This window comes from Lithobates pipiens, unplaced genomic scaffold (assembly GCF_037356315.1).
Source record: "Lithobates pipiens isolate NorthernLeopardFrog02 unplaced genomic scaffold, aLitPip1_a1.2 Scaffold_8, whole genome shotgun sequence".
Classification (NCBI taxonomy): Eukaryota; Metazoa; Chordata; class Amphibia; order Anura; family Ranidae; genus Lithobates; species Lithobates pipiens.
The window spans coordinates 124,556,709-124,700,887 of NW_027507903.1; the positions used below are offsets into that span (position 1 = coordinate 124,556,709).

Here is a 144,179-nt window from a genome sequence, read left to right on the forward strand (position 1 = left end):
AGTTCATAGATTCTTCCTGTCAGATTGCATATGCTTGCCTTCTATGGGAAGTACGGGCACTCCCACAGATATGCAGGAGACCTGCATGGCACAAGCGATCGGTGGTGCAATGCTTTACATGCTCCAAATAAATGCACGTTTTTTTTTACCTGCAAAAGTGAACATCTCCTTTAAAAAAAGCACACAGAAAATGATATAAATACTTGCAAAGCGTCTAACATTATGCTGGTTACAGCCATGTTTTTTTTTTTTAGGTGAATATATATCACTGAGATAGGGTGAACTTTGTATGGTTAAGTAGGTATTGAGTGAATGTTCCCCACTATTTCTCTATTCACAAAAGTATGGAGTCAGCCTTAAAGACATTAAGACTCCTTTCACACTGGGGCGTTTTCCAGGCGCTTTAGTGTTAAAAAAAAAAAAAAAAAGTGTCTGTAAAGTGCTTGAAAGAAGCCTCATCTGCAATCTCAATGTGAAAGACCAAGTGTTTTAAGAGCCCTTTTACACTGCCAGCACCCTAAAAAGATTCTTAAAGCACCGCTTAAACTAGCGGCACTTTGCCAGTATTTTTCGAGCGCTAGTGGGGCGCTTTTAACCCCTGCTAGTGGCCAAATAAAGGGTTAAAAGCACCCACAAAGCGCCGCTGCTAAAAGCGCTTTTTAGGCATTTTGCAGGCACTTCCCATTGATTTCACAAGAGACTTTCGCCTAATACCGTTTACTGCATAACCACTTTCCAGTTTCAGTCCTGTAAAAAAAACAAAAAAAAAAAAAAAACTGACATTTTTTAAAAGCTATTTTTTTTTTATTTGAGGAATGCTAAAAGATTGTTAAACAAGCAAAATGGGAAATAATTCAGAACTCAGATTCAACAGGTTAAATCTTAAAATGGTTTAATCATAAACTTGATGCAAGTTTACAGATTACTGTACATTGCCAAATAAGTTTGCAATGAAAAAAAAAAAGAAAAAAAAAAAAAAAAAAAAGAAAGAAAAAAAAAAGCATGCCAAGTTAGCAACCTTCTAAACTCTAAGTCAATACCATACCAATTTGCTGGTTCCTGCCTTTTGTGTCTGGTTCTATGAAGATGTTAAAGAAGGGCCTTGTGAAAAACAATTATACAGGCACTAAATATAAATTGAACATTGGGGTGTGTGTAGGGGAGAGAGGGTGTTTCTAGTCAAACTCTGAAAGATATATACATATTCAGAGAAGCTGGAGATTCACAAACATCATGGGTTTGACCCAGAAAATAGAACAGAATTGATGGGAGCTGTTTGTCACGTTGAAAGTTAAGGCCAGAACAGGGTTTTGAACCAACTCTCTGCATACCAACATTTCAAGAGGTAAAAAGGGCATGTAATTATCCTAAAAAAGGCCCAGTATAAACTCTCATGGTAAAATGCTGAGAAATAAACCTGGGTACAAGAACATAGAAGGTAACCTACAACCAGCTATATTGTATAGCAGATACACATGGATGCAAGCTTTAGTAGACAATGGTTCTATTCTACCTTTCACAGCTTTAGATTTGAAATGTCAGCAACTACCAGAGGGAGTGTTTTTCCCTTGAACATGTATACAATTGTTACAGAGCAATGGGAAATTAAAAAATGCTGCTCTAGGTGTAAAAATAGAGGAAACTGACATAGTACACCCCATTGAGCACAAAAAGGCATCAGATCAAGCAAAACCTCAGCATTAATCCTTACTATTCAATAGGAGTAACGCTTACTTACAAACTAAACATATTTGGCAGGAAAAAAAAAAAAAAAAGAAAAAAAAAAAAAAAAGGGCTGACAAGTGTTTTCTTCAAGGTCACAATGTCTTAAAAGCCCACTGTGCTTGGTAACCCAAGTTCTACGGAATTATACAATTCAAAAAATGATGCATCTTTATTCAAAAATGTACACACAGTTGCCAAATCTTATGTGCCAATTCTTAGTTCACAGAATTCAATTGCAACAACCCGTTAATAAAAATGCAATGCTAGGAAAACAAAACAAAAAGGAACAACTTAGTATTCAATGATTTCAAGCCTCAAACTGATGTTATTAGGAAGGAAGAGGGGGTGGGGGGGGGTGTTGGTGACAGAATACAATTTTAGTCTGACAATTTAGCTTTTGCCTGAATTTAGTCTTACCAGGAGGACTTCACCAGAGTGAACAATGTACAGCCTAGGATCAGGCAAAAATGATGGCAACCTAAACCAATGTTTAATTCAAATCATGCTGGTTTCCAATAAGGGAACTATAATAAAATAGCTTTGTAACCAATTTTCAAACATGGAATTGAAGATGTTGAGAGAAAAAAAAAAAAAAATCTAAAAAAAAAAAAAAAAAAAAAAACAGTAGGATGTTCTGATTTTTTTTCCCAATGTTTTAGCAATTCAATGTAGGTGTTGGGAAGGCCCAGTAGTCTTTTACATTGTATATTATCCAGACCAGGAGACATATGCGTTTCATGGCTTTCGCAAACTATACCCTCCAAATTTTGGCAATTTGTTTCCAAATTTAGTTTTAGATGGAAATCCCAAGTAATTTATTTTACATATTTCTTAAAACATCTGTTTTAAACATATGAAACATTAGTTTGGCTTTAAATGATACTATACAAAAAGTAATTTATTTTTGCAGAGCAAATTCTGCAAAACAAAAAAAAAAAAAAAAGAAAAACACACATGAACAAAATGAAGTGAAAGCAATTTACAAGTCTAATAAAAGAGGAATGGATGCACTAAGCTAGATCATCTGATTTAAATAGGATGATAAAATATCTGGAGTGCCTCTTCAGTAAAGGCAGCTGCTCTCAGTCCCAGAGAAGCAGATGTGGTCTAATATACAGGTCTGACAGTTCCTTTATCTAATAGCTAACATATGCTGTACAGAGGACCCAAGGGCAGTATTGGATCTGTGTTGGAAAGAAGTACAAAATAAGAGTTTGTTTAAATCTTGGTCCAGGGTGAGTTTGGAGTTACCCATCTTCTTTTGGAGGAGTGTACCAGCCTAAAAGAAAAAAACAGAAAAAGTAAATGCAACAATGTTATTCAATAATGAAAACAGAATTTTAGCCATATGCCAAGAGCTAGGGACACAAACCCAATTTAAAATCACACCCCCTAACCAAGAAAAGGAAGGGGAAGAAAAAAAAAAAAAAAAAAAAAAAAAAAAAAAAAAAAAAAAAAAAAGCAGATGCTACATTCTGTATGAAACTCACCAACCCATGCTTCTTTAGCAGCTGCAGAATTCAGATTGGCCACAATGAGGGCTCAGATCTGTCTGCACAATTTGCGCGATGATGAATTATAGCACCTGCCAAATTAGGTCCTAGTGTGTGCATGTACACAAGTTAGTTAGGGACCTTAGATTGTAAAAGCACCCGGAGGGCATGGACTGATAAAAATGGACAATAAGGGAAGCACTGTGTAAAGCACCACAAATACTGTACCTTAAATAAATTATCCCCAATACTTTACTACAGCATTCTAAGTGAAAGGATAATCATTCTTTATGTGTAGAGGGCAATGTGCTCATTATCGGTCATACACATACACAGCTTGGCTGACAAGTGATGGTTGAATCAGTTGCTTACAAACGCTTAAGCCTAGTACACTTGCCAATAATCAGGAGACTTTGGCCAGTTCAATAAAAACCCGCCATCTTTCAGCCTGTGTGTATGGCAGCCGGCTTCCATGGGATGAGCATGCTGGCTCTCGATTAGCCCCGACCTGGATTACCACGGGGTGAAAATTAATGTGTTTTCCCCATCAGAACACAAACACAGCAGGGGAGATCGCTGTACCAACAACCGGACTGTTAGTATAGCGGCTCCGATCAGAGCGCTAAGGTTTTTTTTTCCATTAGACATGCTAGGTTGAATGAAAAAAAACACCACACTAGTGGTTAACTGAAGTGTGACTAACCACCACGCCCGTTGCCTCCACTTCCCTCATAACCCTTCCATATACACCCAATTGTTTAGTCTTTTGATGCAGAAGACCTTTGATACTTATTTTATGGATTATTTTTCCTTTTTTTAAAACACTTATGATTATTACAATAAAGGGTTTTATGTGAATATTTTATGTTCTCTCCTTAAGTCAGAAGACGCATTGGTCACCTTTTCATATATTCAGCTATTTCTGTTGTGCTAAAAGAAGCCAGTTTATGTACCTCTTTCTTAGTCCAAGGTTTCAGCCCATAATCAATATACTGATTATACTGCAAGTTTTTTTAATTTGGCAAAATGGCTTAAAAAACAAAAACAAACACACTAAAAATCGATCCAGAAACATTTAGTTTCCTTTTATGCTTGCGCATTTTTCCTAAGAGGCGGATAAACTCAGTCACTTTTTTTTCTAAGTCAGAACAATACCATTCTTTTCGTGGATCTGTACTAGGGATTTGTAGGATTGCTGTGCTCGAGCAAGGTTATACTGATTCTAAGAAAAAGAAAAAACAAAAGAAAAAAAAAAGTTACTGATTATAATTATATATAAAACACATAAATTGCACACACTATTTACTTACAGAAAATAAAGACCCACCTTGTTGGCTCCAAATTGCACGCGTGCTTTTCCTTTTACCAGGGTAGCATTGATTTGCATGATAACAGATTCTATTGAATAGGCACTGCTCCAGCCCTAAAGAGACACAAGGACATATACCATTAACCAAAATTACAACCTTGTCACAATTTGCCCAACCATGAAAAATAATGTACCCGTGCAGTGAACTTTCAAAAAAGGAAGTCCATGGTATTGAAAGAAAAAACTCTTTTCTGTTGTATTTGCAATAAAATTTTGACTTTTATATGAATAAAAAAAAAAAAAAAAAAAAGGAAGTCCAATAAGCACTGCTTAGAATGCCTTGCTTACTTGTACTAAGCCATTTAGGGACAGCTTGACAATTCAGGAGCTGAATTGCAATACATGCAGGGAAATAGTACACGATCAAAAAAAAAAAAAAAATAATTGTACCAGCATATGAATAAAAATGTGACCGTAAAAGAAAAAAAAATGCAATTATCTAAAGAAATAAGTTATTGGCAAGTGATGCCATATGGAAACAGGAGGAATACTAATTTATGTTGCCTACCTGTTTAGTAAGAAGCTCCATACAGAGGGCACCTCCACCCAGCACATACCTAAAATAGGAAAGAAGACAGAAAAAAATATTTATATAGCGCCATCTTTGCTTATCATCCAAGATGTAAACTGTTTTAATTTTTCACTTCTAGCAGGCATGGCTCAAATATAGATTTATTTTTTTGACCACATTGTGTTATAGCTAGCCCTCCTGTGGTATAGCTACATCAAAAGATAAATTAGCCTACTTTGGCTGTATGGTCCACTCTACGGCTACCATGACGCCAACCTTCATCTTGAAAGCATTTCATTTTACAGATTTTTTATTTTTTTATTTTTTTTAAAAACAAGGACAGCTCAATTTCTACACTATATGAAAGACTTTCATGTTAACTATCTGAAATCCCTTGTAAAATGTGGGAATTCCAATTAAAATAGAACGGAAGAAAAGTTTTGTTTACACCACACATAAAAATACACTTAGGACCCACACATGTCTAATGCAGGCATCCACCAACATCTCATTGCTGAACAAAGGACAAACAGGAGAGGTCACTATTGTGCTGCAGCAGGAGAGAAATTTTCCAGGGTCTTCAAGAGCTGCAGCTGCTAGTCTCCTGAAAAATACTAGTTGCCAGGCTGTCCGACTTTCATAGTCAGAGTTACTATTCCAAAAACAGGCAAATTAAACTTAAAAAGCTGACCTGCATATTTTTTCATCAGGTCTGTCTCCAAATGTATTCAAGCAACTGGAAGGTGTCATTAATAGCTGATTACATGTTTAGGTAGAGGGATTTATTTATTTATTTTTTTAAACAGAAAGAGAATCTCACTCCGTCTTTCCACCCAAAGACTAAAATCCCTTTTGGTATGGAGAAAAAAAAAAAAAAAAAAAAAGTGAACCAGGCAGAACCAAAAGGCCCCGAAAGCATGTTCTTCTTTAAAGTGCAATAGTGTTAACATAGCCACCACGATGTTATAAGCTGCAATATATGAATGTTTAGATATTCTTTAACAACTTCTGGAATGCCCGAACATACTGTGGACCTAGCAGACCTCAGACAAAAGGGACTGCCCTCTATGGCCCTACCTACTTCCAGGTTTAGGACATGTGCATCTCAGCTGGCACCTGCTGTGATTGTACACAGCAGAAGCCTGTCAGATGATTCACAGCCAGGACCTGCTGATCGGTTGTGTACAAAACACAGTGCTCTGTACAGAAAGAACAATCAGTTTCTCATCTTGCAGGGATGAGAAACTTAGATCTAGTAGTAAAAGCAGCACACTTTTTTTTTTTTTTTAACAAAGATTTTTATTTATGTTTCAAAAAAAAGAAAAATAGAAAACAGACATGCGTCAGCAGGGTACATACATATTTTGAGTAGACAGATAATCAAATTGCATCACATATAGAGTACAGACAGTTCTTAACAGTGTGTAGAGTCACTAATCATTGCAGTATAGAATACAGAACCTCCCCAAGACCTCCCCCCGCAATACAAAAAAACACAGAAATTAACAAAAAAGGGACCCACCCCCCCAAGCCTAAGCAATGGTCAAATGCTTCGCCTCAACCCATGCCGCCCAAATCTTTCCGAATTTCCCAGGGCAGTACCTGCCCAGATACGCGAGTTTGTAGAGCGGCAAAGCCGCGTTCACCAGGGACTGCCACAATTGTTTAGTAGGAGGGAGAGGTTGATTCCATTGCAGTAGTATTGCTTTCCTCGCGTAGAGTGTAGTGTAGAAAATAAACAGTTTCTTCCCCCAGCATATTTCCAAAAAGTCACAGATACCCAGTAGGAGAGGTAGCGGGCTAAGTGGGACCGTAAGCTCCCCCACAGCATTAATGTCGGCCAGGACTCCCTTCCAAAATCCCACTACCCCAGGGCAGGACCACACCATGTGAAAAAAGTCAGCATCGTCTTCGTTGCATCTAGGGCAGGTAGTCAATCGGTCAGGGTAAATCCTTGCCAGGCGTGCCGGTGAAAAGTATACCCGGTGGAGGAACTTCAATTGTATAAACCTGTCCCTTGCAGAAATCGCCAGGGTCAGGTATTGCTGTATACCCTCCTCCCAGGCCTCCTCAGTAAGCTCCGGGATGTCACTGTGCCAGAGCTCAAACAAATGGGAGATCCTAGTCTCGTCCTGTACAGTCAGCGCGGTATATATCGTGGACAGTGTGCGCGTCCCTCCCCCCGCAGGCCCAAGCGCCTCCTCCACTGCAGACACCCCTAGAGTCACTCTAGACGGGAATTGAGACCGGAAGGCGTGTCGCAACTGCAGAAATCTGAAAAACATATGATTCGGGAGGTCTCTGGCCTGTTTAATAGCATCGAAGGAAAGTAGCTGCCTCTGAGATACTATGTCCCCTAGTGTTGTAACTCCATGCCTGGCCCAAACAATCGGATCAGGGATGGACTGAAAATGGGGCAAGCGGGGGTTCCCCCAGAGGGGAGTCCCCGGGGCCCACACCCCTGCACCCACCAACTTTTTATTCACCAGTTCCCATATCTTAAGAGTCGTGCGCATCAGGAGAGTTATCCCAGGGTTGGATCGGGGTCCCCTATGGATCAGGTTCCTGAGTTCCGCATATGAGCCCAACAACGCCGCCTCCAACGAGGATGCAGGGTTGACTGGGCCCTCGGAGAGCCACCACCTAATAGTCACCAGGACTGCCGCCCAGTAATAGTTCAGGAAACAGGGCAGTGCCAAACCGCCACGCACAAGGGGCCGCTGGAGGGTTGTTCTAGCTATTCTAGGGGGGGCTTACCATTCCAAACGAAGGACGAGATAATGCCATCCAGTTTCTTAAAGAATCTAAGTGGGATGTGGACTGGGGTCTGGCGGAAGAGGTAGGTAAACCTAGGAAGAACCGACATTTTAATTAAATTGACCCGTCCCACTGGCGAAAGCGGTAAGGACCTCCACACAGTACACCTCTGGGCCAGCTGGGTGACCACCGGACTTAGGTTAAGGGTAATAAATTGTTTCAAGTCTGTATTTCAACTCCCAGATATTTAAATTGAGAAACCCTCTGCAGTTGCCCATCCACCCGGGAAACACCCGCACCATCATGTAGTGGAAATAAAATAGATTTCGCCCAATTTATTCGTATACCCGAGAACTGTCCAAACCGGTCGATATGCGACAATGCCGCCTGTAGGGAGGCTCCGTCATCCCTGAGATACAAGGTATCATCAGCGTATAACGAAACCTTTTCCTGCAAAGGACCCCGGACAATACCCCGAACCTCAGGAGAGGAGCGGAGGAGAGCCGCCATAGGTTCAATTGCCAGTGCAAAAAGCCCCGGGGACAGGGGGCACCCCTGCCTGGTTCCCCTGTGGAGGGAAAAGAGCGGGGAGAGGACCGTGCCCGTGCACACCCTAGCTGTGGGAGCTCTGTACATTGCCCTGACCCAGGAGATAAAGGCTGGACCGAATCCAAACCTACGGAGGACTGCCCACAAATAGTCCCACTCCACGGAGTCAAAGGCCTTCTCCGCGTCTAGGGAGGCCACAACCTCCTCCCCGCCTTCTGCATCCCCCGAGGCCAAGACAGTGAAAAGCCTGCGAATATTAATATCTGTCCCCTTCCCCGGCATAAAGCCAGACTGATCCTCATGGATCAAGGTAAGTATAACCTCATTCAGTCGCCTGGCAAGGATTTTGGTCAGCACTTTCGCGTCCGAGTTGAGCAGGGAGATAGGTCGGTATGACGAGCACAGCTGGGGGTCCTTCCCAGGCTTAGGGATCACCACTATAATGGCTTGTGCCATAGATGGAGGGAGATCTCCCTCCCGGAGGGACGCGGTAAGCATGTCGTGCATTCTAACTGTCACCTCCTCCAGGTAGTGTTTATAGAATTCCGGGTGTATCCCATCCTCCCCAGGGGTCTTCCCCGGCTGCATGGACCCCAGTGCGAGTCGGACCTCCGCCAGAGTGATCGGGGAGTCCAGGCCATCCCTGGCCTCAGAGGTAAGGGTAGGGAGTGTCACCCCCTCTAAAAAAGCACTTAACTCCTGCTTTGAGTACCGCACCCTAGATGAGTAAAGGGTGGAGTAGAACTCTGCAAAGCAAGCGTTAATGGCAAGGGGATCCGTCACCAATGTCCCAGCACTATTCTGTATTCGAGGGATAGTGGAGATTGGGGCCTGCTCCCTAGAGATCCAGGCCAACAACCTCCCCGTCTTTTCGCCCTGTTCAAAAATCCTCTGCGTCTGAGCCAGGTGACGTTTGCTTGTCTTAGCCACCCTAAGCAGCACCACCTCTCGGTACGCTACTTTCATATCCTGAGCCGTGAGCGGGTTAGCCGTGAGGGTGAATCGGGTCTCCAGGTCTTGGGCCCTGGCTTCTGCCTCCTCTACCGTGATCCTATCATTCCTACGCTCCCGGCCAATGGAAGAAAGGTAACACCCCCTCATATAGGCCTTGAAGGCATCCCAGACCATCCCCCCAGAAGCCGTGCCTACGTTTGTGGCCCAGAATCCCCGGATCTCACCACCCATCTCAAAGGCAATAGTGGGGTGTTTAATCCAGTACCTTGACAATCGCCAGAGTCTATCCCGCTGAGGGGTAGAGGTCTGCAATGTACACAGCAGTGGGGAGTGGTCAGAGATGCCCCCAGGAAGTAACTCTATTCCAAGAACCCTGGGAAGCATGGGGGCACCAGCGTAAACAAGGTCAATACGGGAGAGTGTGTTGTGGGAGGAGGAGTGGCACGTAAACCGGCGATCTGATGGGTGTTTCCACCTCCAGACATCCTCCAGCCCAAACACCTGTGCCCAGCGAGAAACTGGAGAGTCTGTGGCCCGGTCAGGCGTCAACCTATCCAGGGAAGGATTAGGAGAAATATTAAAGTCCCCTGCTATAACCACATTGTCAGTATGAAATTGGGCGATCAGGGCAGTCAATTTATGTAGTAAAGACAGATCCGCAGGAGGAGGCATATAGAGACCCACCAGCACCATCTCTATCGTGGCGTGCACCAGCACGTATCTCCCGTCCTTATCTGTAACAATATCAAGAGGCTCAAAATTCAGGGACTTGTGGACCAAGACGCTAACCCCCCGGGCATAGCCGGAATATGTGGCATGATAGTGGTACCCCACCCAGGGCCTCTTCAAGCCCATAATCCTTCCCCCCACTAGATGTGTCTCCTGAAGGATACAAATATGCGGAGCATATTTTTTCATGTAGTCAAAAACAAGAGAGCGTTTAATCCTCTGGTTAAGCCCCCTAACGTTCCACGAGAGGATCTTCAGCGGAGCCATAACCTGGAAGGGCAGGGGGGACCAACGGATATGACCGCCCGACCAGGGTCAAGGCACAAATATCTCATCTTAAGCAATGCAATGATATACACAGTACATTCGTTATAGTAGCGCTGTCCACAGCAGAAAACATAAGCATGTAACAAAAAAACAACAAAAAAACTGAAAAAAACAGAACTCCCCTCCCTTCCCACCCCACACCCCAGAAAAACAGCCCCAGGGTGTTTGAGAACCCAAACCAAACGTAATTAAACCCATTTAAAGGAGAAATCTCCCGTGGGGGCGGTGCGTATCAACCAGCACACCTAGGACAGAGTCTCCTGCGCAGAGTAAACAGACTCCAGCGCAGCCGCTTCCTGGAGGCAAAAACAAGTTAAAGGGGAACAAGCAATAGTATAGGTGACGCCTCAGATTGAAGTACAAAATTCTCTTGGAGTGTTCCAAGGGCCCATTCTTAGTTGCAACTCGTCCAGCAAGGAGGAGACAAAAACCAAATAAAAAAAAAAAATATTTTGGAAGAAAAAAGAAAAAGGTTAAGAGGATGAAACAAAATCGGGGGGAAAAAAAAATAAAAAAGGGGGGGGGGGGGGTACAGCTCCGAGATTCAGGGCCGTCGGAGTATCAGGGTCCAGCACGGTACAGTATGTCCACGTCCAGAGGTAATCATGCAAACCCCCTTAGGCATAAGCTAGGGGAGGGGTAAGGCCATAAGGCCCGTAAGACAGTAATATGGACCCCCCCCCCAGGAAGCATCAGAACATCAGGTCAGCTCCTCGCCCCCTGCCCAAAACTACTAATGGGAAGGAGGGGGGCACTCCAACTGGAGCTCCAAGTTCAGAGACAGAGGGACAGAGTTGGGGGGGGGGGGAACTGATCCGCTTACCGCTGGGCAAAGCTGGTGATGAGTGTGGACCTCAGTCAGGTAATCTCCATCCAGGATTATCCTTGCCGGGGAAGGGAATCGATCCACCTGGAGGCCTCACTCGGGGAGGTAAAGAAACGAACGGATTCTCCATCAATCACTCTGAGTTTCGCGGGGAACATCATGTTGTACTTGAGACCTTTGGTGCGCAGCTGGGCCTTGACTTGGTCGAACGTCCTGCGTTGCCTCTGCGTCTCCACGGAATAATCAGGAAAGCGCATTAATTTAGCATTTTCAAAGCGCAGGTCGCCCACCTTCCTCGCCTCCCGGAGAACCAGGTCTCTATCTCTAAAGTTCAAAAGGCGGAAAATAAACGTGAGCGGCGGGGCTCCCGACGGGCCACGAACTGACGGCATTCTATGCGCTCGTTCCACGACAGTGAGGAGAGAACACAGCGAGCGGGAGAAGTGTGCGTAGCAGACGTTCGGTAAAGGCTTCGGTGTCACGGCCCTCCGACCCCTCCGGCAGGCCCACCAACCGCAGGTTATTCCTCCTATTCCTGTTCTCCTGGTCCTCTGCCCTGGATTCCAGTGCCTTCACCCTCACCTGTAGGGTGCGGAGGGAGGCATCATGGTCGCGGGTAACATCTTCCACGTCTCCAACCCTCTGCTCCGCCTCGGTAAGCCGCTCCCGGTGTTTATCCATATCCCGCCGGATAAGCCCCATGTCGAGCTGTATCTGCTCTATCTTAGTGGTTAGGGTAGTCTGGCAGCCTGTAATCGCTTGCATAAGAGCCTGAAATTGTTCAGCACCCAGCGGTGGCGTGTCAGCTTGGTCCGTCTGAGACGCCATGTTGGTGTAGGCCTGCCCGCGTGACGCGCGGGTCTGTAGCGGGGTTCCCGGTGCTGTGTGCTTCTTCCTATGGGAACCGGAGCTGCCCCTGCGCATCCCCGAACCTCACCACAGCTTCACCGGCCCAACAGGATAGGTATATGTCCCTAAATGCCGGATAAATAGCCTGCCAGGTGCGGAGCTCTCTTCCAACACGTCCTAGCTGGTTGCCATCTTGGCCACGCCCCCAAAAGCAGCACACTTTACACAGTTAGACATTTAATCACTTCAGGGGGTCAAAAGCTCTGCGCTAGTGGTCGAAAAGCAGCGCTAAAAATAGCAACGCTTTACCACCGACGCCCAGGTGCTGAGAGTGTGAAAGGTCTAACTGATAAATGTGCGGCTGTGCAACGCTGTACAAAAAAAAAAATTTGATGTCCTTTCCCCCCCCACAAAAATAGAGCTTTCTTTTGGTGGTATTTGATCACCTTTGCAGTTTATTTTTTGCTGTGTAATTGGAAAAAAAAATAAAAAAAAAAAATAAATAAAAAAAAATCGGATTTTTTGTACTCGCCGTAAAATCCTTTTCTCTGTAATTCACCGACTGACAGCTCCTCTCTTTAGACCATTGGGTTGTTACGCCACCTTTAGGAGGACTAGGCATAACATGTTAACGTAAGGGGCGGACCCTTAGGTAACAACCCCTCAGCCTGCCTTGCAGCTTCAGTACGTCAACAAGCAGTATAATGTAAAGAAATATAGGAGGGGCGGGAGCTGTGTCAGTCGATGAATTACAGAGAAGAGGATTTTACGATGATTTCAAAAAATTCTATTTTCTCTTATATTCACCGACTGACACAGCTCCTCTCTTTAGACCATTGGGACGTCCCCAAGCAGTGCCAAAACGGGGGATGGGAAAAACAGCATAAAACTTCATCCACCATGGCATGTGGGAACTAGTTGGAAGGCTGGCTGCAGGCTAGCCTGAATTCAGAGGAGGAGTCTGAGGGCTTTAAATTCCTTCTCCTCCATCAGAGCCTTAGTCTGCTCGTTTCTGGGTTAGCCGACACGTCACTTCCGGTTTTCGGCTAGCAGAGCAGCAGCGCGGGAGGCTGCAGGGTCTCGTCTCGGTTGCTCTGGGTTCCGGTAGGTGCGGGGGGGGGGGGGGGGGGCATCAAAGGAGGGCTGTTCCGGGTGCCTCCCGTCCTGCTCTTGTGCCCCCACTGATGTTAGTCTGGGTTCCCTGAAGGCAGCCATGGATGCATCTTCCGGAACCCCCACGGCACCAGGAGACATATCCGTCATATGGGCCGCCTGCCAGCACCTCTCTCCCCATACAGATCCAGCATCTGTGAGGGCCACCCCATCGCCATCTTCAAGGGGTCGCCGCCTGCTCCTCTGGTGCTACCGGGGAGGGGGTGTATCGTCCGTCCATCCACTTCCCCCAGTGTTTGCAGTGGTTGGAGGGGCCTGTGTCCTCTGGCTTTCGGATGGGGGGGGGGGGGGGGGGGGGGGGGGCGACGCTTCCTCCCTCCAGCTGTTTACTTACCAGTAACATCCACCGATTAATTCACGAATTCAGCCTGATAAACTGCATCCAGCTTATTTTACTAATTTTTACAGCCTTCTAGTGCTATACAACACCCAGAACAGCATTTCTGCGGGCTGTGTGGCCAGGTGTTCATGAGCTGCAGCCAGCCATACAATTCCATGTCATGCTCCGCAGCTGTTACATGTGATTGCACATGGAGCGATGACCTGCAGTTAGGGATGGATGAGCGGCCTTGACAAAGGACGGGGTATTAATTTTTCTGTGTGCTATTGCACAACAAAATCATGTCTATGTTCAAATGACATGTTTTGGTTTGGTCAGCAGCGTGTTCTGTCATAGCATGTTCTATCATAGCGTGTTCTATCATAGCGTGTTCTATCATAGCGTGTTCTATCATAGCGTGTTCTATCATAGCGTGTTCTATCATAGCAGCCCTGTCATTGCGTGTGTCTGTGGTGTTTGTCTGTAGCATGTTCCGTCAGTAGTGTGTCATGGCGTTTCATTCATAGCTTTCATTTGTAGCATTTCTGTCATAGCGATTTTCCTGTCACAGCAGTTATATTCATTCGTTGCATTCCTGTCGCAGCAGTTTCCCGTGTAAATTCATCAATAGCATTTTCCTGTCTAGCCTTCATTCATTGCATTTCCTATCGCAGCTTTTTCTTGTCATAGCTTTCTCCCGTGTAGGTTTCGTAATAGCATTTTCCTGTGTAGCTTTCATCCGCAGCTAGTTTACTGTTGCGATTTTTCCCTGTCGTAGCATTTTCTGTGTAGCTTTCATTCATTGTGGTTTCCTGTCATAGCTTTTCCTGTGTAGGTTTCGTTAATGGCATTTTCCCCGTCTTAGCATTTCCTGGGTAGCTTTCATTCACAGAGATTTTCCTGTCATAGCATTTCCCTGTGTAGCTTTCATTCATTACATCTTCCTGTCGTAGCTTTTCATTTCGTAACATTTCGTTCGTAGCATTTGCTGTGTTTCATTTCATAGCGCTTTTCCCGTCAAACAACTTTCCTGTCTTATCGATTTTCTGTGTATCTTCATTGGTAGCAATTTCCTGTTGCAGCAATTTTTCCTGTGTAGCTTGCAGTAGTGGCAATTTTCCTGTTGTAGCGATTTTCCTGTCATAGCATTTTATCGTGACGGCGTTTCATTCGTACCGTTTTCCTGCCATAGCATTTTCCTGAAGCAGCATTTCATTAACAACATTTTCCTGTCACGGCATTTCATTGGTAGCTTCTCCTATCGTTGCCGTTTTCCTGTCATTAGCATTTCATTCGTAGCTTTTTCCTGTTGCAGCATTTCAATCTTTGCATTTTCCTGTCTCAGCTTTTCATTCGTAGCGTTTTTTTTCTGTCGCAGCACTTCTGTCATTTGTTTTTCGATTGTAGCTTTCTGTCAGTTTTTCTTGTCATAGCAATTTCCATTTGTAGCATTTCCATGTCCTAGCGTTTGTCAGCTAGTGCTCGCATCTAGGATCTGTCACGTCTACGGATCCATACGGGCTGAAGTTTTGTTCCTTTTTGATTGTCGTCCCACAATCCTCTCACTCGTATAACATGCCTCATATGATGCACGCTCATTTCATTACACTCGTACGTCTACCCACCACAGTCTGTTGGTTCACTAGCTCTGAGGGTTGTTTTTGATATGTGCCTATTTTTTGCTGTCTTAGCATTTTGTTGGCAGCATTTCTGCTAGCTAGGACTCAATTCAGGTTCTGTCACATCCATGGACCCATACGGGCTGAGGTTTCGTTTCAATTGGTTGTTGTCCCTCAATCTCCTCACCCGCATAACATACCTCATACGATGCACACTCATTTCATTAAACTTGTATGTCTACCCACCGCGGTCTGTGGGTACCCTAGCTCTGGAGGTTTTGTTTTGCTACCCGTCTCTGTTCTGTTGCATGTTGTTCGTAGCATTTCTGGTAGCTAGGACTCACATCCAGGGTATTTCACGTCTACGGACCCGTACGGGCTGAGGTTTAGTTTTTAATTGATTGTCGTCCCACAATCTTCTCACCCGTATACCATACGTCATATGTGCATGCTCACCATTACACCTTTACTACTACCCACCACAGTCTGTGGGTATCTCAGCCCTGAGTGTTTGTTTTTAATTACCTGTATTGGCGCTGCAGGTTGCTCGGGCTCGCTCATTACATACACTAGGGTTGTGGCTTCATTAGGTTCACATTCACGCGCTGTTGGTCTTGTAATTTCTGCACCCAGATCATCATACTGTCAGGTACACATGGTGGTTGTTTCATGTGTTGTCTGTTCTCATTTCTCTAGTTTGTGTTTGCTTAGATCAGGATATGTTGTGCGTTTCGGAAGCTGCCTTTTCACATTCATTCCTCCACCGCCACATAGGGGTTTCAGTGCATGATAGCACCCCATCAAGGGGTGGGACCATACCAAATGCATAGCTTAGTTTCATCACTGGTGTACCCCTTTCCGGCCTCAGCTGGGGGGGGGGGGGGGGCAGTACATTTTAGGTGGCTATCCCAACCTCTTCCATTCGCCAAAGCAGCACGTTTTCTATGCATGATTCTTCAACCCAGATTCGTGCAGTACTTTATGCGTTCTCATGTCTATACGAAAATTGTTAGACAGGATGGAGGGGATCTTAGCACACTCGGCTTGCGCAGGGGCATTAGTCGTGGCTCCTGCTATTCTCAGTACGCCTGCAGGCGATGTTAGAATTTCTTTACAGTGGCATGTAGAACTGGGGAGAAGCTTGGTCTCAGGTAATGGATCTGGCCAATGGTTCTAATCCAGATTATTCCGAGGGCTTCTGTCAAGGGCGGGATGGTTTCATAGGTTCGTGTCTCTGGCTTTTGCTGCATATTGCATCGGCAATGTGGCCTCACCTGCCAATTCCATTAAATATCCATCAGGTGACCAGATTTTCAGGACCTACAAACTCCTGTCAGTCTATCCAATTTTTGCAACTCACCCTCTCTAAGCCATCAAGGGAGGGAAGTCTGGGATGTTCTCTTTGGCACAGATACCAGTTACCTGCCAGGTTTTTGTGGCGTTTCAGACTTCCTGTCTCCTTCCCTTGGCGCGGTTCCCAGCTAGTGTTCTAGGCGGTTCTCTTACCACGCTTACAACCTCCCCTTCATTTGAATAGATGGTTAAGCCAGGGGTTTCTGGTTATATTTCTGTACCACAGTCATGGTGTCGGATTAAAGTAGTTGTCCTTCTCTGCAACATTCCTTGGGTCTGCTCTTTCTCCATCCTCTCACTACAGTTCGTTCTCATGTCCAGGTTACTTGCCAAACCAGGCTTGAATCCTAAACCCCTTTTCTGAATATTCATCTGGTTCGGAGGCAGTTTTTGTAGGTCCCATACAGGGGGTCCCTTCAGGTTCATGGGGCGCTGGAGATCCTCTGTTCTAGCAGCTACATACGTAAACCCCCTTTTCTGTAGTCATCCAGACATTCACATTTTCTGGGCTAATAGTTGTTGCTGGCCCTTCTTTGTAGCTTTCACATCTCGCCTACTTCCTGTTTTTGCCGTCTTTTAGGCATACTGACCAGCCAAGCCAATGCACACCTCAGGTCTTGGTAGTTAGGGTTATCGGCTTTAAATCCCTCCTCCATCAGAGCCTTCGACGGCTCATTTCTGGGTTCCCACCCACCCGTTCCCCCATAATTCCATTTCACTACACATTTCATACATATTCATTCAGGGTATGCCCTCTTTTAGGCATACTGACCAGGCAGGCCAAGGCACAACTCGGGTCTTGGTAGTTAGGGTTATCGTATTTCCAGGTGAAGACTCTGACTACAAAGTATAAACTTTACCCACAAAAAACGACACTGTGGGAATAACTAAACTTTTTCACCCACAAAAAAACAGGGTGTCCCTCAGACAAGCATTACCCTCGAACAAATGCAACAGTGCATTTACTGAAAAGTACTGCACCCCCCCCCCCCCAATAAAAAAATTTAAAATAAAAAAAATAAATGTATGTGCAATTGCAGTTATACAGCCGTCTGCAAAACTTTGCAGCCAAAACAGGCATCAGCTGATGCACTGACATCTACCTTGTAGAATGTTGTAAAAGTGTGAACAGATGACCAGGTCGCCGCTTTACACATTACTTGAGCGACAGACACTTGGATGTCGGAAGGCCCAAGACGTTCCAATTGCCCTCATGGAGTGGGCAGTGACCGGAAAGGGGGGCACCTGCCCCTTCAAAGCATAGGCTTGTACTACAATCTGTCTGATCCACCTGGAAATGGTGATCCGACGAGACCGCCATGCCTTTTTTCGGATAAAAAGCCACCGAAAACAAACAAACAGGGAGGCTGACTTCTGAAATGGAGCCATTGCAGACAAATACACCCTCAGAGCCTGAACCACGTCCAGGGCATGAAGGGCCACTTCCTTAGGATGTGTCAGCTTAGGACACAGAGATGGTAACACAAGGTCTTCATTGATGTGGAATGCCGAAACCACCTTCGGCAGAAAAGACGGTTGCGGATGCACCACCACCTTATCCCTGTGGATAACCAGATAGGGCGATTTGCAAGACAAGGCCGCCAGTTCCGAAACCCTCCTAGCCGATGTGATGGCCACTAGAAAGACCACTTTCTGGGAAAAAGTCAACAGGGGAATCTCTCTGATATTTTCAATTGGCGGCTTTTGAAGCGCCGATAACACCAGGTCCAGGGACAACGGAGATTTGTCCCATTTTGGCAAAATCTCCTTCTGCAGGACTCTGGTGTGGAACTGGGCATACGGTACAGCCATGAAGGAGGCCACCACGAGTCCCAGGACTCACATGCAGAATTGCAGCGACGACCTGCGGTTCATCAACGGTTTTACCAGCTCTGAGAGTCTGCAACTTGTCTGAAGGGAGAAAAACTCTCGCTTCCATGGAGTACAGCATTAAGCCTAGGTACGCCAAAACGCCGAGTTGGTACGATCAGACTTTAGGTTCAGCCGTCACCCAAATTCCTGCAGGGTCTGCATGGTGATCGCCACATCCTCCTCTAACTCTGAGGCGGAAGAGAAGGAGATCGTTTAGGTATCCCACGATCGTGATCCCGCGTTGCTGTAGCAACACCAAAACAGGAGCCAATACCCTGGTAAAGACTCAGGGGGCTGATGCCAAAACCAAAAAGGGAGAGCTACAAACTGGTAGTGGGCTTCAACGACTGCAAATCACAGAAACTTCTGATGCCAAAGGCATATGGGTATGTGCAGGTACGCATTCTGGATGTCCAAGGACGCCAGGGAGTCCCCTTGATGGAGTGCAGCGACTACTGAGCGAACTGATTCCATTCTGAACCTCTGTACTTTCACAAAGTAATTGAGGGCTTTCAGGTCCAAGATTGTAGTCCCCAAAAAGGAAGGGGTAGGTCCAAACAGGTTTGAGTAGAACCCCTGGAAACGTTCCGATTCTGGAACAGGTACTATCACCCCGTGACTCAGCAGGTCCCTTACCGCCCCCAAAAGGGCCTCCCGGCGAATCGGGAGTACGGGGAAGTGCTGGAGTGGGAAGACAGTTTTGCGGCCAAGAGAGGAACTATCTTGTAGCCTGAGGAAATCAGATCACAGACCCATTGGTTGGACAGCCGAGAGGTCCACCGGGCTGCAAACTCCCGAAGGAGACCCCCCCCCACCCGTGTTGCAAGCGGGGGCAAACCTTCATGGGGTAGCACTTTTGCTCGCAGGCTTGCTGTTCCAGGGACACTTTGGTCCTTCAGAGGTTGCCCTGTCGGGCTGGGGACGCTTGGTTGAAGCTCCAGACAGACAAAAAAGCCGTTTGTGAGCGGAGAAAGAGGGCCCTTGCCTACGGCCTGGCTCCTTAGCTTTCCTGGCCTGTGGGAGTAGTGTACTCTTACCACCTGTGGCATTTTTAATAATGTCATCCAAAAAGGCTCCAAAAGAGCCCGGTCGCCAAGGAAGGGAAGATCTGTCAAAGCTTTTTTGGATGCCTGGTCAGCAGACCAGCATTTTCACCAAATCAGGCACCTCAGCACCACTGATGACACTGAAGCCCTGGATAACAGAGGAAGGGTATCCAGGGCTGCATTACAAATGTACTTTAGGCCTTGCACTAGTTGGTCTGCTAGTTCCATGCAGACAGGAGAAGCCTGTTCTCCCAATTCTCAGTGCAACAGTTTTGCCCACTCAGCGAACAACAAGTGCGGATGCCAGTACTGGTCACATAGTTGAACCCACAACCGTAAACAAGGAACGAGCCACTGCCTCGGCCTTCCTGCCTGTGGGGTCCTTAAATGCAGGAGTCCCCTTTACCGGGATCATGGTTACTTTGTTTAACCTGGATACTGGGGGGTCCATGACTGGAGAAGCTGACCATTTTTTGAGAAGGCTCTCCTCAAAGGGGTAACGCACCGCCATGTATTTGGGGACTGAAAAGGTCAGTTGCGGTTGACCTCATTAGTTGTGAGCTTATCAATATAAGTCAGATACGGGAACACCTTAGGTGAACGGGTTGGCTTAGGGACCGCTACATCAGCAGAGGGATCTGCTGGCTCCTGAATCTTCAGGGTATCACGCACAGCTGTGATAAGTGCTCCAACAAGCGCTTTGTCGCGCACGGACCTGTATGGGGACTGTCCGATTGGTACTGGTCAGCACCATCTGCAACAGAGCAGGGGTCACGAGCCTCAGCAGGGCCAGAGTCTGCTTCAGAGCTCTCCCCGGAGGCCGCTTTTTACCACCTTTGCGCCCACGTACCGTCTCCATCTTGGCAACGAACGAATTGAGGACCGCCGGCAAAGCGTCCAGAGGCACTGCAGGCAAACCGGTAGCAATTGCCTGGATTTCAGGGGCAGAAACACCAGTTTCTGAAGCCATGCTGACCCTACCCTGTCTGCCACCTGATGGGGACAGTGATGGTCTCGCCCTCCTAACTGCTGCTGGCAGAGAGGCCCTTTCCCGCAGGACTCACCACCCTGACTGCTTCTGCGCTGTCCAGCTAGTAGTGCCTGTGTCAGCTCCCAGGTGCATAGGAGAACACACTGCACAGAGCTGCTGCAAATGGCACTGAAATGGATCAAAAACGTGCTCAGGCTTCAAGAAAATGGCCGCCGAGCATCCAGTATAAAAGGACAGACAGGGAAAATGGCCACCGAGCTACAGGAAAGCATGTTGCTCCTTGCCCCACCAAAGATGGCCATGGCTGAGGGACAGTGAAACAAAAACAGGCAGAGAATGGCAGTGAACATTGCTACAGCGATCGACAGGTACAGCCTCCAGACACCCCCAGGGAGAGATCCACACACATCCAGGGCACAGCCAGCCAGTGCAGTCCCCCCAGGTGAGAGTCCCCCCCCCCGGAGAGCCCCTGCATATGACACATACACCGCTCAGCAGCATCCCCCACAGGGAGGGGGGGAGGGAATATAGGGAGAGGGAGAGAAGAGAGGGAGGTGAGGGACCCCTGAATCAACCTCCCAGGGAATGCCCAGCCCCACCGAAGCAGGGAGAGCTGTACTTACCAGTCCTGCAGAGCTGGGAGACATTCTATCACAGACCCACTCTGATCAGTACGGGGTGGCTGCTGGCCCAGCACACTGACACAGACATCAGTAGCCCGGTCATATGTGTGCCTCGGAGCATTAACGCTCACTGACCGCCTCTGGAGCGTAGGCCTGTCGTGGCCGACCCAGCGCAGAGCTCTGGTCTGCACACGCTTGCTGGCCAGGCTGGGGAGACTACAAGGATAAGAGTGTCCAGCCTGTCACCCAGCCAGCTGTTGATATCAGATCACAGGATCGCAAAAAGCAAAGCTTCTGCAGAAAAAACATGGACCGGTGGGTTCCTAGGTCCTTCTTCACTAGGCAAAATAAATCTGAAGCTGCAAGGCAGGCTGAGGGATGGTTACCCAAGGGACCACCCCTTGGGCGGAACTAGAAGTTTTGAGTTTTTTTCATTACAGGTCAACATGTTATGCCTAGTCCTCTCCTAAAGGTGGCGTAAAAGCCCAATGGTCTAAAGAGAGGAGCTGTGTCAGTCTGTGCATATAAGAGGAAAAAAAAAAAAATGTCTGTGCCCAATAACCATATGTTGATTGGTTTGTGCAAAAGTTATAGTATCTACAATCTATGGGACAGATTTTAAATTTCATTCTTTGTAATTTTTTTTTTTACTAGCAATGGCGACCATCAGCGATTTTTAGCGAGACTTGTCTGCCGCAAAGTGACACATTTTGAGGACCAGTGACACCAATACAGTGATCAGTGCTTAAAAAAAAATAATGCACTGTTACTAGACTGACACTGGCAGGGAAGGGGTTAACATATCAGGGGTGATCAAAGGGTTAAATGTGCTCCTAGGGAGTGCTTTGTAACTGGGCGGGGGCTGCTTTGGTTGTGAAAAGACTAATCCGTGTTTCTGCTTAGCAGAAACACAGGATCTGTCTCCCCTACTAGCAGAACAGTGATCTACCTTGTTTACATAGGCAAACCGCCATTCTGCTGCTCGAGATCAGCAGGTCCTCTGGCTGATGCTCACTGTATCCAATCACAGCAGGAGCTGGCCTCCGGGGCACAAAGCGCACCGCAAATCCGGAAGAGGCGATCACGTACATGTACATGATTTTGCCTGTAGGAGCTGCCGCACTGCAGTATATATATGTGGCTGGTCGCCAAGCAGTTAAACCCTTGATCGCCCTAGATGTAAACCCCTTCCTAGTCAGTGCCATTAGTACGACAGTGCATCATCATCACCGATTCACTGTATTGTCACTGGTGATGTCAGTGGCAGTTAGCCAGTTCCACTCAGCATCAGATTGCCCACTGTACTATTGCAGTTTCATTATATGTCAACAATTACCACCATTAGAGAGAAAAGAAAACACACACACACACACAGCCTTGCAAAAGTATTCACCCCCTTGGCATTTTTTCGTGTTTTGTTGCCTCACAACCTGAAATGAACATGGATTGTTTGAGGATTTGCACCATTTAATTTACAGAACATGCCCACAACTTTAAAGATTTTTTTTTTGGGACAAAATAAAAGAAAAAGTCAATGTGCATAACTATTCACCCCCCTAAAGTCAATACTTTGTAGAGCTACCTTTTGTGGCCATCACAGCCACTTTGGATAAGTCTCTATGGGCTTGTCACATCTTACCACTGTGATTTTTGCCCATTCCTCCTGGCAAAACTGCTCCAGCTCCTTCAAGTTGGGTGGTTTGCGCTTGTGAACAGCAATCTAAGTCTGACCACAGATTTTCTATTGGATTTTCTTGGATTGAGGTCTGGGCTTTGACTAGGCCATTCCAACACATTTACATGTTTCCCCTTAAACTGCTCAAGTGTTGCTTTAGCAGTGTGTTTGGGGTCATTGTCCTGCTGGAAGGTGAACCTCTGTCCTAGCCTCAAATCACACACACATATTTTAGCACCAGCCATCTTTCCCTCAACTCTGACCAGTTTCCCAGTCCCGACTGCCGAAAAACATCCCCACAGCATGATGCTGCCACCACCATGTTTCACTGTGGTGTTCTTGGGGTAACGTGATGGTTTTGCACCAGACAGAGTTTTCTTTGATAGCCAAAAAGTTCAACTTTAGTCTCATCAGACTAGAACACTGGTGAGCTCAGTAACATAAAAAAGGCCTGGACGTCCACGGAAGACAACAGTGGTGAATGATCGCAGGATCCCCTCTATGGTAAAGAAAAACCCATTAGCAACATCCAGATAAGTGAAGGATCGTTGCTACCAGTCAATCAGCAGCACTCCTTCCCTGCTCCTCCATGCTCACTGGAGTGCTGAGCTATGGAGGGGCGGGGAGCGGCTGTTTTAGGCTCTCAGCGGTTTGCCAAGACTACTATCAGCCCAGGCACCTGGCTGATCCAGACAGCCAGAGTCTGGGATGACGCAGTGACCGGACTGATCTGTGTAACGTCAGCAGAGAGCAGACTTCAGACCGCTCTCTGCTGAAGTGTGGCGAATGCTTGAAACATCTCATGACACAACGTCTTCTGTAAAACATGGAGGCAGTGTGATAGCACGGGCATGCATGACTTCCAGTGGTACTGGCTCATTGGTTATTGATGTGATAGAAGCAGCCGGATGAATTCTGCAGTGTTTACAAATGTACTGTCAGCCCAGATTCAGCAAAATTGATTGGACGGCGCTTCACAATACAGATGGACAATGATCCAAAACACACTGAAAAAGCAACCCAGGAGATACATACATACACACACACACATCTCTTAAATGGTTGCAGTTCCTAAAATTTGTACTTTATATTTATGGTCAACCCCTTGAATTAAAAGGTGAAAGTCTGCACTTCAAATTCATTTGGATCGTTTTAATTTTATTCTGGTGGCATTCAGAGCCAAAAGTATGAAAATTGTGCCTGTGTCCAAGAATAAAAAAAAAGGTGTGATCATGCGCTACCCACACCATACAAAGCATTGTTATAGCGAATGTTTCTGCCAACACCTATAGTGCCCCTACATACTTATAAAGAAAAAAAAAAAAAAAAAAAAGTGTCACGCTACATTCCAATAATAAAAAAAAAAAAAAAAAAAAAAAAAAAGAAGAGTCAATAATGCAATCAAATGTACAACATCAAAATAATCAGGATTGATATTAACCACTTACCACCCGCCCACTGTCAAATGACAAAGTGGTTTCGAAAACCCAGACTGGACGCCATAGACCGTACTCAGGATTTTGAGCCGCTGCCCGGGGGGCGCACACATCGCGGCGATCGTTGTTGCGGGGTGTCAGTCTCCAATGGAGACTCTGTACCACGTGATCAGCTGTGTCCAATCGCGGCTGATCAGTGTAAATAGGAAGAGCCGGTGAACAGCTTTTCCTCACTCGCATCTGTCAGACGCGAGTAGAGGAGGGCCGTTCGGCTACTCATCTGACAGGGGGGAAGGGGGTCTGTGCTGATCGATTATCAGCACAGCCCCCTTGAGGATGCCCACACTGGACCGCCAGGGACGCCACCAGACCATCAGGGATGCCCACCACCAGGTATGCCACCCTAGACCACCAGGTATGCCAATCAGTGCCGACAATGGGCATCACTGATTGGAATCCATCAGTACAATGGCGCCTATCAATGCCCATTCATGCCGCCTAGCCATGCCCATTCATGCCGCCTAGCCATGCTCATCCGTGCCAGCTATCAGTGCCCATCCGTGTCGACAAGTGCCACCTCATCAGTGGCGCCCCACCAGTGAAGGAGAAAACGTACTTATTTACAATGTTTTGAAAGAAAAAAAAAAAAAAAAAAAAAAACTTTCCAAATTTTCTGTCTTTTTATTTGTTTAGCAAAAAATAAAAACCGTAGAGGTGATCAAATACCACCAAAAGAAAGCTCTATTTGTGGGAAAAAAAAAAAAAGATAAAAATTTCATTTGGGTACAGTGTAGCATGACCGCGCAATTGTCATTCAAATTGCGAAAGTGCAGAAAGCTCAAAATTGGTCTGGGCAGGAAGGTGTTTAAGTGCCTGGTATTGATGTGATTAAAGTGTCATCAAGTATGCTCACATGGCATAACCAATATTCTTGAGTGCTAAAGCAAGTAAAATAATAAAAATATAAATAAAATCGACGCCCAACTGGGCAGTAAACCAAATCCCAGTGTTGTGAATCTAAACCTGTGAAACAAAAAAGTCCCATAAAGTGTAAAGCAATAGTGCGGTAAATTTCATCAATATAAATCACTTCATTTCATAACCTCCAGTGCGCCATCGTTATGCTCACACCACTCTGCAAGGGGGCCGCTCAACTCCAAATTTGATAAACGGCATTAGTGTAGTCATCCTCCCAGACTCAGCCATGTGCAGCATTTCGATACTCCTCTCATCCAATTAATGCATGCAATAATGAAAACGCATCTGGTGCAATACGTTTAAAAGTATTTATTAAAATAAGTAAACACTCCCATTAAAATTCTTGCATAACGAGAAGCATAATCACGCAGCATATAGCTGCTCAGTAATCCGAACTTCAGGTTTCAAAACACAACTGGAAGGGTCGTCAACCGGTTCCTCCCAACACAATCCTGGGTCTTTCCCAAACCCTTGCACCTTGCATAGTGGTGTGAGCACACTGGTGGAGCACTGGGGTATGGAATTAAGTGATTTAGATAGATGAAATTGACTGTACTTATTAATTTTTCTTTACACGTCATGGGACTTTTGTTTCACTGGAACAGTCAACACCGGGATTTGGTTCACTGCCCAGTAAGGTATCTGGACATTTTATATTTTACTTGCTTTAACACTTAATAGGAATATTGTTTATGCTATGTGAGCACACTTGATGAAACGTTAATTTCAATCCTGATTATGTTGATCTATTGTACAATTGATTGCATTCTTGACACTTTAAATTATTGAAATGTAGCGCAAAACTTTATATTTTTTTAATGTTACAAAATACATTTTGGACAACATCTTTGAAGACATTTGATTTTTACATTTTCTATTGGATGTTTTAAAGCAGAAGGTAAAAAGATATGGTTTTTAATTATTTTTTTTGGTTTAGATTGCAGGAAAAAAAAAAAAAAAAAAACCTAGTGGTGATCAAAACTCCACCATAAGAAAGCTCTTTGTGTGAAAAAAAAAAATATATAAAAAAACGTTAGTTTGGGTACAGTGTTGGATGATCGCGCAATTGCCAGTTAAATTAGAGCAGTGCTAAACGGCAAAAAAATGGCCTGGTCATGAAGGGGGGGGGGGAAATCTGCCAGAGGTCAAGTGGTTAAAATCAATCTGTGTCCTTGTAGAGCCTCTTGTAAATACTGCAGCCTTCTGCACATGCTGGGCCTATGAAGCAATCAAAGCCTAACCTCCGATTCAAATGCCAACCACCACAACCACCAGCCCACTGATCCAAAGGGTCCCATCGGTATTAGTTTAAGCACAGTACTTTCAGACAACACAAGTTGCCTGCACTTCAGATATCTCAAAGTTCAACTGCTGGCCTCGCTGAGAGGAAGAAATAAAAATAAATGAGAGAATGACTGTATTCATGTTTTAGTGCACTGTACCCGCGTTGCAGTGGTGTGAACCAGGCACATAGGAAACCATTTATTTTGCCTTGTTCATGCAGTAGGACTACTCTGCCACCGCATTTGACGTGAAATCTACCCTTAAGCGTTTTAAGGCAGATAAGTTAAGTCAAAATTGTGTTCAATGCTACCATTTCTGTGTTTTTAGCAACAAAATCAGAACTAGACAAAGATAAAAACACAAGCAATACAGTTTGATAATCAAAAGTAAAGCCATACTTTGTCTGAATACTCACCCTCCAGAGAGTACTGGCGACACCACTCTCACAAAAGGAGGATCAAAAGGAAAATTATCCTGTGGTAGAAAACAAATACTAAATATAAAATGGACCAAACCTTACATGAGGTATCAAACACTTAACAAGACACCATTAACTACTTAAAGACCAGGCCTTTTCTATAACTTTGTATAACAATTCAAATCAGTATTTTCTTGCTAGAAATATACACACACTTTTTTTTTTTAAGCAGAGACCCTATAGAATAAAAAGGCTATCATTGCAATATTTTATGTCACAGTGATATGCGCAACGGTCTTTCAAATACAATTTTTGGGGAAAAAATACACTTAAAAAAAAAAAAAACCCACGATATTTATTTACCCCAATGCATTTGTATAATGTGAAAAACGATGTTACGCCTGGTAAATAAATACCCAATATGTCATGCTTTAAAATTGCACACGCTTGAAGAATGGTGACAAACTACGGCACTTGAAAATCACCATAGTTAAAGCTTTAAAAAGGTTTACAGATTACCAGTTCAGCATTACGGGAGGTGGCTTTGCGCTAGAATTATTTCTCTCACTCTAATGTTTGCAGCGATACATCACGTGTAGTTTGAACATGGTCTACATATGCTTGCTCGACTTGTGCATGCATTTACTTCTGTGCACATGCACAGAGGGATGGGATGCTCCAAATCTCTTATTTTATCTGGTCTTTACGCTGTCCCTTTTTTGTATAACTTTTTTTCCTATAACAAGGAATGTAAACATCCCCAGTAATAGAAAGGATGAAAGGTCCTCTTTATTGAGAGATCTGGGGTTACCTTTAAAATAAAAATAAAAAAAATAAAAAAAAGTGGCCCTGGAACCAGAAGTGGCTGCTGTCGCTTGGTCCTAGAGATGAGTTGTGGCCATCTTGGCCTCACTTTGCTCCATGTCCAGCTAATGGCCACATCAGATGTCTCCCAGGCACGACTGGGAATTGGCGGGGAGGTGCACCCCTCTCCGCCACTTCTAAAAGTGATCCCGCGTCCAAGCCGCCCGTGGGACCACTTTTATCTTACAGAGAATCAGCCATAACAAAAATAAAAAAAAATACTGCTATCAGCTAGCTTCTGCCATAACACCAGTATTTAACAATAAAGTAATGACGCATTACTATGGGCTAGTCATCAAGAGGTTCAACACCATTTTCTGTTACCTATGAACCATAAAACAGACTTGGTGTAAGTAAGGCTCAAGTCAAAAATAACACACCAGGCTTCTATATATATGCTTTACCTTAAATGAGAAATTCAGTAAAATGCCGTCTATGCCTTCCTTTTCTTTTAAGACCAAGAGGTCACTATGTAATGGGCTGTCCGGGTCAACCCTACAAAAAAGGACAAAAAAATCCCATATAAAAATGAGTGGTTAGCAACTGCAAACACCTTCAAATACGACAATATGGATCTCATAATATGCAACCCTGATGAAAAATATTTAAAATGTACACTTATTATAATTTATTGCCAAGAAAGCAATTCATTAATTTATAAATTATCAAGAAAAAGACAAAGAATGGATATTGCCAAGTCAGACAATCAGAAGTAATGCTGAAAGGAGCAGAATGAGGAAAAATTGCAACATATTGTTACTACGATCATTTTAAAAGACATTTATAGTAAAATTTAAATGGTTTTCAAAATCCCTACTCATATCAAGCAGTCAATAAATCCAACTGTTACAAGTCCACATAACTTTTCTTTCATAATGATCTACATTACGTTACTCAAACTTGCACTAGCTCCAAATATTAAAATATTTATTTTACACGTCCAAATGCGAAAGTGGCATCCAATTAGGGAGGTCAGAGAGTCCAATGAAAAGTTAAGAAAAAAACTCTTACTTAAGCAGCTTAACATGCCACTCGTACAGGCTGTCGTTTACAAGTTCCACTGAATAAATTCCTGAAAATTGGATAAAAAGAAAAAGAAAAAAAAAGTTACAAAGGAATCAGAAAATACAGTTACTTTATAGTGCTCAAATAACACCTTAACCCTTACTGTAAGTTTTTGCTTTAATATGTACTTGGACACCTGCACAGCAAATGGTGACACAGGACACCTGGGATGAAGCATATGAACAGATATAGAGGAAGAGAGATTATATAAAGAAACGTGAAGAAATTGGTCACCAATACACCTGGACAATAGTGAGAATGATAGAAAAAAGGTGCTCAACATTGCTGGGCTTCTATTTACCTGGCTGTCAATCTGACACATGCATTCCCCAAATCACGAATAAATACAGAGAATGCACTTCTGACTTCACCTGCTGCATGTTTATGGTCAGCAATTTAAAGTAGTCAAGCCAGAGAAAGTAGTTAGTGATTGTAAAGCCTCACGTTAAAAAAAATAAAAAATAAAAATAAAAGTAACAAATATATATAAAACTTGGCATACTTACCTGCTCTATGCAATGGTATTGCCCAGATCCTCTGCTGGTGCTCCTGGCTCCCCCCCCCCCCCCCCCCCCCCACAAGTGTCCACCATAGCTAGATGATTGCTATGGGGGCATTAGTACAGGCTCACTTCCAAGCTCACAGCAAGGTCAGGCAGAGCGGCTTGGCCCCGCCTCCACCTCCCTGGCGGTCATTCACAGCAGCTGAAGTCAATGGTCCATGCTGCTGTCTCTGAGCCTGGGAGAAGGGTGAGAGCCAAGAGTCGCTGCTCTCATGAACAATGCTGGATCAAGATCAGCCTCAAGTATATAGGGTGGGTATCTTAATGCAGAGAATGCATTAAGGTAAAAAACCTTCAGCCTTTAGAATCACTTTAAAAAGTGTCCACACTCCATTACATGAAAAGGTCTAAATACAAAGGCGGACAATGCTTTTGGGTAAAGGTGGGACTTGCCATAGAATGGAATGGTAGTCAGCCAGCATTTGCAAATGTAGGGCTATAGCTACATGATGAAGTTTAAAGAGGAAGTAAAAGCTGCTTTTTTTCCTTACTTGCAAAGTAAAGGCATAATATGCATCGCATACTAGCACATTGTGTGACACTTGCCTTCAAACAAAGCCCTTGTCTTCACCAATGGAGGCCGCATCAATCTTCACATTTATCTTCTGGGTCCGAGACTCCGGCTGTGTTATCAAGAAAGCTTTCTTGATCTACCTGACCTTAGCTTGGTATCAAGAGATCCCCAAATTTTCCACTTAAGCAATTGAACAGTACTGACTGGCATATTCAAGGCTTTGGATATCTTTTTATATCCTTTTAAAGTTTCATTACCTTGTTACATGGGTCTTTTGACTGTTCTTTTCTACCCCCTCATGGCTCAGTGTCTACCCTGCTTATTGCAGCCATGTGAGAGCCAACAAACTCATTGACTATTTATACACAGACACCAATTGTGATTTAGAAAGCCACAAATGTGAGAAATTAACCTTTAATTGCAATTTTAATCTGTGTGTGCGCCACCTTTTTGTATCAAGGCCAAACATTCCAGGGTATGTAAACTTTTTAAATCGTAACAGAAATCGCCCAAAAGGCCCTGATAAAAAAAGATCCAAAAAAAAAAAAAAAAACATGCGATAAATGCGATCGCTATGCTTAAATAAAAGTTTTTTTGGCATGGTCATATTTTCAATATTAATGCCAACATTTCACAATTACTGCCAGGGTATGCAAACTTTTGAGCACAACTGTACTTCACTTTTCAAAGGGACTCTAAATGCATGTCAAGTCAGCCCTTTTTGTAGTGCCATATGTCCCCCTTCCACTTAACATGCATTTTACCCATCTTCTGCTGAAGAAGCTTCTTACTAAACTTCCCTTCAAAAGTTTGTTTCTATGTGCATACAAACGCCATGCCAACACCAACATTTGTAAACATTAGAAAATTACTACATGATGCTTTATTTTAAAAACAAAAAACGAGACACATACATATACACCCATACATACAGTACAGACCAAAAGTTTGGACACACCTTCTCATTCAAAGAGTTTTCTTTATTTTCATGACTATAAGACTATATGTCTTATATTCTAGGGTCTTCAAAGTAGCCACCTTTTGCTTTGATTACTGCTTCACACACTCTTGGCATTCTGTTGATGAGCTTCAAGAGGTAGTCACCCGAAATGGTTTTCACTTCACAGGTATGCCCTGTCGGGTATAATAAGTGGGATTTCAAGCCTTATAAATGGGGTTGGGACCATCAGTTGTGTTGTACAGGAGGTGGATACAGTACACAGCTGATAGTCCTACTGAATAGACTGTTAGAATTTGTATTATGGCAAGAAAAAAGCAGCCAAGTAAAGAAAAACGAGTGGCCATCATTACTTTAAGAAATGAAGGTCAGTCAGTCCAAACAATTGGGAAAACTTTGAAAGTGTCCCCAAGTGCAGTGGCAAAAACCATCAAGCGTGACAAAGAAACTGGCTCACATGACGACCGCCCCAGGAAAGGAAGACCAAGAGTCACCTCTGCTGCGGACGATAAGTTCATCCGAGTCACCAGCCTCAGAAATCGCAGGTTAACAGCAGCTCAGATTAGAGAACAGGTCAATGCCACACAGAGTTCTAGCAGCAGACACATCTCTAGAACAACTGTTAAGAGGAGACTGTGTGAATCAGGCCTTCATGGTAAAATAGCTGCTGCAAACCACTGCTGAGGACAGGCAACAAGCAGAAGAGACTTGTTTGGGCTAAAGAACACAAGGAATGGACATTAGACCAGTGGAAATCTGTGCTTTGGTCTGATGAGTCAAAGTTTGAGATCTTTGGTTCCAACCACCGTGTCTTTGTGCGACGCAGAAGAGGTGAACGGATGGACTCTACATGCCTGGTTCCCACCCTGAAGCATGGAGGAGGTGTGATGGTGCTTTGCTGGCGACACTGTTGGGGATTTATTCAAAATTGAAGGCATACTGAACCAGCATGGCTACCACAGCATCTTGCAGCGGCATGCTATTCCATCCGGTTTGAGTTTAGTTGGACCATCATTTATTTTTCAACAGGACAATGACCCCAAACACAGCTCCAGGCTGTGTAAGGGCTATTTGACCAAGGAGAGTGATGGGGTGCTGCGCCAGATGACCTGGCCTCCACAGTCACCGGACCTGAACCCAATCGAGATGGTTTGGGGTGAGCTGGACCGCAGAGTGAAGGCAAAAGGGCCAACAAGTGCCAAGCACCTCTGGGAACTCCTTCAAGACTGTTGGAAAGCCATTTCAGATGACTACCTCTTGAAGCTCATTAACAGAATACCAAGAGTGTGCGGAGCAGTAATCAAAGCAAAAGGTGGCTACTTTGAAGACCCTAGAATATAAGACATTTTCAGTTGTTTCACACCTTTTTGTTCAGTATATAATTCCACATGTGTTAATTCATAGTTTTCATGCCTTCAGTATGAACCTACAATTTTCATAGCCATGAAAATAAAGAAAACTCTTTGAATGAGAAGGTGTGTCCAAACTTTTGGTCTGTACTGTACACACACACAAAAGAGACAAGGTATTCTTTGGAGGGCGGGAGAACCTAAAGTCTACTTTGATTACTGTAGAAACCATTTGTTTTAAATGCATTAATATGTATGGGCAAGAATATTTAAATCCAAACTGATCTTGCATATTTATCTAAAGAAGCAGTAGTTAGCAGTACAATTCCTATTTAACAAGCCCAATCTGACATTTTCTATTTTTTGGTGAAAGATGGAATATTCAAAAGAAATGTATGGGAGGCAATAATTTTAAAAAATTTTATGTGCCACATCCAAAATTTGGAACAAAATATTGTATATAGCCAATGGCTCCTGATGCTGTATCCAAGCCAATGAGTAGTAAGAGCCTTGAGATTAAGTTCAGGTAAGCATTTAGGTGGGTTGAAGCTGCATGCAGAAAGTTTTTACCTTACTGCATAGAATACATTAAGATAAAAAAAACCTTCCGTCTTTACAACCACTTTGAGGGAAAAAAAAATTGCAGAGGTAAAGCCCACTCTAGACTGCTTTTTAACACTGCAACAAAAATATGAAAAGGCAAGTTTATATAAAATGGGAGAGAGTGGCGACATAATTGCAGTGGCACCTAATAGCTTTTGTGGACCTTTTAGGCTTCATGTACGCTGCTGCTGGTAAACTGACATTTAGGGGCAGTTGGGAGTTTGTTTTCAGCTGCCCCTGAACTCATCTCAATGTTATCTTATCAGTACATGTACATGGTCATTTAAAGTAGTTTCCAGGCAGTTGAGCTTAGCAGTAGTAATGCCAAATGACCTCAACAGCTTTTAAAAAGCGGTAACCTGCATTTAGCTGCGTTTTGTTTACAGGCTTTTTAATGGAGACACATTTTTGACCATTTTCAATGTAAAAAACGCTTCTAAAAACACAAATGCGGCATGTAAACATGGCACAACAGATGTTTTTAAACATCGGTTACCATTGATCAAGTTGAATCATTCAGGAGAGGTTTTAAAACATCCCGTGTACATGAAGCCTAACAGCAGGCAAGACACACATGACTAATGACGGACTCGATTAGCGTTTAATATGGCAAATCTTTAGTATTGCTTTCTTAAAAAGGCAGAGAACACAAAAAAGGGACAAACCTGTTTTATAACTCTGTGATCTGTAGATATCCCTGAGCTCTTTCATAAGACGGTCAGAAGCTTGTACGGATCCAGACACTGCACCCTAATGCAAGGGGGAAAAAAAAAAAAGTTACATTTGATATGATTTACCTCCTCAAGCAGCCTTACTCAAGCAATCTCACCTCAGTAAAAATAAATCTGAACTTTTGAGAAAGGGGAAAAAAAAAAAATATAGATATGCATCAAACGTTATCATAATCATCTTGTACAAGCTTGACACTAGCCACTTGCTGACCGGGCCATACCTCGACGACGGCTACAGCACGGTGGACTAGTTCTGGGAGGGCACACAATGACGTCCTGCTGAAATCACGCTTCCCGCGCTCGCCCGGGAGGGTCTGATCGGACCCAGCGCATCATGGATCGGGGTAAATGGCCCATGACAGCTGCCCTTTACCTTGTGATTGCTTCATCCAATGACAGAGCATTCACTTGTCAACAAACCCACGCATGTCTAGTTCAGCTCTCTCCTCTCAGCGATCAGTACAGCGTGTGAGAAGAGGGAGCCAGTGCAGCAGCACAAGTGGACTGGATCTGAAGCGACCATAGCGCTGACCTACATCACATCAGTGTTCTCCTGTGCCTCACAAAAGTATAATAGGTAGTCAGGAAGTTAGATGTGCAATTTATGTCCCTAGAACATCTAACAGCGCTCTCTGCATGTTGGGCCTCTGTAAGTGACCAGGCTGTGTAAAAGTCTCACATGTGGAATCGTCATACTAAGGAGTAGCAGCAGAATCTTTTGGGGTGCAATCATAGCCATGTACAGGCCATGTGTTAGAAATATCTTATAAAATTGACAACTTTGTGAGAAAAAAAAAAAAAAAAAAAAAGAAGAAGAAGTCTTTTGCCTTTCCACATTTTGCAAAAAAAAATAAAAACACCCCACATGTTCAAAAGACTCACGATGCCTCCTAGATTATGTGTTGGGGTGTTTGCTTTCCAAAATGGCCTTTTTACACGGGAGTATAAGAGTTTTTTTTTTTACTAACCTGAAAATGACATGCACTGTTACACACAGCCGAGTAAAGATCAGTAATACAGGGCTGAGGTACAGAGCAGTAAAAAAAATAAAAATTTACATTTGAGTGCAGTAATTTACCTGCATGTTTACGCATTTAACCCCTTCATACCCAAGGGTAATACAAATGTTAATGCCCAAGTGCAATTTTGACTTTGACTGTTAAAAATTTTAGTATAATTGTACCTATTGTGTATCCGGGTGAATTGAGCTCGATTATACCTTTTTTCCCCCCCCAGGACAAAATTTGGCTTTTTTTGGTGGTAAAGAGTAACGGATATCTCCTTTTTTTTTTTTAATCAACAAAAGAAAAACTAGCCCAAAAAGTAAAATGATTTTTTTCCCCCTTCAATTTAGCTGCACAATTCTTGTGGTTATCATAATTTACCACCAAATAACCAAAAATAAAATTCTCCTGTTCCTGACGATCTCAGATATATTGTGTGTATTGGTAGTTCTTTGTAGCCATAGTACAGCCCAGAAACAATGGTGCACATACTTAATACTACCCAAAATATGTAGACCATGACGTTGGCCCCGGACCTCAACACTAAGGCCCCTTTCACACAATAAGCCAGCGTGGATCTGCCTGTCCGTTTTTCAGTGAGCAGGGACAGCCCTGCCACCCACCAGCACAGCGGGGGATCCACAAAGCGATCTGGTGGAGTCTGCTAAGCGGATCTGCCCTGTGTGAAAGGGGCCTAACCCTGGCAAACCTTGTTCTTTTTACACACTTTAGTTTGTTTACATATCCCTCTGCTGCAAGAAGCAGAATATACAATGTATTTTACTCCCCATTCATAAGAGGATGTAAAACACAGGGGCGGGCTCACAGTGACTGATCATCGTGATAGCCAATCACAAACGATCAGGTGACCCGAAACCTAGAGTCCTGGGTCCCGATCGTTAGTACTAAGACTCGGGGCTCTCATGGGAGACAGGTCTCTGTGCCTGGAGTGTGCGGTGCACTCCCAGCATAAAGGAGATACACATATATGCAGCCACAAGATTGAAAAAAAAAAAAAAAAAAAAACTGCATATATGTGTGCGGTCTGCGGGAAGGGGTTAATGATTAGGAGCGTAAAAAAACTTTTACAATACTAGCCTTGAAGAAGAATTTTACTAGTCTATATGCTTGCACACCTTTACCTGCCTATACTAAACATTACTCAGGTCTTTAAAGTTTTTGGCCCCTTGCAAACATGTGTCATGAGCGCTTAAACAAAAACCAGTAAATTGCGATGCCCTTGTGCAAAGGGCCTTACCCGTGTTTGGCATTTTTTTCTGCCTCTGAACGCAGCGCTTGCGCAGTATGGAGGAGGAGGCTCCAAAAGTTTCCGAAGAAGAACGGTGCCTGCGCACTGAATCCAGGTGCAAGTCCCACCATCCAAGTGGATATACGGTAGCACATAGTAACATTGCCCCTCGCAGGCTCGCCATGCTTCAGGCACAGCCTCGCCTGGCTATTTTTTATTCTAACTCTATGTCCACTTGGATGGTGGGGCTTGAACCTGGACTGACTGCGCAGGCACCGTTCATCTTCGGAGACCTTCACCATCTCCTTGTCCTCCGTACTGTGCAAGCGCAGTACAGGACGGACACTATCCGAGGGTGTCAGTATTTGACACATCACCGGCATGAGGAAAAGCAGAGACATGTTGAGCACCAAGCTTTTTTTTTTAAACCATCAAGATCAAGGAACACCCCAATACCACGTCCTAGTGGGAGGTTTCTTTTGACTTGATATCACAGGACGTATACAAGTGGTTCTAACCCTTTTGGCTTGATCAATGGGTCCTTTCTATTCTTCTCTTCTCACTTTTTCTTGTATTGTTCAATTAATTTGTAGCATTTGATGTGTAATTGTATTTATATCAATTGTGTTACAATTTTTTTATATGTGCCTTTAAAGTCCATTTCTTTTTCCCACTTTTCAAACAATTTAATAGAACGCACAGCTAAGCAGATATTGTTCGGCAGTCATCAACTTAGACCAGTGTTTACATGGGAGGTCCATACACATGCTTCTTTCAAAGTCTTCATTATTTATAGGTTGCAAAGCACCCGTGTCACTACAGAACACAATTTTTGTTTTCAGTCATGATCTGGAAATAAGAGCACTCTAAACTTTGGCTAAACTTTTAAAGGGGCTACCTATTTGTAGAAGACTAAGATCCTTAATATTATCAGCTAAGGGACGTTGCAAGCTGAGCACTTTATTAAAAAGGTAGTTATAATCCCTGTTAAGGATTCTGGCTAAGATGTTGGCTATCCTCCCATCTAAAGTTATAGCAAAACTTGCGCACCCAGACCTATCAGGATATAGTCCCGATATAAGTATATTGCTATTAATATCCATAGACTAATGTATAAATCCCACCACAAAATGTTGGCAATAGAACCATTAAATATAATGGTACACAAGATCCGTGCACCCACTCTTGGCCCCATCACTGCGCCAGGCACACACTAAATGAGAGAAGCTGCTTTTTTAAACAGATAAAAAACGCATTTACCATATGTATTAAAAATAGTGACACTGATGATTAAACCATAAATATGGGGGGAGAGAAACGAAACAAAAAAAAAAAAAAAAAAAAAAAAAAAACACCCAGTGACAAGTGTTTAGTGACCAAACAGCTGAGGATAGATAATAACCAATATAAACATAGTCCGTGACTAGACAGTCCATATGCAAGACATATTATTCCCATGTTGTGCACATGTCTTAAAAATCTTGCACCACACCACGTGCACTTGGTGATTCCACCCTTTAGATATGCACTCACCAGATGAAGATGCCTTGCACTTTCATGCTTAGCAAGTCAGCCTCAATCCTCACAGGGTTAAATCATTCAACAACATTCAATCATGAGCCCAGATGTTAGACTCTCCACATATAATAAAGCAAAGTGTTCCAATAATGTAGCAACGTTAAAATAAATGTATTAAATAAAAAGCGTCAAACATTGCACTCACATAGGAACAAGTAAATAAGAGCATGTATATAGCCACTTGCAACAGCAAGAACTGGCAACATATGGTCACAACAGACCCAGGGTGTGTGATCCAAATCTCATCCATAAGAGATCATGAACCTTGTGGCGTCACAAATGGTTGCCGTACAGCCAGGTACCAACACGTTTCATCACCACGACTTACTCATGGGATCCATTAGTTATTTATCATCAATTTGCTAGTCACTGGGTGTTTTTGACATGGTATTGTTTAAGCCCCATACACACCATCAGATTTTCTGCTGATTTTTTCCTTCAGATTTACCAAAACCATGTAGTGCAAGGGCCTGCCTGATCGCATACACATTCAAACTCCTAAGGTTTGACCGCATATTATATGGTTTTGGTAAATCCGAAGGAAAAAAAATCTGCAGAAAATCTGAGTGCGTATGGGGCTTTAGTCATCAGCACCACCATTTACTTTAATTTATATGGTAAAATGCTTTTTATAAATCAAACCATCTCATCTTTAGATGCCATTAAGGCATTTGATAGAGTGGAATAGGGTTATCTCTGGAATGTCCTGGATAAAATTTTATTGGGTGAAGAATTACATGGGTTAAGCGGTTATCAGTGTAAACAGCCCGTCTTAGAATGAGTCAAATCTGGTAGGACAGATCAAAAGTGATCTTCAAAAATGGGACAAAGATTTTTACATGGTTCGGGAGAACCAATATTATTAAGATGAATGTGATGCCTAGACTGTTATACATAATCCAAACTATACCGATTAAGATCCCGCCAAGTTTTTTCAAGGATCTTAGATCAAGATTTATGAAGTTCATCTGGGCTGGGAAACCAGCAAGAGTACGTCGAGATATCTTAGTACTCCCCAAAGGAAAAAAAAGAGGGATAGGACTCCCAGACCCAATAAAATACCAGGAAGCTTCACATTTTGCCAGAGTAGTGGAATGGTGTAGGCTTAAAAACGAAAAACCGTGGATACAGACAGAACAAGCAGCGATAGATATCCCATTGGAAAGATTAGAGTGGATTCCAGATACAGAAATACCAGTAGGAATGAGAAAACATCCAATACTAGGGGAGACATTATGAATAACTAAAAGAGTATTTAGAAAAACATCTATTTCAAGAATTCCCAGTCCGCTCCTTCCCATCCTGGGTACCCCGGCATTTCTACCGGGAATGACAGATCCAAAATTTAAAACAATACGAGACAGAGGCATAAGCAGAATTTGTCATTTCTCGGTAGGCAATCGGTTAATGACTAAAAAAAGATATTGAAAAAGGAATGACATTAGGGCTAGATCCCTTCAGAATGAGGCAATTAGAAACCTTTATTAGATCTAAATCAAAGGTATATGTAGAAATAAGGGCATTGACTGAGTTTGAAGAGATCTGTTTGAAAGGAGAGGAACTGAGACATTTGATGTCTTATTTTTATAGTATGTTAATAGAACAGGAGACTCCACAAGAATTGCCCTTTCTGCAGGCTTGGGAAAGAGACTACATTCTCCCCAGAACAAAAGGATAAGATGTTGCTGTTTAATCAAATGGCCTCGATGACAAGCAGATATCAAGAAGGGGGATATAAGATCCTCACTAGGTGGTATAGAACACCAAAAGTGTTACATCAAATTTACCCCCAGATATCAGACATGTTGGAGATGTCATGGAGCAGAGGGAACACTACTACATATATTTTGGGAATGTCCAAAAATTAGAGTGTTCTGGGAGATGGTAGCCGATACTATTGTAAGGATTATAGGAATTGACCTGGGAGATAAACCGGCAACTTTTTGCTGGATATCCCAATGGCAATAGAAAGATTCAAAAATTCTTTGCTGAGACACATTGATAGCAGCAAGGGCATGCATTCCGGTTCTGTGGAAAAAAAAGCAGCCCTCCAGCTAGAGCACAGTGGTTTCAGAGAATTGCAGAAATCCAACAAATGGAAAATTTAACAATGACAATGAGAGATCAAGATGAGAAATATCAGAAGATTTGGGCTCCATATCTAAATTCTAGAGAAAGTATGATGTAAAACATTAGAAATATGATAGAGCAGGCAGGTTGGGGGGGGGGGTGGGGAGTATAGTGAAAACTCAGTTTTTTTTGTTTGTATATTTATTTATTTATTTTCCTGGGAGGGAAGGGTGAGGGATGGGGGGGAGGATGATGTGGAATTGAGGTATGGATTGAAATATTATAAGACTGTTATAGCTGTTAAAGAAGTTGTAGATATATAACGAAATGTAATGTGAAATCTATGGAAAGAAAAGATGAAAAAAAAAGAATAAAAAAAAAAAAAAAAGAAAAAAAAAAAGAAGAATGAGTCAAATATTAATCCATTACTTAAAGTGGTTGTATACTCAATTTTTTAACTTTTACCTACAGGAAAGCCTATAATAAGGCTTACCTGTAGGTAAAAAAAATATTTCCTAAACCTGTACGGTTTAGGAGATATTCCCCTTGGTATGCGCCGCTGACTGCAGCCGCGCATGCACACAAGGGGATTCTCGGCCTGAAAATCCGGCAGTGGCCGGCCGGAATGAAATGCATGTGCGCGGGAGTGACAATATCGCGGCTCCAGCCACTCACAGCGCCGGAGCCGCGATACCCGGAAGAAACGCCGAGGGTAAGTATTTCATAATGAGCTAGTATGCGGTGCATACTAGCTCATTATGCCTTTTGCTTTGCAGGTGTTAAAAAAAAAAAAAAAAAATTGCGGGTTTACTACCGCTTTAAAAGAGGAAGTTAACCCTGATGAGTTTACTTCCTCTTTCATTCCCTGCAAAGGCAAAGCATAATGGACTACTATGCATCGCATAGTAGTCCATTATGTGTCACTTACCTGACACAGGAGCCAGCGAAGTCACCGCTGTCCCCTGTAGTCCGGTGCATCCATCTTCTCGGTGGGGTCTCGCAGCTCCGCCACTGTCATTCAGTGAAGCCGCGATTATGTCGCGCATGCGCACGGGAGCTGACACGCACGGCATCTCTGTCGTTGACGGTGCCGCGCTCAGTGCGCCGCTGTCTACGGAGAATGCGCCGTAGACAGCGGTGCTCGTCTTCGGACAAATATCTCCTAAACCGTATAGGTTTAGGAGATATTTCTTGGACCTACAGGTAAGCCTTAATCTAGGCTTACCTGTAGCTCAAAGTGTGTTGTAAGGGTTTACAACCACTTTAAATAAAACAGAAAGCCACAAGTTGGTGTAAACCACCACTTTCAATAGTGGGGAGGATACACCTCATTAAAATGATACGGGTGCCACCGATGATAAAGGTTTTACATAATGGTTCGATGTGGCTTCCCATGACTTTTTTTTTTTTTAACCACTTGCCGACCGCCGCACGACGATGTACGTCGACAGAATGGCACGGGCAGGCAAAAGGGCTTACATGTACGTCCTTGCCTGCCCGCGGGTCGGGGGCCCGATCGGGCCCCCGCCCGGTGCCTGCGGCGGTCGGTATTCGTTCGGGAGCGATCCCGGACGAGGGGACGGCCATTCATTCATGGCCACCCCCTCACAATCGCTCCCGACGAATGAAAATGTCCGGTGACATCACTTCCTCTCCTGTAATGTAAACACAGGAGAGGAAGTGATGTATTCTCTCCTCCGTGTCGGTATTTTTCGTTCCGGCACCGAGGAGAGAGCATCGGTGAGCTGCACAAGCACTACACTACACAGTAGAACATGCCAGGCACACTCACACCCCCCCCTTTACCCCCCGATCACCCCCCAATTACCCCTGCCCCCCCAGTCACAGTGACACCAATTGCTTTTTTTTTTTTTTTTTTGCATTGGTGTCATTTGTGACTGTAATAACTGTTAGGGCAGTTAGGGTTAGCCCCCTTTAGTTCTAATGTGCCCCCCTAACCCCCCCAATAAAGGTTTAACCCCGTGATCACCCCCCCCCTCGCCAGTGTCACTAAGGCTGGGTTCACATTGCAGCGGTTTATGAGAACGAATGTGATTCGCACCGCAGTGCAAATCACATCCGATCTCTGTGCGATTCGAGTTCAGCCATACAGATATAGTATGGCTGAATTCGTGTCGCACCCGCCGCAAATTCGCACGGGACCCTTTTTTTGGCCCGCAGCAGAATCGGATCGCATGGGTGTTCACACCATGCGATCCGAGTTTGCAGATCGCACTGCGATATGCGAACTGATCTGGGGGTGTCATTAACATTTCACTGACACTCCCAGCAGTTCGCATAGGGCAGTGTGAACTGCCGCCGGGAGGCATGCGATGCGGGAACCCGCCGCGGATTCATGGCGTTCCCGCATCGCTCCAGTGTGAACCCAGCCTAATAAGCGATCATTTTTCTGATCACTGTATTAGTGTCACAGGTGACGCTAGTTAGGCAGGTAGGTATTTAGGTTCGCCGCAGCTTTTTATAGCGCCAGGGACCCCCATATACTACCGCATAAAGCCTCCTGATTTCCCCCTAGTTAACCCTTTCACCAGTGATCACCATATAACTGTTACAGGTGACGCTGGTTGGTTAGTTATTTTTTTTATAGTTTCAGGGCACCCGCCATTTATTACCTAATAAAGGTTTAACCCCCTGATCACCCGCGGGTGTCATTTGTGACTGTAATAATTAGAAAAAAAATTAGATCTACACTTTGGGATCTAGGGTCACAATTAAAGTAATCTTATGTTAACGGAATCTCTAACAATTAAGATAACTGAAGACAAAAATTTTGTTCAATAAACTGTGTGAATGTATTGTGTAAAAAAGGTACCTCAGCGACTAACAAATTTCAACAAATACATTTTGTATAAGGGCTACAGTTTTATACGTTTTGCCATCCAATAATTTTGTTACTCACATTTAGGTGGTCCTGCCTTTGATTCTTTCGGATCTTTTCCAAGATGGCAAGATTTTCTTTTTCAATGCCTTCATCCTCTGACTTCTTGCCATCGACTGGCTCTTCCTCCTTCATGTCATAATGATCAAGATCTTCAATATCCTTAAAAAATAAAATAAAAAAAGCAGCATAAGGAAATAAGAAATACCATAAACTTTGCGTGGCATCCTCAACCATTAAACTAAACCACAATCTATGTAATGTGCTTGTACTGAAAAACAAAAATGTAGATGGTTCCACATTTTCTCCTCCCCCCTTTTTGTTATAATTTCTTTATTTTTATTTTAAGGAAAATGAACAGCCTCTAACATAATTAACATATCACCTGTATAAGCAACCATCAACATATCAATTTCAATATTGTTTAACTGGGGGGGGGGGGGGGACAAAACACAAAAACACCCAAAACCAAAAAACACCCCACAAATACAAATCTCCATCTAAATTCCACACCAAACACGGTCAAGGGAGAACACAACCCCCGATTCAGGACCCAACCACACCCTCCAATATTCTGAACAGCTAATAGACTATTCCCCGCCTTTCCTTTTTTCTACCTCCCTTCCCCCGTCTTAAAGGAAAAAAACAAGGCTCCCCCTCCTTTCGATTTAAGTTATACTAAAGGGCCTATGTCGTCCTCTCATCTCGTGGGAATCACATCAATAAAGTTTTCTTCCTTCCTCCATGTTTTCATATAGATTTCTCGTTTTTGTTGAGATGTCCAGACTAGATCTTCCATTCGGTTTACTTCCTCTACCTTCCTAAGCCACATTCCCACTGTGGGAGGCTGTGTGTTTCCAAGTGAGGGGGATACAGGTTTTGGCTGCATTCAATAAATGGCACAAGACTTCTTGTATGTTTAAGCTGGTATTTCGGATAGATGCAATAGGAAGAAGGCCAGGTCTTCCAAGATTTCCATATCACTACATTTTTGCATAATCTCTCAGACCTCTTTCCAGAATTTCCAAATTCTAGGACAGGACCAAAAAATATGTAGTAGAGTCCCGTTTCCCCAGACAGCGGCAGCAACCAGGTTCGGAAAAAATTTGTGAAGTATAGCTGGGGTTCTGTACAAATGGAAAATGATCTTCTAATTTATTTCCTGCATTTTCATACAAGTCGCAGTTTTAAATATGGAGTGTATTATATTGGTACTTTGCTCTTCCGAGAAGGTCCTACACAAATCCAGTCCCCAGTTTTTTGTAAAAAAAAGGCAACTGGCAATTCTCCATTGGTTTGACCAATAACGCATACATCTTAGCGAACGCATGCAAGAGTGGTCCTTTTTCCCCCCATACAAAAAGGGCCAGCAGTCTCGAATGAAACCGAGCATATGGAACTGCTTCAGATGAACCCACCATCGTCCAACAACCTCATACAAAAGGCGAATGAAAGAACTGTTCTTTGCCCACCTAAACCAGCTCCTTTATGGTGCTGATCTTTGCCTGGGATAAAAACAGCTTCTTCTGGGCTGCATCTATAACCAGACCCAAGTACTTTAAAGCCAGTAAGATTACTCTAGGTTGATAATGCAACCTAGGTATTCCATTTAGTTGACTGTGGTGACCATGCTTTGGTCCAAGTGGGGTACCGACCAGTCTATCAAGAGCAGGTCGTCCAGGTATGCTATGCAATGCCTTGAGTCCTTAATCTGGCCAGAAGTTTTGTAAGCACCCGAGGTGCAGTAGTTAGACCGAAAGGCAAGGCTACAAACTGAAAAATTAATTTTTTCCACTTCGATGCGCAGATAGTTCTGGTGAGCGGGGAAAATGGATACATGTGGGTATGCATCCTTGATGTCAATTGATGCCAGAAGTTCTCCTTGTAGGATGGAGACTACTGATCGGATTGATTCAATTTTCAGGAACCGCTTTAGTTCTTTAGAGAACTAGAATGGATCCAACATCCTCATCTGGTTTTGGCACTGTGAAAAGGTTTGAATAAAACCCCAACCCCTGCTCTTCCATGGGGAACACCATGATCACTTTTTGAAACAAAAGTCGGTCTAATTCTAGAAAGACTTTCTCTGGATTTTTGGGGACATTTGACCTGAGGAAATGGGAATTCTCTGAACACTAGTTTGTAACCTAGGGTTATTGTGGAGACCACCCATCTGTCTTGAAATTCTTCCTGTCAGACCTTTGGAGAACTGCTGAAGTCTTTCCCCCCACTTGAGCGAGCAGGGGCACACCTTCATAAAGAGGCTTTAGTGGTCTTGTAGGTTTCCTCCCCTAGGATTTCTTTTGTTCCTGGGGGTTGAAACTGAGGTTTACCTCTTGAACCTCACGGTGGAGGCCGTCGCGACTGCCTGGAGGCTAATGCCCCTGGCACTGGAGAAAGCCAGTTTAAATGAGGGACGCTAACTCTTTCTTAACTGGCAAAAGGGTACTTTTCCCCACTTGATATTTCTTGAATATTAGTCCAAACCTTTCCCCAAATAGCTTTTCACCGCAGAAAGGAAAACCTGCCAGGAACTTTTTGCATGGCGCTTCGGCTGACCAACTTTTCAACCATAAGATTCTACGCTTATGCACCAACCCAAGCGTAAGACGAGAGGTTTGAAGAATAGAATCTGATTGCGTCAATTGCAAAACACAAAGCCGCTGGTAGTTCTTCTAATTACTGGGCCTGCTATTCAGGGAACACCTTGAGCACCTGTTCCAAATGGTCTCTCAAGGATTGACATACCCCAATTGCCACCACTGCAGGTTGAGTCACTGAACCTGGCAAGGAGAAAATGTTTAACAGGAATTCCAATTTCTTTTATCAGTTGGATCCCTAAGCAATTGCGCATTGTCAACCGGACAAGTCAAACTTATTCAGAGGATATAGCAGCATCAATTGCTGGCATACTCCACATCTTAGTAAATTTTTCCTCCATAAGATAAAGCGTTGAAAACTTTAGGAGGGGAAAAATGCTTATCTGGGTGATCCCACTCAAAATACATGAGCTTTTCTAGTAATGAATGGACAGGAAAGGCACGCAAGGCTTGATGAGGCTTTGGTGAACCCAAATAGGATGGCCAGGCTGGGGAGACTACAAGGATCTAATATTATCCAGCCTGTCACCCAGCCTGCTGTTGATAGATCACAGGATCAAAAAAGTTGTAGAAAAAAAAAAAAAGAAGGAAAAAATCCCAGGACCAATGGTCCCCTCAGGGAGCCAGGTCCTTCTACACTAGGCAGAGAAAATAAAATAAAATAAACACTGAGCTGCAGGAAGCAGGGTGAGGGACTGCCCCTGGGCGGTGCTGTGCAGTCTTGCTGTTTTTTACATGTGTTACATGTTCTGCCTAGCCCTCTCCTGAAGGCGGCGTGATAACCCAAAGGTCAAGAATTAAAAAGGAGCTGTGCCAGTCAATGAACGAAAGAGAAATACTTGTGATCCATTTGAGCATTATTTTTCTCGTACTATATGCCGTAGAACAGCAAAGATGAACCCCCAGCCAACCCGGTCAAAAGCCTTCTCTGTGTCAGTTCCAAGGAACACACATGGGGTCTTGGTCGAGTTGGCTATGTACACCAAATTCAAGGCTTTGATGGCATTGTCCTGGGCTTCTCGTCAGGACAAATCCCACTTGGTCCTGGTGAATCAAGGTATATATATTCCCCCCCCCCCCACCACAATACGGTCACCAGTGTCCCTGATCACTGCCACACCAGTTATGATTCTGTAGTGCACCAGTGACCGTATTAAAAAAGTTATATTTCTTAATTTTCCTAAAAATTGCAAAAATGGACGGTCTACTTTCCAAAAAAGGGCGATTTGGCAGATGTTTGTACTTTGCTTACATTTTCAGGCCTTAAGAAATGGCAGTCCATCAGGACTGATCAATTTTCAGATATGCACCATAGTTTGTGGACTGTATAAACTTTCCTACAGAGTAAATATTATAAACTGATTCAGGTTATTTTCACCAAAGAAGTGTAAACATTTATTTGCAAAACAAAGAACAAACAAGTCTTCTATTCTTTAAAACGCGGTCTTTTTATTTAAACGAAAAAAATATCCCAGTGTTGATTAAACACCATCAAATGAAACTTTAGTTGTGTGAACAAAATGATAAAAATCTAGTTTAGGTAGGGTTGCATAAGTGCGCAATTGTCATTAAAAGCACTGAAAATTGGTGTGCAAAAAAAAAAAAAAAAAAAAAGGAGGTAAAAAAAGTGTACAATATTGAAGTGGTTAAGTCTCATTTAGAATGCCCTCCTCCAGGCATTTTTCACCCAAACAGGCTGAAAAAAATTAAAATAAATATTGGACAGATACGATTCTATTATCTCAAAAATAAAATACATACAACTACACTTTCAATGCTACAATTTTTTTCACTGCAACCAATGTCTGCATTTATAAATAAACCGTCAAGATTTATTTTTTCTTTAAAGGCCAGTTCACACCATAGAAACAGTGTCCGGATGCATTACAGATGCTTTTCCGCATGCGTGTTTTTGGTGCAGGCCAGTGCATCCCTCCCCCCTTTTTCTTAGAGCAGAGTTCCACCCAAAAGTGGAACTTGCGCTCATCTGTCAGGCCAGCAGGAGAGCGCAGCCACCCCTTGTGCATGCAGTGGCAGCACCCGACGGAAACATCAGCTGCGGTACCGACATCGCCGGACTCCAGGACAGGCACATGTCCTAATATTAAAAGTTAGCAGCTACAGTAGGTGTAGCTGCTGACTTTTCATTTGAGGGGAAGGCGGAACTTCTCTTTAACCTTACATAAGGTCATGCGTGTTCCAGTGCATTTTACCATGTTCTAGTACAGTCCAGACAAATGCAGCATGTTCTACTTTTTTTTCTGGAACTGACTTCACTGGTGAACCAAGTCATTGAAAAATCATAACCTACTATCCAAGCATTTTTGATGCAGAAAAAACCCCACACTGGACTGAATGTGGTGTGAACTGGCCCTAAATTAAAGTGATCACTGCAGAAGATGAACACCATTTATCTCTCAATCCCATCTCCACTCATTAAAAGCTACAAAAAGTGCTGGGGTTTCATCTGCACAAAAGGTCAGCAGAAGAAAATACAATTTACAGTGGGGGACCAAGCATCACAAGCACCTGGAAGAGTGTTGGATGCATTAGTATCTTTGGCCATCATAAGAGGCGCTTTGAGATATTCACACTAATTTTGCCACAGTTTATATTTCTTACCTCTCCCATGTCTTCCTCCTCTTCCTCTTCAGATGTGACTTCCTCTGTTGTGCCATTCTGCAAAAAGTCACAAAAACTGAGCAAGATTTTTTTTTAAGCTGACACACAGAGCAAATAGGTAAAATAAAAAAGGTTAAAAATCCTGTAGCTCACACAGTACTTTCTGTAATATTTTTGGTATGCAAAGGGCTGCCAAAGCTAAACCTTTGCAAAAAAATAAAATAAAATGCAGTAATTTGCCAAAATAGATCTGATCCTCATCTAAATCGCAATAGACAAACGCTTAAGCTGATAAACACAAACAATTCAAATTTTTCTCATCTTTTTTGAATGAGCCCATTAAACATTCAGTGCTGGAGGGGGGGAAAAAAAAAAAAAAAAAAAAAAAAAAAAAAGAACCCTTGGAGTTCATAGCTAGTCGACCCTCCTCCTTAGGCAGCAATGACTTCAAGCAAGTTACATAGTTAGTATGGTTGAATAAAGACACCAGTCCATCCAGTTCAACCCGAGTGAGGGTCTACAATTGTCCCTATCCCTGTACATTGCACACTCACATTGGTCCCTACCCTCAAGGAGCCCACAATCCAAGGTCCCCATTCATATACTAGGGCCAATTTTGGGCAGAAGCCAATTAACCTACCTGAATGTCTTCGGCGTGCTTCCAGTAGCTCTGGATCAGACCTGAACATCATTTAGGAGGAATTTTTCTATACAAAAACGGATTTAGCTCAGACACATCTATAGGGTGTCTGGTGTGAATGGCTCTTGAGGGCTTTGTACAGCATCTCTATGGGGTTAAGGTCTGGGCCACTCCAAAAGGGCACATTATTTTTCTGAAGCCAGTCTGTGGCGGATGCACTTCAATGCTTGGGGTAATTGTCCTGTTGCATCACCCAACTTCTAATAAGCTTCAGCTGGCGGACAGCCACCCTGACATTATCCTGCAAGATATTCTGGTAAGCTTGGGAATTAATTTTCCCCTCAATGAGGGCAAGTAGTCCAGACCCTGAGGCAGTGAAGCAAGCTCAAATCAAGCTGTGCCTTCCACCATGCTTGACTGCTGAGATGTTGGTAAACTGCGTTTTGTTTGCACAATACATGCTGAGTATTCATCCCAAACAATTTGGCTTTTATTTCATTTCAGTCCACAAAACATTTTCCCAGTAGTGTTGCAGTTTGCCAATGTACTCTTTGGCATACTTCAAATGGGCAGTCAACTTTTTGGAGTGTAGCAGCTTCCCTCTGGTGTTCTGCCATTGATACTCTGCCTTTTCAAAGGCTTACACAAGGAAGACTCAGGTACAGGGATGATTGTCAGTACCAGTGATGTCTTCAAGCACTTAGCTGTTACTTGTGGGTGGTTCTTTATGAGGATTCTGTGTTGGTCCCCAACAAGATGATTACCAAGGCACACTTCTAGTAGTGTAATCACAGCACTAAAAGATCGACTGATGGATGCATAAACACAGATTGCCTTGTATTCCTTTCCAGACTTAGAATCAAGAGTAGTTGATCTGCATAAGTCTTCTGTCTTTGTGAAACATGGTTCACATCAGCAAATGCTTCATATGAACAGCAATCTTTAAGTGTCTTCGCAAAGTAGCTGTAACGCACAAGTCAACTCATAAAAATTGGACTCCAGGTGTGCAAACTACTGACACCAATTAGCTTTTATTGAAGTAATTAGTCTATGGGTCTACTTTTTTTTCCTCCAGCACTGTGAATGTTTAATAAGCATGTTCAATAAAGACAAGTAATTAGAATTGCTTGTGTGATAAGCTTAAGCAAATTTTATATCAAATTACTCCAGAAAATCAGTTAATTCCAGGAGGTTCACATATTTTCTTGATACTGTATATAAATGCTACAGGGAACAGTCGGACCGTGGACAGAATACAGTAAATGGTCATATTAGACATGCTGCAAGAGACACAGCGTAGAGATATGCAACACAAGACTGCCGATTCAGCCCCTTTACAAACCAATGTTCTCACTCTTGACTGACGGCTAGGGTCTCAGAACTACAGGTTGGGCACCAGGGGCTTAGTGCACTCATTTCCATCAAAATGCAAGCACACTTCCTTTCTCATTGTTGCAGAATATTGATACCACTACACCTCTTTAGTCAGCTTAAAGTAGAGATCCAATTTTCCTTACATTCTTTGATTCTACGGGTTTTTAGAAAAGTGGGTGGCTATAAGGCACATTAACCAATTCCCACCCAGCCAATGTATATAAACGGCTGGGTGGGCGCTCTTTCCTGAGTGGACATTCAGGAACTTCCCTCAGGAGGGGTTGGGGGGGGGGGGGGGTGGCGCCCATCTGGGATCCAGATGCGTTCTTGTCACCCGGACACGGCGCATTTCCAATCAGCAGGAGGGCTCAGTGATTGGCCCTCCTGATCACATGACTGCCGTGTCCAATCACAGCCATCATGCGATGTAAACACAGAGCCGGTTGCTAGGCAATCGGCTCTCCTCACACAGTAGTTGGGGGAGATTGCTGCATCCGGCTGGTGATCAGTGAGTATGAGCTGTTTTTTTTTTTTTTTTTTTTTTTTACAGTTTTACTTACTCACTTGCCTTTAGAACCAACGACTTCCTGCCAGGACTACATGTCCCATGAGGCATTGCTCCCCACATTCACAGGCACTTACTGACATGCATGGATGGTGTATTGCGCTGTATGTGTGCTTCACTGTATTTCCTGATATGTAAACAAATACATCCTGTATGCAGGCCAACTAATCGGCTGACCAATTTATGAAAAGAGTTTACAACTATTTTTCATGATCCATTAAAGTGGTTGTAAACCCTTACAAACCACTTTGGCCTACAGGTAAGCCTAGATTAAGGCTTACCTGTAGGTCCAAGAAATATCTCCTAAACCTATACGGTTTAGGAGATATTTGCCCGAATGCGCATGCGCCGCAGACAGTGGCACGCAGGCGCACTGAGCGCGGCATTTCCAACAACAGAGCTGCCGCGCGTGTCGGCTCCCGTGCGCATGCGCGGGAGTGACGTCATCGCGGCTCCGCCGAATGACATCGGCGGAGCTGCGAGACCCCACCGAAAAGATGGATGCGCCGGACTACAGGGGACAGGGGTGACTTCGCTGGCTCCTGTGTCAGGTAAGTGACACATAATGGACTACTATGCGATGCATAGTAGTCCATTATGCTTTGCAGGGAATGAAAGAGGAAGTAAACTCATCAGGGTTTACTTCCTCTTTTAAGTAATGGATTAATATTTGACTCATTCTTTTTTTTATATAAATTCTTTATTTTTTCATCTTTTCTTTCCATAGATTTCACATTACATTTTGTTATATATCTACAACAGCTTTAACAGCTATAACAGCCCCACTGCAAATTATAGGAAACTTCTAGCAGTGACCAAAGTAAGGACTTTAAATCCTCTAAATGACACTGAAAAGGCAAAAATAGCATACTGCATACACTATATTCATGTATGGTGCAGAGTGTTGGTTACACATTTCAAAATTATGTACAGAATTTCCACAGCACTGACTTTTCCTTTTGAGCTAGAATTCATTATTACACATTATTTTACCAAGATCTATTCGATGTGTCCAAGGAACTATAAAGAATACCTGTCCTGTAGGCAGAGGCTGATCCAGCATTTCCACATCAGGATGCTGTGGGAGGTTGTACAATCTGCACAGGTCACAAATCAATCGCTTCAGTTGCTGCAAGAGCTACAGATAAGAACACAAATAAATATATGTTGCCAAAAGTTTTTCTGTAATGCAGTTACTGCAGATCAGCTAGTCATTTCACTACCTGCGTTTTGGGTAATATAGACAGCATTTCCCACAGTACCCCAACATTGCCTGCTCCTGCAATTTATTGGCTTCTTGCCTACAGATGTCTGCATGGGGCTTTGTATCAAGCTACAGGTGGCAATTTCAATGAACTCAGAAAAGTTTTTTTTTTTACCTAAGGCTCGGTTCACACAGGGGCGACTTCGCTGCCTGACAAGTCGCGCTCCGTTCTGTACTATGGAACCGTTCTAATAGGAGCGACCCAAGTCGCTCCGACTTAGAAAAAAGGTTCCTGTACTACTTTGGGGCGACTTGCATTGACTTCTATACAGAAGTCGTTTTGCAAGTCTCGGCGTTGCAAGTCGTGCCGCCCCTGTGTGAACCGAGCCCAAGTGTTTGTGACATTAGACAAAACAGGGAAGAAAGGCAAAACACCTTGCAGATTTAACTACCCAATTAGATAGTAAGCGCTAATGAGCAGGCCCCTCTTGTATTTTGTGGTACTGTAACTGTATTGTGTTCCTATATATTGTAAACCATTGCACAAACCATTGGTGCTATAAATCCTGACCACCCCTACTACTTGACAATGCTTATGTAACAAATGCAAGTAACAATTTGCAATAAAGTCTGCCAGTATCTAATATTTTAAAATAGGGGATGCTGCAATATAGTTCCCCAAAAATATGGGTGCTATTCTAAAAAAAAAAAAAAAAAAAAAAAAAAAAAGCACAAATACATGAAAAAAAAGGAAGCAGATATATACACGCATTGGTGGCAAAAAGCTTTGAGCCAAAATCAAGACCACCAACCTATCTGTCAGCACTGTAACGTATGCACTGTCACAAATAAGATCTATAAAAATAAATGATTGCTATGGCACCAACCAGTAATCGCCATGTAGGACAGCAGAGGAGTGAAAAAGAAAACCCCAACACACGCGTTTCTTCCTCTTCATCTGAATGAGCCAGGTTTCAATCTCTTGCTAGAGACTTACATTCTATAGAATATTTCAGCAAGGGAGCAATACAAGATGGTGAGCGATTCACCTTCACATTTTAGCAATCCGGCCTTTGGGAGAGTGCTTGCCAACACCAGGATTGTTATTGTGATATGGGCCTTAAAAACACATGTTTAACTGCTTCCGGGCAACACACGTACATTTACTGTGGCAGGGTGGCCTGGGTGCACAAAAATCACATACCTGTATGAGAATTTGTGCACGTGGTTTAGGGGGCACATGCATGCCACTCCTGCTGTAATTGGATACAAAGGGAGCCAATCAGTGGGCTGGGCAGCCGTCACGACCGGCTGATCGATTGCAGGAGAGACCGATCAGCGGTGTGCCGATGTAAACAAAGCACATCGCTGATCTGTCGGAGGAAAAAAGTGAGAGTTCGTGTTCCAGCTAAGCTGAATAACGATCTCTTTTCCTCCAGAGTAACCCCCCCTCCCGCCCCCACAGTTAGAAACACCTCCCAGGGAACACATTTAACCCCTTCCCGTGTCATTTATACAGCACTGATCACTGTATAAAATGTCACTGGTACCAGAAGAGTGTCAAGTGTTTTTTTTTTTTATGCCATCTAGTAAAAAAAAAAAAAAAAAAAAAAATATAAAAAAAAAAGTTAAATAAAGATGCCATATAAAAATTTCTATTTTGTAGAAGCTATAACTTTGGCGGAAAGCGAATATACACCTATTGGGTTTTTGTTTTTTTTAACCAAAAAATGTAGAATTGGCCTAAATTGAAGAAATTTGTTTTTACATTTTTTCTGGTTATGCGTTATAGCGGAAAGTAAAAAAAAAAAAATAAAAAAAAATCTGTTTTTCAAAATTGTTAGTTTAGTAAAAATAAAAACCGCAGAGGTGATCGAATACCACCAAAAGAAAGCTCTATGTGTTGGGAAAAAAAAAAAAAAAAAATCTATTTTAGTTGGGTAAAGCGTCACACGACAGTTAAAGCAACGCATTGCAAAAAATGGCCTGGTCAGGAAGTGGGTAAAACCTTCCGGGGCTGAAGTGGTTAAAGAGAATTGGAATTTACTAGTTGTAAGAAACTGTCAAACACAGAATTTTGGAAATTCAAAATAGTCCATGTTACTGTTGTATGATGGCTTACTACAAGTTGGCAAGCGATAACAAAACTCACCAATGTGTTGCTTTTTTTAATGTCTTCCAAGCGTTCCAAAACTGAAGTCAGATTTGGGTCATCTGATTCTACAAACCATATTGGTGCAGAGGAAGGGTAGGACTCCTATACAGAAAAAACAAAAATAGTCAGTGCCTGAGTACATTTTTCAAAGGATCAAAAGCTAAACACATGATACCAAACCTACAGTGGGTATAGAAAAGAATCGTCCCCTTTAAAAGTCACATTTTGTGGCTTTTGAAGACAATTTTTTATTTCTCAGCTTTACACAGTGCAACTTATAACATCCAAGTGAAAGAGAACACCAACATGTCAGATTAAAAATAAAAAACAGAATCACTGAGTTGGAAAAAGGATCACCCCCCCCCCCTCTCCTAAAAATGACTTGTAAACTCAATCAGGTGTAGCCAATCACCTTCTCAAGGGCACCTAAAGCCATTTGAATTTTAACCTGATCAGCAGTGGTAATTTAGCTCAGCATGTGGGGGGGTGCAACAAAAGCGAACTATGGGTGGCAAAGCACTGTCAATAGATCTCTGTGATAAAGTTGTGGACAGGTAGATGAAATAAAGGCTTTATCAATGCCTAGAAGCACAGCGACGTCTATTAAGAAGTAGAAGGTATTTGGTAAAACAGACCCTCCCTGGATCAGGACGTCGTTCCACACTGATGAAAGAGCCAGGAGGAAACTGGTCAGAGAGGTTACCAAGAGGCCTACAACAACTCTGAAGCAGTTGCAGGAATTTATGACAGAGTGGTTATCATGTGCAAATTTAAATAAAAAACACCAACACACACACACACACACACACACACACACACACACACCAACAATCCTCAAGAAAGGCCACATGCAGTCACAACTGAGCTTTACCAAAAAAATTAAAAAAAGACACACCTTGAAGATTCTAAGGACACATGGAGGGGGGAAAAAAAAAAAAAAAAAAAAAAAAAAAAAAAAGTGTTCTGGTCAGAGCAGACCGAAATTAAATTATTTGTTTTGGCCTCAGCATCAATGTCTAGCGGAAATCCAAATAACACCATTCCTACAGTAAAGCCTGGAGGTGGCAATATCCTGTAAGTGATTAAGTAGACAACTCACATGTCACACTTTAAAATTGCACACGCTTGTGGTATATACTTCAGTGCTTACAAAGCTCTATAGTCTATGCTCTAAAATTTTACATAGGTTTCATGTTTAGTGTTACAGAGGAGGTCCAATGCTAGAGTTATTGCTCTCGCTCCAACGTTAGCGGCGATACCTCATGTGTGGTTTGAACATTTTTTACATATGTGGGCGCGACCTACGTATGGGTTCGCTTCTGCGTGCAAGCTTGTGGGAATGCTTTCCCCCCTCCCTTAGTCTTATAAAATATAACAGACAGCTTTCCCACTGGGGTGTTTTTCAGGTGCTTTTGGGCTAAAAATAGCGCCTGTAAAGTGCCTGCAAAACAACTCCCCTGCAGTCTGTGTGAAAGCCCGAGTGCTTTCACACTGAGGCGATGCGCTGGCAGCAGGTTAAAAAAAAAAAAAAAAAAAAAAAAAAGTGCTGCAAGCAGCACGCTTGGAGTGGTGTATACCCCTCCTGCCCATTGAAATGAATAAGCACCACTGCCAAAGTGCAAATTTCTTACATTTAAACATTAAACAAAACAAAACCTCCAACCAGTTCACTTGTATGTATGATTTAGATAAAAAAAAATAAAAAAATTAAATACACAAAACACAGGTAATCAAAACTTTTGGATGGAAAAAAAGGCTAACTTGACTGTTTTCATTTTTTTTTTTTTTTTAATCAGTGTTTTTTCCCCCCACAAAAAATTGCGTTTGAAAGACCACTGCGCAAATATCGTGACATAAAATATTGCAACAACCGCCATTTTATTCCCTAGGGTCTCTGCTAAAAAAAATATAATTTTTGGGGGTTCCAATTGATTTTCTAGCAGAAAATACAAGCTTTTTATTTGTAAGCAACAAACGTCAGAAAAGATTTAGTCTTTAAATGGTTAAACCGAGAATTCTACACACAGAGTTTAGTTCATTCATAAGTGTAAACATTGTATCTCTTTGCTCTTTTCTTCGCAGACTGCCCAGAGAGGAAACAAGTTGCTTCACTGAAGACTCAGGCAACTTGCATTGACTTCTATTACAGAAGTCATTTGTAAATCGCACCGAAGACATAAAATCTGCCTTTTTATCAGCACAATCGGCACAAACGGCCAATGCCAATTAAGAAAAAAAACACACCGAATATCAGTTGACCTCTACTCTCTGCGACACCCTCCCCCCCACAGTGCAGTACCCAGCATGGAGATTGAAGGTACAGAGCTGCAGCTGACAATTTTTAAAAAGACTGTACATAAATATACACACACACACACACACACACACACACGGCTTGACAAATTTGCTTGGAATCTAGGTGCCAGCTAAAAAAAAAAAAAAAAAAAAAAAAAAAAGTTAGGAGCCAGGTCAGTAACGGCGATCCGGACCTGTCCCTGGCCTGACATGGAGATGCGTGAGGGGGGAGATGCGTGAGGGGGGAGATGCGTGAGGGGGAAGATGCGTGAGGGGGAAGATGCGTGAGGGGGAAGATGCGTGAGGGGGAAGATGCGTGAGGGGGAAGATGCGTGAGGGGGAAGATGCGTGAGGGGGAAGATGCGTGAGGGGGAAGATGCGTGAGGGGGAAGATGCGTGAGGGGGAAGATGCGTGAGGGGGAAGATGCGTGAGGGGGAAGATGGCCCCCCTACCTGTCTCCATGTCATTGCCCATAGCTCTTAGAGGGACTCTGACCATCTCCTGCAGCATGTCCCCAGTCTGACCATTTCCTGCATAAAAATATTTTTTAAAAACAGTCAATTTCGGTATGGTTGCCGTTTTGGTTTTTGGGAAAATGCATTTTCGGTATCGGTACCAAAAAACCCATTTGGTGCATCCCTAACTAAAAGCTGAAGATCAGCTTTAAAAGCGGTGCTGCACCTATTTTTTGTACCGTTTAAAAAGCATTTCATTCTAACGTCAGACTCGCTTGTACTGCTGATGCCCAGTATCCAGGTCCGTTTTTTGGTATAAATCGACACTTTATAAAATTGAGCAGAGCAGATGTCATCTTGCTTGTGGGCATTTGAAGCCCACAAGAAATCATTTCTGTGTTCCGTTTCATATTTTGCTCCCCATCGTAGAATGCTGTGGAAGTGACGTTGTGGCCAGAAATTTCACAGTGCACATCCGTTCCAAAAACTTGCGCCATGCGTTCCAAAGGATTTGCAGCAATGCAGACCACTGAATCTGTCAGATAATTCCCTCCCGAATCCACATAGGGGAGGTAATCCCCTCTGAGCCATGGTTACCCGCTCTCTCTCTCCACTCCGTCTAAAGTTTAACGTCACTTCGGTTTCACTGAACTGCATTGCTGAAAATCCTTTGGAACGCATGGCGCAAGGGTTTGGAAGGCATCTTGCATGCCCAGTGCAAAGTTTCTGGCCGCAATGTAACTTTCCGGAGCATTCTATGATGGGGAGCAAAATATGACACTACAGCGCCGTAATCCCAGGAGATGATGCGGATACCCGCACAAACACCGCCCACAGCCACAGGGTATGGAAAAAAAAAAAAAAAAAAAAGTTTACATACATACAAAAAAGGAGAGGCCATTGTGCACTCTTTGCTGCATTTCCTAACGAATAAGCCTAACTTTTGAAAGTGAGCGCAGAACCGCTTTAAATTGCATATACAGTACACCACACAGTATCCCTAAATATTTCACAAATAAAGCAAATATAATATTGCTCTGCACAAACAGACCTCATTGACATGGGCATACATCCGTACAGAGGGCCGTCTTTGCCCAAGTGGGATACACAAGTGCTTCATGCATCCAGGTGCAGGCAGTCCATTCATGTCTATTGGGATGCAGTGGCTGTCACAGACCCTGGTCTCATTTGACAGCAGTGTGCTCCCAAATGTGTGTGTGTGTGTGTGTGTGTGTGTGTGTGTGTGTGTGTGTGTGTGTGTGTGTGTGTGTGTGTGTGTGTGTGTGTGTGTCGCACTGCATGGCTGACAACCAGGGTTGTAATGGCAGACGTGGTTAAAGGGCAATGGTAATATATAAGCACCAGGCACAGTAGACTGTCTTGTATACAGGCATGTGCAGTGCGTTTTATGCATTCACCCTGTAGTTTTCCCCATGATTTTAAAATATACATTCAAGATAGAAGTAAACTCTTGGCGCCAGGAAAAATCAGTACCTTACAGTTGAAATCCCTGAAAACACAGCAAAGCAACTACTTATAAACGACTCCTACTTACAGAGGTAGAAAACAGGAAGCGAGACGAAATCTACCCCTAGGAAGGGAAATTCACTCCTGTAGAGTTATTATGGGAAAATGGTACCTCCACTGAAGCTTTAGCATTTGTTTATCTTTGTTTCCACAACTACCCAACATTTTCAAAAACCATTTGTCATTGGGACAGAAAGCGAGGCGATATCTTCGTAACAGGGGCACAGACAGCAAAGCAAGTGTTACAGGGGTGTTAACCCCTCTCTAGGCTATTCAAAAAGCTTCAAAATAGTGTTTTTGGCTGGAGCTATACTTAAATAATGTACCTGTTCTGACTTACGAACAAACCTACCTTATCTTACTTGTAACCCAGGGACTGCCTGTAGAGCTTTCACAGTATATGAATAGGACTGATTTTTTTTGCTGCCCATTGTGAGCTAGGCAACGTCTCAATAATCGATTCTCCACAGAAGGTACAGTGAATGAGCATTGCCAACCCAGGACCAGTTTTAATTTTGGCAGCAAATTTTGATTTAGTTGGTCTTTTGACTAAAATGCTATTTTAGTTTTAGTCGTATTTAGCCGACTAAAATCGAATGGGTTTAGTTTAATTGTTATGCATTTAAGAATTTCTCTAGAATCTCCATATACTGCTGGGAGTAAACATTCTAATGTTATTTATGGTATTAAGGTTTAAACAAACTCACAGATACAAATTTAGTGGCTCTGGATGGTCTGAGGAGGCCTGTAATGCACAGTGCTCTGGACAGTGGTCGGAGGGATGGCCTGTAATGCAGTGGCCTGGATGCTGGTGGTCACAGAGAGGCCTGTAGGCCTCTGGATAGACGGTGGTCTGAGAGGAGCCTTCAGGCCTGTAATTGTAATGTACACCATCATAGTGGGTGCCCTCTGCTCTGAATGGTCTTCGCGAGTGGGACTCAGGAGGCCTGTAATGCAATGCTGCTCTGGTCTATCCTTTGAGGATTCAGAGGCCTGTAATGCTTGCTGGGAGCAGCAGCAGACAGAGCTCCGTAGAAACCAGAAGTTAGTTTGAGGATAAACGTCCCTGCCTCACATTTTCATTTGTAAACTAAAATGGAATTGATTTTTGTCCTAGTTTTCCTCAGTGGACAAAGATGTGGTGTACCTTTAGGTTGTCACTGTAAAAATGCCTTTGACGAAATGAACACTGCCTGGGACAGGAAGTGTGTTACTGGCTACAAGGCATAAGATATACCATGGAACATGGACATCCCTCCAAAATTGATGAAAATACAAGAAAACTGGTCAGGGAAGTTGCCAAGAGGCCTACAGCAACATTAAAGGAGCTGAATATCTAGCAAGTACTGGCTGTGTGGTACATGTGACAACGATCTCCCGTATTCTTCATATGTCTGAGCTATGGGGTGGAGGGCAAGACAGAAGCCTTTTCCTAGGAAAAACTATCAAGCCCGGCTAAATTTTGCAGAAACACATTTGAAGTCTCTCAAAAGCATTTGGGAAAAATGTGTTATGTCTGATGAAACCAAGGTTGAACTTTCTTTTGCCATAATCCCCCCAAAAAATAAAAAAAAAAATAGGATTTTTGTACTCCCCGTAAAATCCTTTTCTCTGTAATTCACGACCGACACAGCTCCTCTCTGTAACTTAATGGGTTTGTTAGCCTGCCATTAGGAGAACTAGGCAAAAATTGTAACAATACACAGAACTTTAGTCCCGCCCCAAGGGGTGGACCCTGTGCTAACAACCCTCCTTGTTCCCAGGCAGAACTCAGTACGTCAACAAGCAGTATAACGTAGAGAAAAGGAGGGGTGGGTGCTGTGTCGGTCAGTGAATTACAGAGAAAAGGATTTTACGGCGAGTACAAAATTCCTATTTTTTCTTATATTCAGAGATCGACATAGGTCCTCTCTGTAACTAAATGGGACGTCCCCAAGCAGTTCCAAATGAGGGGTGGGAAAAAACAGCATTAAAACTTCATCCACCGTGGCAAGTGGGAACTAGTGAAACGAAACCCACAAAAAGACAGTGTGTGGAAAGACACACCGCCAAAACCGGGCATTCTCAACAGGAGAGATCCAACACCGCAACCTTTTTTGCGGAAGTAATGCAAAAGTGCATTAAACAGTACTGCGTTTTTTTTTGTTTTTTTTTTTTCCAATGAAAAAACACACAACAGGAAAAAGAAAAAAAAAAAAAAAAAAAAAAAGAAAAAATTGCAACTACACGGCCGCCTGCAAAAAACGTTGCGCCCAAAACAGGCAGCCGCCGATGCACTGACGTCTACCTTGTAGAACTTGGTAAACGTATGGACAGACGACCAGGTCGCCGCCTTACACAACTGAGCGACAGACGCTTGTGTCGGAAGGCCCAAGACGTTCCGATGGCTCTTGTAGAGTGGGCCGTGACTGGAAAGGGGGGCCCCTGCCCCTTCAAGGCGTAGGCTTGGACTACAATCCGTCTAATCCACCTGGAAATGGTGGCCGACGAGACCGCCATACCCTTCTTTGGACCAGCCACCGAAACAAACAGTCAGACTTCTGAAAGGGAGCCGTGGCAGACAAGTACACCTTCAGAGTCCTAACCACATCGAGAGTGTGAAGGGCCACCTCCTTGGGGTGCTTTGGCTTGGGACACAAAGATCGTAATACAATGTCCTCATCGATATGAAAAGCCAAAACCACCTTTGGTAGAAAGGACGGTTGCGGACGCAACACCAGCCAAGGCCGAAATTTGCCCCTTAATGGTGCTTAACGCCAACTTCTGGTCTACTCCTTGCTGAAGAAACAGCAGAATCCTGGATATAGAAAAGGAACGTGGATGCCATCCTTTCTCCTCACACATGGAGAGGTAGGCCTTCCAGGTACGATGGTATATCTTCCGTGAAGATTTCCACACCCTCAACATAGTAAGCATCACCAAGTCCAACAGACCCCGGTTTCCTAGCCATGCCGTTAAAGCCAGCGATGGTAAAGCAGGGTGAAAGATTGGACATTGAGACAGGAGGTTCTCTCGAAGCGGCAGTCACCAGGGAGTGTGCCACCAGACGCACCAGGGCTGCTTAGGCCAATCTGGGGCAACCAGGATTACTGGAATCCCCTCGGCTTCCACTCTGCGAAGCAGATGTGGCAACAGTTTCAGTGGAGGAAAGGCATAGACCAGCTGGTACTGATCCCACAAAGCCACCAGCGCGTCTGCCCACGGATCTCGTCCTGGACGCAAATATTGGCACCTTCCGATTGAGACGAGAGGCCAATAGATCCACATCTGGTGTGCCCCATTTCAGGCACAGCAGCCTGAATATCTCCGGATGCAACGCCCATTCTCCTGGGTCCAGCATCTGACGACTCAGTCCGCCTGCCAATTTTCCACCCCCAGGATGTAAATGGCTGACAGGGCCAGAACGTGTCACTCTGCCCACCGAAGTATGTGAGCGACCTCCCGAGCAGTGGCTGAGCTTCTTGTTCCCCCTTGGTGATCTATGTTCGCCACAGCCGTGGCGTTGTCTGACTGTCCTTGAAGGCACGTTGACCACGTGTGGAGGCACAGCCTGATCGCTCTCTCAATTAGAGCAGATTGATTGGCAACTTGGATTCTTCTGTCGACCAGAGGCCCTGAGCCGACTGAATCCCCATAACTCCACCCCAGCCGGATAGACTGCCGTCCGTAGTGACCACAGTCCATTTCAGAGGAAGGAACGATTTTCCAGACTGAATCACCGGGGACCTCAACCACCAGACCAGAGAGTCCCTGACCGGCTGGCTCACATGGACCCGTCAATCCAGGGACAACGGAGATTTGTCCCATTTTGTCAAAATCTCCCTCTGCAGGACTCGAAGTAGGCTACCATGAGCCCCAGTACTCGCATGCAAAAATGGAGCGACACCCACTTGCGGTTCATCAGTAGTTTGACCGCAGATTTGAGAGTCTGCAATTTGTCTGAGGGGAGAAAGACCCTTGCTTCCCTGGAGTCCAATAGTAAATCCAGGTACTCCAGAAGCTGGATTGGCACAACCACAGTCTTCTTTAGGTTCAACAGCCACCCAAATTCTCGCAGAGTCTGCATGGCAATCATCACATCCTCTTCTAATTCTGAGGCGGAAGATGCTCTCAGGAGGGGTTAGTCTAGGTAACCCACGATCGCGATCCCGCGTTGTCGCAGCAACGCCAATACTGGAGCCAGTACTTTGGTAAAGACTCAGGGGTCTGATGCCAGGCCAAAGGGAAGAGACACAAACTGGTAATGGGCTTCCGACTACCAAACGCAGAAATTTTTGATGACGAAGGCATATGGGTATGTGCAGGTACGCATCCTGGATGACCAAAGATGCCAGGGAGTCCCCCTTGATGGAGTGCAGCGACTACTGAGCGAACTGATTCCATTCTGAAACTCTGCACTTTTACAAAGTGATTGAGGGCTTTTAAGTCCAAGATTGGACGTACCCCTTCCTTCTTAGGAACCACAGATTTGAGTAGAATCCCTGGAAGCGTTCCGATTCCGGAACTGGTACAACCACCCCCTGATTCAGCAAGTCCCTTACTGCCTCTAGCAGGGCCTCCCAGCGAACCGGGGACACGGGTATGCTGGAGGGGAAGAATCCATTTGGCGGCCAAGAGAGAAACAAGAGAGAATCTTGTAGCCTGTGGAAATCAGGTTGCAGACCCATTGGTCGGATAACCGGGAGGTCCAACCGGCTGCAAACTCCCGAAGGCGACCCCCCCAGCAGATACGCGCGTGGGGGCAAACCTTCATGCAGTAGCACTTTTGTTCGCAGGCTTGCGGTTCCAGGGATGCTTTTGACCGTCCGTGGACTTTTAGTTGAAGCACCGGGTGGACAAAAAAGCCGCTTGTGAGCAGAAAAAGAGGGCCCTTGCCTGCGGCATGGCTCCTTAGCCTTCCTGGCCTGTAGGAGTAGTGTACTCTTACCACCAGTGGCATTTTTAATAATGTCGTCCAACGAAGCTCCAAAGAGCCGGTCGCCAAGGAAGGGAAGATACGTCAGGGCTTTCTTGGATGCCTGGTCAGCAGACCAGCATTTTAGCCACAGCTAACACTGAAGCCCTGGATAACAGAGGGAGAGTATCCAGAGCCGTCACAAACGTACTTAAGGCCTTGCAATAGTTGGTCTGCTAGTTCCACGCAGACAGGGGAGGCCTGTTGCTCTCCCAATTCGCGGTGCAAGAGTTTTGCCCACTCAGTCAGTGTCTGTGACACCAGTGCGGATGCCAGTACTGGTCACACGCCTGACCTCACAACCGTAAACAAGGAACGAGCCACTGCCTTGGCCTTCCTGTCCGTGGGAATCCTTGAATGCAGGAGTCCCCTCTACCGGGATTGTGGTTGCTTTATTTAACCTGAATACTGGGGGGTCCACGACTGGAGGAGCTGACCATTTCTTGAGAAGGCTTTCCTCAAAGGGGTAACATACCGCCATGTTTTTGGGGACCGAAAAAGGTCCTTGCGGCTGACTGCCATTCCCTGTAGATGAACTTGTCAAAATAAGTCAAATACGAGAAAACCTTAGGTGAACGTGCGGGATCCAAAAGGGACCGATACATCAGCAGAGGGGTCCGCTGGCTCCTGAATCTTCAGGGTATCACGCACAGCTGTGATAAGTGCTCCAACAAGCGCTTTGTCGCCCCCGGACGGGGAATCATCCTCACTGTCCGAATGATCCTGGTCAGCCTCGTCTGATAGGTCAGAGCAGGGGTCACCAGCCGCAGCAGGGCCAGAGTCTGCATCAGAGCTCTCCCCAGAGGACGGGGGGGGGTCTAGGGGCCTTTTACGCGCACCTTTCCTTCCACGCACCGCCTCTATGGGCACAGCGCCATCCGCAGGTGAACCGGTTGCAATAGCCTGGATTTCGGGGGAAGACTGGGAGACATTCCATCACAGACCTACTCCTGCGCAGTTAAAGGGTAGCTGCTGGCCCGATATACTGTGATCCGGACATCAGTAGCCCGGTCATATATATACCCCGAAGCATTGAAGATCACTGACCACCTCTGGAGCCGAGGTATGTCATGGCCTGCCGAGCCTTAGCTGCAGCCTGCACACGCTCGATGGCTGGACTGGGGAGACTACAAGGATAACTTAACCAGCCTGTCACCCAGCTGGCAGTTGATGAAAGATCCTGGGATCTTCTATCTTGCGCAAAAAACATCAAACCTGCATAACAAAAAATAAAAATAAAAATAAATAAATAAAAATGGACCAAAGAGCCCACAGGGTTCCTAGGTCATTCTCCTTCATTAGGCAAAATAAAAACGAAGTTCTGCCTGAGAGCAGGGAGGGTTGTTAGCACAGGGTCCGGCCCCCGGGGCGGGACTAAAGTTCTGTGTATTGTGTTACAGTTTTTGCCTAGTTCTCCTAATGGCAGGCTAACAAACCCATTTAGTTACAGAGAGGAGCTGTGTCAGTCGGTGAATATAAGAGAAAGATATGTTTGGCACAAAAACACTGCACATCACCAAAAGAACACCATACCCACAGTGAAGCATGGTGGTGGCAGCATGATACTTTGGTGCCGTTTTTCTTCAACTGGAACAGGGGCCTTAGTCAAGGTAGAAGGAATTATGAACAGTTCCAAAAACCAGTCAGTCAGTGTTGGCACAAAACCTTCAGGCTTCTGCTAAAAAGCCAAACATAAAGAGGAAATGTATCTTTCAGCATGACAACCCATAGCATATATCCAAATCAACAAAAGAATTACTTCAACAGAAGACTATTAAAGTTTTGGAATGGCTCAGCCAGAGCACAGTATGGATATGCAGTCTGATTCGAGAGGGTTAGGCTTACTGACAGAAGTACTATTGTGGCCGATAGGACTGCGAGTACTGATGTCCAGGATAATACCTCTGGATTTAAAATTGTGATGTATTATAGTATCCAGTATAAGAGGTTTGAGAGAATTATAGACAAACATTAGCCGATTTTGAAGTATGATCGGATCCTTGGTCCATCACTTCTGAATCGACCCGAGTTTATTTACCGTAAAGCACCTTCACTTTGTGACTGTTTAGCACCAGGAGTTGTTGATCCACCCAAAGTGTGCTGAATAAACTAAATTATTAAAAAGTAGTCCAGCCAAAGCTTGTTTGGCTGGGCTTCTCCTATGGGAGACACAGGAGTGCAATTCATTTTGCACTCGTGACCCATCCTCAGCAGACAGCGGGCTGAAGTCCGCTCCCTGCTGACGTCACTGGAATCAGTCCAGGCACCATGTCACCATGACAAGTCTGGATCCGCCAGGTGCCTAGACTGACACCTGTAGCAGCAAGTCGCTGAGAGCCTAAAACGGCTGCTCCTCACCCACCCACAGCCCAATCAACCAGCGCATACTGGCAACTCACTCATGATTGACTGCTGGTCAGGACTAACAGTCACTAATGAGTCTTACATGCAACTTCATTGACAGCGGGTGGACAAAAAGGCAATTGGTGTTGAATACAAAGGTGATGCAAGGATCCCACACTGGGGAGTACATTAGAGAAAGGTTTTTAGGCATGCTTGAGGACTGCAGAATAAAGATAGAGTGATGCTTGTGCTTCGTGATAGCGGTGCAAACATGGTGAAAGGAATGGGGCTTGCTGAAATGTCAGACCTCAGCTGCGTGGCACACACCCTTCAACTTGTGGTAAATGGTCTGTCAAGCCAAAGAGCTTTGATAGATAATTGGCATGCTGAAGAGGTACGCAGGCCATTTCCATTATTCAGTCCTTGCCAAGCAGCGACTTAACAGGCAAATTCAGGTTGTTCCAAAACGTTGGAATTCAACACTTCACATGCTGCAAAGCATGCTGGAACAGAAGAGAGTCCTGAGCATCTATTCAGGCAAACATGGAGAATATAGTTGTCCTACTGCTGATCAGTGGGACATTGTAGCCAATGTCATTGAAAACCTCCTCCTCAGAGGAAGTGACACTAGAGGCGAGTCGTTACGACTCATCTGTGTCATTTGGCATACCATGTGTGAGTGCTGTAGATTATTCTTCAAGAGAATGAAGGACCCAACACACGTCGCATTAAAAAGGCAGGTCATGAGGGGCAGCCTCACCAAACGCTTTGAGAAGCATGGAGAGTAAAAATACTATGCTGGCATGTCTTTTGGATCCTTGATAAAAGAATCATGTGCTTTCTTGTGACGATGTATTAACCAAGGAAAAACAATGGCTGACAGAAGAACAAGAGCTGCTGGAGGTTCCTGCCAAAAAGAACAAGTAAAGAGCATGTTACTAATGTGGAAGAGCAGGATGCTGCAAAAACAGACAAACCTCAAAAAAAAAGAGAGACAAGCAGAAGAGAATCTCCTTCGTGGTCGAATTGATGCCATGTTCAGCGTGTTATTGGGGCCTCATGTGGAGGATTCTTCTGAACGTGCATCAATAATCAGTCTGGATGATGAACTTAATCTCTGTTTGAAGGAACCAGTAATTGACAGAAGTGGTGATCCTCTTCAGTGGTGGAAAGAAAACGAGTCACACTACAAAAGACTTGCCTCATGCAAGAAGATACCTCTCTGCTCCTCCACCTGCACCAAGGGAGCGTTTTCAGTAAAGCGTCAGCAATGTATGAAAAAAAAAAAAAAAAAAAAAAAAAAAAAAAAAAAAAAAAAACAGAACCCGTTTAACAGGCGAACATGCCGAAATGTTATGCTTTCCACACTAGAATTTTGTTCTACTTAATCACTTCCCTACCGGCCTATAGTAATATGACGTCCGCAGGAGCACTTTACCACCCTGGGCAGGCGTCATATGATGTCTTCTGCTTCTCGCCACTCCTGCGGGCCCCCAGCGTGGGGATTGGGGATGAGGTTTGTCCCTCGGGACACAGCCAAACCCAGATCAGTGTAAAGAGCCAATAAAAAGCAGATCTTTACCATGCGACTGGCTGGGTCTAATCACAGCCGGTTACATGCACAGAGCGGTGATCGTGACGAGGCTTGTTACCCTGACACAGCCCATCCCCGATCGTGGTAAAGCACCAATTAAACGGTTTTACCACGTACCCAATTACAGCCGGTCACAGAATGTCAGAGGAGGAGATTGTGGTAACAGCTCGTTACTGCTTACAGTGCACACCAATTACACTGATCGCCCCCTCCTAATAAAGAAGGCCCGTCAACAGCCCATCCAAGTACTTGTCACCCGCCCATCAGATTACCAAAGTACCTATCTGCAGCACATGCCTCATAGAATATACCTTGGTGTGTTTGCTTTCCAAAATGGGTTATTTTGAGGGCAATTCCATTGTCCTGGTTCTCCAGGGCCTTCAAAAATGTAATAGGTTAGGAAATTTTATGTGTAATTTATGCTCCTAGAACGTCTGACGGTGCTCCTTGCATGTTGGACCCTTCTATGTGGCCAGGCTGTGAAAAAGTCTCACATGTGGTATCGTCATACTCGGGAGAAGCAGAATGTATTTTGGGGTGTAATTGGAAATATGCATATGCTATTTGTCAGGGGGAAAAAAATAAAAAATTTTTTTTTTTTTTTTTAAACACAAAAAGTCTTAATTTTCCCCAAGAATTGTGGAAAAAAAATTACAACTTCAAAAAAACTCACTATGCCTCTTACTAAATACAGTGAACTGTCTGCTTTCCAAAAAGGGGACATTTGTACTTTCCTAACATTTCAGGGCCTCAAGAGTTGATAGGCCGTCAGTGCATCAGGTGTGATCAATTTTCAATGACTAACTTTCACACAGACCAAATAATATACACTTATGTGGGTTATTTTTTACTAAAGATAAGTAGCAGTATACATTTTGGCCCAAATTTATGAACAAAAAGTTTATTTGCAAAATGAGAGAAATATATATACACATATATACACACAAACAAAACAAACCAAAAACAAACCAACAAACCAAAAACAAACCAACAAACCAAAAACAAACCAACAAACCAAAAACAAACAAACAAACCAAAAACAAACAAACAAACCAAAAACAAACAAACAAACCAAAAACAAACAAACAAACCAAAAACAAACAAACAAACCAAAAACAAACCAAAAACAAACAAACAAAACCAAACAAAACCAAACCAAACAAAACCAAAACAAACAAAACCAAAAACAAACAAAACCAAAAACAAACAAAACCAAAAACAAACAAAACCAAAAACAAACAAAACCAAAAACAAACAAAACCAAAAACAAACAAAACCAAAAACAAACAAAACCAAATACAAACAAAACCAAAAACAAACAAAACCAAAAACAAACAAACCAAACGTTTGGGTACAGTGTTGCATGAGTAATTGGCAAAGTACAAGCACTGAAAGCTGAAAATTGGTCTGGGCAGGAAGGGTAGTGTCTGAGTGTCCTGTCCACTGTCTAGCTTTTTGCATTACAGTAAGTCAGTTATACCTTTTCTATGTTTTGGGAAGTCATTTAAGAAGTTATTGTTTTTCCAGTACTTGTTTTTTTCCCAGTTGTTTACTTTTAAACCTTGTTCATCACACCATGGTGCACTGCAGACCGAGATGCCAGTTTTGAAATCTGTGTTTTTCTCTCCCATCAGTTTCCATGCAGGTATGGTGTGAAGAACGATCCCTTAATGTTTAATTTTAAACATTAACATGTTCAGTTTATACATGATTTTTGAATAAAAAGTGTCATTTCTGAAAAGTTGCAATGTACAAAATATCAGCCAACGGCAGGAGAGGTGGCCGAAATATTGGTATCTTAAAATCTATATTGGTTGATCCCTATAACAAACCATGTTAGAACAAATATTTTGACAGAATCTGGGTCCAAGCTTTGTTTATCTGTTCTCTGCAATCACATACTTTGGATTTTTCTGTTTGAGACACTAAAAACAAAAACTTACGTTTTTGGTGAGCCAGCCAGGAGTAGACGGAGTGTCCGGAACAGAGCTTTGATTGGGACCATGGGGACCGCAGACCCTAAATGCCTACTTGGTAAGCTGCCTTGAAGCTTGTTTATATTTCTGCCTTTCCTTTGTATCCGTTTGATCTCAAGGAAACCAGACCCACTTTAGGAACTTTGTTGAGTAACTATGTCTGAATGTGTTTGTGTCCATATTCATGGGCTGGACTGAGTATGGATAGGGTTAATCCTCAGCAGTTCCCTATGTAGACACTTCAGGGCTACCTGGGTAAGAGGCACATGGTAGGGTCATAAAAAAAAAAAAAAAAACCCCAACAACACACACACAGAAAAAGCTGAGGATAACTTATGCAAGCATTTTGTCTATTCTCAAACTCCCATCCACATAGATAAGTGGAGACTATGCTCGTAAATCTGCAGATTTGATGTACTAATTGGTTTAGAGGCAAGATGGTATAGGCACATGTAGCAAAGATACCAAGACTGACCAATTATTATGGCATTTAATAAAAATAAAAAGTAAAATAAAAATGAAGGGTAAGAGATCAGAAAATACCCACCTCAAGGAGGAGCACTACAGAACGTATGAACATAGGGTACAGTTCTGCTTATTCTGAGCAGGGTGGATTTGATTTAAACACTAGTAAAAAGTTTTCATTTAAATCATAATTTTTAAACTGTCATCTCTGTGATGCTGCCGCTTCTCCTCTGACCCACTGTTAACTCACCGACAGTCCCATTCACTTTAAATGGGGTGGCTGGTGACGCAGCAGTGATACAAGGTGAGGGACGTGGTGGCAGCAAGCGAGTGGATGCCCGCTAAAAGGCACTGCCATCATGGATCTGAAATGATACGGTAGGTGCTCTTTAAATGCAAGGACTTATTCTTGCTGGTACTTTAAAGCTTTATTATTTGCAAACAAAAAATTAAGGTTTCCCATTCAGAATAATAAGCGGTCAGGTTAGTAAAACAGCGATCTTAGAAGCAATTCAAATCATACATTTTGTATTGTGCATAGATGTGCAAAACAATGTGAAAAAGCTCCATTTCATGCCAAACAAAATTATGAATGTATCTTAAAGCGGACCCCCCCCCTCAAAAATGGAACTTGAGCTTTAAGGGAGGTGACCCCCTGACATGCCACATTTTTTTGTGGGGGGAGCGGGTACCAGCTCCCACTTCTTCCTGGCGCACCGTGGCACCAGAAGTGAGATCACCTCTCCCCCCTCCCTCTCGGCAAACATCAGGGACAGGTCACAAAGTCCCAGATGATTGCCCGGCCAGTCGCAGCACGTACGTAGTAGGTGCCCGGCTATGAAGCCACAGCTGGGCACCCACAGTTACAATGCCGGCGCCGCAGAGAGGAGGGGGAGACAAGCAGGGCTCCTACAATGCTGGATGGTACCCGAGCCCTAAAAAGGAGAAAAAATATGGACTAGCAGAGAACCTGCCGGACAGGACCCAGTCCCCCAGCGCAGGTTCACCCTCTTCAGGCAGCCCCTGAGAGATGTAGTCCTCCTGGTTCCTGGCAACATGTTCCTCCGACGGAGGAAACACAAATGACTGACCAGGGACCTGAAGGTCCGCCTTTTGAACTGATTGGCAATGTGTTTCTGGTAACGATGGGAGGGACTCCATCTCTCAGGGGCTGTCCTGGAAGACAACTGGGGAAAATCTATTTTTTAGTTCCTGACCAGCCTCCACAATTATACTGCGGCGGGTTGGCCCGGCGAAAGCGTTGTAGCTATACGTTGGGCGCGACAATCTGATCGCTTCAGAACCAGTCAGTCAGTCTTCAGGCCATTGATTTCTGGCCTGGACCTGGTGATCGGTCCTAGCACATGAAATCCTTCCTCTGCCTGTGTAAACACAGCAGGAGGAGTGATGTCATCTCTCCTCGTGGAAGTCTTTTAGCTCCAGAGAGAGAAGAGAGAAGAAATCTCATTGTAAGTGCACCAACACTACAGTACATGTAGGTACACTTGTCAACCACCGATTGACCCCCCCCCAGTTAACCCATTCAGTCCCCGTCACTGTGTCACCCAGTGCAGTGTTCATTTTTTTTTGATCACTGTACTGGTGTAATTAGTGATAAAAAAAAAATCAGAGTTCGGGTACTTGGTAGGCCAGATAGGTCTAGTAGGGACCCCCCCCCCCTCCAATAAAAGGTTTAACCCCATTACCAGTGATCACCATATTCGTGTTACGGGTGACGCTGGTTGGCTAAAGGTTTATCCCCCTGACCACCCGATGGGTGATATCAGGTTTTAGCGTCAGATAGGGTCTGCGTCGCCCCAGGCAGCGTCAGATTAGTGCCAGTAGCGCCAACATCCACGCATGCACCATACACATCCCTTAGTAGTATAGTGTGAATTTATCAATATCTGATCTATACTAGCATCCCCAGTAGTTTAGGGTTCCCAAAAATGCAGCATTAGCGGGATCAGCCCAGATACCTGCTAGCACCTGCCCCCAGCCCACTCAAGTGCAGTATCAATCACCGTCACTCACAAAAACACTAAACACCCAACTGCAGCATTCGCAGAGTCAGGCCTAATCCCTGCGAATGCCAAGTTTTATTTTTTTGTAGCAGTCACTGACTTTTAAGAGCTCTTTCTCCTGCAAGTCTCACTACTGTACCAGTAAATTTAGGAGACAAATGTCAAAATCGAAGGTACGGTAGTGAAGAGGCCTACACGTTTCTGAGCATGACAGATAGCGAAGAGGAATTGACCCATCTGTCAGATTCAGGCTCAGAATATGAACTGGTAGACCAGGGCTCGACAAAACCCGGGCGCCAGGTCGCATTGGCGACTAGAAATAGCGACCTCGCGCCTGGGGCAGCACAGCTGGGGGTATCCTGTCTCTGTGGACCCCCCCAGCGTGATCGCGTCGGGCCGTTCCGCCGGCGGCCGAAAATTTAGGCCGCGACTTTGAGGCCTTCTGCGGTCCTATGATTCCTTATGGAATCTGGCGCCCTCTTGTGGTCGCCGTTGGTATGACAAACCAGCAATGCTAATGACTGTTTTATATTACCTGCCTCTTCTTCCCTTTATTTGGAACCCCCTAAACATTATATATATTTTTTATTCTAACACCCTAGAGAATAAAATGGTGGTTGCAATACTGTCTGTCACACCGTATTTGTGCAGCGGACTTACAAGCGCACTTTTGTTGGGAAAAATAATTTAGTTAATAAAAAAATAAGACAACAGTAAAGTTAGCCCAATTATTTTTTATATTGTGAAAGATAATGTTACGCCGAGTAAATTGATACCCAACATGTCACGCTTCAAAATTGCACCCGCTCATGGAATGGCGACAAACTTTTACCCTTTAAAATCTCCATAGGCCACGTTTAAAAAAATTCTACAGGTTGCACGTTTTGAGTTACAGAGGAGGTCTGGGGCTAGAATTATTGCTCTCGCTCTACCGATCACGGCGCTACCTCCTATGTGTGGTTCGAACACCGATTTTATATGCGGGCAGGACAGGGCGCGTTTAAAAATTATTATTTTTTCTGCTTATTTTAACTTTATTTTTTTCCACTGTTCTTTTAAAAAAAAATGTTGTGTCATTTTATTCTTATTACAAGGAATGTAAAAATCCCTTGTAATAGAAAAAGCATGACAGGTCCTCTTAAATATGAGATCTGGGGTCAGAGAGACCTCGGATCTCATATTTACACTAAAATGCAATTGAAAAAAAAATTGGCATTTGAAAAAATTATAAAATGTCCCTCTAAGAGCTATGGGCAATGACTTGGAGACGGGGGGGGGGGGGGGCTGGGGCGGCGACGGCGCTGCTATCTTCCCCTCACTCGTCTCCATGTCAGGCCAGGGACAGGTCCGGATCGCCGTCACGGACCTGGCTCCTAACTTTTTAAGCTGGCTCCTAGATTCCAAGCAAATTTGTCAACCCCTGTGGTAGACAACAGTGGCACTCTGACAGATAGATCTGACAATGGAGTTGTGGTCCCTGCCAAGATCAGGCGTACCCGACTCGGTTCTTCTGCTGTCGATGTGCAAAAACCACAGGGCTTTCATATGGAGCAGAGAGCCAATACTAGTGCCGCTCATCCATCTGGTGAGCTGGCAAGTACCAGCGGCCTAGTACATCCTGGTCATACATTCAGCACTGCAGTAACACCTGGTGATGTGGAGAGTCCCATAAGTGCAGTTCAAGGTGGCACGCATGAGTATAGTCCCACAGCCATCAACAAGACAAACACAGGCCCGTTGAGTCCATAGTGCCCTTCCTGCCGCATTTGCCAATCCAAATTGGGAGCCCACCACTCTCCTGCAGCACCCGCACTTCCCGGAATTCAGGTTGATTTTACATCACTTGATTTTTATTTGCCTTTTTTTCACGGAAGATCTATTGTGGACCAAAGTAATTTGTATGCTGGTCAATTCATCGCCGCTAACCCCCAGCTGACCCTTGCTGGAGATTGGAAACCAATTACAGTTTCAGAATTTAAGACTTTCCTGGGCCTTTTCCCTCCTCATGCGCATAACAAGAAAAAAAAAAAAAAAAAAAAAAAAAAAAAAATTGGGTCCATTGACCCAATTTAGCATATGCCTCTGTTCTGCCTCCAGGACACGATAGGAGCAGATCTTGCGATTCATGCACTTCAGCGTCAATGAACTGTCATCCTTGGGGTGACCCTGGATTTGATCGGCTCAAAAAATTTGGCCCCTCGTAAACCTCTTCAACCAACAGTTTGCAGCCTTGTTTACTCCCCATCAAGCTGTCTGCATTGGCGAATCCCCGATTACGTTTTCTGCCCACTTGTCCATCAAACAGTATCTACCCAACAAGTGTGCCAAATATGGAGGCACGATGTATAAGTTCTGCGACAGTGCAACAGGCTATACATAGTTATACGGTTTACAAAGGAAGAGATCGTCACAAAGATGAAGAGCTACATAGGGAGCACAGGGATCGCTGGTAACATTGTGTGGGACTTGGTGTCACCCTTATTTGGAAAGGGGTACCACTTGTACAATTACATGAGAGTGTCACTTTAGTCACCTTTTTGATTATGGAACTGGCGCATGTGGCACCGTGCTCTAATCGCCGGGGCTTCCCCCAACGGTTTGTAGAATCCCAACTTGGATGTGGGGAGCTCAATGACCAGTTGTTGGCACCGCATCCAACTGCCAATAAGGCCAGACGCTGGTACAAAAAAAATAATAATAATAAAAAAATAAAAAAATAAAAGTGGGTCAAAAATTGATGTTCATTTTCAACCACAGTGACAGGAAAATTTGGAAATAGAAAACTTCTTAGTCAAAGGAATTTTCAGGCAGTGTATGTGGTTTTCGTTCAGAAATTACATTCATTTTAAAAACAGAATGTAAAAAACAAGTGAAAATTTCAAACAAAATTCTTTCATTCTGCGAACGTACAAAGATTTTTCACCTGAATATTCTCATCTGAAAATTGATCTGTGTGGCCAGCATAAGGCTCGGTACACACCTATACAGTTTGCTTTTGATCTGTTTCTGCAGTGCGTTTTGATTTTTGCACACGTGATTTTACTGCAATTTGCATTTTTTTTGGGCAGATAAAAAAAAACAAAAAACACAAATTGCCGCAAAAAAACTAATTACACGCTTTTCTGCAGCTTCTCCATTGAAGTATATTGAACCAATAAATCACCTTTTACGTTAAAAGTTCCTGACCCTTTCAGATGCGAGCGTGTCCCATAGAAAACCATTTAAATGAACTGTTGTGCATTTCTGCAAAAAGCACCAATAAGCACAGATGTGAACCAGGTCGAAGACGTTTAGTAAAATAACAGTAAAATTATTTTCTACCAAAAAAATAAAAATAAACTATACACCCCAAAATACATTTCTGCTGTTTCTCCTGAGTACGGAGGTATCACATGTGTGAGACTTTTTGGGAGCCTAGCTGCGTACAGGACCCCGCAAAAAAAAAAAAAAAAAAAATGGTGATTTCACTTCCTCACTAGCTATCAATTTTGGAGGCCATAAAAATGACAAGATAGCAAAAGTACCCCCCCCCCCCCCCATGACTCGTGAGGCTTTTTTTCCTCCTCAATGCCCCATTCACAGAGGGTGCTGGCACCTTTTTGCATTCACATTTGAAAGCAAGAATAAGATAAAAGCAGGCTTAACCCCAATTCCAATATATTGTAGGATGTAAATGAACTAAAAAATTAAAGAAATTGACAGAGAACAAATCTAAAAAAGAGCCACACTATAAATAGGAGCAGGTCTGTGACGTCAGCTGACAGCAGACCTTAGAGTGCACTTCTGTGACCCATGTGAGAAGCATGGTCAAACATGCTTTGGCCATTCTTCGCTGATTGGTGTATATGATGCAGTCTGTCGCTAGCAATAACACATTCGTCTTTGTTTTTCTGAGATCCCACCCATTTTTTGTTTACCTGGTGATCCTGCTGTTATATCACCACTGGAAAAGGTTTTACCCCCTTCATATCCAGGCCATTTAAATGTCAATTGAGCAGTCATTCAACAATGTACTCAAATGTTATTTATATACACAAATCAAGCTCTCTTTTGGTGGCCTGCGATCCCCACTGTTTTTTTTTTTATTTTCATTAACCGAAATAAAATAAAAACAAAAAAACAAACAAACACCTAAAAATTTAGAAAAAACTAAAAATATTTTCTACCACTTAAACCCCCTTCCTAACAGAGCAATTTTCAGATTTCGGTGCTCTCACAGTTTGAATGACAATTACGCAGTCATGCAACACTATACCCATATGAAATGTTTGTCCTTTTTTCACACAAATAGAGCTTTCTTTTGGTGGTATTTAATCACCGTTGGGTTTTTTATTTTTTGCGTTATAGATAAAAAAAAAAAAAAAAAAAAAAAGACTGAACATTAGGTAAAAAATAAATAGATGTTGTTTGTTAAAATGTGTGCAACACTGTGCAATAGTGTTGCACAGTATGGGCAGAGTACTGCAGAGTATTTTCACAGAGCAGCGCTGTGGGCACTACACATCCAGCACACAACGCTGCTGCAATATTTCCCCTCGCACTGCACATATCAGCACAGAGAGGGGAGAGAGGAACCGGTGTCATGATGCCAATTGTTTACAAGTGCTACTAGTGGCCATTTACCCAGATCCGTGACGAGCCGGGTCTCCCGGACCCAGCAATCACGGATGTTTGCGGGAGTGCACCCCACTGGGATGGGACGCCCTCTCAGAAAAACCTGACCGCGCTGTAGCTGTCTTTCGGCTATTGCCCGGTCAGCAAGTGGTTAAAAAATAAAAAAACACATACATATATGTATATTAACTAATTCAGCCCCAACAATTGCATGGATGTGCAGTGCTGTAACTAAATAACATTTGAGGTACTTTTTCCCCCCAAAAGGGGTTTCTTTTGGTGGTACTTAATCACCTATGCAGCTTTTATTTTTTTCGCTATAAACAAAATAGGACCGACAACAATAGCAAAAGATTTAGGGACTTTAATTGTTTTCAACCGGCGGGAGATAAGTGATTTTTAGCACAACTGACATTGCAGCGGACAAATCTGAGTCCAAGGCCACTTTCACACTGAGGCTTTCTACAGGCATTTTAGCGCTAAAAATAGCGCTTGCAAAACGCTCGAAAAGCCTGTCACTCCAGCACGAAAGCCCGAGTGCTGGGGGGGGGGGGGATAATAAAAAGTCCTGCGAGCAGCATCTTTTGGGAGCTGCACACACCACTCCCAAAATGCCCCTGCCATTGAAATCAAATGGCCATCGCTTTGAGAGCGGCGCTTTGCGAGGGCTTTCAACCCTTTTTCAGCCGCCAGCGGGGGTTAAAAAAAATAAATAAATAAAAACGCCCCACTGCTTCAGTGTGGAAGTGGCCTAAGTAACACTTTTTTGTGACCAGGGACGCCAATCCAACAATCAGTGCTATGAAAATGCACTGATCAATGTACAAATGGCACTGGCAGGGATGGGGTTAACACTAGGGGGCAATCAAAGGGCTAAGTGTTCCCTAGGGAGGTGTGTGTCAGGGGGACAGACTGACTGGGAGTAGAGAGAGATTGCTGTTCCTGATCACTAGGAACAGCTGATTTCTCTCTCCGCCCCTGTCAGAACAGGGATCCGCCTTGTTTACATAGGCAGATCCCCATTCTAACTCTGAGGAGCGATCGCAGGTGGCCATCATGGCCGGCAAGGCATGCGCATCGGTGCCTGAGCTGAGCCCTGCATCTATTACACGAAACAACGTACAGGTGCATCGTTTTACAAAATAGAATTACCCTACCACGGTATGTGGGCAGTCTTAAAGTGGTTAACTGGCAAAAGTTATAGCAGCTACAAACCATGGTATACTGTACATTAATGTTGCACTGATGCTAAGCATTTGCACGAGTACTTGTAAAAAATAATTTTCGGTATCGGAGAGTACTCGGTCTCAAAAACGTGGTATTGGTGCACTGCATACAGTGGAATTTATGCAGCTATAGATGCTATACTGTAATGGTGGTGATTGGCAACTTATAGTGGGATTGCGATAGGGTGGCAGGCAATCTGACGCTAACAGACCCTGGCTGGAATGGTCACTAACTGACACAGATTTCATTAGCGACACTAACAGTGTTCATTGATAATACTGCAAACTGACACTGGCTGGGAAGGCGTTAACATTTAGTGGCAATCAAGAAGTTAATGATGTGCCCAATTGCAATGTGTGCTGCTTTTACATTCAGATCGGTTTCCTCCCTGCTTTTCAAGACGAAACTGCCAGATCGCTGTTCCTACATACATAGAGTTGTATGTGTTCCTAAACACAGAACTCTGTGCTGTGACCAGATGCAGCCAATAAGCAGGTTTCAGCCAAAATCATTAAACTAGAACGGTGTCCAAACACAGCACAGGTTGGCAAAGGGCGCGCAACATGCTTGCCCCAAACCTGAAGGCCAGCGATATACATGTACCCGTTGTCCGCTCACAGTATATTTAAGCAGATGCTTAAAGTGGAACTAAAAGCTCTTATCCTAGCCAAGGAAGCTGCCATTTTAGCCTTTGTTTGACCTGCAAGTGCTATGGTGCTGCACGTGATCACTTACAACATCCCCCACGGCAGTTCATTTGAGAGCAACTGCGACAGTTATCGTTCATGACGTGCCATGAATGTAACTATTTTGGGAAACAGTTTAACCACTTCCCACCAAACGACACTGGTGCATAGAAGCAGTTTGAATGGTTATACCTGGGCCATGGCCCCGGTATTTATTTTTTATTCTTTGACAGTCGGCGATGCTCCACAATGTAAAAGATACCCTAGTGGCCTCCAACCACATTCTGCTGCCTCTCTGGGATCCCCTGCCCCACTGGTTTACCTGGCTGATTAAAGAGCTGATCGGGGACCGGAATGTCCCCAATCAGCTCTATGGTATAAGAAAAAGAAGCGACAAGCATTTCATCACTTCAGGCTTGGGCAGAACAAAAACAATACATTTTTTAAATGAGAAAGCATCAGTTCAAACCAATCTTGATTTCATCAGATGCTTTTAAGGGCAGATGAGAAACCTGGGGTCTAACAGACCCTAGATGTCTCAGTAAAGAGAACTTATCATGCTTTATTGCCATCAGAAGGCATGTTTAAATTCCTTTTACTGCCATTTTTAAAAAGATGGTGTAAAAATACGCTCATACAAAAAGGTAAACGCACGTGTCAGTACGCAACTAGCAATCGCACCACAAGTGAGGCATCACCGCAAATGTCAGATCGAGAGCTCCTGTGTAAATCTAAAGGCTTTTAAAGCATTGGCTATGGATAAAAAAAATATACGTAGTTTGACACTGCTCCACGGGAGTGCTAGTTGTACCATGTTTTGTATCCATTTAGTCGATGTAACATCATCTTTTATTAAATACAGTGAAACGTAAAAATTTGCAAAACCCACCATTTTATTGTCCAGGGCCTTTACAAAAAAAAAAAATTTATATATATATATATATATATATATATATATATATATATATATATATATATATATATATATATATACACACACACACACACACACACACACACACACACACACACACACATACATATATATATATATATATATATATACATACATACACTAGAACAGAAGACTACTTTTTACATGTGGAAGAGAAGTGTCAGAACAGGCCTTGTTCAAGTGGTTAGTTTGATGGGTTTAGTTCCGTCTTAGGAATTTGTGCCATTGCAACAAGTTCTTAAAGTGACATTATGGCCAAAAATAAAAAATGACATATTGATAGTTTTCTGTCACTAGCTTTAACACAGCAGTCCCTCCTGTACAAGTTTTATTACCTGGTGATTCTGTCAGCAAGTTTTTGCATTTGACTGAATTTTATTAAATTCATTTTATATATGTAAAAATCTTTATCCCCAAAAAAAATAAAAAATAAAAATAAAACTATTGCTGTAAGTAACTGCATTAGTTGGAATTAGGCCTTTCATTGTAAAATCCATCTCAGGCTGGGTTAACAATTGCAGACATCACAAGCAATTTGCACCGTATTGCTGTGCAGATCCCCTGGGATGTCTGTGTGATGCATATTCAGCCATAAAGTTTGCATGGCTGAATTTGCATCACATTCGGACCAAAATCGTACAAGGACCCTTTGTTTTAGTGGTGATAGACAAAATTATTTTTTATTTTAACCACTTAAGCCCCAGACCAATTTGCAGCCAAAGGACCAGGCCCCTTTTTGTGATTCGGCACTGTGTCGCTTTAACCGACAATTGCGCAGTCGTGCGATGTGGCTCCCAAACAAATGTATTTTTTGCGCTATAAACAAAAACAGGAGCGACAACTTTGAAAAAAATGCAACATTTTTACATTTTTGCTATAATAAATATCCCCCAAAAATATGTAAAAAATATTTTTTTCCTCAGTTTATGCCGATACGTATTCTTCTACATTTTTTTTTTATATACAAAAAATATCGCAATTAGCTATTGATTGGTTTGCACAAAAGTTAGGGTTTACAAAATGGGGGATGGTTTTATAGCATTTTTATTAATATTTTTTAATACTAGTAATGGCGGCGATCAGTGATTTTTATTGTGACTGCTACATTATGGCGGACACATCGGACATTTTTGGGAGCACTGTCATTTATACAGCAATCAGTGCTATTTAAATGCACTGATTCCTGTGTAAAATGACACTGGCAGTGAAGGAATTAACCACTAGGGGGCGGGGAGGAGTTGTGTGTGACGTGTGTGTGTTTTTTTTTTACCGTTTGGGGGAGGGGGGGCGGTGCTTGGCATGTGACGTCACTGATAGTCTTTCCTTAAAACAGGGAACAGACGATCGGGGACAGCTACACTAGGAAGCACGGGGAGAGGTTTTTTTTTTTTTTTTTTTTACAGACCTCTCCTCGTTCTTCAGCTCTGTGACCCGATCGCGGGACACCAGCGGTGATCGGGTCCGTAGGTCCCGCGGCCACGGTGCTCAGGACCGGGTCGCACGTGCCACCACAGCTGGGCACTTAAAGAGCCACGTACAGGTATGCGATTGTGCCCAGCCGTGCCATTCTGCCGACGTAAATGTGCAGGAGGTGGTCCTTAAATCGGTTAAAACTGACATTCTCAGTTCTTCGGCTAAGTGCATCCTGCATTTTCGCTACCAGCACCAAAATTTGCATTCAGGGCACCCCTACTTTTTTTGGTCCACACTGAAATCAGATCACAAGGGTGTTTACAACCATGCAATCCAATTCCTGTACATTTCACAGAGATCTGCAAACCCATCTTAGGGCGTTTTAACTTTACATTGACACCTGCCGCTGTTCGCAAATGTCAGTGTGAACTATCTGCGATTCAGGTGTGACGTGGAAACCCAGCCTAAATATACAATGCTGCTCCTCCACAGATACAGCGGAAGAGTGAATGTAGCCACACTAACACATCAGGATAAAAAGAAAACCAATGCAGCCATCACATCCAATGATTGGTAAGCTACAATATATTAAAATTTGTTTTTGGGTTCAGTTACACTTAAAAAAATTTTTTTGCTCACCTCTAAATGCCCTAATGCTAGGGGGGTCCTCGTATTCTGCCTCCTTCAGTGCCTGGGCTGGTGACATCACTTCCCCTCGGTGCAGGAAAGGCTCAGCTCTGCCCCCTCCCTCCTGTCAGTCATCTGGGGCACGTCAATCACCGTGCCGCTCGTTCCAGTGAGTGCCCAGCCATGAAGCCACAGCCGGGTGCCCACAGTTGCAATGCTGGCGCCGCTGTGTAGGAGGGGGAGGAGGGGAGACGAGCAGGGCTTCATTCCGCCGCATCGCTGGACCCTGGGACGGGCAAGTGTCCGATTATTAACCCCTTGCCGCAGAGCGTATGCAGATGTACGTACTCGGCTTCTGGGGGTTATACCGGGATGATGCCCACACCTGCAGGCATCATCCCAGTACTGCTTTTTCGAGCGCTCAGCTGTTATGCCAGAGGAGCGGGAGGGGACGTCCCCCCCTCCCCCCGCTCTTACCGGGGCTCCGGTTCAATCTGGAGCACCGATGCACGATCCAATGCCTCTGGCGGCTAGGGAGGGACTGGAATGAAGCCATAAGCGGCTCCTTGACGTAAACACGGAATAGACGTCATGACGTCACTTCCTGTTTACTCGGCTGCCAATGGCGCCGGATTTAAAAATACATACAGTATTCAGAATCGCCGAAGACGGCGATCTGAATACTTTGAAGTGTAAAGAAGGGATCGGGGAAGAGTACCTGTCATCACCTATTACTGTCGCAAGGGATGTTTACATTCCTTGTGACAGCAATAAAAGTGATCAAACTATTTATTAATTTTAAAATAAAGAATTTTTTTTTTTTAAAGCGCCCCTCCCCCGTCCCCGCGAGCTCGCGCAGCGAAGAAAAACGCATACGAAAGTCGCGCCCGCATATATAAAACAGTGTTCAAATCACACATGAGGTATCGCCGTGATCATCAGAGCGAGAGCAATAATTCTAGTACTAGGCCTCCTCTGCAACTCCAACCTGGTAACCGGGGAAAAAAAAATAAAAAATTAAAGCGTCGCCTATTGAGATTTTTTAGGTACCGTAGTTTGTTGTCATTCCACGAGTGCGTGCAATTATAAATCGTGACATGTTTGGTATCTATTTACTCGACGTAACATCTTTCACACTATGCAAAAAAATTGGGCTAATTTTACTGTTTGGTTTTATTAAAAAAGTCTGAAAGTCTCCCTTTTCCCAAAAATTTGCGTTTAAAACACCGCTGCGCAAATACAGTGTGACCAAAATATTGCAACAATCGTTGTTTTATTCTCTAGAGTATCTGCTAAAATTATATATATATATATATATGTTTGGGGGTTCCAAGTAATTTTCTAGCAAAAAAAATGGATTTTAACTTGTAAACACCAAATGTTAATAAGCTTAGTCATGAAAGGGGTAAAAGTCAGCAGCTGCAGTATTTGTTGCTGCTGACTTAATTTTTATTTATTTTAACGGGAACTCCTCTTTAAAAAGGCGTAGTCAACGCACAACTAAATTAAACCAGTTTTCCAGAGCAGTCACTTTCAAGGTATGCCATTAATAACTGTCACAGCTGCTTGTGCTCTCAAGCCATCAAATGTCTGGTGCCACAACTGATCATACGTGCAGGATCATAGCAACTGCAGATAAAGTAGAAGCCAAGATGGTACCCGCTCCCGGCTGACTTTGCCGCAGCAAACTCATCCAGAAGTTTGGCCTCCCCGCCTCCTCCTGCCAGCCCATTTACAGAGTGCTTTGCACAGTAGGGAGCCTGCTGTGAAGCCGCAAGGCTTTGCTACCAGAGATGGCAGTGGCAGTACCCGAGAGACGATTGAAAATAAAATCGGCACGAGTAAAGCCACTGCTGGATTGGTGGACAGGTAAGTGTCCTAAGATTACAAAAGTATTTGTTGCTGTTGACCTGGAGCTCCCCTTTAATAGCAGCCCAAGCATCATGCACCAAATCACATCACCTGGGACTCCGGTTTCAGCACCTAGAGCAGCCCAATGAAATGAATCGTGCGCGCGCACACACACACACACACACACACACACACACGAATTTGTCATATAATAGTAAACAGAGAAAAGGAAAGCAGTGTCCAAGTGGGAGGACTGTTACATACAGGACATGTGTGGCTCACATACACTTTACATGGGAGCCCTGCACTGGTCAGCTGACTTGTGTTATGGTGAGAGGCAGACATGGCGCCCCCAGAGGCCTTTCCGTGCATTGCTCCGGGTCCCCATAGACAGACTACCCCCGGCCTACCCTCCAGGCACGTAGTCCCCCCCAAGGCAGGGCTCCCCCATGAGGCAGAGCCGAGGAGTGCAGTCCCTCCTGTGAGGCCTGTCGTCGCTCCTCACACTCACCGTGATGTTGCAGTGGATGGTGAGGGCCCCTCCGGTGCTCTGGATGAACACACAGTGCAGCTCGTCCAGCCTCCAGCTGATGATCCGGAACCTCTCGTGCTCCTTCCCGAAAATAGACTCAAGGAGTCGCAGCTCGGCCTTTAGCCCAGAGACCGACATCTTGGCCTCATTTCCGCCCGGCGGAGGCCCGAGGAGACAGCGGGGTCATGCCCGGGGCCCGAGCTCTCCGCCCGGCCTGTACATAAGATGGCGACGGCCTGGCTTTGTGTGTACGGAGCTACGCTACCGAGGGCCACGGATCGGGAGGCTTCCGGCGCAGTGACGTCACGAACGGGGGGCACTACCGAGAGGAAGCACACACTTGCGCACTGTTGATAAACCGCCGCTGGCCAGTGCGCGTGCGTGCAGTGAATGGCAGCCTGGAGAGGACCTTGCGCAGGCGCGGGGAGGGTTTCTGTGAGTTGAGCTCCTTCCAGAGTTACTTCATGCACTTCACAGTGTCCCATGAGGAAGAGATACCTTTTATTATTACATAATATTTCTGTAAAGCACACACCCTTCCATCACTAATTGTGGAAAATGAAAGCACAAAAGAACAGTCACTGACACCACTAACCGCTTGCCTGAGGCATTTTTTAAATTTGGCACATATATAGTAAAACAAGCATTTTATTGATAAAAAAAACTACTTAAGACCCCCAGACATTTTCTAAAAGCAGAAGCCCTGAAGAATAAAATGATGGTTGTTGCAATTTTGTTTTACACCATTGCACATCCTCAGGGGCCTCTACTGTTTATTAGAGCCATTTAAAGCGGAGGTCCGTCCACACTTAGAAAAATTAAATGTCAGCAGATACAAATACTGCAGCTGCTGACTTTTAATATATGGACATTTACCTGTCCAGGGAGCCCGCGATGTTGGAACCGCAGCTGATCTTCAGATCGACTGTTGGGTGCAGCCGCCACCATTGCCGGTAAGGGAACCCAGCAGTGAAGCCTTTTAGCTTCACAGCCAGTTCCTTACTGTGCATGCGCGAAGCACGCTGCACTTTCCAATTTGCCAGGCAGCAGAGGAAGGAGGAGGGGGCCGAACTTCCAATAGAACAGCGCCATCTGCCAGGAGTGGGGAAGGGGACCAGTCAAAAACAGGTTCCCATTTCCCCCTGAAATGCATTGGGAGGAGCTCATTTTGTGATGTCGCACTGCCAATCGGGTAGCAGTGGCGATTGATGTAAATGATTAAACAGCTTTTAAATGACAATTCTTTGTAATAATGATGTGAGGTTTTTAACCACTTCCGTGACATCCTGGCACTAGTGTATTTAGGTTATGTGCTGCCTTAGGCCTGAGTCCTACACCACCAATTGAAATATTTTACTTATTTATAATATATCATAGTTTCCTCCCAAGGATGCCACGGAGGAGGGTAGGCGGAGCATTAGGCTGCAGTGTCACACACTCATTAGTATTGGCGGCTGCCATAATAGTTGTATAAAGTGTGGCCGACGGTCTGCCCCTCAGGCCAATCCGCCACATATGACTGGCGCTACACTAAAAATGGCGCAAGTGGGGAAGGACTCTTTTCATGCGGAGAGGGTGGCTTTTTTGCTGTCCCCCTGCACAGTGCCAACCTGGACCTTGTTGGCCTAGGCAAAGATACAGCACTGCACCCTGGGCTGTCAGTGGGGATATCTGAATTATACCTGCAGCTGCAGGCATCATTCAGATATAATGTTTTTCAGCTGGAAATGTCCTGCAACGTAAAAACAATCATATCAGCAGTTTGATTGTTTTTACAGGCGGTGGAAGGGGGTGTCCCTCCCAACACCCTGTGGTGCTTCCACTGGCTCCCCCGTGTGATCAGCAAGCTGGAGAAGGAATCGGCCTCGGTCATCTCTCTGACTCCCGGAAGCCGGGCGTGATGTTGTTATGTCACATCCGGCCCAGGTTGTGTTACACACTTCTGTATATTCGGCTGGAAAGGCAGAGATCTTTATTTTTTTTATTTTTTTTATCTTAGGTTTTCCAGCCTAGAGGAGAGATGTGGGGTCTTTTAGATGTAGCGCTGACTCTCCTGTCTATTAACCATTTGACCACTGGGCACTTAAACATCCTTAATAACCAGACCAATTTTCAGCTTTCGGTGCTCTTACATTTTGAATGACAATTACTCAGTCATGCAACACTGTACCCATATGAAATTTTTGTCCTTTTTTTTTTTTTTACACAAATAGAGCCTTCTTTTGGTGGTATTTAATCACCACTGGGTTTTTTATTTTTTGTGCTATAAAAGAAAAAAGACCGAAAAATTCTGTAAAAAAATGAATTTTTCTTCGTTTCTGTTATAAAATTTAGCAGATTAGTAATTTTTCTTCATAAATTTTGGCCAAAATTTATACTACTACACATCTTTGGTAAAAATAAGTACAAATTGGTGGATATTATTTGGTCTTTGTGAAAGTTATAGAGTCCACAAGCTATGGTGCCAATATCTGAAAATTGATCACACCTGAAGTACTGATGGCCTATCTCATTTCTTGAGACCCTAACATGCCAGAAAAGTACAAATACCACAAAAATTACCCCTTTTTGGAAAAAAGACATTCCAAGGTATTTAGTAAGAGGCATGGTGATCTTTTTGAAGTTGTCATTTTTTCCTACAATTCTTTGCAAAATCAAGATTCTTTTTCCTTTTTTTTCACAAAATTTTCATATCATCAGGTTATTTCTCACACACAGCATATGCATACCACAAATTACACCCCAAAACACATTTTGCTATTACTCCCGAGTATGGCGATACCACATGTGTGAGACTTTTACACATACAGAGGCCCAAGATGCAGGGAGCGCCATCAGGCTTTCTGGAGCACCCAGGCCAATTCTGACATTTCTCCCCTACATGTAAAAATCATCATTTACTTGCTAGAAAATTACATAGAACCCCAAAAACATTAATATGTTTTTTTAGCAAAGACCCTAGAGAATACAATGGTGGTCGTTGAAACTTTTTATCACGCACGGTATTTGTGCAGAAATTTTTTAAACGCGTTGAAAAAAAAAATGTTTTGTGTTTAAAAAAAAATTTGCTTGTGGAATGGCGCCAAACGTCGCTACTTAAAAATCCCCATAGGCGACACTTTAAATTTTTTTACTGGTTACATGTTTTGCGTTACAGAGGAGGTCTAGGGCCAAAATTATTGCTCTCGCTCTAACGTTCGCAGCGATATCTCACATGTGTGGTTTGAACACCTTTTTCATATGTGGGCGGGACTTACGTATGCGTTCGCTTCTGCATGCGAGCACATGGGGATAGGGGCGCTTTAAAAAAAAAAAAAATTTTATTATTCATTTTACTTTATGTATTTAAGTTTGACATTTTTTTCCCCAAAAATACATTTTTTGATCACTTTTATTCCTATTACAAGGAATGTAAACATCCATTGTAATAGGAATAGGCATGACAGGTCCTCTTTACAGTGAGATATGGGGTCAATAAGACCCCACATCTCACCTCTAGGCTGGGAAGCCTGAAATAGAAAAAAAATATTGGCAAGGTATTGCAGAGTATTGGCAGGGCATGGCTGAGTATTAGCAGGGTATTGCACAGTATTGGCAGGGTATTGGGTATTGCAGAATATTGGCAGGGTATGGCAGAGTATTGGCAGGGTATTGCAGAGTATTGGCAGGGTTTTGCAGAGTATTGCAGAGTATTGGCAGGGTATTGGGTATTGCTGAGTATTAGCAGGGTATTGCACAGTATTGGCAGGGTATTGGGTATTGCAGAATATTGGCAGGGTATGGCAGAGTATTGGCAGGGTATTGCAGAGTATTGGCAGGGTATGGCAGAGTATTGCAGAGTATTGGCAGGGTATTGGGTATTGCAGAGTATTGACAGGGTATTGCAGAGTATTGGCGGGTATTGCAGAATATTGGCAGGGTATGGCAGAGTATTGGCAGGGTATTGCAGAGTATTGGGAGGGTATGGCAGAGTATTGCAGAGTATTGGCAGGGTACTGACAGGGTATTGGGTATTGCAGAGTATTGGCAGGGTATTGCAGAGTATTGGCGGGTATTGCAGAGTATTGGCAGGGTATGGCAGAGTATTGGCAGGGTATGGCAGAGTATTGGCAGGGTATTGCAGAGTATTGGCGTGTATTGCAGAGTATTGGCAGGGTATTGCAGAGTATTGGCAGGGTATTGCAGAGTTTTCTCAGGGTATTGCAGAGTATTGCAGAGTATTGGCAGGGTATTGGGTATTGCAGAGTATTGGCAGGGAATTGAGGGGTTACATTTCGGTGAGCAGCGATGTGGGCACTGCAGATGCAGCCCACAGTGCTGCTGACACAGATCTCTTCCCCCTCCGCTGTACCAATCGGTGAACTTAAATATTTGGCTTTCAAGCATTGAACTATTTACAGGAAGTGACTGTTATTTACATTGGAGAGTTGACCCTTTTACCCAGGATGCCGAGTGACCTACCCATGGACACCCTCTCTTGCATTGCATACTGGGTAGGAGATAAAAGGACCCTGAGCGGCCATTTTAGGTCTCTTGGGAATGCATGGCCTGCCTGTGAGGACTTGTGCAGAGGCCTCTCAGAGGAAGCAACTTATTGCCTATGCCGAGTGCAATCCTGCTCGGATGCGTGAGTGACCTGAAGTGCCAGTGACTCAGAGATCGGATTGAGAGGATCCAGAGACACTCGTTTGAGCATCGGAAGACCAGGTCCACCTGTCGGAACAGGACGGAGTGACAGAGATGGCTAACGCAGAGGCAAGCTGCAACTACCGGATCAAAGTTACCATAACAAAGTTCCGATCCATTTGGAGAGCGGGTTGCTACCCACCATTTTCTAAACCATTGCACCTAGTCAGACTTATATACAGGCCTCGCTGGGATACTTAGTCCCACGGAGGAGGAGTATAGCAACTGACACTAGGCAGGCATAAGGCCTACTTTCTATCACACTTCAAGCACTGTATTATATTTGTGGAAGCCACACTAGGATCATTCTTAATTCAACTTTAACTGCTTTAACCTTGGATTACAAATTTATATGGAGTTATCCTTGCTAGCGAAGATCCGAACATAAAGACTGAGTACTTTAAGTGAGATCTCACGCATAGCTACAAAAGTAGGGGGAGCTCCCATATATCTATGTATATCTATATCTATCTATCTATATATATATATATATTGTTTGTAAATGTCTTACCAGAGTTCATTGTCCTGTCAATCTATGTTGGATGGCAGTACAATTGTTGTAATCACCTATTTACAGATATATATATAGTAAAATATACTTTGGTTAACCACTTAAGGACCGCCGTATTGCCATTGTACGTCATCACAATGGCACAGGCAGGCACAAGCACGTAGATGTACGTGCCTGCCTTCCAGCGGGTGGGGGGTCCAATCGGACCCCCTCCCGCTGGATACGGCGGTCCGGTTCGCTGCAGAAGCGATCCGTGATGAGGGGATGGCCATTGGTTTCTGGCCACCCCCTCTGGATCGCTCCTGGCCAATGACGAACTTCCTCCCACTGTGTATTGTTTACACAGGAAGGAGGAAGTGATGTCATTCTCCTCGGGCGGTCTTTTTGACCGGACTACGAGGAGAAGACTAAAAGTAAGTGTGCACCAACTCTACACTGACATGTAGGTACACACAGGCACACAAACCCCCCCCGATCCCCCCCCCCCCAGTCACAGTGTCACTGATTGCATTGATCATTTCTTTACTGATCAATGCATTCAGTGTCAGTTGTAACAGTTAAAACTGTCAGGGCAGTTAGTGTTAGGTCCAGGGTAGCCCCCTATCACCCCCCAATAAAGATTTAACCCCCTGATTGCCCCTAGAGTTAACCCTTTCACCCCCTTTTGCCAGTGTCACTAAGCGATCATTTTTCTGATCGCTGCATTAGTGTCGCTAGTGTCGCTAGGTAGCTAGTTATTTTTTTAGGTTCACCGCCAGGTTTTTATAGCGCTAGGTACCCCGATATACTACCCAATAATGGTTTTAACCCCCTGATTGCCCCTAGTTAACCCTTTCACCCCCTTTTGCCAGTGTCACTAAGCGATCATTTTTCTGATCGCTGCATCAGTGTCGCTACTGTCGCTAGGTAGCTAGTTATTTTTTTAGGTTCACCGCCAGGTTTTTATATCGCTAGGTACCCCGATATACTACCCAATAATGGTTTTAACCCCCTGATTGCCCCTAGTTAACCCTTTCACCCCCTTTTGCCACTGTCACTAAGCGATCATTTTTCTGATCGCTGCATTAGTGTCGCTAGTGTCGCTAGGTAGCTAGTTATTTTTTTAGGTTCACCGCCAGGTTTTTTTTTTTTTTTGTATCAATAGTTTTTATTCAAGAAATTTTCATAGTTAACAACAACATAGGGTTACAGAATGAGTGCTGCATATTGCATAGAAAATGATAAGGAGAAGGACAACAAAAGCACAATTGACAATCTTGATGACTTACAAGGACACCGCCAGGTTTTTATAGTGCTAGGTACCCCGATATACTACCCAATAATGGTTTTAACCCCCTGATTGCCCCTAGTTAACCCTTTCACCCCCTTTTGCCAGTGTCACTAAGCGATCATTTTTCTGATCGCTGCATCAGTGTCACTAGGTAGATAGTTTTTTTTTAGGTTCACCGCCAGGTTTGCGCTAGGTACCCCGATATACTACCCAATAATGGCTTTAACCTCCTGATTGCCCCTAGTTAACCCTTTCACCCCCTTTTGCCAGTGTCACTAAGCGATCATTTTTCTGATCGCTGCATTAGGGTCGCTAGTGTCGCTAGGTAGCTAGTTATTTTTTTAGGTTCCCCACCAGGTTTATATAGCGCTAGGTACCCCGATATACTACCCAATAATGGTTTTAACCCCCTGATTGCCCCTAGTTAACCCTTTCACCCCCTTTTGCCAGTGTCACTAAGCGATCGTTTTTCTGATCGCTGCATTAGTGTCACTAGTGTCGTTAGGTAGCTAGTTATTTTTTTAGGTTCACCGCCAGGTTTTTATAGCGTTAGGTACCCCCATATACTACCCAATAATGGTTTTAACCCCCTGATTGCCCCTAGTTAACCCTTTCACCAGCGATCACAGTATGAGTGTCACTGGTGACGCTGGTTAGCCAGTTAGTTATTTAGGTTCCCCATCAGGTTTTTATATAGCGCCAGGGACCCCCATATACTACCTAATAAAAATTTGAACCCCCTGATTGCCCCTAGTTAACCCTTTCACCAGTGATCACCGTATAAGTGTTACGGGTGACTCTGGTTAGTTTGCTTTTTATAGCATCAGGGCACCCACCATTTATTACCCAATAAAGGTTTAACCCCCTGATCACCCGGCGGGTGATATCAATTAGGTTTTAGGGTCAGGGTCTGCGTCGCCCCAGGCAGCGCTAGGTTAGTGCCAGTACCGCTAACACCCACACGCAAAGCATAAACCTCCTGTAGTGGTATAGAATCTGAACAGATCAATATCTGATCTGATCAGATCTATACTAGTGTCCCCAGCAGTTCAGGGTTCCAAAAAAACACATTGTTAGCGGGATCAGCCCAGATACCTGCTGGCACCTGTGTTTTGCCCCTCTGCCCAGCCAACCCAAGTGCAATATCGATCGATCACTGTCACTTACAAAACACTAAACACATAACTGCAGCGATCGCAGAGTCAGGCCTGATCCCTGCGATCGCTAACAGTTTTTTTGGTAGCATTTTATATTTTAATCCGGAAGGCAGTGCTTGGTTTTTGGGGTCCCGTACGTGGCTAGGCTCCCAAAAAGTCCCCCACATGTGGTATCCCCGTACTCGGAAGAAGCAGCAGAATTTATTTTGGGGTGTAATTTGACTTATGCCCATAGCATGTGTGAGCAATATATCATTTAGTGACAACTTTGTGCAAAAAAAAAAAAGTTTGTAATATTCCCGCAACTTGTGGCAAAATATAAAATATTCCATGGACTCAACATGCCTCTCAGTAAATAGCTTGGGGTGACTACTTTCCAAAATGGGGTCATTTTGGGGGGTTTTGTGCTATTTTGGCATTTTATGGCCTTCGAAACTGTGATAGGTAGTGAGGAGTGAAATCAAAAATTTGCACCCTTAGAAATCCTGAAGGTGGTGATTGGTTTTCGGGGTGCCGTGCGCGACTAGACTCCCAAAAAGTCCCACACATGTGGTATCCCCATACTCGGGAGAAGTAGCTGAATATATTTTGGGGTGCAATTCCACATATAACCATGGCATGTGTGAGCAATATATCATTTAGTAACAACTTTTTGTAAATTTTTTTTATTTTTTGTCATTATTCAATCCCTTGGGACAAAAAAAAATATATTCAATGGTCTCAACATGGCCCTCAGCAAATAGCTTGGGGTGTCTACTTTCCAAAATGGGGTCATTTGGGGGGGTTTTGTGCCATCTTGGCATTTTATGGCCTTCAAAACTGTGATAGGTAGTGATAGGTAGTGAGGAGTAAAATAAAAAATGTATGCCCTTAGAAATCCTGAAGGCGGTGCTTGGATTTCGGGGTCCCGTACGCGGCTAGGCTCCCAAAAAGTCCCACACATGTGGTATCCCTGTACTCAGGAGAAGCAGCAGAATGTATTTTGGGGTGTCATTTCACATATGCCCATAGCATGTGTGAGCAATATATCATTTAGTGACAACTTTGTGCAAAAAAAAAAAAGTTTGTAATATTCCCGCAACTTGTGGCAAAATATAAAATATTCCATGGACTCAACATGCCTCTCAGTAAATAGCTTGGGGTGTCTACTTTCCTAAATGGGGTCATTTTGGGGGGTTTTGTGCTATTTTGGCATTTTATGGCCTTCGAAACTGTGATAGGTAGTGAGGAGTAAATTCAAAAATTTGCACCCTTAGAAATCCTGAAGGTGGTGATTGGTTTTCGGGGTGCCGTGCGCGACTAGACTCCCAAAAAGTCCCACACATGTGGTATCCCCATACTCAGGAGAAGTAGCGGAATATATTTTGGGGTGCAATTCCACATATAACCATGGCATGTGTGAGCAATATATCATTTAGTGACAACTTTTTGTAATTTTTTATTTTTTTTTGTCATTATTCAATCCCTTAGGACAAAAAAAATAAATATTCAATGGTCTCAACATACCCATCAGCAATTTCCTTGAGGTGTCTACTTTCCAAAATGGGGTCATTTGGGGGGGGGGGTTTGTACTGCCCTGCCATTTTAGCACCTCAAGAAATGAGATAGGCAGTCATAAATTAAAAGCTGTGTAAATTCCAGAAAATGTACTCTAGTTTGTAGACGCTATAACTTTTGCGCAAACCAAAAAATATACGCTTATTGACATTTTTTTTACTAAAGACATGTGGCTGAATAAATTTTGCCCTCAATGTATGACTAAAATTTAGTTTATTCGATTTTTCTTATAACAAAAAGAAGAAAATATCTTTTTTTTTCAAACTTTTCGCTCTTTTTCCATTTATATCGCAAAAAATAAAAATCGCAGAGGCAATCAAATACCATCAAAAGAAAACGGAAAATTTATATCAAATACTTACCGTAATTTTCCTTTCCTGATAGGCTCCATGGCAGCATACGTGTGGGTAGCCCCGCCTCCATGATTACCCAATAGGACCCAACTCCCATAAATCTTTGCTCCTGGCCACTATCAGTGTTCCGTAACTAGCCGACTCCAGACATTTGGGAGGGAACTCCTGCTGCCATGGAGCCTATCAGGAAAGGAAAATTACGGTAAGTATTTGATATAAATTTTCCGTTTTCCTGAAAGGCTCCATGGCAGCATACGTGTGGGAAATAACTCGCCAAACACACCCGGGTGGGCAAAATGTCGAGCAAAGAACAAAAGTTTATTTAGCATTGTCAACCGACAAAACTTGCAAACCAAAATTAACAGAAGACAGAGCCGCTGGCTCTACACAGTAATGAAAAACAAAGGTATTAATAGAAGACCAAGAGGCCGCTCTGCAAATAACTTCAGGCGCCACATGGCGAGAAGCTGCCCACGATGTTGAAATACTCCGTGTTGAATGAGCCGTTAATGCCTCAGGAGGAGCCAAGCCCTTTGCTCTGTACGCCCTCTAAATGATCTGAACGATCCAGGTAGAGATAGATCTAGCCGAAGCTCGCAATCCTTTATTCTTGCCATGAGGGAGAACAAAAAGAAATTTTGTTTGTCTAAAGGGAGCTGTGACTTCCAAATATTGTTTCAGCGCGTGTCCTACGTCCAGAGGATGAACATCCTGACTCTCTGAGTTTTTTAAAAGTGGGAAGCACAACTTCCTGATTCTCATGGAAGACCGAGGTTACTTTGGGATGCGATCCCAACATGGGAATCAATACTGCCCTATCTGGAAAGAAAGTCAGAAAGGGTTCTTCCGAACCTAGATTCCTAATCTCAGAAACTCTCTTGGCTGAGGTTATAGCTACCAAGAAGATGGTCTTGAGAGTGAGATCCCTTATGGACAGAGGCTCCGTAGAGTCCTTTCCAAGGTTTGAGAGAAAATCCAGCACTAAAGGGAGGTCCCATTTAGGAAACCTTGGTTTTCTTTGGGGTCTGAGCCTAGTAGCTCCCTTGAAGAATTGTTGTACCAGTGCATGGTTTGCCCAGGAAATACCCGTAAAGGCTGAAATAGCCGATACTTGGACTCTCAATGAACTGATAGCTAGAGGTAAATCAAGGCCTGTTTGAAGAAAGCTTAGTATGTCTTGTATTGTTGGAGAACTGCAAGAATTTTCTCTGGAGGACATATGGGCCGAAAACTTGGACCATATACGCTCATATACCCTATTAGTACTCCCGCGTCTGGAATTGAGAAGGGTTGGGATGACCTCTTCCGGACAACCAAGAGCTTCTAGCCTTTCCCTCTCAAAAACCATACCTTGAGGTTCAGACATGATGGGCATGGATGTAACCTTGTGCCTTGAGATAGCAAATCCGACCTGAGAGGCAGGGGAACTGGCTCTTGATAACTGAGGAGCAGCAGTAGAGGGAACCAAGGTCTGTTGGGCCAGAAAGGAATTACTGCGAGAATCTCCGCCTTCTCTGACCTGAGTCTCCGAAGGAATTGCAGGATCACCGGAACTGGAGGGAAGGCGTAAGCTGTCTGAAACTTCCAATGTTCTGTGAGGGCATCTATCCCATATGCCTGGGGATCCCTGAACCTTGAGTAATATTTCGGAAGCTTCCGATTGCACGGGGAAGCGAACAAGTCGACTTCCAGGGACAATCCTAAGGTCAGGAGCCAATCGAATACTTCCCGGTGTAGAGACCACTCGTTGTTGTCCAACTCGACACGCGATAGGAAGTCCGCCTGAACATTCTGCACCCCTGGGATGTAGACTGCAGAAAGGTTGGACAAATTCTTCTGAGCCCAATTCATTATTGGCTCCGTCTCCTGTAACAGGGACCAGCTGCGAGTTCCCCCTTGCTTCTTTACGTAAGCCACCGCGGTTGTGTTGTCCAACCTTAGCATGACCGAGGCATTCGCTGTCAGATGATGGAATGACCGAAGCGCCTGGAAGGCCGCTCTTAGCTCCAGAACATTGGAGACGACTCTCTGTGATGGAAACGTCCACCTGCCCTGAGCGACCTCCGAAAGGCAGTGAGCGCCCCATCCTTGGTTGCTGGCATCTGAAGTTACCGTGACCCATGAGATGGGAATGATTGAATGGTGGTTGCGCAGGTTCTTCCCCTGTAGCCACTAAAGAAGAGACGTCCTCATGGCTGGAGTGAGGAATATGCGCTGTGTCTGGCTGGATAAGTCCCACTGTTGTAGAAACCCCTTCTGAAAGGGACGAGTGTGCCACTGGGCCCACTTTACCATGGGAATGGTGGCTGACATTGTGCCAATCACCCTCAGACATTGGAGAGCCGAGAGATGGGATGCTGCAAGGGCTGCATGAATCCTGTCTCGTATGACTCCAACCTTCTCTTCTGGAAGGGCGATAGTACCTTCTGCTGTGTTGAACTGCGCCCCTAGGAAAACAAGAGACTGAGTTGGATCTAGGTGACTCTTTTCTAAGTTCAGAAGCCACCCGAACTCCTGTAGAGTGGAGATGACTAGGTCTTTGTGCTCCAAGAGCTGATCTTTGTTCTGGGATAGCAGAAGAAGGTCGTCGAGATAGTGATGGAGACGAACACTTTTGACTCTGAGAAAGGCCACAACTGCCAAAAGAACTTTGGAGAAGACCCGTGGGGACGTTGTTAACCCAAAGGGAAGACATGTAAATTGAAGATGTTGAATGCCTACTGCAAAGCGGAGGTATTGTTGAAACTCCTTTGCCATGGGAACATGGAAGTAAGCGTCCTTCAAATCGACTGATATCATCCAGTCCCCCAGATACACGGACTGCTGGATGGTAAGCAGAGATTCCATCTTGAACTTCTCTTTGCGAATGAAGGAATTGAGATGGGTCAAATCTATTACCGGCCTCCATGTGCCGTTTTTCTTTTGAACCAGAAACAAAGGGGAATACATGCCCTCTCCACGTTCTTCTTCTGGAACGGGAACGGCTGCGCCTTGATCCAGTAAAGAGTTCACGTAGGTCAATAGGACTTGTTTCTTCTCTTTTGATTCTGGAAGATTTGTGGGAATAAATCTTAGCTTTGGGGTGCTGATAAAACCCCACTTGTGACCTGAGGAAATTGTTTTTACAGTCCAAAAATCCCGAATTGAGGCCGCCCAAACATGCCTGAAGTGGAGAAGACGAGCCCCCACCTGACAAGTTTGAGCGGGCCCAATTTCAAAAGGATTTCGCGGAATCCTGCTTGCCGGACGAACCCCCTTTTGAGGTATTTTTGAAAGAAGATTGCCTGGATCTCCATGACCTTGAGAATTCTCGACCAGGTCTATAGCTCCGCGCCTCCCTGGCACGATCAGGGCCTTGTCTTCTAGGAAATGGACGCCTTTGATTTTGAAGACGTCTGTCCTGGGGAAGAAACCCAGATTTCCCACCTGTAGCCCGGGATATGGCAGTATCCAGCTTGTTACCAAACAAAGATGACCCCTCAAAGGGAATACGGCACCAGGCCTGTTTGGATGCTGGATCCGCCAGCCATGGACGGAGCCATAACGCACGGCGAGCTGAGACTGCTGCTAACATATCCCGAGATATCAGGCGGATAACATCAATAGATGCCTCCCCCAAAAAGGCAGACGCCATCCTGATTTCTTGAATAGGGGAGTCTTTTGCTGATTCAATAGAAATACCCCTCAGGAATTCCTCTACAGAATCAGCCCATGATTCTATGGCCTTGGATACTGCTGCCATTGCAAGCACTGGTTTGCAAGCCATTCCAGAAGTCAGATATATCCTCTTAAGGTCTGAATCGATCCGCCTTTCCAAAGGATCTTTAAAGGATACCGTATCCTCTAAGGGTAGGGTTACATATCTCACCAAACGCATGAGCGCTGCATCCACCAGTGGTGCTGACTCCAGGTGCTTCACATCCTCTTCTTTAAAGGGATATAATTTCAGGATTTTTGACTGCATGGAACCCTTTTTATCCACCTTGCTCCATTCCTCGGTAATAATGTCACCCAACTCTGAAAGGAAGGGAAAAAAAATTGTCGCTCCTTATTGAGCTGTTTAAAGAACTTTCTCTGCTTTGGTGGGGAAGTAATAGGGTCTTCCCACTTCAGAGCCTCTCTCACTGCTTTGACCAATGAAGGCACCAGTCCATAGTCAAAACCTAAACCAGGATCCTCACAGTCAGATTCACTATCTGAGATGGGAGCAGATAGGCGGCTTGGCTGAGAGGATTCCCATGTCTCCTGCAATGGGTTCTCTCCAGGTGGAGGAGCCAATAATTCTGACGGGGATTCACACAGCTGTAGAGCATCCCTCTCCTGCAGAGACTCCTTCACAACCCGTCTTACTATTGACTCCAAACGCTGGTCTGCACCATCCCTTTCATCTGCAGCTTTGGAGAAGCAATGATCGCATAAGGATACGTCCGAAGGAACAGGCATCCTGCACCCCCAGCATGATTTTTCCGTACGCTTGCTGGAGTGAGCAGCAGGGGGGTGAGAATAATTCTTATTATGCTGTTCAGATCTTGACCTATGCTGGCTAGATCTTGAGGAGGATTTATGGCGGTGTGATCTTGATGATCCACTGCGTCTAGAAGTGTTAGGTTGTGGATCAGACCCAGAAGGGCTGTAAGGGTAAAACAGACAGAGAGAGAAAAGGATATACAGTCAATCCTACCTATGCCAAACACTCTCTCCAATATATAAAAAGCATAAATACTAAAAGACCTACCTAACATGAGCGGGCTGGCCACTAGGAGGCAGTAAGGCGTCCATATTCACAATAAACCCACAGTTTAAGAAACACTGCAACCAAAAAATAAAACACACATTTTTTTTTTTTTTTTTTTTTTTTAAAAAGCATTTCCCCAGCCTAAGGGACACGCTCTTACCTTAAACCGCCGCGCTGACAGCCCCGGGAAGTCGCTGCGACCACTGCAAACATTCCCAGGGTTCTGACAGCTTCCAAAGCCTTTTAAATTTGGCGCCCGTGACGTCATCGCCGACGTCAGACGCGAGGCGCTCGCGCGCATGCGCGGGAACCAAGCCTCGGTCTCATACCGGGTTCGCACATGCGCAGAACGCCTGCATAACCCGGAAGTAGGAGAGAGGTTTGCTGGAACGCGGAAGCGAACGCAAACGGCATGGAGAAGACCGCAAGACAAACAAAAGAAATACACACAAATACAATGCTGCCATGGATAGATAAAAGGCTCACCACTCCACCAACGATCACCTGGCCGAACGGACTGGAACACACACACGCCATACCTCCAGCAGATAATGGTCACCCATAACAACGGGACACAGACCGTGCGCACTCAGGTAGGAAATCCTTTCTTCAGCGCTACTCTGCAAATACTCTCCATACCCTGCTTAACAGTCAGGGCCTATCGGAGGAAAATTTCTCAGTCAATCAGCCAATCGATCGTCGTGAAGTTTTATTTCCAGGAAAGAAACCATCTGGTCCTACTGGGGAGGACAAAAAAGGAACACTGATAGTGGCCAGGAGCAAAGATTTATGGGAGTTGGGTCCTATTGGGTAATCATGGAGGCGGGGCTACCCACACGTATGCTGCCATGGAGCCTTTCAGGAAAGCTCTATTTGTGGGAAGAAAAGGACGCAAATTGGGTGCAATATTGCATGACCGCGCAATTAGCAGTTAAAGCAGCGCAGTGCGAAATTGGAAAAAGACCTCTGGTCCTTAAGGTGTTTATTGGTCCGGGGCTGTAGTGGTTAAGTACCTTGTTGTGTGGAGTATTGTTTTCTCTCAGCAGGTGGAGCCAGTGGATCCTGAGAGGATAATACAGGTATATTGTGATATGTTATATTGTATTGTATTGCACCACAGCTGTGTCAAGGGGACAGAGGCAAGTTAGTGGGGTTTTGTTACTAGACTGCAGGCCAAAAATTAAATCAGCCGCTCCTTTGGGAGTCAGTGCTACATAGAGGACCTGTCATGCACAATTCCTATTGCAAGGAATGTTTACAGGAATACAAGTGATCAAAAAAAAAAAATTTAAAGGGAAAGGGTACAAATAAAAAAAATTAAATAAATCCCCACGTGTGACAGGGGTGCTTTAATTGTTTTTAAAAAAATTGTATTTTAATTTTTTCTTTTTTTACACCTTCCCTTTAAAAAAAAAAGAAGATCACTCGTCTTCCTGTAAACATCCATTGTAATAGGAATAGTTCATGACAGGTGCTCTTTATGAAGAGATGTGGTCTATAAGACTATCTCTCCTCAACATAGATCACGTCAGCATATGTAAACAATGTTCAAACAGGATATTTGAGGTATCGCCACAAACATTAGATTGAGAGCAATAATTCTAGCACAAGACCTCCTCTGTAATTCTAAACAGGTAACCTGTAAAATGTTTTTAAAGCGTAGCCTATGGAGATTTTTAAGTACCAAAGTTTGGCCCCATTCCACAAGTGTACGCAATTTTAAAGTGTGACATGTTAGGTATTGATTTACTCAGTGTAACATCATCTTTCTCATTATACAACAAAATTGAGCTAACTTTACTGCTTTTGTTATTTTTTTAATTCATGAATATGTGCAAATACTGTGTGAGATTAAAAATTGCAATGAGCGCCATTTTATTCCCTAGGGTCTCTGATAAAAGATATATATAATGGGAGTAATTTTCTAGCTAAAAAAATTATTATAATTTTTACATGTAGGAGAGGAATGCTGGAATTTGCGCGGTATGGAAGTGATTAACTTACTTGTGTGCACTCTGTACTTTTATGAGATGCACTACTATAAAAACTACACTATGATGCTTCATTCTGTTGTTGCTGGCATCATTATGAATGCGAGTGCAAACACTGAGTATATATCAAGGGTGGTAGTAACGGCGCACACCTGCTATTAGTTGTACTTATTGCGGGTATTTGCTATTTAATATATTATATATTTGCACAATTCTGTGTAAATGTGTGGGAGAATAAAAAATGTGACATAAAGATGTCTACGTGATAAAGTCTCGCGTGAAATTATAAAAATATTCTAATAACCGATAATTAACCAATAAATTTCAAGTAACCTATGATATATGAAAAAACGCACAACAGATATTCTGCAAGTATAAATCGCTGCCAATATGCGCAAGGGTATCATAAAAGCCCTATTACACGTATGAAAATTCTAATGTACTTTAGTGCAAAACATTCATTATAAAGTGCACAGTGCTCATGAAAAAATGCTGGAATGACAATATCTTAGTGAAAAGTGCTGCTAACTATTTAAAGTGCCATGATATAATTACAGTCTTTATGCATTTATAAAATCGCTAGGTAGAAACATGGGGTAAATAAGTTGATATAAAAAGTTGATATACAAAGTCCAACGCCAGAAAAAGACAATAAACAATAAAGCTCCAATAAAAAGTTCTTCTCAAACAAAGGTGACAGTGTGCTTCAGGATTCCTGGATAGCAACCGGTGCGATTTTCGTGTGAAAAAGACAATAATCCGCACTCACCAGCTCCCCATCCCCTTAAGGGGTTAATGTGCCTTCACAGTGTGAGCCCCTGTGCTGCTATGCTGAGCTGGTCCGGTTAGTTATCCAGTGATAATCCAGGGATTTCCTCATTAAAAATAAGATGAGGCAAACATAGTGTAATCCAGTATTTTAAAATTTATTTAATAAATTAATAGAAAGCTACTCACACAGTAGAAGATAAAACCGAGATTTGAATAGTTCAATATGAGTCACAGCGTGTTTGAATTCACCGCCGCCGCCGCTGTACTAGAGTGCATACACCTTAGGCCACACCCTACGCGTTTCGTCATCGGACGTGCAAACACTGCCCCCAGTAGAGAGGAGGATTGAAGGAAGACCAGACCAGCCTATGAATGAAAAAAGTTAATAGTGGAATAAGTGTATATTGCTGCTCTATCTGTAGACAGCATAACGTTGTGGTAAGTGTTTAATCTTTCTATATGGTCCATATAGTGGAAGGACTGTTTATTTTTTATTTTTTGCACATTATAACTCTTATAATTTAGTAGATACCTGTGAAATGACTCCCAATATATCACAGTGGAGGTACATTTGATGGCTTTTTAAATATGTAATAGTTTGTTTAACACTCTATTTCTGAGCGCTGCAATTTAACCACCTCAATACTGGACACTTTCACCCTCTTCCTGCCCAGGCCAATTATCAGCTTTCAGTGCTGTCGCACTTTAATTGACAGATACTCGGCCATGCAACACTTTACCCTTATAAAATGTTTTAATTTTTTTTTTAGACAAATAGAGCTTTCTTTTGGTGGTAATTTTTAGTCCAAATTTAGTAAGAGGCATGGTGAGTTTTTTAAGTTGTAATTTTTCCCCACAATTATTTGGAAAATAAATCAATAATTATTTTTTCACAAAAATGTCAAATTATGAAGCTATTTCTCAGACATGGTATAGGCATACTTGCAAGTACACCCCAAAACACATTCCACTACTCCTCTTGAGTATGGCGATACCACATGTGTGAGACTTTTTCACAGCCCAGCCACATAGAGAGGCCCAACATCCAAGGAGCACCTTCAGATATTATCTGATGTTCGCAGCAATACCTCAAATGTGTGGTACGATTGCTGTTTACATATGTGTATGGGACCAATGCATGAATTCGCCTTTGCACACAGGCACCAGTGGACAAGGGCATTTTACAGTTTTTATTTATTCGGTTTTTTTTTACACTGTCTTTACATTTTTTTTTAAATAATTTTATTGCTGTCAAAATGAATGTAAAAATCACCTACGGACACCAAGAGATGTTGACGATCCAATTGGGACACTGACAGATTTTAATGCTGCAGTGGGATACTGACAGAAGTTGATGTTGCAATGGAACATTATTGCAAAGGTTTTTGTGCACTGCTACTCTGTGACAGATATTGATGTGACATTGTCACATACCTGGTTGGTGAGCCTGAGGCCGCGTACACACGGGCGGACTGTTCGCCCAACTTTGTCCGTCAAACAGTTTCGGCAAACAGTCCGCTCAAAATTAGCATGGACGGACATGGCCACACACGACGAACGAACAGTTTGCTGAAACCGTGCGCGATTACGTGAACGGCACGTACGACGGGACGAAAAATACGACGTCCTATACACTGCATTATAACTTTCGGCGTGAAAATCCTTTCTGAGCATGCGCGCAACTTTGTTTGACGAACAAGCCTACACACGAGCGGACTGTTCGCTGAAACAAGGTTTCAGCGGACAGTTTTTCGGAAATTCCGTAAAACCTTGTTCGTCAAACTGTCCGCTGAAACTGTCCGCTGAAAGCCCACACACGAGCGGACTGTCCGCCCAAACACTGTTCAGCGGACAAAGTTGGGCGAACAGTCCGCGCGTGTGTACGCGGCCTCACATGCAGAGGAAGGCCTCTCGTACAACTATGGCTCGCAGACCACTGATGGTGAGACAGCAGCCACTGGAGCCCGACGGGGTAATAATGCCTATGATCAGTTCAGAAATCTGTGCGGATAGTAGCAAGCAACCTATGGGCAGGAAGCCAGGCTTGGCTGGTAGCAGGCAGATGAGACAACAGACAGGCTGGCAGACATGGCTGATGACAGACTGGATGCACGAACAGGAAGCAGGAACCCAGAGGTGCTGAGCTGGACTAAAGGAGCTGGAAGCAGGGCCAGGTGAGCCAGGTTGGTAACTTGCAGGCAGAGCAGACATAAACGGCAGGCAGAAGTGCAGTCGGATCACAGGCAGGGTTGGCAACAAATGCAGGATAAACAGGAGCAGCAGGCAGAAACAGAGTCCGGGATAAGCCAGGTAGCAGACAAGGATAGTCGTGAGCAAGCCGGGTCAGGATCAGAAGTCAAATGCAGGAATCAGAACATTCACAAACACTGTAGACCAAGCAGCAATTAGACAGCACTGGAGCTCAGTTTGGCGCCAGTCCTGGTGACAGGCCCGCTGTACGGGAATGCGCGTTCACCCATGCGCGTTTGCATATGTGCCCGTAACTGTTCTGCTTGTTCCTTGTTGGCACCTGCACACGTGTATGTCTGAAAATGGCAGCTGTACTATGCAGATATCTTTCCTGACAGACGCTGGTACACTGTGACAGATGTTGATGGGACACTAGTACACTGTGACACATGTTTTGTACACTGGTACAGAGGTTAATATGACACTGGTACAGATGTTGATGGGACACTTGGACAGGGACAGATGATGCTTTGTGTATTGTGTGGGATGGCTCTCACTAAGCTCAGCAGGGAGAGCCGCTACAGAGACACATGTCTCTGATTACACTGTGTGATGGCTATGATTGGACACAGTCATCATGTATCTCCCAACTTTCTGAGATGAGAAAGCTGGACACCTTTTAGCACAATGTATTTAGGCAATGGACATACTCCCACCACACACATAGTTATGTGGATCATGAAACATGATTAAACCAAAAATGTATTACTATTCTTAAAGCTACTTTCACACTGAAAGCGCCAGACAGCTAGTTTTAGCATCACTTTACCGTAATTTTAGCTGTGTTTTTCCTAGTATTTATCGTAGTATTTGTAGTGAAGTTACTAAAGCGCTGATATGAATATTTAAAGAGGTTGTAAAGGTTTGTGTTTTTTCACCTTAACCACTTCAGGACCGCCGTATTGCCAATGTACGTCATTGCAATGGCACGTACAGGCACAAGCACGTACATGTTCGTGCTTGCCTTCCAGCGGGTGGGGGGTCCGATCGGACCCCCTCCCGCTGGATACGGCGGTCCTGTTCGCTTCAGGAGCAATCCGGGATGAGGGGATGGCCGTTGGTTTCTGGCCATCCCCTGTCGATCGCTCCTGGCGAATGAGAAGCTTCCTCCCACTGTGTATTGTATACACAGGCAGGGAGGAAGTGATGTCATTCTTCTCGGGGCGGTCTTTTTGACCAGACTACGAGGAGAAGACAAAAAGTAAGTGTGCACCAACACTACACTGACATGTAGGCACACACAGGCATACAAACCCCCCCCCCCCCCGATTGCCCCCCGATCCCCCCCGCCCACAGTGTCACTGATTGCAGTGATCATTTATTTACTGATCACTGCATTCAGTGTCAGTTGTAAAAGTAAAAACTGTCAGGGCTGTTAGTGTTAGGTCCAGGGTAGCCCCTTACCACCCCCCAATAAAGGTTTAACCCCCTGATTTCCCCTAGAGTTAACCCTTTCACCCCCTTTTGCCAGTGTCACTAAGCGATCATTTTTCTGATCGCTGCATTAGTGTCGCTAGTGTCGCTAGGTAGCTAGTTATTTTTTTGGGTTCACCGCCAGGTTTTTATAGCGCTAGGTACCCCGATATACTACCCAATAATGGTTTTAACCCCCTGATTGCCCCTAGTTAACCCTTTCACCCCCTTTTGCCAGTGTCACTAAGCGATCATTTTTCTGATCGCTGCATTAGTGTCACTAGTGTCGCTAGGTAGCTAGTTATTTTTTTAGGTTCACCGCCAGGTTTTTATAGCGCTAGGTACCCCGATATACTACCCAATAATGGTTTTAACCCCCTGATTGCCCCTAGTTAACCCTTTCACCCCCTTTTGCCAGTTTTACTAAGCGATCATTTTTCTGATCGCTGCATTAGTGTCACTGATGTCGCTAGGTAGCTAGTTATTTTTTTAGGTTCACCGCCAGGTTTTTATAGCGCTAGGTACCCCCATATACTACCCAATAATGGTTTTAACCCCCTGATTGCCCCTAGTTAACCCTTTCACCCCCTTTTGCCAGTGTCACTAAGCGATCATTTTTCTGATGGCTGCATTAGTGTCACTAGTGTCGATAGGTAGCTAGTTATTTTTTTAGGTTCACCGCCAGGTTTTTATAGCGCTAGGTACCCCCATATACTACCCAATAATGGTTTTAACCCCCTGATTGCCCCTAGTTAACCCTTTCACCAGCAATCACAGTATAAGTGTCACTGGTGACGCTGGTTAGCCAGTTAGTTATTTAGGTTCCCCGTCAGGTTTTTATATAGCGCCAGGGACCCCCATATACTACCTAATAAAAATTTGAACCCCCTGATTGCCCCTAGTTAATTCTTTCACCAGTGATCACCGTATAAGTGTTACGGGTGACTCTGGTTAGTTTGCTTTTTATAGCATCAGGGCACCCACCATTTATTACCCAATAAAGGTTTAACCCCCTGATCACCCGGCGGGTGATATCAATTAGGTTTTAGGGTCAGGGTCTGCGTCGCCCCAGGCAGCGCTAGGTTAGTGCCAGTACCGCTAACACCCACACGCAAAGCATAAACCTCCCGTAGGGGTATAGAATCTGAACAGATCAATATCTGATCTGATCAGATCTATACTAGCATCCCCAGCAGTTTAGGGTTCCAAAAAAACGCATTGTTAGCGGGATCAGCCCAGATACCTGCTGGCACCTGCGTTTTGCCCCTCTGCCCAGCCCACCCAAGTGCAGTATCGATCGATCACTGTCACTTACAAAACACTAAACACATAACTGCAGCAATCGCAGAGTCAGGCCTGATCCCTGCGATCGTTAACAGTTTTTTTTGGTAGCATTTTATATTTAAATCCGGAAGGCAGTGCTTGGTTTTCGGGGTCCCGTACGTGGCTAGGCTCCCAAAAAGTCCCCCACATGTGGTATCCCCGTACTCGGGAGAAGCATCAGAATTTATTTTGGGGTGTAATTTGACTTATGCCCATAGCATGTGTGAGCAATATATCATTTACTGACAACTTTGTGCAAAAAAAAAAAAATTAAATTCCTGCAACTTGTGGCAAAATATAAAATATTTCATGGACTCAACATGCCTCTCAGTAAATAGCTTGGGGTGTCTACTTTCCAAAATGGGGTCATTTGGGGGGGTTTTGTGCTATTTTGGCATTTTATGGCCTTCGAAACTGTGATAGGTAGTGAGGAGTGAAATCAAAAATTTGCACCCTTATGCCGCGTACACACGATCAAACAATCCGGTGGAAAAGTCCGGCAAACTCAAGTCCACCAAACAATCCCCCCGTGTGTAGCCTCCGGCATACTTTTTTGACCCGAAAGTACGGCGGACTTAGAATGCCGTGTTGCACACCAATCTTCCCGCCGGACTCGCATTTCGGCGGACAATCCGGCCATGTGTATGCCAGTCCGCCGTACTTTTGAAATGAGCGGACTTTTTCCACCCGGAAGAAAGTCCGCCCATTTTGAGCGGGTCTCCAGGTAGGCGGGGCCCGCGAGGGAGACGTCGCTGGCCCCGCCGCCTGGTATGGACTTAAAGGGGAACCCCAACGCCGAAAAAAATCGGCGTGGGGGTCCCCCCCAAGTCCACAACAGACCCTTGTCCGAGCACGCTACCCGGCCGGCCAGGAAAGGGGGGCGAGCGAGCCCCCCCCCTGAGCCGTACCAGGCCGCGTGCCCTCAACATGGGGGGTGCCTTGGGGAAGGGGGGCCACGCGGCCCCCCCACCCCAAAGCACCTTGTCCCCATGTTGATGAGGACAAGGGCCTCTTCCCGACAACCCTGGCCGTTGGTTGTCGGGGTCTGCGGGCGGGGGGCTTATCGGAATCCGGGATACCGGCCCCCCACCCTATGTGAATGAGTATGGGGTACAATGTACCCTTACCCATTCACCTGTAAAATAAAAGTACAAAAAAAACACAACACACGAGATAAAATACTTTATTGCACAGCTCCGGGGGTCTTCCGTCATCGGGGGTCTTCTCGCCGGACTCCTCCGCTATCTTCTTGTAGCTCTTTTGCTAGCGGAGGAGTCCGGCTTTCTTCCTCGCCGCCGGCCTCTTCTTCCGACTTCGGGGGTCTTGTCCCCCTCTTCGGTTCTTCTGCCGGGCCACCGCGCCTTCTTATAGCTCTTTTATAGGTCTTCTGTCGCCGCCGCCGCCTTCCATTCTTCTTCTTCTTCTTCTTCTTCTCCAGGAGATGTTGACTCGACGATCTCTCCGGCCGCAATGCCAGGGACGCGCTTCGCTGCCACTTATATAAGGACAAGGGGCGGTGTCACATGGGTTTATGTCACATGGGTTGGTGTCACACGGTGACCCCGCCCCCTTACGATGTCACAGTCCTGGAGGAAGCTGGGACTGTCGCCATGTGACATCAACCCATGTGACCAACCCATGTGACATAAACCCATGTGACACCGCCCCTTGTCCCTATATAAGTGGCAGCGCAGCGCGTCCCTGGCATTGCGGCCGGAGAGATCGTCGAGTCAACATCTCCTGGAGAAGAAGAAGAAGAAGAACGGAAGGCGGCGGCGGCGACAGAAGACCGGGCCACCGCCTGTAAAAGAGCTATAAGAAGGCGCGGTGGCCCGGCAGAAGAACCGAAGAGGGGGACAAGACCCCCGAAGTCGGAAGAAGAAGGCGGCGGCGAGGAACAAAGCCGGACTCCTCCGCTAGCAAAAGAGCTACAAGAAGATAGTGGCGGAGTCTGGCGAGAAGACCCCCGAAGACGGAAGACCCCCGGAGCTGTGCAATAAAGTATTTTATCTCGTGTGTTGTGTTTTTTTTTGTACTTTTATTTTACAGGTGAATGGGTAGGGGTACATTGTACCCCATACTCATTCACATAGGGTGGGGGGCCGGTATCCGGGGGCCCCCTTATTAAAGGGGGCTCCCGGATTCCGCTAAGCCCCCCGCCCGCAGACCCCGACAACCAACGGCCAGGGTTGTCGGGAAGAGGCCCTTGTCCTCATCAACATGGGGACAAGGTGCTTTGGGGTGGGGGGGCCGCGCGGCCCCCCCTTCCCCAAGGCACCCCCCATGTTGAGGGCACGCGGCCTGGTACGGCTCAGGGGGGCGCTCGCTCGCCCCCCTTTTCCTGGCCGGCCGGGTAGCGTGCTCGGACAAGGGTCTGTTGTGGACTTGGGGGGGACCCCGACGCCGATTTTTTTCGGTGTTGGGGTTCCCCTTTAAGTCCATACCAGGCGGCGGGGCCAGCGACGTCTCCTTCGCGGGCCCCGCCTACCTGGAGACGCGCTCGAAATGAGCGGACTTTCCTCCGCGTGTGTGGGCGAGTCCGCTCATTTCAAAAGTAGGGCGGATAGTACGGCGGACTTAGTACGCCGTATTAGTCCGCTGAAAAAGTGCCGTGTGTGGGCAAGTAGCCCGTTCGGAAAGTCCGACGGACAGTCTGGCGGAAGTCCGCCAGACTAAGTACATCGGACAGACGGCTACGTGTGTACGCGGCTTTAGAAACCCTGAAGGCAGTGATTGGTTTTCGGGGTGCCGTACGCAGCTAGACTCCCAAAAAGTCCCACATATGTGATATCCTCGTACTCAGGAGAAGCAGCAAAATATATTTTGTGGTGCAATTCCACATATAACTATGGCATGTGTGAGCAATATATCATTTAGTGACAACTTTTTGTAAACTTTTTTTTTTTTTTGTGTCATTATTCAATCACTTGGGACAAAAAAAAATATTCAATGGGCTCAACATGCCTCTCCACAACTTCCTTGGGGTGTCTACTTTCCAAAATGGGGTCATTTGGGGGGGTTTGTACTGCCCTGCCATTTTAGCACCTCAAGAAATGATATAGGCAGTCGTAAATTAAAAGCTGTGTAAATTCCAGAAAATGTACTCTAGTTTGTAGACGCTATAACTTTTGCGCAAACCAATAAATATACGCTTATTGACATTTTTTTTTACTAAAGACATGTGGCTGAATACATTTTGCCCTAAATGTATGACTAAAATTGAGTTTATTCGATTTTTCTTATAACAAAAATTAGAAAATATCATTTTTTCTCAAAATTTTCGGTATTTTTCCATTTATATCGCAAAAAATAAAAATCGCAGAGGCAATCAAATACCATCAAAAGAAAGATCTATTTGTGGGAAGAAAAGGACGCAAATTTCTTTGGGTACAACATTGCATGACCGCGCAATTACTAGTTAAAGCAGTGCGGTGCGAAATTGTAAAAAGACCTCTGGTCCTTAGGCTGTTAATTGGTCCGGGGCTGAAGTGGTTAAAGCCAGTGAAGATATCTATCGTGTTTGAACATAATAGATGCGGAGTGAGGAGGATAATCATTATATGCACCTGATCATTTGTAACACGTGCTGGCTGTTTGATCAAATGCGAGTCGAATCATTTGTATCCCAGACCCAGCTTAGCTTTTAAACATTGCGCAATGATATATTTCTCTTGTTTTATTCAGGAATAAATACACACGAGGAATACAAGAGAGATCACCTGAATGCAAATCGTCAAACGGATTGTGGGCAGGTTTGCTCTATATAATAAAACAACAGAGAATCTATGCTTTGACTAAATTGAACAGGTTAATCAATGCAATTAGTGGGTGACTATTGTACACTTTGGGGAAGCTATATCCTGTCACCATCACTTTGAATGTTTAATATATATTTTACTCCATTTTTATTATTCAATTGTGTTTTAGTACATATATTACTTTTTTTTCATAAATTTTACACTATGTTTAGTATTATTTAACTGTCTTTAAGTATATATATGTATTTATAGCAATTCAATCTGTGCTTTAATAGGAGGTTGATTATAGCACACTATCATTTGTTAACATATTGATCATAGTATTGTTTTTTTATTGTAAAAGTGATAACTTTTATAGCTCTCAAAGCCCCCCCACTTCCACCCAGAGTGGTTCCCTGGCTCCCCCGTTCCTCCGGGGAGCCTGGGATCGTGTCACGTGTCTCTGATTACACTGTGTGATGGCTTTGATTGGACACAGCCATCATGTGATTGGGAGAGCCAATCATAGTGCCCATGTCCCGATCTGCGATTTGCTTTGTCCGAGGGACACAGCCATCACAGAAATGTCCCTCTGTGCAGCCTTGGCTCTGACCGGATGTATGGGTACACCAAGTCAGAACAGCAAAGCTCCTGGGTGGCAAGCAGTTAAAGGGGTTGTAACCCCTTACGTTTTTTCACCTTAATGCATTCTATATATTAAGATAAAAAACCTCCTGTCTTGCAGCAGCCCCCCGGCCGCCCTTTTACTTACTTGAGCCCGCCGTAATTCCCATAATGGGAATGAGCACACCAGCTCCAGCCGGTGTCACGTGTCCTGATTGGATAGATTCATAGCAGTGCAGCCATTGGCACCTGCTGCTGTCAATCAAAACCAATTACGTGGGCGCTGGGGGTGAAGCCGAGTTCTGCTGTCTGTGTCAATATACACAGCAACAGCATTCAAGAGTACGCCCGCAAGGGTGTGCCAAAGGAGATCACCTATCCTATGGGACTTTTGAGAAGAGGAGGAGCCACTGGCGCTGCTGAGGGACCCTGAAAAAGGAGGATCAGGGCCACTCTGTGCAAATCAGAGGCGATAAGTATGATATGTTTGTTATTAAAAAAAAAAAAACAAGAGTTTAGTAACCCTTTCACCTTGATTCTTTATGGAGACACCAGGGTTAGACCTTTGATTTCTCCCCTGCCCTCCAAAGTAACTAACCAAGCACAGATTGTGCTGGATTAAATTCTTCCCTGGCTGTAACAGCCACTGAATGACAACTCTGAAGGCAGAAATGTCGAAATCCTCATCGCTTCCAGGTTAATTTGTCATAGAGGAGATTGAGGAATGGATGCTCCTCCCTGTCTTCTATGGGCAGCCATCCCGACTGTTTACCATGATCCCAGGCTCCCCAGTGGAACACTTTTACAATAAAAAAAACAATAGTAGGATCATAGCTGTAGCCATGATCCTGCAAAAAACACTTTCAGGTATATCTCCCAACTTTCTGAGATGAAAAAGTAGGACACTTTTTAGCACAATGTATTTAGGCAATGGACATACCCCCAACACACACCTAGTTATGTGGATCATGAAACATGATTAAACCCAGAATTTATTACTATTCTTAAGGCTACTTTCACACTGAAAAAGTCGAACATGGGCGGTAAAGTGGTGCTAGTTTTAGAGTGCCTTACCGTTATTTTAGCAGCGCTTTTTGTCTGCTTGCAGGGGTGCCTTTAACCCCCGCTTGCGGCCGAATAAAGGGTTAACAGCGCCCGTGTTGTGTACCTGCTGCTTACAGGAGCTTCAGCAGCACTGCCCATTCATTTCAATGGGCAGGGCGTTTTGGGAGCAGTGTATCTACCAATCCCAAACCACCCCAAAGATGCTGCTTGCAGGACTTTTCAGAACGTCCTGCAAGCGCACTGCCACAGTGGGAAAAGTCACGCTGAAATCAATGGGAAGGCAGTTTTCAGACGTTAGTTAGAGGCTATTTCTAGCTCTAAAATGCCTGAAAACTGCCTCAGTGTGAAAGCAGCCTTAATAATATGAAGCTTTTAGTAAGGGTAGGCGAATTACATTTCCTCCATGTTCCCCTCCTTGTTGGGCACCAAGTGTGGGTCACATAGCAGTCCTACCTTGGGGGTGTGTTCTCCTGGGCTACGCTAGACACTTAGAACAGGCCACTACCTTACATGTGGGGTACCCTTTCTTGAACAGCTGACTGAATTCTAGTTCCTAAACCATTCTGCTATCTCCTTTGTTTTAAATACCATCCCCCATGTTTATTTTAAATCCTTTCTATGTAATTTATAGATTTCTTTCTTTTTTAATGTCCTGGCAAGATGCTTACTCGGTTTGTTTGCCCAGAGATATCTCTCTTTCAATATTTTGTTAAATGTTCTTTTCATATCTTGTGTCATGAGGTCTTTTAGTTAATCCCTCTTTATTACCAATAGATGGAAAGATTCCTGATGTTGTCCTTTATATTTTTTATGGGTTTGCTGTAGTCTATATATCTCATCTATTAATAATTTCATATTTCAAGTTCTCTCCTTTTTTTTCCAGCCCCTATAGAAATAATAATACCCCTAAAGTAGGCCTTGTGCACCTCTCATAGTGTAGCGTGTGATATTCAATTTGTATCATTTGTCAGAAAATAATATTCTATCTCCTTTTGGACTGTTTCTACATCTTTTTTGTCTTGTATTAATGCTTCATTTAGATGGCAGTTATAAGATGGTCTCTGTATTCCCTTTACATTCATTTTTATAGACACAGGGGAGTGATCAGATAGCGTTGATATTTCTATATTTGATTCGGTTACCCACTCCAATGCTTTATGGTCTACCATTATGTAATCAATTCTAGTGTACGTCCCATGTACAGGGGAGTAGAACATATAATCTTGCGTTTTAGAATGCATAATCCTCCATATATCTAGCAACTGATGTTGATGCATATTCTGTTTAATTGTTTTTAGTGTTGCGCCCCTAGTCCCCTGCACCCGGGACGTACTATCTATTCCAGGATCCATGCAAAAGTTTAGATCTCCGGACAGTATCACATTGCCTTTCTTAAGATCAGTTTCCCCATAGCTTCTCTCAGATAATTTATTGGGTTTCTATTGGAGGCATATATATATCTGCCAGTGTGCATTCCATTTCCCCTAGGCTGCCCCTCAAAAAGAGGTATCTGCCTTCAGGGTCTGTCATCCTTTCCTCTAATTTAAACTGTATCCCTGCAGCAAATCCAATCGCCACCCCTTTAACTCTCTTTGTAGTTCAGTCTGCATAGTACCATATCGGGAAATCTTTAGAGAATAATTTAACATTTGTGTCCTGTAGGAGATGTGTCTCCTGTAGGAACACTACTTCTACCCCATGACTTTTTAGTTCTCGAAGGATTTTATGTCGCTTGGTAGGTGTGTTCAATCCGCGGACGTTGTATGTCAAAAACGTAATTGTTATTTTCTGCAATTATACTTGACTGAGAGGTATCTCTTCCCCCCCTCTCCCTCCACCCCTCTCCTCCCCCCTCCCCATCACTCCCCTTCCCATCCCCCATCCCCTCCACCCCCTCTCCAAGCCACCTCTGGCCTCCAAACCATAGGTGGATCTGTACTTCATTTCCACCGCTGGTTTTCATTCCTAGAGGTGCGACTCTGGCCCCGTCTCCTATCTATGCCCCCTCCCACTCCCCTGGAGGGCGGGGGGGGGGGGAACGTGGACCGGACGTACACTGGTAACCCCAAGGATTGCCCATCTCTAACCCCTTTCTTTCTCCCTCCCACTCCCTCCCCTGGTATACCTTCCCAAACAATTATTGTATTTTCTTTCTTCGTTTCTCACAAAAAAAGAAGGGAGAGAGAATTTTGGAGGAGATCATTAATGACAGTCTTCCTATTTTAAGCTTTCTCTATCTGACCATTCTGGTATCTCTATAACTTGTAAGTCCAGTTTCTTACAACATGCAGTTCTTCTGGAAACCTTAGTCTTACGGATCTGCTGTCTTTATGGCCTATCAGGCATGCCGGAAATCCCCAGTTGTATTTAAAGCAGACCTCCACCCTGAAGTGGAAGTTCCGCTCATCTGATCCCTCCCCCCCTCCGGTGCCACAATCGGCACCTTTTGGGGGGGGGGGGGAGGGAGGGTGCAGTTACCTGGATAATCCAGGTATCTGCACCCACTTCCAGGACAAGACCGCCGCAGACCGCCGAAGATGCCCCGCCCCCCCCGTTGTGTTCTGGGAAACACACAGTTCCCAGGACACAGCGGGGACCAGTGGAGACGCGCAGCGCAACTTGCGCATGCGCAGCAGGGAACCGGGCAGTGAAGCCGCAATGCTTCACTTCCCAATTCCCTGACAGAGGATGGCGGAGAGGGCAGCAGAGAGACGAACGATTGCTCGTCATCTGCCACCGACATCGCTGGACTCTGGGACAGGTAAGTGTAAATTTATTAAAATTGCAATATTTGTAGCTGCTGGCTTTTAATATTTTTTAAAAAAATGTGCAGTTCCTCTTTAATTTTTACTGTTCACATTTGCTCTAAAAGTGGTTTAAGAAATTGTCACCTGTCAAGTGTTTCAGGTGCTAAGTCCATAAAAATTTGAAGGTCCACTTCTCCAAACTACAGTGGAGGTCTTCTCCTGAGATTGCTCCATATTTCTGCCTTCTCTTCATAGTTTTTAAATCTAGCTATAACGTCTCTGGGGCGATCTGCTGCTATATTTTGGGGTTTTCTAACCCGATGGATTCTATCAAATTTCAGGCATTCCTCTGCCCCTTTATTCAACAGGGTTTAAATATTAAATTCATAATTTTCCTCAGGTCTTCAACGTTTTCCTCTGGGAGAGCTCAGATTCTCAGATTTTGTCTTCTAATTTGGTTTTCTTGATCCTACAATTTATAGAGGATTCTCCTCTGATTTATCTTAGTTGATCTAACTTGGTCTTTTAATTTAGAGAGTTTCTGTGCTTGATTATCTTTTTTCTCCTCCATCTCTTCCACTCGAGTCAACAGCTGTCTCAAATCTGTTTGTAGATCGATGATTTCCCCTTTAATTTAATTTTCTAATCTCAATAACGTCTCTGACATTTCTGTTTTTGTTGGAATTTGGGCATTTGCATTCTGTTCTTCCATCTTGCTAGTCTCTGTTTCACTCTCTGTACATATATCTTCTCTAGAGAGATCAGAGCTATATCCTTTCTTCTTAGTGGGTTCTTTCTTCTTATCTTGTTTCAACAACTGTTGTTTTTCAGGTCCTGGACTTTTAGGGCTTGATCCTTTTACCATATATTGTTTAATCGTGCTTGTATTTTCTTTTTCTTTAGGTGTTTTGGGGTCATTTCCCTTCGTGGTGCGCTTAACACCTATTAACTAGGCCTACGTTGCCAAAGTTTACCACCCCTTAGTTTAATGCTTTTGACCAGGAGATGCTACTTCAGGCAGCTTTATGCAAATTTATGCAGGAGTCAATGACCGCAAGACTGCTCAGTTTGGGATTATCTGCTGTCCGAGAGTTTTGCAAAAAGCACAAAAAAAAAGGGAGAAAGCAATTTTACATAGACAATAACTAAGTCTGATGCTGCTTCATTGCTTCATAGATGTACTGATGCTTGTAGTAGTGCAGAGCTACACTGAGCTACACCCTTCTGAGCATATCGTACCAAGCATATGCCCACTTCTATTAGTTCATCCAGCACTGTATTGCCACATGAAAGTATTTTGCAAGTGTATCCGGTGTATCCAAGTTGTTATGTTTAAGGCCCCTTTCACACATGCGGGCCGTATGTCCGTATTTCATCCATCCGTTTGAGGATGAAATACGGACACACATGCATCCCTATAGGATAGCGGGGATCTGCGAATGAACATCCGCAGACACCCGATATCGTCCGTCTCCGCAATGGTCTGATTCTGCAGACGGAGGAAAATCCTATTTTTCTATCCTCCTGCAGAGCGGATCGGATGAACACGAAGAGACGGTCCGTGTTCATCCGATCCCCCATAGAGGAGAGCTGACAGGGCGGTCCCTGCACAGTGTGCAGGGACCGCCCTGTCTTCCACCAGCTCAGTGGGGATAAACTGAACGATCGCCGCTGAGCAAGCGGATCATCATGGGGCGGATCATTACGGATCCGTCCCACGTGAAAGGGGCCTGAGACAATAATAATATAGGTTTCAGAGTTTATAATGACATCAAGCAAATACAAGGCAGTAAGACATGTCCATTTTAATACCCACTCAAATGTTATAGCAGGATTCTACTTTATACTTGCCCTCGGACTTCCATTTTCACCAACCAGGTCATATGCACCATCAGGAGTTCATATAAAGAGGTGACCTTATAGTCCCGGACCCTGGGGTTCAATCCCCAAAGAAAAAGAAAAAACAGTAATATTTTGCTTTATACACAAGAAAAGATTTTCCTTCTCCTTTCTCTCTGTCTCTTTTTTTCCAATTCTGTCCGGGTACGTGCAGGTATAAACTGGTCCCTAGAGATGTATAATGAATTTTACTAGCATATAAATGTAGCTAACCAGTGTATAACTGCTATGTGGCAGCTATTCCCCTGCCATATAAGCACGTTGTTTTAAAACTCCAGTAATAGGTACTTATTATGGTTTCCTCCAGCTCTGATCATAGTGTCCTCCAATGTAATCAACTGTTAATCAGATGGTTCTTATCATATGGAAGTACTCAGTATGTCTTGGTGTTTGCAAAAATATATAACTTGCTGGTGGAGTATACAGCTGCCCCTTTTTTTTTAAACTGCCATATAGTAGTTCTTGCAACTTTAGCTCTTGAAAAGTCAGTATAGATATATATCGATATACACTCTCACCAGTTATAGTACATTTTCAGTATTAATTCAAAAATGCAACAGTACCTTGCTCCTGTACTGTCCTGCTTTTCTGTCTGTTGTTGACTCAGATCATTCAAGGAAACACTTATCCCCGATCCTGGGACTTTTATAGGTCCTCCGAGTTGCTGTTTTCCTCTCCTCTCGGATCAAACAACTTCTTATCTCTCCTGGGTGTCTGCTTTAACAGACGTTGAGCTGGGATAGTTTTTCTGTCCAGAGGGGTCTGTAGAGAATAGCGGGGAAGCGAGTGGAGGAAAGAGGCAGTTGATCTCAATCTTCGGGCATATCACCGCGCCTACGCATGATTGCGAGATCCATAGCGGCTTTCCGAGGGGGCGCTGGGTCTTCATATGAGGGGGCACTGCTGTCTCTCACTCAGCGGGCTTCCCTCCGCTTTCCCCGGGTCTCCTCGTGTACTCCGTCGGCTCAGCGGCCAGGCCCCTCCCTCTATGAAGCGTTGCATGTCCTCACACCCGCATCCTACCTGACTGAATTCTAGTTAACCCTCTTCATGTTAACATATACCACTATAGTCACTGCTGCATTAATAGGGCTACGCAGAGCCAATGCCCTCTCCACCTGTCCAGTGTATCTCTGCTACCTCACTTCCAGTAATGGAATGGGGTCCCACCATGCACCTAGCGTGGACTCTATGTGTGCACTCACTTAACTCTTCCATGCCTGTGCACAGGCTGCAGACCTCTGCGGTGCTGATCTGCTTCTGTTGCTATGGAAGAAGAACCGCTCAAGGAGAGAGTGGTAACAACTCCTCTTGCAACAGGCTTTCCCACCTGCCAGTCACATATAAAGAGTTGTTCAAAAAGGCCCTGCCTGCAGTGACTAGACGTAGAGAACGATGGGCAATGGAGGTCCCGGATATTCAAGGGGAGGATTGGAAAGCTATGTGGGATCAATCATTCAAACATCCTGTGTCTGCTAGAGACAGGTTAATACAGTTTAAATTCCTTCATAGTATTTATTAAACACCAGCGAGACTAGCACGGATCTACCCTGCCTTCTCGGCCGAGTGCAGGCGATGTTCTTTTTCCCCTGCTAATCATGAACATACTTTTTGGAAGTGCCCGCAGATACAGACTTTTTGGTCTGAGGTCACTTCTTGTATCTCAGAAGTTCTCAGTGTTCCTATTCCGATGTCAGTCAGAGTCTGTCTCCTTGGCCTGGTGGAGGAGGTTGTACCATCCCGGGCACATAGGACCTTAGTTAACGTGGTATTATTTTATGGTAGGAAGGCAATCCTATAGAAATGTTTTTACTTCTTATATAGTTATTGCTATTGTTTTGTTTATTATAGTGGTTTCTTTGTTTGTATGATGGCCCTGTGTGGCTGGATGGGTAGCATGGATATTGTGCCTGCGCTATTCTACTGTACTTGTTATGTAAAATTTTAATAAAAATAATAAAAAAATAAATAATCTGCAACCCTGAGGAGATTGTCTTTTTTCCCCTTTGGGGATGGATCTTCAAACTGAAAGGAGGGAAACTGTCTGTCCCTCGAAGCTCTTTGGACTGATTATTGAACTACCTTACTGGAGGCTGTACTTATGAACCAATTGAGGGCCAGAAACCTGAGTAAAGCCTCTTTATCTGTACTAAGGCTGATTCATGGTCCCCAGCCTTGAACCGTGGTCTATCCAAGTCTGCCTTTGCTTGTATACATTCAGTTTTATGGTCCCCAGCCTTGAACCATGGGTTATTTAACTCCACCTATACTAGTGCTATTGCTGCTAAGTAAGAGGTGTTCTCTGCTAGAAATATATTTTTTGGAGTATCCTGCAGTACCCTAACTCCCTGCCTGAGTTTTACTAAGCAAATAAACTTCCAACTTACTAAGCAAATAAACTTCCAAAAAGACAACTCTTATGCCCTGTACACACGATCGGACTTTCCGACGACAAAATCCATCGGATTTTTTCCAACAGATTTTGGCCCAAACTTATCTTGCATACACACGGTTGCACAAAGTTGTCGGAAGATCCGATCGTTCCGTCACGCGGTGATGTACAACACGTACGACGGGACTATAAAAGGGCCAGTAGCCAATATCTTTCGTCTCCTAATTTATTCTGAACATACATGGCACTTCTGTGTCCGTCGGAATTGTCTACGCATGATCGGAATTTAAACGATCGGATTTTGTTGTCGGAAAATTTTAGATCCTGCTCTCAAAATTTGTGTGTCAGAAATTCAGATGGAAAAAGTCTGATCGCACATTTTTCATCGGAAAGTCCGACTGTGTGTACAGGGCATTAGAGGGCATTAGACATGCACACTGAATGTTATACAAAAGCCAGTAACGTTAGCTGTAGAAAGCTGTAGCTGTAGAGTGAGTTTTTCAGTATTTTTGTAGTAGCTTTTTTCAGAGTTAAGCCCCGTACACACTATCAGATTGTCTGCTGAGTTTTTCCTTCAGATTTACCAAAACCATATAATATGACGTCAAACCTTAGGAGTTTCAATGTGTATGCAATCAGGCAGGCCCTTCTACTACATGGTTTTGGTAAATCTGAAGGAAAAACTCAGCAGACAATCTGATAGTGTGTATGGGGCTTAAGAGCATCTTTAGAGCCGAAAAACTCCTCTCAAAACCCACTAGTTCTGTTTTTTTTTTTCAAGCTAGTAAGCGCCCCTGCCAAAAACTGCTGATAACAGACTATGTGTGCAGGGACACATAGGATAACATGCTGGGGAGTTTATTGACTGCAAAAAAATTGTCTGATACATACTATAAGTGTACTTTCACACTGAGGCATTGGGGGCATCGGCGCTAAAGCGTCACTATTTTTAGCGGCGATGCGTTACCATCGTTTTAACGGTGCTATTCGGCCGCTAGCGGTGAGCTTTTAACCCCTGCTAGGTGCCAAAAAGGGTTTAAACCTCCGGCGCTGCCCATTGATTTCAATATTTCAATGGACAGGGGCACGTTAGGAGCGTTGTATACACTGCTCCTACAATGCTTCAAAGATGCTGCTTGCAGGACTTTTTTTTACCATCCTGTAAGCGCACATCTCCAGTGCGAAAAGACTCAGGCTTTCACACTGGATAGACAGGAGAGGCTCTTTACAGGCGCTAAGTGGGCGCTATAGCACCTGTAAAATGCCTCAGTGTGAAAGCAGTCTAATTCCACGTACACACGGTCGGATTTTCCAACGGGAAATGTTGGATGTGAGCTTGTTGGCTGAAAAATCCACGGTTTTGTTGTCTGAAAGTCCGTCGTGTGTACGGGGCATTCGATTTTATGCAGATTTTTGCCTTCAGTTTTACCAAAACCATATAATATGAGGTGAAACCTTAAGGCTACTTTCACACTGAGGCACTTTACAAGTGCTACAGCAATAAAAATAACACCTGCATAGCGCCTGTAAACATCCTCTCCTGTCTCTCCAGTGTGCGCTTGCAGGACAGTAAAAAAGGTCCTACAAGCAACTTCTTTGCAGCGATGTAGAAGCAGTGTATACACCGCTCCTAAAGCGCCCCTGCCCATTGAAATCAATAGGGCAGCGCTGCCGAACCGCCGGCAAAGCGTGGTTTTAACCCATTTTTTGGCCGCTAGCAGGGGTTAAAAGTGCCCCGCTAGCGCGTGAGTAGCGCCGCTAAAACAATGGTAAAGCGCCGCTAAAAGTGCCTCAGTGTGAAAGGGGTCTCATGCCACGTACACACGATCAGACTTTTTGACAGCAAAGGTCAGACGGAACAAGTCCGTCGGACAATTCGATAGTGTGTGGGCTTCATCGGACCTTTGCTTGCCAAAAATCCAGCGGACTTTAGAAATAGAACATGTTTTAAATTTTCCCACCGGAACTCCGCCGAAATCCGTTTGTCTGTATGCTAGTCCGACGGACAAAAACCGACACTAGGGCAGCTATTGGCTACTGGCTATGAACTTCCTTATTCTAGTCCGGTCGTACTTCATCACGTTCTAATCCGTCAGACTTTGGTTTGATTGTGTGTGTCCAAGTCCGTTCATTCGGAAAGTCCATTGGAACTCCGCCGAAAGTCCGTTGGAAAGACCACCGGACCTAGTCCCTCGAAAAGTCCGGTCATGTGTATGCGGCATAATCCTCTTTCACACTGAGGTGCTTTTCAGGCGCTTTCACGCTAAAAAAGTGCCTGAAATGCTCAGGAAAACCTATTTCCATTAAAATCAATGAATGATTTCACACTTGAGCTGGGCGCTGGCAGGGCGGGGAAAAAAGACCCCTCTCCAATGAAATGAATGGAAAGCTCTTCAAAAGCGCCTGAAAAGCTCATCAAAATTGCTCAGTGTGTTACTGCCAGTTTAGAAGCGTCTCAGTGTGAAAGGGGCCTTATGTCTCGTACACACTATGAGATTGTTGGCCAACAAAACCTTGGAATTTTGTCTGAAGGGTGTTGGCTCAAACTTGTCTTACATACACATGGTCACACAAATATTGGCCAACAGTTACGAATGTAGTGACGTACTAGACGTACTACGTGATTTTTCAGCTCTTTAGCGCTACCCTTTGGGCTCCTTTGGCTAATTTCATGTTAGTAGAAATTTGGTGAGTGTTGATTTGCGCTTTTATTTTCACGTTTTTCATTTAGCACTTTTCAGTTAGCGCTTTTCATTTCGTGCCTTTCAGTTAGTTTCTGATTGGCCGTTCGTCAACCAGACATGTTGCGGAATCGGAGGAGATAACACGTTATTTTATAATTGGCCTTGGAGTTATTGCTTTGACGTTTTTTTTTTGTTTGAATAATGATTTGATTTTCCATATTTTTGGATGCATAGAATGCACTTTTTGGTTATGTTCTATTGGCAGATAGCATGTCTAATTTTTTTTTTTTTTTTTTTATGCACAATGAAAAATATAAAGTAAAATTAACAAGGGACACCGAAATAGTTGTATCTGTAATCTCAGACTTTTTGACAACAAACATGCAAATTAGCTGTTTCAAGGCAACATCCGACCGTGTGTACGCTCCATTGGACAAACTTTTTTGGTTTTCATCGGACAAAAGTTTGCACTTTTCGGCAACAAAAGTCCTATTTAGCAAAGTCTGATCGTGTGTACAGAAAACCATAGGACTTAGTTTAGTCCAAACTACAAACACGTATGCTCAGAACCAATGCAAAAGATCAGACAACAATTCAGAAGCTGACCAAATGGTGGCGGTAAAGAGCAGAAAAACCACATGATTTAGTGAAAGTTGCCTGAAAAAGTCCTGCCGCGTGTACAGAAATCCACGGGAAAGTTTGTTTAAAGTCTGATCCTGTGTATGAGGCTTTACAAACACTAATTTACAAGACCGACTATTTTTACTTCCGAGCATGCGTGTTTTTTGTTTTTTTTAATCATTCTTTATTTTCAAATTTTTACATGCTTATTCCATACAAATAGAAGTAGTCAATTATAGACAAAAGATATTATTTAAAACAAAACAAGATTTTTTCCCCACATTTCATCTCTTAATATATATGTGAATACAACTAAGAGGAAAAATAAAAAAGAGAGAAAAAAAGAAATAAAAAGAAATAAAAGAAAAGAGAGAGAAAAACATCAAAGAACACTGAAAACACCAAGAGTCTACACTAATCTGACAAGTCATACCAATCAACAAACATCAGACGTATAAACAAATAACTCAAGCTTCATCTCCGATCTTAATTTGTTATAGATCGCTATTCCCCCTCTATCTTTTACCTGTTGCAGTGTTTCAAGTTTGATTCTTGCTTTACCATGTTTCCATATAAGATCTCTAAAAATCGCATCTATTGTCCTAAATAATTTTGATGTCAACCAAACTGGAGAATTATGTAATAGAAATAACAGTTGGGCAAGCCACACCATCTTGATCAAATTTGCTCTCCCTATCATAGTCAATGGAAATTTACTCAAACTTTTACTTTGCTGCCTAATGCCGCGTACACACAATCAGATTGTCCGGCGTACTTAGTCCGCCGAAACGCATTTCAGCGGACAATTCGATCGTGTGTGGGCTTCAGCGGACTTTTCCAGCGTGAAGTCCGGCGGACTAAGAAAGTATTTTTGCACTCCAATCTTCCCGTCGGACTTGGGTTTCAACGGACAATACGTTCGTCAGTATGCTAGTACGGCGGACTAAGAATGACGCATGCTCAGAAGCAAGTACGAAAAAGGAAGCTATTGGCTACTGGCTATTGAACTTCCTTTTTCTAGTCCCGTCGTACGTGCTGTACGTCATTGCGCAAGCGAACGTCGTACTTTCTGTGTGTCCGTGTGTGGCCAAGTCCATTCAGTCGAAAGTCCGCCAGACTATCCGCCAGATTGTATGTCGGACTAAGTACGCCAGACAATTCGATCGTGTGTACGCGGGATTAGTTTACCTAGAAGAGGAAGGATATTATTGTCTATATATTCCTTAGCATTAGGGGTGATTAACACCCCCAAGTATTTAAATGAACTAACATATTTCAGCTGGTGGGTCGGGTATATCTGACGTAGGGTCTCCAATTGTTCCAGGTTGATAGGCATTATTACAGATTTTTCCCAATTAATGTTAAATCCTGAGAATTTACCAAAACCGTCAATAAGGTAAATAACTTTAGACAAAGAATTGCATGTATCCCCCAAAAATGTGTGTTTGTACTTTGGACTTTTTTCTGACAGACTTGTGTACACAGGATCGGAAAATCCGACAACACACATTTGTTGTCGGAAAATTTGAAAACATGCTAGCCAATATTTGTTGGCGGAAAGTCCAACAACAATTGTCTGATGGAGTATACACACGGTTGGATTTTCTGCCAACAGCCTGACATCCAACATTTCCTGTCGGAAAGTCCGATCATGTGTACAGCTTTATAGTGTGTATGAAGTCTAAAGCCTTGTACACACAGTCAGATTATTGGACAAATTTTCATCAGTTTTTTGGTCGATGCTAGTCTCAAATTGAAAGTGAAGAGGGTACTCACTAGGGATGAGCCGAACACCCCCCGGTTCGGTTCGCACCAGAACTTGCGAACGGCCCCCGCGTTCGTTACGAACGTTAGAACCCCATTGAAGTCTATGGGACTCGAACGTTCGAAATGGAAAGTGCTAATTTTAACGGCTAATATGCAAGATACTGTCCTAAAAAGGGTTTGGGGACCTGACTCCTGCCTCAGGGGACATGGGTCAATGCAAAAAAAAGTTTTAAAAACGGCCGTTTTGGCGGGAGCACTGATTTTAATGACGATTAAAGTGAAAAAAAAAAAGTGAAATATTCCTTTAAATATGGTGCCTGGGGGGTGTCTGTAGTATGCCTGTGAAGTGCCACGTGTTTCCCGTGTTTAGAACAGTCCCTGCACAAAATGACATTTAACGGAAATAACACCATTTAAAACTGCTTGCGGTTTTAATGTTATATCTGGTTCCTGCAATATGGTTGAAAATCATTCAGAAAAAATGGCATGGGTAGCCCTCCCTGCCCATTACCAGCCTATTTGGGTCTTGTACGCATATTAAGGGGAACCCTGTACCCATATTAAAAAAAGGAAATGCGTGTGGCCCCCAGGCCCTATATACTCAGAACAGCAGTATACAGGCGGTGCAATCAAGACAGGGACTGTGTAGGTTTGTTGTGTTAAGTTGAATCTGTTTGTAATTTTCAACTGGTACATTTTTAAAGTGTAGCTCCAGTCCAAAAAACTATTTTTAAGCTTTTTGGAAAACATAGGGAAGGGTTATCACCCCTGTATAATTTGTTTTGCCATCCGTCTTTTTTCATCTCACTTGCTGCTGTCTCCTTCCGTTTGCAAGTAGGAGATGTTTGTAAGTTGGATGTTTGAAAGTAGGGGCCTGCCCTATATTATAGCGGTATGTACTGGGTACAGAGCACGCAGACAGCACGCACTATCTCCTAAAACTACTGACTGCAAGCTCTATTATTAACCACTTGACCACTGGGCACTTAAACACCCTTAATAACCAGACCAATTTTCAGCTTTTGGTGCTCTCACAATTTGAATGACAATTACTCAGTCATGCAACACTGGACCTATATGAAATGTTTGTCCTTTTCACACAAATAGAGCTTTCTTTTGGTGGTATTTAATCACCTCTCAGTTTTTTTATTTTTTGTGCTATAAAAGAAAAAAGACCGGAAATTCTGCGAAAAAATGAATTTTTCTTTGTTTCTGTTATAAAATTTTGCAGATTAGTAATTTTTTCTTCATAAATTTTTTTTTACTGGTTACATGTTTTGAGTTGCAGAGGAGGTCTAGGACTAGAATTATTGCTCTCGCTCTAACGTTCTCGGCAATACCTCACATGTGTGGTTTGAACACCGTTTTCATATGTGGGCGGGGCTTACGCATGCGTTCGCTTCTGCATGCGAGCACATGGGGACATGGGCGCTTTAATTTTTTTTTTTTTATTGTTCATTTTACTTTATTTATTTTAGTTTGACATTTTTTTCCCCAAAAATATATTTTTGATCACTTTTATTCCTATTACAAGGAATGTAAACATCCCTTGTAATAGGAATATGGGGTGACAGGTCCTCTTTACAGTGAAATCTGGGGGTCAATATGACCCCACATCTCACCTCTAGGCTGGGAAGCCTGAAATAAAAAATAAAAAAAAGATTCTGGCTTTGATCGTACTGGCGAGTTGGTAGAAGCACCGGAGGGCGGTGAGGGGTGGGGGGCGTCTATGGCTGGGTATTTCAGGGTATCACCGAGTATGGCTGGGTATCTCCGAGTATGGCTGGGTATGGCAATTTATGGCAGGGTATTGCAGAGTATTGGCGGGGTATTGGCGGGGTACTACAGAGTAATAGCAGGGTACTGCAGAGTATTGGGGAGTACTACAGAGTAATGGCAGGGTACTGCAGAGTAAAGGCAGGGTACTGCAGAGTAATGGGGGGTACTGCAGAGTAATGGCAGGGTACTGCAGAGTATGCACTGGTATTGCAGAGTATTGGCGGGGTATTGGCGGGGTACTACAGAGTAATAGCAGGGTACTGCAGAGTATTGGGGAGTACTACAGAGTAATGGCAGGGTACTGCAGAGTAAAGACAGGGTACTGCAGAGTAATGGCAGGGTACTGCAGAGTAATGGCAGGGTACTGCAGAGTAAAGGCAGGGTACTGCAGAGTAATGGCAGGGTACTGCACTGCAGAGTAATGGCGGGGTACTGCAGAGTAATGGCGGGTACTGCAGAGTATTGGGGGGTACTGCAGAGTAATGGCAGGGTACTGCAGAGTAATGGGGGTTACTGCAGAGTAATGGGGGGTACTGCAGAGTAAAGGCAGGGTACTGCAGAGTAATGGGGGGTACTGCAGAGTAATGGCAGGGTACTGCAGAGTATGCACTGGTATTGCAGAGTATTGGCAGGGAATTAAGGGGTTAAATTCGGTGAGCAGCGATGTGGGCACTGCAGATGCAGCCCACATCGCTGCTGACACCGATCTCTTTCCCCTCCGCTGTACCGATCGGTACAGAGAGGGGAGGGAGGAACCGGCGTCATAACATGACGCCGGTTTGTTTACAAGTGATCACTCCGTCATTTGACGGAGCGATCACGTTATAAACGGCCGCGACGAGCGGCCGTTTACCGTGATCCGTGATGCGCCGGGTCCTGTGGACCCGGCGGTCACGGATGCTCTCGAGTGCGCGCCCCAGGGGGCGCGCGAGAGCAGAATTCTGGGAGGCCGTTAATTAACGGCCTCTCAGAGTTAAACAACCGCCCTGAAGCCGTTAATCGGCAATGGGCGGTTGTTAAGTGGTTAAAGATAGATCACTAGCTAGCTATATAGGTGAGGTGAATATAGTGTAGTGGTGTATACTGCGGTCAGGGCACAGACAATAACCACTACACAAGAGCAAGATAGGAAATCAGCCAAAAACGATTGGTGTGTAACTGTGTTGAAGGTACACAGAACACCCACTGCTTCAGATTCCAACACACTACACGAGGCCGCCTCAAAGGCGGCCTTATATAGTGTGGGGCGTGCACTACACAGCCTGAGCTATGATTGGCCACAGGCAGGATGCCTGTGGCCAATCATGGCTCTCCTCGCTGCTGGCGCTGCGATTGGCCAAGCATGCGGGGTCACAGTGCATGCTTGGCCAATCATGAGCCAGCAATGCACTGCGCCATCGCAGTGCATTGTGGTCCGCGCGCGCCATACGAATTTTCTGCCTAAAATACGAAAATCAGATGGGAAAATTCCTATGTAAAATTCATACGACAGCCGATTTCACTTTTTTGTCAGACAAAGACTGGATGAGCAGACTAGTAAATTTTTGATGAAGGACAGCTCAACGTCCAATTTTCAGATGGTCAGTACAGAAATCGTCACATAAAAGTCGAAAGTACAAACACGCATGATCGGAATCAAGGAACGAGCCAGAAGAGTGGTCTTGTAAACTACCGTTCGTAATTTAGAATTAACATTCTTGACACGGCAATTTTTGAAATGTCGGATTGCAGCGCACATTCTTCTTTATTGGGATAATAACGAAGCTGCTTTGCTGGTGATACTGATGTAGTTATGCCAAACATATTTTAAAAGGCATTTGTTTTGTAGTGATATAAATAACATTAATATTATGGTTGTTGTTTGATTTTTTGGGGAAGTTACCACAACACATCCCTGGGTTTTTAAGATCAAAGATACAACTATGTTGGTGTCATTGTTAATTTTCCATTGTGTTGTTTTAATGTGACTGCCTACTCCCAAAATGTCATTTGATGAAAAACACATGAATGAATGAATGAATGAAATACTTGTATAGCGCACAATGCGAACTGAATCGCCTCTAGGCATAATCATGTATTCAACACAATTTTTTTTATTGCGCACAAAAAAACCCCAGAAATTAAATTAGAGATGCTACCTGCCATTCAAATAAAAATAACTTAACAAAAAAGTGCATTCCATGCAGATAAAAAAGAAAGAAAATATAACAAAACAAAACATTACCAAAAAAATACACAAAATGTAATAAATTAGAAAGGCGGGTAGGGGTGATAATCCCCAGACCAGCGTGGTTGTTGGGGTTCATGTTACTGGTATTGCCAGTGACAAGGATAATATTAGCAAGTTTTCTCCTCTTATTTTTAACATGGCTGGTTGACGAACAATCGATCAGGAATGATCTGAAAATCGTGAACACTCAATGAACTTCTACTAACATGAAATTAGCAGAAGAGACCCAAAGGGTGGTGCCCGAGAAATGAACTTCCTCTTTATACTCTCATAGTACGTCACTACATCTGTGTTTGTCAAACGACAATTTGTGGATAGTTAGTATGCTAGACAAAATCCTGCATACGCACTTTTGACAAAAATCGTCATGCGACAATCGAACCATGTGTACGAGGCTTTAGACTGATTACCGAGCCAGAGTGCATGGACTGTTGCTGAGTACTTGGCTGCCTCTGCCCTGCTGGGTGTTCTTGTTGCTGGTACAATTAACTGCTTTGGTGGAGATGAGACTAACCAACCAAGCACTTGAGATTTGATTGTGGACTGTGGAGCCTGATCTCGTCTGGGGCCACATGTTAATCATTTATCTTTATTATGGGGAACCAGGACACCCACTACTGCACTAAACACTCCCAATCTCAAATCAAAACAAATAGGCCCAACCTAAAGCACAGGCCTGTCTAAATTTGCCTATACTGATATCTTAGACCCAGAAAAATCCTATTCTAGCACCTACCTTAGGGTACTACACTGCAAAGAGACCATTTTTCTTGATTATGTGTTACTCACAGGCACAGAGAGGAGAGGGGTTGGTGATGGACAGCAAACACAAAAGAGAGGGACATGAATCTCAAAGTCTGTGCCTCCTCTGTTCTGCCTTGTAACTGGGGAAAGCGTACTGGAGGGGCAGAGCAGAGAGTGATGACTGAAGTCACCACTCTGCTCTGGGAAAACTCTGAAATGAGTGATCAGTGGTCACGTGATCACTGAATTCTTGGTCTTATGCCCTGTACACATGGTCGGACTTTCCGATGGAAAATGTGCGATCGGACTGTGTTGTTGGAAATTTCGATTGTGTGTGGGCTTCATCTGACTTTTTCCATCACAATTTCTGACACACAAAGTTTGAGATCTGGATCTAAAATTTTCTGACAACAAAATCCAATAGTTTAAATTCCGATCATGTGTAGACAATTCCAACGCACGAAGTGCCACTCATGCTCAGAATAAATTACGAGGCAAAAGCTATTGGATACTGGCCTCTTTATAGTCTGGTCGTATGTGTTGTACGTCACTTCGTTCTGAATGGTCGGATTTTCCGACAACTTTGTGCAACTGTGTGTACCAAGACAAGTTTGGGGCCAAAATCCGTCTGAAAAAATCAGACGGATTTTGTCGTCGGAATGTCCAACCATGTGTACAGGACATTAGAGTTGGTGGGGGACAGCTGCAGCATCCCACTGATGCTGCTGAATGGAGGTGAATATGTACAATATGTTTATTTTTGTAGCACACTAAACTTCTCCTTTAACAGCAACTAATGACTTCATCCTTGTCCAAACATCATATGTTCACATCCATCAGATGTCTTCTAAGATAAGGCTCTCATCTTCTGGAGGTTTTGGAAATTCCCTTTATAACTCATAAACAAGTTCATAGGTCATGAGACCATGACTGTACTATTTCTCCTCATAAACATGTCTGCCAAGTATCAGACATGTCCAGACATATACCTTTAGTAAACTTATAAGGACATCCCTAAAATGGCTAACACATCCCTGAATTGGCTGGCACAGTTAGAAAATTGGGGCTGACTCAGCATGGATCATCGTAAATTTCATATCCACCAGAACATATGCATTGATGCATACTGTGCATAATTTTGTCATGTGTTATGTTTTTGAAAGACTCCATTTGATTTGACTTAAATGGCTAGTCAAAGTACTTAGACTGTCACCAACCCATACCTATTAAAATGCATATCTGAAGTTGAAGAACTCACATAATCATAAGCAGTGGCAGCCCATCCACGCAGGGCCCACCCCCTCCCCAATCTACATGCAGGGCACCAGACGCATGGATTTCTATGTTTTTTTTTTTTAAGCACATGATTACAGCCTGAGGCTTTAATTGGCTTCAAAAAAGTGTGAGCTCGGGGTGCAGAGCACTGCGCCACAAGCTCACCAACTTGTGTGACAATAGCAAATTAATATTTGCTATTGTCTTCCTGATTATCCTCCCGGCTTAGGACTCCCTGGCCAATCGTGTCTCAGGACACACTTCCTATTCTTCTGGGAGGAGAATGTCTCTCTGTGTGCTGCAGATGCACGGCCTCTCCAACCGGGAGAAGCAGTCAGAGCGGCCCTGACTCTTCCTTCCCCCTGCCTCCTAAGGTAAGCATCCGATTGCATCCTCGTCCATATCCCACACAAGGGAAGAGGAGTGTAGTGAATTTCTGCTGTCCGTGTCTCACAGGGTTGGGAAATCGGTGCAGCCAGTCTATCGCTTGACACCAGACGACGTCATCCTATGACGAAACACATGTCGGGTGGCTAGGACGTGCTGACGCAATCACATTGGGATCCTGAGCGAACGGGCGCTCGCTTGCTGGCCTGCATACATGCTGTTTTTACCTTGTGTTTGTAAGTGTTTTTTATTTATTGAAGCGATATATCAGGTTTACACTATGGGAAGTCCCTTTGCTTTTCTTTCTGAGTGACTATTGCTCTACGATTGGGAGTCTCCCTGGCCTGCCATTGGGGGTGTGTGTCCCTGACCTGCTGTCCTTTGAATTGGGATCTGCTATTGGGACCCTGTCGGGTGTTGTTTGCAAGCTTTTGATGTTTGCCATCTGGTAAGCGTGCATTTTATATGGTGGTCTACACTTACTGGTGACGGAAGATTGCACGATTCATCATATTCACTTATCATTTGGACTATTATTTGAACTTTCTACTCAAGAAAAACTTTTATTATCACTTGGGATTTTTTTATTCATCTATTTTTGTTCATTTATTTTTATTAATTTTCAATGATTTTCAATAATTGGTATTGATTATATATTTAATTCATTTTTTATTTTATTTATGTATTCACTCAATATTGGTTGTGGTTGTGGGATCACATTTGTTTGTTCACTTATTCATTTAGAGTATTTAATATAATAATCCATTAATTAATTCATTTTTTGGTTTATTAAAGTTGTAAACCCTTGCCTAGATTAAGGCTTACCTGTAGGTCCATGAAATATCTCCTAAACCTACACGGTTTAGGAGATATTTGCAAAAAGACAGGCACTGCGCAGGCACACTAAGCATGCCCCTGCTAATAGCGATATGCCGTTAGTGGTGGCTCCCGTGCGCATGCGCGGGAGTAATGTCATCGCTGCTCCGGCCACTCACAGCGTCAGAGCAGCGATACCCGGAAGAAGATGGACGCTTCATGCTACAGGGGACAGCGGTGACATCGCTGGCTCCTGTGTCAGGTAAGTGACACATAATGGGCCACTATACGATGCATAGTAGCCCATTATGCTTTACCTTTGCACGGAGACAAAGAGGAAGTAAACCCATCAGGGTTTACTTCCTCTTTAACAGGGGTATTATTGTCAGCGCAGCCACTTTTTCTCTTTTCACTGTGTTTTTGTGTGTATCACACTTAGTAGCTGCTGCTATATATATATATATTTGATTATATAATAGGATTTTTATATACAGCTTACCTGTAAAATCCTTTTCTTGAGAGTACATCACGGGACACAGGAGCTTCATTACATAGTGGGTTATATAGGCACCTCTGGTGATTGGACACTGGTTAACCCCCAATTAAGGAGAATTCCTCCCCTATATAACCCCTCCCATATGGGAGGCACCTCAGTTTTGTAGCAAGCAATAGGAAACCACGTAAAACCCAAGAGGGGTGGGAGCCCTGTGTCCCGTGATGTACTCTCAAGAAAAGGATTTTACAGGTAAGCTGTATATAAAAATCCTATTTTCTTGATCATACATCACAAGACACAGGAGCTCATTACATAATGGGATGTCCCAAAGCAATGCTCATATTGAGGGGAGGGAGACACAGATCATAATAATAGACCGGAGCCTGCAGTACACTGCGCCCAAAGGCGATATCCTCTTGCCCTCTGACATCCACCTGATAGAAACTGGTGAATGTGTGGACTGATGACCAAGTTGCAGCCTTACAGATCTGAGCCAGGGAGGCCTGGTGATGCACTGCCCAAGAAGCACTTACAGCCCTAGCTGAGTGTGCTTTCACTTGAAAAGGAGGGATCTTCCCTTTAACACTATAGGCCTGAGAAATAATTTGTCTAATCCACCTTTAGAGAGTGGATTTTGATGCCGCCTGGCCCTTCCTAGGGCCTTCCGGCAAAATAAATAAGCAATCAGTTTTCCTTATCTGAGCAGTTGCCTGAAGATAGATACTGATTGCTAGACATGTGCATTCGTTTTCGTCCGAATGCATTTTCGTCCGAATTTCAGGTATTTTCATTTTCGTTTTGACAAACGATAACGAAAGTGCAGATTCTGAAAAACGAAAGATCCGACATAAATAAATGCTTTTTTTTGTTTTCGTTGTTACAACAGTTCGATATAGAATAGGAGATTCGAAGTGACCGTTCGATATAGAATAGGAGATTCGACGTGACTCCATATGTCTATTGAACCTGTGGTCGAATGTGCCTAAGTTTCGTTTACCTCTATTAGTCCTATTATATAGAAAAGCTTCGACAGAGAGTAAATATTCGACATAGAGAGAACAGAATCGACAGAGAGAAACGATACTGGAATTGGGTGGGGGAAGTAAATAAAAAAAAAAATAATGATAATATTCGACGGGATCGTTGCACGTTTATAATAATATTCGACGGGATCGTTGCACGTTTATAATAATATTCGACGGGATCGTTGCACGTTTATAATAATATTCGACGGGATCGTCGCAACTATACGACACTGCAATCGTACATTTCGGCAATCGAATGCTCCGCCTATAGGCTATATAGTTTAGCAGCTCCATCGAATCTTCTTTATCCATTCGACAGATACCATAAGCCTTCCAAGACAGATTCGACCGTAATTCATGTGGATTTTCGGACGAATGCAATTTTTGCACGAAAAACGAAATAAATAAAAACGAATTTCGGGAGTAACTAAATAAATAAAATTTACGGACGAAAACGAAAAAACGAAACGAAATATTCTAGTCTGCACATGTCTACTGATTGCCCTTACCACATCCAAAGTGTACAAAGACTCTTCTTCTGCGGACTGTGGGTCTGGAAAAAAGGATGGTAGGATTACATCTTGATTCAAATGGAATCCCGAAACCACCTTAGGCAGAAAAGACCTGTTGGGACGCATTACCACCCGGTCCTTATGAATAATTAGATACGGTTCCTTGCTGGAGAGAGCTGCTAGCTCTGACACTCTCCTAGCTGAGGAAATGGCTACCAAGAAAACCAATTTTTATTTATTTTTTGTCAAAAAGGACTAATGAAGCCAGATGCAAAGGTTCAAATGGTTGCCCCTGCAAAGCTGAGAGAACCAAATTCAGATCCCATGGGGCATACCGGAGGTTTGACTGGCGGTCTTATCCGCATGGCCCCCTGGATGAAAGCCTGCACCAGGGAATGTGATGCAAGTGGCTTCTGAAAAAACACTGACAAGGCTGAAATCTGCACCTTGATAGTGCTTATGGCCAAATTCATTTCTAGGCCTGACTGGAGAAAGGCCAAGATCCTGCTAATGACATACTTTCTAGGATGCCATTTCCTGAGTTCACACCAGGAAACATATGCCTTCCAGATCTTGTAGTAAATAAGCCTGGAGGCCGGCTTTCTGGCATTGACCAGAGTAGTAAGGACTGGCCCCGAAAGCCCACGATCCCTCAGAATGTGGGTCTCAGCAGGCAAACCGTCAAATTCAGACTGCGTAAAGCAGGATGGTAAATTGGACCCTGTGAGAGCAGATCTGGCCGGAGAGGAAGGATCCATGGCCTGCCTACTGCCAACTTAATGATCTCTGCGTACCAAGGTCGCTACCAAAAGCACCGACTTTGTTTCCCTCTTGATTCTTCCCAGGAACCGTGACAGAAGCGGGCACGGGGGGAAGGCATAAATTAGATTGTACTGATCCCAGGGAACTGTCAGAGCCTCCGACCCCTGAGCAAGAACATCTCTTGTCCTTGACACAAATTTGTCCAGCTTTCTGTTGAATCTGGACGCAAACAGATCTACGTCTGGAGTACCCCACCTGCGACATATGTTCTGAAAACACGTCGGGGTGCAGAGCCCATTCTCCTGGGCACAACTGCTGGCGGCTCAGAAAATCCGCCTGCCAATTTTTCACTCCTGGAATGAGGACTGTAGAAAGGGATGGAACATGCCTTTCTGCCAAGGAAAGTATGCGATTCACCTCTTTTTGTGCAACCAGCCTCCTGGTACCACCCTGGTGATTGATATAGGCCACTGCTGTGGCATTGTCGGACTGAACCCGAACAGGGAGACCCCGTAGTCTGTAAGACCACTTAACGAGAGCCGTATAAACTGCCTGGATTTCCAAGACATTTATGGGCAATAGCTTCTTGATCGCAGACCATTTCCCCTGCGAGCACGTCTCCTCCAACACTGCTCCCCAGCCCGTCAGGCTGGCATCTGTCGTAATAATCTTCCATAGAAGAGGAAGAAAAGTTTTGCCTTTCAGCAAATTCTCAGTTTGTAACCACCAAACGAGACTCTTGCGTGTCCCTGCGGACAGACACATAGGAAGATTCAAGGCCTGGGGCTTCCTGTTCCACGCCGCAAGGATGCATCTTTGCAGAGGCCTTGAGTGGAACTGGGCGAATGGAACGGCCTCGAAGGAGGCGACCATTTTTCCTAACAGTCTCATGCACAACCGAATGGGGAAGATCTTCTGCCCAGAATTAGGCGCACCAGACCCCCAATGGCCAAGGCCTTTGGCCTTGGTAGAAACACCCCACCTTGAGCGGTGTCGATGACCATATCCAGGTACTCCAACCTGGTAGCAATCTGTAGGGACAATTTTTCTAGGTTTATAATCCAACCTAGGCGTTCCAGGAGGTCTAGTGTTCTGGTAACACTGTGGTTCAGGAGCGCTACTGTTTTCTCTATGAGAAGCAAATCATCTAGATACGCCATGACGGCTATACCCCGAGATCTTAGGTTTGCCAAGAGAGGGTCTAGAATCTTTGTGAAGACTCGAGGAGCCGTAGCGAGCCCGAACGGCAAAGCCACAAATTGAAAATGGCGCCGCTCTACCGCGAACCTTAGATACGTTTGGTTTGCGGAAAATATTGGCACATGAAGATATGCATCCTTGATATCTATTGATGCCATAAACTCTCCCCCTTGCAGGGAGGAGACCACATCGCGTATTGACTGCATTCGGAAGGACCGGATGTGTAAAAATCGGTTCAGATCCTTCAGATCCAGGATAGGTCTGACACCTCCATTTGGCTTTGGAACGGTGAAGAGATTCGAGTAAAAGCCTGAACCCTGTTCTTTTGGGTCCACTTCCACTATCACCCCCTGGGATAGTAAGTGATCTAAGGCCAGGAATAGCGGTCTTTGCTTTACTGGATCCCTGGGGTTCCTTGACCTTAGAAAGCGAGAAGGTGGAATCTCCTGAAACTCTAGCTTGTAGCCCAGAGATACTGAGGAGACTACCCACTTGTCCCGGATCTCTTCCCGCCAGGCTTCTGCAAACTGCAGGAGCCTTCCCCCCACTCGGCCAAGCGGGGGCACCCCTTCACAAGGAAGCTTTTGGGCTCTGCTTGGCAGGCTTTCACCCCCAAGTCTTTTCCTGCCCCTGGGCCCGGCCTTGAGCCTTTCCTGTAGGGGAGGTTGGGAAGGCCGTTGCCACTGCTTAGAGCTTGATGCTCCGGGGGAGAGAGAACGCCTAAATTATGGACATTTGCTCCTTTTGATTGGAAGGAGAGTAGATTTACCCCCTGAAATTCTTTGGACGAACTTGTCTAATTCTTCTCCAAATAAACGTTCCCCCTTAAACGGGAACCCAATCAAATGCTTCTTGCATGATAGCTCAGCTGCCCAATTTTTTAGCCATAGGGCCCTTCGCATGTGTACCAAAAGGAGAGACAAACTAGATGCTTGTTGGACAGAATCCAAAATCGCATCAATCATAAAACACAGAATTTGAGGTATTTCTGCATAGTTTCCCACTTCCTCACTGGGAAGGAGGCCAAGCATCTGCTTAACTTGTTCCTTGAGGAACTGACACAACCCCACGGCTGCGACTGTAGGTTGCACTACTGCGCCAGTCATGGAAAAGGAGGCTTTTAATAATGTTTCCAGCTTCTTATCAGTTGGATCCTTAAATACCTGAGCATTATCCAAAGGACAGGTCAGGTTTCTATTCACGCAAGAAACAGCCGCATCGACAGATGAGACCCCCCATTTCTTGGCGAAACTTTCCTCCAGAGGATAAAGCATAGAAAACCTTTTAGGAGGAGCAAACAGTTTATCAGGATGTCCCCAATCCTCATACAACAATTTATCCATTAAGGGATGAATTGGAAAGGAAAAGGTAGTCTGTGGGATTTTCCTGATTCCCAGGGAAGAAACAGAGGACATAGCGACCTCAACAGCAGGCATTCTGAATGTGGTACGCACCAATTCAGTACAATACTGCACCTGTTTTCTGAGTGCCTGGGAGGAGGGGACTCTTTCCTCTTCCTCTGATTCATCCGACTGCTCATGATCCCTGTCTCAAGATAGGGATCTCTCCTCATTGTCAGAAGTGTCACCTGAGAGAGGAATCTCAGCAGAGGGAGGGGATCTACCCCTTTTCCTGCTATCTTTCAGGGAAGCTGAAATAAAAATCATGATTCTCCCTTCAAAACCCTCCAATGTAGCCCTAAGGGAGTCCTCAGTGACATATACCGGGGCTGAGACATTAGGAGAGGCTGCAAAACCTGACAGGGGCACTGACTCATCCTGTGAGGCTGGCTCCAGTCTTGCAGGGGGGGATGGTAACCTACAGGCATTTTTAAAACCCCTAGACCTAGGCGGTGATTTACCAGTGCCTTTGTTACCTCCCCCTGAGACCCTCTTATGAGGAGACATAGTCCTAAGCTACAAAGCAGAGGTACTAGTACAAAATGCAATCACTGTTGTGCTCAAAGTCTCACAATAAATATATATGCTTAAACTGCACAACCTGATGCTGAGTAGGTGTCTTAGGTTTGCCTGGATCCAATCCCTTGGGATGCTAACTGCCCACAGCTCCTGTGTCTCCACTTACAGCCCCCTGGCGCTCTGGGCTTTTTAAAAATTGCTGCCTGGCGCCTGCGCAGTACAGCGCTGTGCACACCGACGTGCACAGCTCACAACCACACTCCTCCCCCCTCCATTAGCATGGGAGCGCGCTTATCGCATGTGCACGAGGACCACCGGACCACCGGACCACCGGACGTCCAGGGGGTAAGGGGACCACCATCGGAGCTGCGCGGGACCCCCAGACTACGTGGGACCCCTGTATTACCTTTATTGTGGCAGGGATTGCAGTGGAGACGTGAGTAATCTGGGTGAACCAGGCTTCACTGAGCGTGTCTATCTGAAAGGCATGTAAGTATGCATCAGGCTGCTCCTACTCCCTCTAGTGGTGGAAACCAGGTAAGACATACAACTACTCAATGAAGAACTCCATAATATACATTTATATAGGATTAACTTCCCTTACCTGTCCTCGCCGCAGGAATTGCTGAAAACAGACAGATTCTAGCCTTCACCCATCACGGCGGGCAGAGTTGTGCCAACCTTCAGGTTTTTTTGGGGTTCCTTCTCAGAAGAACCTCCTACCTGGACCTTGTAAAAGACTCTGCCTGGACCTTGCAAAAGACTCTTTCGTGCCACTATGTAAATAGTACACCAAGTCTGGTTTTCCCAGAGCCCAGTCTTCCAATTGGAGAGGACTTACAGGCAAAACCTCGTTTCTTCGGATGACGAGGCCCGGGTACCATACCATCTTGAGAGTCAAAATATCTGACTCTGTAGATTGCCCATTGGGGCTGCCCTGCCTGGTAAAGTCTTTCCCTGAATACATATGATGCAAAAGCGACAGTAGCTTTCCACTTTAGCCCTCATAGACGCCCAATAAAATCGGTCCCTGACTAATTTAATCATGGGGAACGGTAAACACTGTCAATCCGTGTTTCTCAGGAAGGAAAAGTTGACGAACACCTTCTAGTTCCTCAGATGGCCCTTTCCAGTATACAACTCCGTCTTTTAACCACATTCATTCCCGTTCTTTGTGGACTACTTTAGCTCCCTTAATGGAACTACTTAACAGTGATAAACTGGATAAGCTTGCGAGCAAACCAAACTAATGACCCAGAACCTTCTTAATTGATACAGCTGCTGGCACTGATCGCAATCTCATAAGTGCATAAATATATAAAAACAAATAAAATGCAGTGCTATATTAAGATTACCAATGTGATATAAAATGCATGAATATCTTAGTGCAAACTATTCATGATTTTAAACATAACATATAATATACAAAAATGTCCATTGTGCTGGCAAATTAAAACAATACCAGATGAAAAGTGCTGCACTATATTGAAGTAACCAATGTGATATGACACATATAAATAAAGTGCATGAATGATGTATTGCAAAACGTGCATAATATCAAACATATTAAATAATAAAATAAAAATGTCCATTGTGCTGGCAAAGCAAAATCCTGTGATGGTGCTCCAAAGTTGATAAGGTGACAACAAACTTGTGCTCCCCCAGTGTGAATCTACTCACCTAACAGCGTTTGACCACACACCTAGGTTTAGTCAAAAAAAAACCCTGTGAACCATCCCTGGGTTCTATGTGAATGAAGCTCTTTGAGATCCTGAGATGTCCAGTGTAAGTTTCTTTGTCCATATATAAAAATAAAGTCTAAATGGTGTTTTATTATTTAATAACTTATTTTATTTATAAAACATCAATCTGGTTACTCACATCTTCCAGGTGCTGAAGCGCACCACTCTATAGCAGATGAAAGAAAAAAAAACGATGATATTGTCCATTCACAGCATTCAAACCTGCTGCCTACTGCACCATCTTGTCCCCCTCCCCAGAGGTTTGGCAATCTGTGAAAAGTTCTTCACTAATCTTCTATAGTAGGAGCCGAAACCCAAAAACTACCTCAACTCAGTGACGGTGCTTGAGATAACGGCCTCAAACTTCTGAGGGTCATTAGATACTCCCTCGGGTGAGACCACATGTCCAAGATATGTGACTGAATTCTGATTGAATTGACACTTCTCTAACAACAACTTCAGCCCTTCGGCGTGTAATCGGAAAACTTTCTCCAATCGAGCTTCATGGCCTTCCAACATTTTGCCAAAGACGATGAAATTCATCCAGATACATTCTATCAATTTAATTTCTCCCATGGTGTTCTCCATCAGTCTCTGAAAGGTGGCAGGGGCCCCTGTTAGCCCCTGTGGCAGTCGGTCCAATTGGAAGAATCCTAGAGGACTGATGAATGCCGTCTTCTCCCGGAACTCTGGATACATGGGTATTTGATAATATCCACTCTTCAGATCAAGGACACTGAATCATTCAGCTCCTGATAAGCTTTGCAGGGCGTCTTCTATGTGAGGGATCATGTACTGATTTGGAATAGTCCTCTGATTCAAAGTTCGGTAGTCAATACACATTCGGAGGGACCCATTTTTCTTTCTCACAACCACAATAGGAGAGGCATGAGGGCTGCTGGATTCCCTAATGACCCCCGACCTCTTCAGTTCAGCCAACTACTCTCAAAGGTCCTCCAGGTCACACAGAGGGATTTTTCCAGCTCTCTCTCAGAAAGGCTTATCTTCACTTATCCGGATTCGGTGCTGGGCACTGCTGGCACAACCTACATCAAAGTCATTCTTGGAGAACATTTTCTGCCATGGAGCAAATTGAGCTTTGATTTTTTTTACACATTTGAAGCCCTGGATAGTGGTCTCTCTTCAACTTTCCTTCCAGGTTAAATTGTTCCTTGTCACTGGGGTGGCAGCACTCACCTTCCCAACCACCATGCGAGGCTTCAAGCTGATTGGATGACTGGTGACTCTCAGTAAGGCCCTAGTGGTTACTATCTCCGAAAGCAGTTCTATCCTGTTATCTTCCTCCAGTGGGTCAGCTTCTAGCACCACATAAGGACCCGATTGGTCCCATGACAACTTACCAGGGGCTTTCATGCAGGTTCTATCTCCAGGCTGCAGTACCTTTTCTTGGGTGTCTAATCGACACAGTCATCCTACCCCTTCTGCGGGGGCCTTCTTCTCCTGCGCCACTCGCTGAAAGGCTTGCCACAAGTGAGGATGGATCTTCCCTATGGGGGCACCCTCCAAAAGTGTAAGTAGTCTCCTCACAAGATTGGTGTTGGTGCCTATCAGCAAGGAATTGTGGCCTGCCCCAGGAGGTCGGGGACAGACAACTGCCAGAGTGTCGAAAGTCTCCAGCCTTTGAGTCAAGAAAATATCAAAGGTTATCTTGATGGGTATATATCCATCATATGGGCACCTTTGTGTTCCTATACCCAGATCTCTAACTCTTCAAGTTTACACAGGGGAATGTGCTTGTACTTGTGATAGAAATTCTGATACAAAAACGTCTCCTGAACAAGGCTTGAGTATAGTTGCCCTCTACTTGTATCGAGACTATAGGAGAAGGCCCTACCAGGTCCTTCGGCAGACTTCCAGCTGGTGATTCTATAGTTTGGACCCTGATCAGCCTCTTTGGAGGCAGTAGACTCTAACAACTTGCTCAGGAGGGTGTGCATTGATATCTCATGACTGTCTTCCTTTCCCTGTGGGCCTTGTTTTCTTTTTAGCAGGCAAGGGAGGGGAAGAGGTGGCAAAGGACTTTTGTCCTCTTTTCTTCTCGGATGCTTTCTTAACTTTGGAGCGCAGTTTACCCACAGGACTCTCAACTAGCTCCTTCACTGAGGTCCTTTTAAGATTTGCCTCTCAACAGGCTCACTCTCCCCCCACTTTGAGTGAGATCACCCTGGCGGTCACCCCCTTAGCTAGGCATACCCCTTCTTCCTGAAAGCACACAGGTATTTCTTCCTGCCATTCCAATAGTACCCGGACTTGGTCCAGGTCGTGTTTAACTTCCATATGCACAATGTAGGCCCCTTGTCCTGGGGCGACTCTCACACACTGTCAAATCTCCCTCTCAGTGCATTCACTTCCTAAGATCTCTAGGACAGTGCTTCTTTCCACTTAAGCTCCCTGGGCTCTGCCCCAAGCAACTGCAGCCACAGAAGCTACCTCCCACACGGATCGTGGCTCTTGTCTAGGTTGGCTAGGCCCGTCTGCAGAATAAATCCCAGATGAGCTCCCAAATATAGCACGTCCCCTTGAGGACTGCTTGGATTTACCTGATCATCTGCATCACCACGACCCTATGAACCTTCAAACCCACCTGACACTCTGGGTTCAGACATCTTTCCACAAACACCTTTAAATGACACATCACACAAGTCAATATATTTATATTATCTCAGCCTTTACTGAAGTAAGCAAAGTAGTATTAATTTACAAAAGGGAAGGCAATAGATCAACCGAGTTTTGGATAACAGCCCAGACTCAGTAGAGGAATTCCCCCAAAGACAGCTTAAGAACAATTTAACAGTGGGAGGATACAATACACACGGTATGTACAATGAGATACCAACTGAAGCATGATCTGTTGGACAATAAAGGTTTAAGTGATTAATGCAGGTAATTAAACTCTAAAGGGGAACCCCGAGCGAGATCAGACAGAATAAGGATATTGTAGGGCCCTTAAATAGTAACAACAGCAATGTCCGAGGTGCAGGCCTGATAGTCTTCACCGGTATTTGGAGCTCATTAGGTTATATCCAATAAGGCGCAGCAAAGGGGCAGTGATGCAATAACAGACTGGCTTAAAAAGGCTAATGGTACTCCTTGAAATGGTTGTAGGTAAAGGTGTCTATGTACGGTGTTTAAATAGAATTACAGTAAAGTGTTCCCAAGGTAAAGGTGTCTGTAAGGAAAACAGGGATCCACCGCTCCAGGTCAGTCCACCAACAGACTGCTTGCTCTCCAGGCAAGTAGGGGTTCCAGGTGCAGGCCGATTGCATGAACCAGACCAATGGAAAACGAACAAACTCTGGACAACCGCACTCCGGATTGAATGAAAAGCCCTGCTTCTGCTGCTGCATGAACTTTGATTATCTGTCACAATAAAGGCTTATTTGGAGTGCGGCTGTCCAGATTATTTTTCTTTATTACCGTTTGTGCTGAGCCAGCACCTGCTACTTCCACACTGCTTACTAAGGAATTTTCTAAGGCTACTTTCACACCGAGGTGCTTTACAGGCGCCATAACGCTAAAAATAGCGTCTGCAAAACGCCTGTAAAGCACCTCCCCTCTCACTCCAGTGTGAAAGCCCGAGTGCTTTCACACTGAAGCGGTGCGCTGGCAGGACGCTCCAAAAAGTCCTGCAAGCAACATCTTTGAGGGTTTGTAGGAATGGTGCATACACTGCTCCTAAAGTGCACATGCCCGTTGAAATTAATGAGCAGCGCCACCGAATCGCCGGCAAAGCACCACTGCAGTCGTTAGCGGGGGTTAAAAGCACCCCGCTAGTGGCCGAAAAGTGCAGCTAAAAATATCGCAGATGTCCACCTGCCCCAGTGTGAAAGTGCCCTAACAGGTGACTTTTTTAGTGTATTGTCCCAACCATGAGAATGGTGGGCAACAGGATTTGGTGAGTTGTCATCTAATGGGAGTGGGTCGGATGTGACACACAGCTGTGGTGGATCTTTTTTGGTGATTTATCCTAACAGGACATCACTGGGATTCATTATTTTTTCATGGGACTATTATTTGTTAAAGTGGAGGGCCACCCTAAAAAAAAAAACAGCTTTAATATTCTTAAAAAAAAAAAAAAAAAACATTTGACATTTTTTATTTTTTTACCTTGCCAGAAATCCCTGTTGCTAGGCAGTCTTCCTAATCTGCCTTCTTCCTGTTCCTCTGTGATCTTCGGTCTTCTCTCCTCCTCCGCGTTGTCTTCTGGGTAATGGGGCGCTAACACAGCGTGTCCCATTCACAAAGCGCTACGCGAATCGCGCATGTGCAGTAGGAAACGGACAGTGAAACCGCAAGGCTCCACTGCCTGTTTCCCTTAGTGAGGATGGCGGCGCTGGGAACCGAGAGCCGAGTGACATGTCGGCTTCGGCGGCCAACATCGCAGGTGCCCTGGAAAGGTAAATCTCCTTATTAAAAGTCATCAGCTACTTTTTTTAGCTGCTGACTTTAAAAAAAAAAAAAATTTACAGCTTAAACACCGCTAAAGAGGACTGTTATTGGACTTCTTTTTTATTTTTTGCACTATTTTTCTATTATTTAGTATGGAGCACTGAACTGATTTTGTCAACATTGCGCTATTGTGGATTCACATATATGTGTCTATTATACATGTTTGTACTTCACTTTTTTTGATATCTAAATTGGCTATTGCATTCATTCTAAATATATTTTCCTCATGGTATACAGTAATCTGTCAGCAGGTGGCAGAAGAGTAATAGAAGTACAAACTTTAGAGCTCAGTCTCTGACTTTTAATAATTTGGTCAATAAAATAAAATCCTATAAGTCTACTGTCATATAAAAAGGGGTTGTCATGCTACTCTAGATCATTGTATGTAAAACCATTAAAGAAGCCTTTTCAATGTTTTATAGCTTAGCTGTACCTCCTTCTGTTTCTGTGATGACACTTGTCATGTATTCCTAATTTTTCTACTTTACTTGAAGGAAGGCTCTGCTGCTTCATGCTAAATGAATGTTGGTAATTTCTACATCCTTCCTGATTGGAAACTGCTGCTTTTACCTGAGACCACATGCGGCTGTTGGTGTTGAGGGGAGAGGATGTGTCAATGTAGGGAAATCAATTGACACGGGTGACCAACTCTGAGAAATGAAAGCGTGTTGATGAGGTTTTACTTGGACATTCTGCATTTAATTAAACTGTCTATACTGTAATATGACAAATTACAGTTTATATAAGAGTGGGTTTGTTGTTTACCATACCCTATAAATTCTCTGCACAGTAAATGGTAATATAGTTGTAATCACAGTGTAAAGTTAACATTGTAGTAAAATGCTGGAATATTGTTGACATATGCAATTACAAAGCACCCTGTGCAAAAAAACTGATTGGGGCCCTGTTGGTCCTCCTTAAAAGGGTCACCATGTTGTATGTCTATCCTTTCACATACAATAAAGCAAAAATGTATGCTGATATTTGTGGCGTGACTTCTCTTTCCAATGTAGGTATTAAATATGATTAAATTCTATATATATAAGGTTTGATATATGGGTTTTTACGCTAACGCTTTCTCTACTAAGATAGGAACTATCTCCTGTTTTTAATGTACCGGTATTATCCATTGTATCTTCAGCCATTGTAATTTGTTCCTCTCAGTGTATCGAGGTGGTTTATACCCTTCACCAATTATATGGCCTTTATGCCCTACTGTCTACATTTTCCCCAACCTCCAGCCTCATGGTTAAAGTAACGTAATACGTGTTTTGCATTTTCCATCATTTGTTGCATCTCAGTACAGCCTCTTTGTGACCACTTGCTATCTAATTACATACACTTTAGTGATGACTGCATAGCATTTATTAGGGCAAGTTACCTGATGGTGATAACAGTGGACCATGTGACAGAATGAGGACACTGGAGCACGATTGGAAGACAAAGACAGAACGTTATTACTCCATAACCGGAAGTGTTTGGACAAGGATCTTCATGACAGGATCATCAAGTACTATTTAAAGGAGAAGTACTTAAAGCTCATTTGGCTGTACTTCTCCTGGGGCTCACAGGAGTGCAGTACATTCTGCACTCCTGTGACCTGTTTTCAACAGACAGCGGGCTGAAGTCTGCTTTTGGCTGAGGTCACAGAGCCGGTCCAGTTAGGGGAAAGATCTGAACCACATGGCCAGGATCCACCCAGGAGCCTAGACAGGCACCTGGCTCAGCCTCTCAGTGATCCACTGAGAGCCTGAGCCAGCTGATCCCGCCCCCTCCACAGCCCAGACCTTCTGTGAATCTTTTGCTCTCTCAGCAGTGTTTGATCGCTCATTTCTCAGCCTTAGCCCTTGTACACACGGTCGGACATTCCGATGGACAATGTCCAATAGGACCGTGTTGTTGGATAGTCCGACAGTGTGTGGGCTTCATCGGACTGTTTCCGTCTGAGTATCCGACGGACCAAGTTTTCCAGCTGGGTTATAAAATTTTCCGACAACATGATCCGATCGGACTTTGTCCGATCATGTGTAGAGAATTCCGATCGGACAAAGTGCCACGCATGCTCAGATCAAATTCCTAGACCAAAGCTATTGGCTACTAGCCTGAATGTAGTCCCGTCGTCATGAAATAACGCCATCACGTTCTGAACGATCGGATTTTCCGTCAACTTTGTCCAACCGTGTGTATCCAACAGTTTTGGACAAAATTCGTCAGGCAAAATCCATTGGACAAAATCCGTCGGACAAAA

General features: G+C 44.2%; 1 protein-coding gene across 1 annotated transcript; it reads right to left on the reverse strand.

Moving 5' to 3' along the window:
• Nucleotides 1-1,875: 1,875 nt before the first annotated feature.
• Nucleotides 1,876-83,398, reverse strand: UBE2Q2 (ubiquitin conjugating enzyme E2 Q2). Its single transcript, XM_077472729.1, has 13 exons — nt 83,001-83,398; nt 53,480-53,584; nt 51,157-51,261; nt 47,545-47,601; nt 42,344-42,484; nt 33,457-33,541; nt 28,752-28,812; nt 28,145-28,235; nt 26,874-26,932; nt 5,096-5,144; nt 4,546-4,641; nt 4,374-4,440; nt 1,876-3,004 (listed from the first exon to the last, which is right to left on the reverse strand). The coding sequence occupies exons 1-13, from the start codon at nt 83,157-83,159 to the stop codon at nt 2,973-2,975; spliced, it is 1,107 nt and encodes a 368-aa protein (XP_077328855.1). The 5' UTR covers nt 83,160-83,398; the 3' UTR covers nt 1,876-2,972.
• Nucleotides 83,399-144,179: the final 60,781 nt, after the last annotated feature.

Excerpts from the sequence above, each read along its gene's own strand:
- UBE2Q2 (XM_077472729.1), bottom strand. The coding sequence starts at position 83,159 with ATGTCGGTCTCTGGGCTAAAGGCCGAGCTGCGACTCCTTGAGTCTATT. Across the intron at positions 51,262-53,479 it reads TTAAAAAAAGCAACACATTG|CTCTTGCAGCAACTGAAGCG; the intron begins GTGAGTTTTGTT and ends TCTTATCTGTAG. Across the intron at positions 4,441-4,545 it reads TGCAATTTGGAGCCAACAAG|AATCAGTATAACCTTGCTCG; the intron begins GTGGGTCTTTAT and ends TCTTTTTCTTAG.